General features: G+C 41.9%; 3 protein-coding genes across 4 annotated transcripts; 1 reads left to right on the forward strand and 2 right to left on the reverse strand.

Moving 5' to 3' along the window:
• The first annotated feature begins 12,057 nt into the window (after positions 1 to 12,057).
• On the forward strand, positions 12,058 to 30,580 carry LOC148517525 (ciliary microtubule inner protein 2B-like). Of its 2 annotated transcripts, XM_088478499.1 has the most exons (6): positions 12,082 to 12,160; positions 18,315 to 18,529; positions 21,328 to 21,524; positions 23,135 to 23,284; positions 27,331 to 27,520; positions 28,638 to 30,580. In XM_088478499.1, the coding sequence occupies exons 1-6, from the start codon at positions 12,093 to 12,095 to the stop codon at positions 28,733 to 28,735; spliced, it is 918 nt and encodes a 305-aa protein (XP_088334625.1). In that variant the 5' UTR covers positions 12,082 to 12,092; the 3' UTR covers positions 28,736 to 30,580. The 2 variants fall into 2 exon arrangements, with proteins under 2 accessions (XP_088334626.1, XP_088334625.1); XM_088478500.1 differs by lacking the exon at positions 23,135 to 23,284 and having other exon boundaries at positions 12,058 to 12,160.
• Positions 30,581 to 32,675: 2,095 nt separating this feature from the next.
• Positions 32,676 to 90,795, reverse strand: LOC148517526 (coiled-coil domain-containing protein 17-like). The gene is made up of 13 exons (XM_088478501.1): positions 90,475 to 90,795; positions 70,956 to 71,090; positions 67,138 to 67,270; positions 66,564 to 66,717; positions 63,917 to 64,039; positions 60,544 to 60,680; positions 56,772 to 56,912; positions 47,133 to 47,314; positions 46,949 to 47,034; positions 45,457 to 45,666; positions 34,895 to 35,117; positions 34,487 to 34,597; positions 32,676 to 32,841 (listed from the first exon to the last, which is right to left on the reverse strand). Exons 1-13 carry the CDS (start codon positions 90,607 to 90,609, stop codon positions 32,701 to 32,703), a joined length of 1,911 nt encoding a protein of 636 aa, XP_088334627.1. The 5' UTR covers positions 90,610 to 90,795; the 3' UTR covers positions 32,676 to 32,700.
• Positions 90,796 to 111,827: 21,032 nt separating this feature from the next.
• Positions 111,828 to 119,994, reverse strand: THAP1 (THAP domain containing 1). Its single transcript, XM_088478502.1, has 3 exons — positions 119,695 to 119,994; positions 116,164 to 116,359; positions 111,828 to 113,194 (listed from the first exon to the last, which is right to left on the reverse strand). The coding sequence occupies exons 1-3, from the start codon at positions 119,763 to 119,765 to the stop codon at positions 112,814 to 112,816; spliced, it is 648 nt and encodes a 215-aa protein (XP_088334628.1). The 5' UTR covers positions 119,766 to 119,994; the 3' UTR covers positions 111,828 to 112,813.
• Positions 119,995 to 144,179: the final 24,185 nt, after the last annotated feature.

The following is a 144,179-nucleotide window of genomic DNA, read 5'->3' on the forward strand; positions in this document are numbered from 1 at the left end:
AATGCGGCCATCATGATGCTCCGCACACCGGAAGTCTCTATATTTTTGTTCTTAAATACTTGCCGTTATCTTTCCAACTGCTTTCTCTTCAGTTCTAGCAACTTCTATATCCTGATGTTGCTAATGTTAAAGCGCTGTCGCTGCTTGGCCAGAACCAGCAATGTTGTAGACCTGTCTATAAAAGCAGTACTTACTATTTACCACTTTGAACTAGGGGTGAGCGGGTTCGGATTTCTGAAATCCGAACCCCCCCGATCCGAGGCCAATCCGAGTCAGGCTCGACTTTTCCCGCCTGACTCGGATCTGAAATCGAGGCAAAACGTCATCATCCCGCCTTCCGAGTCTCGCGGGTTTTGGAACCTATATAAGGTACCCGCGTCGGCGCCATTTTCTCACTCGGCTGTGGACAGTGAAGAGGGAGGGTGGGAGTTAGGGCTGGCTGGGCTGTGTAGTGTAGTGTAGTGCAGAGTAGTGTTGTGCTGTGCTGTACTGCTGTTGTTAATAGGGGCTGTGTCCACTACTTCAAAGTCCATAGGGGCTGGCTGGACTGTGTTGTGCAGTCAGTTCTCCATAGGGGCTGTATCCACTCCAAAGTCCTGTGCAGTGTCCCAGTCCTAAAGGGGTGCTGTAGTGTTGTCCAGGGGGTGCTCTGTCCATCAGGGGTGCTCCCCCCAAGTGCTAAAAAAATAATATTTTTTGTGTGTTTGTGAATTGTGTGCGCAGTAGCCGCACGTGCATCAACAAAGTAGTGCCAAGCGTGCGCCTGTGTCATAAGTAAAGGGCCGGCTGGCTTGACCGTTAAAGGGTGCTGTAACCCCCAAAGTACACTCCAGTCCAAACCAAAAAAAAATTATTTTCTGTGTTTGTGAATTGTGTGCGCAGTAGCCGCACGTGCATCAACAAAGTAGTGCCAAGCGTGCGCCTGTGTCATAAGTAAAGGGCCGGCTGGCTTGTGCGCTCCACAAACAATAAAAATATTGTTCTTTTTTTTTCTGTCTTTGTGAATTGTGTGGGCTGTAGCCGCACTTGCATCCTCAAAGCAGCAGCGACAAGCGTGCGTCTGTCTGTTAAAGGATTACATCGGTGACAGCATCCAAGTAGGCATGTCAGACAGTCCGTACCTGTACTGGCAGGAAAAAGAAGCAATTTGGAGGTCCCTGTACAAACTGGCTCTATTTTACCTGAGTTGCCCCCCTCCAGTGTGTACTCCGAAAGAGTGTTTAGTGCAGCCGGGAACCTTGTCAGCGAAAGGCGTAGGAGGTTGCTTCCACAAAATGTGGAGAAGATGATGTTCATAAAATGAATTATCAACTCTTCCAGGGAGACCAGCCTCCAGAACGTATAGAGGGACCTGTGGTTGTGGATTCCAGCGGGGACTAATTAATACTCTGTGAGGATGAGGATGTACACACTGAAGAGGGTGAGGAATCGGTGGATGAGGAGGATGAGGATGACATCTTGCCTCCGTAGAGCCAGTTTGTGCAGGGACAGATTAATTGCCAGCTTGTTTTGTGGGGGCCCATACGAACCAATCATTTCAGCCACAGTTGTGTGGCAGACCCTGGCGCTGAAATGATTGGTTTGTTAAAGTGTGCATGTCCTGTTTATACAACATAAGGGTGGGTGGGAGGGCCCAAGGACAATTCCATCTTGCGCCTCTTTTTTTTCTTTGCATTATGTACAGTTTGGGGCCTAGTTTTTCAAACTGCCATCCTGTCTGCCACTGCAGTTTCACGCCTAGATGGGTCACGTGTTTGTGCCGCCCACTCGTGTCGCTTAGCATAGTCATCCAGCTACCTCGGTGCAACCTTTTGGACATAAAAACACTATTGTGAGGTGTGAGGTGTTCAGAATAGACTGGAAATGAGTGGAAATTAAGGTTATTGAGGTTAATAATAGCATAGGAGCAGAAAAACCTACAAATTCTGTGATTTTAGCTGTTTTTATGCTTTTTTTCAAAAAAATACAGATCCAAAACACAAAACCCAGAACCCAAAACACGGAAGGGTGGTTTTGGCAAAACCAATCCAGATCCAAAACACGAAGAAAGATCCAGATCCAAAACCAAAACACAAAACACGAAAAGTGGCCGGTGCACACCCCTACTTTGAACACAATATATTTCCATCGCCCAAATAGCACTTGCACTAAATCAGTAACATCTAAACTTAATATGTACAGGGACAATCTGGCAGTGAATCATAGTGAATGAGCACACTGCAGAATTCCCACAGCCACAGCAAGACCCATCACATACAGTACATCCTACAGTAGCATTTCTGTGCCAGTGTCCATAGTCTCCCTATATCTGTCCTTATTCCTATGGACTTTGTGTCATGCTCCACTGCTGTAAACTTTATTGATGTAACAATGAATGAGGTATCGCTACTGTACTGTTCCTATTTTGCAGCCTTTGATCCAGTTCATACATATTAATGTGCTGCACACAAGTTTATTCTTATGTTTTTCTAGTCACTGTTAATGAAACCTTATGTTTAATTCTACAGAAGATTGCATATAACTTCTCAATTGAGACTGTACTTGCAGCACACAAGCCCAAATGGACTGGAGGCACTGGTGTTATTTTAGTACCTGGTTCTGCTGTCCCAGAGTCCAAGAAGGCTCAGTACTACTTTTTACCCTACGATGGTGCTATACAAAAGGCCACCTAACATATGCACTATAATGGGTCCTGAGCTGGTGTTGTCTTGTTCCTTATTTCTACTTATTATATTTATAACTATTTTCTGTGAGTTTTGTTTATAGTCTTATCTGTGTCATTTGTGTGTTAGTAGTATGCTGTTAGTATAATTGTAGTTGGCCCTGTTTGTATATTATTACTGTTTGTTTTTATGCCCCTTTAGGAGGATGGAGAAAAGAATGAGGCAAAGTAGAGGAGGCAGGAATGTGAGGTTCTTACATGATGACATTTGTTTCCTCATCTCCAGTATCATTCCCCACTATAAGCCAATGTTGGGAAAGTATACAGCCAGGACCCCAATAGTCTGCAAATGCCAGGTATAGGCAGGTGTCTGTGGTGCAATACAGTAGGGAGTGGACATGTGGAGCACTGCAAGAATCGTTTCTCAGAGATAAAAAAGGGACTCACTAAGAATTTGGGAGAGGTGTGTTTGTGTATAGAATAATGTGTGTGTGTAAATGCAGGGGCATCTTAAGAGGAGGGGCCCATGTTCCTGAGAGCAGCGCCGGTACACTCTGGGCACTAGAGTGTGCCCAGAGTCTACAGCACATGCGCAGGTCATCGGGACAATGTCCGCAGTGCCATTTTCCCGGTGTTTTCCTTAAACCGCATGTGCAAAACACCTGGAAAATGGCAGCGGCGGCCATTTTCCTGGCAATTTTGAGAGCGCTGATACCGTCGCCGACTTGGGACTCCAGCGGAGTGGTAAGTATTAAAAATATGGGTGCAGTGTGGACCCGTGTGCCCGCACACCCTGCACCCATTATAGAAATGCCCCTGTGTAAATGTTAATGGAGAAACAAAACAAATCATAAAAACAGGGCATATGTTTTTGTACTCTTTATTAACAAAAACAAATTGCTTTATAATAAATATGTTTCTGATTGTATGTTTATAATGTATAAGTAATTTACTTTAAAAAGAAAGAGATAAATTATTTACGAATTAATGACCCCCCACCTCTCTGATATATGCGGACCTGGGAGGAGGAAAAACATTTTGAAAACGTTCACTTCACATGAACGAACTGCATTAGAAGGTGTTATCATATGGACACTTGACCCTGGATGTAGGTATTATGATAACCTCCAACCTACATTCACTCTGCGGAACTTTACTTCCATTCTTCAGTACCTGGTGCGGATATTCCATCCATAAACACCAGCTGGCATTGATAGAGATCCCGTCACCATCACCTGAAAGCGGACAATACAGAGCACTTATTTTCATACGCATATGATTAACTGTTTATTTTGATTCCAAGTGCTTCATTGAATGCAAGCCTGAACTGTGATAAACCTTGTCATGCTATCCATCACCAACTGCTGCCTATATTACACATGACGTCCTGCCTGACCAAATAATTGTTGATTAGTCAACTATAATTACACATTTCTCCATAAAGTGTGTTCTTTGAATTAAGAAGCACCAAATTATATGATGGAAAGATATACAGATGATTCATATGCACTAATTATGCAAATTCATGCTATCTCATCTTGTTGATCAATATCTTTATAATATAAGTTCAAGTGTCTTGTATTTTTATGACATATTGGGGGGAATTCAATTAGCCGTGGTAAATTACCGTGTGCTAATTGATCCCTTGGAGCTATCCAATTAGACCAGATGCATGGCCAGCTGCAGCACTTATCAGGGATTTTCTTTTGGGACCTCAGCAGGCTCCAAAAAAAGTGCTTTAATTGTATCACCCAAACCTAACAAATGGGGTAAAGTCAGGTTTTTCGCCCCCGAAAAATTATCAGGGCTAATCGAATTTCCCCCATTGTGTCTTATATTTTATTATCTATGGTTTTTTTCTGTTTTTAATAAATGTACTTTTTTTTGGTTAAAGAACTATGAATGGATTCTTTCTTGCCATAGCTGGATGTTATACCACACAACAATAACTACTGAATACAAACAGCGCTTTCTTTTATTTTCTTTAGTTTCCTGACCCTATTGATGACAGCAGTTTAATTGTATGTATCAGTACAAGTGCCAGGTAATACAATTGTCTTTAACAATAATGTAATTTTGAAAGCCGTTGGCAAAATTGGAGTAAACCTCAATTTTGAGAAATTGCTATTTAATATGAAATTCTGTTATACTAAAATATTCTGCTGCATCCCAAATCCTCCACAGCATAATCTCACACTTATCTGGCTCTAAGACATCAAGTACAAGCAGCCATCTGAGCACAATGGAAACTTCTGCAACCAGTACACCTCCAAGGGGCAAACCAGGGGGGCAGGGTAAGAAAACATTGGGCCTGATTCAGTAAGGATCGCTATTGCGTTCGCAGCTGCGAATTTGCATGGAAAACCGCTGCGAAAATATGCTAATGCTTGCAAAACCCCCGCCGACACCTTTCTCACATCCGTTCACTGCGGCTCTTCTGTGTAAACATTGGTACCATCAAACCTATAGCCATCTCAGACCATGCCCCAGTTTGGGTAGATATTCAAGGGAAGTTTCTTCTAGGATCACATTCCCAGTGGAGGTTTCCCGCAAAATTAGCTTCTTCACTTAAATTTAAATCAATGCTGTAATCAGCTTGGGCCACATACGAAATGAACAATCAAGCACATAAAAATAATCCAGGTCTATATTGGCAAACCGCTAAAGCGGTAATAAGGGGAGAAATTATTTCCGTCATGAAAAAATACAGGGCTGAACAAGATAATACCTATAGATCCGCACAAATATCGTTAACGTCTGCTTTTCAAGCTTTAAAGGCTTCACCCTCACCATTAACCAGGGCAACATACAATGAGTGTAGACTACATTTTGACCAGACCCTCACCCAAATGGATGACAAATACATTTACTCGGGTAAAATGCACTTTTTTAAGCATGGCAATAAGCCTGGCCAACTCCTTTCCAGCATGTTGAGGGGAAATAAATCACATAATAATATTGCAGCACTCAAGGACGAACATTCCACTACACAGTTCAGAGGAGAGGATATAGCAAATATCTTCTTTCGCTACTATCGAAATCTTTACTCCCAAGACCCAATAGATACTTCACAAAAAGAGGCCTCCTGGGATTCACATGCTATGCCACAGATTTCCTCTATACAGGCTGATAGCCTGACCGGTAAAATTACCCTTGAAGAGGTTGATCAGGCTGTCAGATCTCTTAAATCATTCAAAGCTCCTGGCACAGATGGCCTTAGTGGAGAATTTTTCAAACTGTTACGTCCTCGAATTATAGAGACCCTAACCAATTTATTTAATCTCATAATGGAAAACAGATCGATTCCCCAATACTTTAATTCGGCAACTGTAAAGGTCCTTCCAAAATCAGATAGAGACCCCCTTCTTCCTTCCTCATATAGACCCATTTTGCTACTTAATGTAGACTATAAACTATTGACAAAAATTTTAGCGGAACGACTTAAGGTGATGCTCCCGTCCATCATTCACCCTGATCAAACGGGGTTTGTCTGAGGCAGAAACTCAGTTACAAATATTAGAAAGGTCCTCTCGGTCCTACAGTATTTACGGGACGATGGACCGAGTGATCCCAGGTTCCTATTGTCTCTAGATATGGAAAAAGCGATTGATCTGGTAACCTGGGATCACTTGTTTGAATCTTTGCGTCGCTTTGGTATGCCCGGCCCATTCATTGAAATTATAATGTCCTTATATACTTCTCCTCCTACCCAGGTCCTTACCAACAGATATTTATCACCTCCTTTCCATATACAGAGTGGGACGAGACAGGGTTGCCCACTCTCCCCACTCCTGTTCGCAATTGCGCTTGAACCGCTAGCAATAGCAATAAGACAAAAAAAGAGATAAAGGGCATTAATGTTAGAGACCAGGAATGTAAATTATCTTTATTTGCGGATGATATGATGCTCTTCATATCTGATCCCCTATGTTCTATCCCTGCACTTTTAGAAACAATTGCCATGTTTGGCTCTTTTGCAGGTTATCGCATCAATGTGAATAAATCCGAATTGCTTCCCATCAACTCATTTACCTTCTTAACCTCATATCCTCATATAGCTTCTCTTTTTATAGTTGCAACACACCATCTCAAATACTTAGGTTAGTTGTGCAGGTATAAATATACCTATCTTTATGCTATTAATTTCTCACTGTTGCTGAATAAATTAAACTCCCAACTCCAAAATTGGAAGGATCTTAAGATTTCCCTCCTCGGACGAGTGACTGTGGTAAAAAGTGTAGTATTCCCAAAGCTAGCATATCTTCTACAAGCCTTACCCATTACACTAACAAAAACAGATTTACTGAAGTACACACAAATTTTCTTTAAATTTATTTGGCAGTACAAAAAGCCTAGGATGCCTCGATCTCGAGCCTATTTACAAGAAAAAAAAGGAGGCCTGAGAGTCCCAAACATTTCTGCCTTTGCGAAAGCTGCTTTATTGCGATACATAACAGACTGGCTACTACACACCGACCACTATACTAATTCCGCCCTGGAGGAAGCTTTATTCTATCCCTATGCCCCAGCTGCTTTACTGCACTCTCCAAAAGCAAACATTCCTGTGACATTCTGTTCTAATGTTTTATTTTGGGACACCTGCACTACATGGCTGAAAGTTAAAAACATATTTCAAGAAAAAACCCTCCTCATCGCCCTACATTCCCTTATGGGGCAATCCAAGTTTCCCCCCTCTTTTGACAACCCTCTTTTTAAATTGTGGAGTCAAAAATGTATTATGTCCATTAGAGATGTATTTGACCCAGGTGGCTTTATACTTTCTTTTCTGCAATTACAGGACAAATTTGATATCCCACGTTCACAATTTTTTATGTTTTTACAAGCACGTCATTTTATCCAATCACTAGATAACCCCTTATGGATTCCAGATAATATAGATACCATGTTCTGGATTTTATCTTTATGTCGCTCAACTAAATTTAGAATAAACTATCTTTATAAACATCTGATAGAAGTATCCACTCATGCATGGTCGACAGTTGCTGAAACATGGCACACAGAAATACCTGAGCTATGTGATTTTGAGTCAATTATTGTGGACTTGGAGTATGTCTTACCTTGCCTTAAATCAGCGCGATTACAAGAAATTAATCTCAGAGTTCTAAATCGCACATATATCTCCCCCGCCCAAAGGAAACCCTTTGTCCCATTGGAGGACGGCAATTGTGTAAAATGTAATTGTTCTAATGCCTCCCTTTCACATAACCTTTGGTACTGCAGAAAAATCCATAGATTTTGGAATAAAATCTTATATTATCTAAACAACACACTACGCCTTAAATTGTCCAAAAACTCAGCTGCTCTTATTTTTGCTAATTTCTCAATATGGGCGACAGACTCCTCCTTAGACTTATGGAAACCTTCTTTGAGGTTCATGGTTACAGTGGCCAAACAACTCATTCTTAAATATTGGATCCTAAAATCCGCGCCCACTTTAAATGAATGGAAAACTGCACTGCTGGAGGTTATTTATGGTGAGAGACGTAAGGCTATTCTCAATGTCGAAAAAGAAGTGCAAATTTTCTCCAAGAAATGGGAACCTTATATACAATGTTTACCAACCCAAACCCAGGACAATATATGGAAGGTCTTTGAACATACGGAATGGTATATGCTAAGACACATTACCTAAAATAATTTCTGTCACTGTTATATGTGTGCTTCTCCTCATGAAATCCCAACATAATCCTCCCTATCTGATTTCGATTTTCCCCTTCTTTGTAATTACACTCCCTCAATTTTATTTTACTTTATTTAATTCTAATCCCCTTTTTCTGTATATTTATTTGACTAAACAAATTATACTGATATATCGATATGTTGTTGACAAATTCTTAAAATATCAGCTAGTGTTTGTACTGATTATACAAATTAGGCAGTCTGAGTGACACTGTTTCTGTGTTACTCTAGATTTCTTTACGGTGTATTACATTGATTATTCTACAGTACATTTAATTTTTTTTTTTGATATGTTAGATTATTTTCGGGTTCTTTCTTTTTCTGTTCTCTGAAACAATTAAAATTTCTGTTTGTTTTAGTTTTAAAAAAATTAGAAAAATTATTAACAGTAATTTTGTGTATTGTTGGTCCCAAGAAACAGACCAGTTGTATATCTGATAATTTTATTATATTCAATTCTTGGATTGTACTGTGTATAATTACTTTTACTGTTTAATAAAAAGTTTTTTAAAAAAACAACAACATTGGTACCATCGACGCACATCCACCACTCGCGCATCATTTACACCAGGTGTGACCTGCCGCAGACACTGCAAGTCTCTGTGCACACATTGGGCTCTCATGCTACCTATGCAATCGCAGTGGCTAATTTATGCACGCCCAAGCAATGGCGTTCAAACGGGCAGGCACGCCTGTGTTTTTCCTACCACTCCCCCGTCACCACCCCCAAACGCTCACAGCCTGTCACCCACTCTGCGATGGATTCCTCTGTGCGTCCGTAATCGCAGTGCGAATGCAGCGCACATGCAGTGTGGCTTATACGCATGCACAATGGCTAACAATCACTCAATCTACGTACATAGTTGTATTTGCAATCGCTGCTAAATTAGACCCATAGTCTGGATCCTAAGGTTGAGTCACATTCTAAAAGGTAACACAAATTGAATATATTAGCAACATGTATATCTTGGTGCATTCTGCTGCTATACAACAAAAATACAACTTTGTTCAACATTACAAATGAATCGTTTTGGCTAAAATGCACTATTTACAGTATATCAGTAGTTCTCACCTCCAGTACCATTAACAGGTCATGTTTTGTGGATTTCTTTAATCGTGCACAGGTAAGGTAATCTATTCTGCTGTATCAGTAATTATCCCTTCTGCTTCCACAGACAGAAATCCTCAAAACATGACCTGTTGGGAAAACTTGAAGATAGTGGTTGAGAACCCCTGATTTATATGGTTATCTTCTTTAATGCAAGATTAATGAAAATTATTGTAGCCAGTAGAGTCATCAATCTAATTTACTGTACACAGACCAGATTAAGGGTGGCACAAATATTGGCCACTACATACTCCACAGTAATATGTAGTGTGTACAGAAAAGCTTTGATCATAAAAACTTTTTGTGACCGAACGCTCACATATAAAGCAGTTTTCCATGACTTTCTGCCTGTCCTGCCTTCCCCTTTTGTAGTCGCAGGATTCAATAATATATTTGTGCACAAATATACAATCTTAAATCCATTAATAATAACAGGAGTCATCAGTAATACCCCTTTTACACCACAGCTAAAACCTGGGTTATTGCAGGGGTAACCTGGGTAGCTCCTTGGTGTAAAAGGGGACTGGGTTGGATTCCCGCGTGGAGTGACCCGGCAATCCAACCCAGGTAACTTGCAGGGTTTAACACGGGAATAATCCGTGAAACCCTGCAGTGTAAACAGCGCGATCCCGGTCACGATGACCTGGATCGTGCCGCATGCCTGCCGATTGGCCGGCTTCAATGGCACTTGGAGATGATGTAATCTCCAAGCGTCCACTTCAACGCCGGAAAAGCCGGGTCACTGCAGACCCAGCTCCGGTGTGAACGGCGCCGACTCGGGAAAATTCTGGGTTGGCGCCGGCTACATTCCGGGACTGATCCGGTTTGGAACCCTGTGACAACCTCCGGGTCTGACCCGGAATTTAGGTATAAAAGCAGTATTACAGTGATTTCTGGATAGCAAAGGTCCAGCACTGTCGTACTGTATTTTATATACCCAGGTTGTGTGGAAAATACTGTATAGCATTATTTTTCAATATACAGTACTAAACAGTCAAACCCTGTACTACTAATAATAATAGACTTTCTAAAAACTAGGGATTTTATTATCAGCAATAAACAAAGACTGACAATGAACAGTATATAAATAAATATCAGTTTTGAGATAAATTATACACAGGGTCGGATTAAGGTCTGTGGGGGCCCCTGGGCAACAAACATGTGGGGGCCCCTATTACGTGCCCTTTATGCAGTACACCCAGGAGTGTTGCCCCTTATGCAGTGCCCCCTATGCAATGTCCCCAGTAGTAGTGTTCCCAATAGTAATGCCCCCTGTATAAATACCCCCAGTAGTAATACACCTGTAGTTGTGCCCCCAGTAGTCATGCCACCTGTGTGTGCCCAATAGTAGTGCCATCAGTAGTAATACCCCTGTAGTTGTGCTCCCTGTGGTAGTGGCACCAGTAGTAATGCCCCCTGTGGTAGTGGCACCAGTAGTAATGCCCCCCCCCAAGTAATGTCCCCTGTAGTAATGTCCCCCCCGAGTAATGTCCCCTGTAGTAATGTCCCCCTCGAGTAATGCCCCCAGTAGTAATGCCCCCCCCGAGTAATGCCCCCAGTAGTAATGTCCCCCCCGAGTAATGCCCCCTGTAGTAATGCCCCCAGTAGTAATGTCCCCCCCGAGTAATGGAAAAGCTGCTTGTGCTAAAGAGAAAAAGCCGCTTGCGCTAAAGAGAAAAAAAATCATACTTACGTTAAGCCCCGCTCCCTCTGCCTTCTGATCCGCTCGGCTGGCACTGCTCCTCTGCACTATGGGAGAGATGCATGACGTCTCTCCCATAGTTCACTGCCTCTGCCGGTAGCCGGACCTCACGAGTGAGCTCTAGTCTCCGGCTCTGGCTGCCGCTGCGGGGAGGGAGCCGGGCGCCCGCTGGTTACAATCTCAGCGGGCGCCTGGTGTCTCCATGCGGCACCGGGGTTAGGTGTCCGGAGGAGGCGGAACTGGTTCCGTTTCCTCCGGTTCACTTTAACCCCATTGGCTGGGTGTGGGGGCCCTTCAGGTGTGGGGGCCCAGGGACGATCGCCCCTGTCGCCCCCCTTTAATCCGGCCCTGATTATACAATTGACCTGTGACTATTACAAAATACCCTTTCATATACTGTAGCAACAAAGCCATATGCACTGCATAGAAGCACTTAGAACAGTTAGACACTAGAGGGCAACACTTTTGCATTTTTGTTTGCATTTAAATATTAGGACCTATTACTATAGCAACTGCAAATACACAGCAAAGAGTATACGTTTCATATAATTCTTGTGCAAACAAACAGAATAAAATGATAGCACTGCACAACAAATACAAATATGATGTTATTGTAATTGCCAATTATTCTTAGTAAAATGAATTTAATATTATTTACTTCAAGTGGAGCTGTGTAATTAGAACAGACAGAATAATATAAAATTCAAAACATAGTAAATTATTGAAACATGTTAATTGAAATATAAAATGATGGTGCTCAAAAGGTCACTTTCCGATCTTGTATTTAAACATGATATGAATATAAGTGGTTGTGATGACAAATTCCTCTGTGTCTCCAGTTACTGTTACCAGGCAGAATACAAGAGCTGTGTCCACACTGTGCATTGCGGCTTCTGTGTTACATCAACAGTGACTGTAAAATGCCTATTACTTTACCACAGCTACCTGAGTCTATGTTCTGTAGCTATGATCCAAGCTATGTACCAGGGTAAGTGAAGCTGTTTATTTTTCCCCTCTATTTTTTCTTTTAATTTTTCTTATGTGTCATTATTATTTTACACTCTAGAGAGAGAAGGGATAAGCCATGGTGACGTGTAAGTTAACAGCACACAGTCCTACTGTAACAGTGGTTTATAATTAGTGTCTGAGAGCCTCATGTAAGATAACACAAATGCTGATTCTTTCCTCTTATGTGATATTTGTTTTATGTTTCAACTATTAGTATATAGAACTATGTAACAAAGTAACATTTTGTTCTTGGTTTGAACATAAGCAGGCTTTTTTCTTTATTATACATTATTAATTGCATACTGTCTACGGGGGATGCACTCATTAGGTCAACACTCACAATGTCCACACTCACAGTCTTAACAGTTATCATGTGGTCATTGCTGAAATGTCTACAGGCCACATGAATTTCAACGTGGTGGTTGAATCATGTCTGCATTTTTTGGGGGATTGCATGTTTTGAACTGCAATTTTCTCTTGGCCCAGAGGAGTGAATTAATGGTTCTGGCAAATGGCGGTTGGAGGATCAAACACTACTGCACTTTACTATATATTACTTGCAAAATAATATTACAAAAAATATGGTGGTTGCTCATATCAGCATAATGACATAACACAGGTGCTTGTAAAGGGCGGGGTTTACACTGAGCACAGAAAAAAGGGAATTGCCCTCCAGCACACTGTAGCAAAATCAACAAAAAAATCCTACATGATAATAGAGATTCAGAGGTGTTAGTTACATACATTTGCAAATATATGAATAAGCGCCAGGCCAATCGTCAAGGCTCCTCTATACTGGCTTCTTTAACATTAAGGGGTTCACGTCCGAGAAGCAAGGCACCCCAAAAAAACTCAAGCCAAGGACCATCCCCAGGGCATCACACGAAAAGGGGAAAAAAGGTGATAGTGAAGTGTAAAGAATAGATGTGTAAAGATAAATCAATAAGTGTTAATGAAATGTGAAAGAATTAAAACAACATAAATAATAAACAAACAATTAGAAAAGTGATAAAAATATTCTATGTGAATTAAGTGGTGATGCCCTGAAAAAGGTCCAGCCAGAACAACTCCGGGGGCCTCACTCCCAAACGCTCACCCCAAAATAATTATTGCTACCTAACAGTAGCACATGAATTTCAATGCGGTGGTTGAATCATGTCTGCATTTTTTTGCGGTTCGCATGTTTTGAACTGCAATCTTCTCTTGGCCCAGAGGACTGAATTATTGGTTCTGGCAAATGGTGGTTGGAGGATCAAACACTACTGCACTTTACTATACATTACTTGCAAAACAATATTACACCAGGCTTGCCGACTTTCTGACTGCCCCCTCCGAGAGGGGCCTGCCAGGTTGGTGCTGCAGGGGGCATGGTGATAGTGGGCGGTGCGCCCCCGCTATACACTGCCGAGACTTCCAGCATTGTAAAGCAGGGGCGGTGCTATGAAGGCATGATTCAGCGCAAGTCGCGTCACCTGACCCTTCCGGTCCGCCAGGTAAGTGGGGGAGGTTCGGGAGACGGCGGCCAGACATTCCGAAATTTCAATGCTTTACTGCATTTTCCTCAGGGATATAAACAAATAATGAACATTACTCACCTTATATCCCCAAACACCTCATGCAAAAAACCCAGCTTCATGTTTCCCGCAGCTGATGGTGCAATTGAGTGACATCATCAGGTGAACCCACCACCATTGTAATGTCACTTACAGTATCTATAGTTTAAATGTACACAGGATTACATTGATATCATAGAAAAAATACAAAATAGTACATAGCTATAGCAATGAAACAGTAGCAAATATTTAAAACAAATCAACTACTATGAGTCACAGTGCATGTTATGTATCATATACTGAAACTTAGCGGATCCATGAAGATACTATGAACCATTACATCCATAGTATTACATATACACACAAACAACACTTAAATAATAAGGCTAATGACACACACATTGAGGAATGTCAATGTATCAAAATATTATCGTAATTAGCTAGTCAAAAGTTACTCTATAAGAAACAATTTAGACCCAGGGATTCATTTAACCCTTGAATGTCATAGTTGATTTGCAAGAAAAATTAACCATCCAGATGGATACTTATAAGAAAGCTCTGATGAAGTATAAAAAAGAAAAACATACTAAAGTCAAAATGGACTTTGTGACCAATCGAGTCTATCAATGGATAACTGGTACCCAACGTAAGCCATACAGACGGACATACCAGCGAACTAGTGGCTTTAAACGATTTGATAATTCACTGGAGAGGAATATACATCTAATAGCGACCACGATCAAAACCCTACCAACAACAGATCCCTTTAGGGGCGCGCACCCGAGCCAAAGGCACAGTACCAGGCGATATAATAGAAGAGGCGGTCAGTGGCAGAGGCAGGGCAAGAGGACACAAACCACCTGCCTCAAAAAGGAAATAATATTTAATTTATCATAACATACACTGACTAAAGCCGAACAACAAGTATTGAGCATGGGGCTGTCATTCGTGCCAGCAACACGTTAATCAACTGCAATCTGAAATCGAAAGATAAAGGTTATCTTGTTATCTGAAGCTACAATAATTTTATAAAGGCACTAATGCCATACCACAACAAATGAAGAAATATATATATATATATATATATATATATATATAGCCCTTGTCCCTCAGTACCCCAAATTACCATTGCTTTATACGACACCTAAGGTATTTAGTAATCTGCCTAAATGGCCATTAATCTCAGACCGTGGGTCATTGTTTTATAATGGGGCAGTTTGTATCGACACATTGTTACAACCATGTGTATAAAAACATCAGAATTATCTATTAGACACCACGAGTTTTATTGTTAATTTACACAAGTTACAGGATATTCTAGAATCAGAATTTATTTGTGCTATAGACGTTTAGACATCTCTAGCTTCTACACGGTGAGTCCCCATGCTGAGGGCCTGGAGGCAGTCAGGAGACTCATATGTGACAATATCAATTATGTAGGACCAATTCCCAAATTAATTTTATCACTTTTGGAATTGATTTTAACCCACAATTTCTTTTTCTTTAATGGTAAATTTTATTTACATGTATCCGGATGTGCCATGGGGTCTAATATGGCCCTGGCTTATGCAAATTGTTACATGTTTATGGTGGAGGATGATGTCTTTTTTGCTGACCCTATCATTTCTAACAACATTTTTTATTATACAGGATTCATAGACTATTTCTTTTTAATTTGTACAAGTACTGAGGAACACCTTAATAATGCATTGGAAAACCATAATAGCAGCAATAGTCCAGTTAAATTCACATATGTGCTTAACCAATCTCAAGTGAATTCCTTAGATGTTGTGGTGACAAAAAATGGCTCTAAACTCGATACATCAATTCATACAAAGAGTACTGATAGAATATTACATATTAAGAATTGTCACCCTAAACCGTTAAAGATGGGATTTCCATTCTCCCAAATGCTGCAAGTTATGCATATCTGCAATAACCATGAGCAACCTTATGATATGTTAGACACCATGGCAGACAAATTTACCGATAGAAGATATGAAAATAACTTTTTGATAAATACTTAACTGAGAGTCCTAAAGGTAAAACATGAAAATCTCCTTAACAACGGAGAGCGACTCCTTTAATAAAATGATATGGGTTAATAAATACCACTACGCTAGCCACATAATTCAATCTAAAGTTAAAAAATTATGTCCAATCATACAAGGCTATATAGACCGTTAATTTACTAAAAAAACAACCATTATGCCTAGTTACTCCTGGAACGGTAATCTTAGAGACATACTTGTTAAGGCTGATGTTACAGAACGCAAACCTGCCAGCAAGAAACAAGGATGTTTTAGATGCCCTAGTTTCATAACATGCCGTTATCTAACCCTTTGCACATCCTTTAATCACGCATTGTCAGGTAACAAATATTTTATCATTATTTAACATGTACCTCTAAATTTGTCGTTTACTTCATAACATGTCCTTGCAGACTTAGTTATGTAGGTAAAGCAGAGCTGCAATTCAAAAAGCGTATGGCGCTACACCGCTCTGCCATACGCTCACAATTATCCAGCGGGTCGAGTGACTAGCCTGTGGCGTTCCACTTTCTCACAGCTGGCCACAACTTATCAGTACTCAAATACCGTATTATAGACCATATACCGTTACCATTTACATAACGTGCACTGTGACTCATAGTAGTTGATTTGTTTTAAATATTTGTTACAGTTTCATTGCTATAGCCAGGGGCAGAACTATGGGAGACAATGGAGGCTCCTGGCACCGGGCTCCAGCACTGAAGGGGCACGTGTGGATGATACACAGGGAACTGTCTGTGTGAAGCTGATTGCAGGGGACACAGAGAGAATGGTCTCTGAATACAATGTATCTGTTTGTCCATAATCCTGTACAAATACCCTAACAACAACAAGCTGACTATAGCATATTTTGGCTCATTGTGGCTGACTGCGGCAGATACACAGGGAATTGTCCGTGTGTAGCAATAACAACAGACACATTTTTAACATAAATACCACATAACATCTCTAGCTCATATTTACTAACAAGCATCAGTTGATGCAGAATAAATACAGCACCTAATGTGCAACTACTAAATACTGCAGATTAAGCCAACGATTCAATCAAGCGCTAGTAATATTTTTGGGCTTACTTAAACCTATCAGGAATGAATAGTTACAGTATAGCAAAAACAAGTGGATTACAATGTTACATTCAGTATGTAATAATGCTACATTTGTCACAAGACAATCTCTAAGTGGTTATATATAATTCACAGTTATTCCTAAATTAACCATTGGAATCTACAAATTAAAATTGCTAATTATAAACTGCATCATTTATTTAGTGAAAATATTATAGCAGACTTTGCTAATTAGTAATCATTGTGATACAAATTTAGTTTAATGGATTATAAGCAGGCGGATTACAATAGGCAACAGTGAAATTCAATAACAATTTTTAATACACCTTTTCCTAATCTACGGACACCTTCTACTACTACTATGCATTAATTTTTCGTTCATATTTTGCTTAATTTTTTCTAAAACATTTTAATTACAATTTATTAAAGGTTATATTTTATTACAGATTCTTTCCTCCTAATAATTCTGATTGTAAATGCAATAACAGCTCTGCCGATAAGAGTTGTCCTTTGTGTTGTGAGGTCTTCTGGATTTATAACCCGGGAGTCCTATTGCACATGTGCGGGGAGTGGGGTGGGGCTGCTGTCAGAGAAGTATCTTTTCGGATGCCTCTCTGGAGAATTGTGCAGAAGTATATATAAAAGCGACACTGTTAGAGGGGGCACTTCTCAGGGTTTAATGATGCAGCTGTCAATACAAGGGGAATGGTGCAATAATTTCCACAAACTGAATACAAAAAGAAATAAGACTGCATAATTGCAGGAGGTGTGGCCATGCCCCCTTAGGGGAAATAAAAACTAAAACATTTTTGTGTCGCTGCATGCTGGGGAGGGGGGAGCTGCGAGCCCCTGAGCCCGGCGCATAGTTAGTGGGGCGCGATCAGTGCTTCCTCCACAGCCGTAGGAGACTGCTGCGGCTGGTGCGAGCAGTCTCCCAGTGCAGCCCAGCACACAGCAGCGTGGGCAGAGCTGTTGTGATGTAAGAGGGAGTGGCGCCGGACCCGGGCCCCTCCAGCAGGCCTGGGTAATTAGTACCCGCTCCCCCCCTCTCTCGGCGCCCCTGCATACTGGTACATCACAGACCCATATTATTTTATGGGGACTGCAGTGTTTCCTATATCCACTGAAGGACCCGTTTAATGCACATGTTGATTGCAGCAAACTTCCAAAAACTTCAGTTTTTTTAGAGGTTTGACAGTATTTGGGAGGCCAAAATCACTGTCAATTTGCCATGATTTGCAGTGACTTAGAACTTGACACAAAAATCACAGGTTATTATATTTCCCTGTGTGTGACTTGTCACAGACCTTTTTATGTGAATTAATTAACTACAGGCTCTATGTAGTTGTAGTTAAGTGACATCATGGTATGTTTGTACAGTAACTGTGAAACAAACCTGCAGGTTTTGTACACTATGTTAAAAATTTACTTTATTGCATACTTAACTAAACAGTGTGTTACTTTAGATACACAGGTTATACCCGGAAACTTCAAAGCGATAAGGGTGAAATATATGGCAATGCGACTTTGAAATCATCTGATTATGAACCTGGTCTCCAAAGACTTTCACAATTACGTGTCAGCGGTTGGGGTGGTAATCACAGCCCTTTGATTAATGTACAGTTGGGTGGAAGAACGAATACATGTAGAGGAGATACAGAAAGCTGGAACAGTAAAAATGGTATGGATAAGTATATTTTATACTGAACAATTTAATTGTATACTTGATAAAATTGTTTACTTAAGTATTACATCAAGAAGTATAGGGACAATGCCCTAACCATTAGAGTACATCAATTCACAAAGATGTCTGCTTATGAATAATTTCACAAATGTGGATAATGTTGACATTATTCCATTTAGCCTGACATTAGAATGATATACCTGGATAATTGCAATATTACCCTAAGGACATCTAGGCAAATAATTAGATATGGTGCTGTTGACCTAATGGGATTCGTATTTATGTATGTTAAAATGTCTGTCATTTCCTTATTATAGGCTTTAATGTTTTATTTTTCAGGCTCGGTGTAAAAATGCTAGCCGTGTACTAGTTGCAAGTACTTGAATGTCTTTACCTAAATGTAATGACCAGTGTGATATTAGCAAAAAGCCCATGTACCTGGAGGAAAGAAGTCTGGGGAGTGGGTGTGTGGCCCAAAGCCAGGAGACCCCCTCACACCAATACTAAGCAAGGAGGAATAACATAAGAGCGGAGTCACCCTAGATTATTAATAAAGAGGGGTGGGTCTAAATATATAAGCCCCAAGCAGCCACTGGAGGAGAGGGGCGAGTGTTGCTGCAGGACATCGGCAAGGTTAAAAGTAAAATAAAGCTAGGGATGTTTATCGGTAGGTTAACCATCAAAGGTCACCATCGGCGGTAGACCTTGATGATATTAAACCATCAGCTGGCAACCATCGATAGTTTCATCCACCAATGGTCATTCTTGCTCTAAAATTTGCCAGGCAGCAATCAGGGACTGGGAAGGGGCTTATTGGGTCATGTCAGGGGGAGAGGGGCGGAGCTATGCTCCTTGTCCCAGCACATGAGAAAAAAAAACATTGTGTTGCTCTGTGCAATCAATGGCAGAAAACCATCAGATCTCCACCATTGATGGCAAAACAATCAACCATCAGTGGTCAACAAATGATTGTTAAACATCGATGGTCGATGGCCATCCCAAAATGAAGCCCTAATGCCAGAGAGAGAGGGTTGGGAAAAAACAGTTATCCATGTATAGATTGTCTCCTTACAAATGCCCAGGAATAAATATAGCAAAGGCGATTAGTATGGCTAAGGTATTGATAGCTTGGTTACAGTACTGGTCTGCTGCTGCTTTCCACTATGTGCAAAGAATTATGCAGTGAACAGTGGATAAGCGAACACCATCTGTTAGCAAGCTGAAAATAGTGGTAGAAAAAGCATCTGCTATTGAGTCAATGAGCAGAATGTACTAAGTGGCTGGTTCTAAATCCCAAAGGTTTGGCGGCAGTTTTGCTATCCACCGATTTGCTAAGGCCAAAACCATTGCAAAACCGCAGCAAAAGCACACTTTACAATAGAACAGAGTTGAATATCAAAGCACGACCAAATAGAATCCCCTGATTTATCATGTGGGCTTTTTGAAACCTAAGTAAAATCGCAAGCAAACCCACCCAAAGAATAGACCAGCCTGTGGCAGGCGATTTTGGGTGAAGCTCTGCACAGATCACTTTGATCTGTGCATGCTTCTTTCTGTTTAAAAAGATAGAAATAAAAAATAAAATGTGTAGGTCTCCCCCCTTCAAATCCATAACCAGCCCTGGACCTCTGAGCCTGGTCTGGTATTGGAAAATAGGGGGAAAAATGTTGTAGGGTTACCCCTATTTCCAATAACTAGCACCAGGATAAACCAGCGGGGGTGTGGAGGTTAACGTTATAGCAGGGAGACACATAGCTTGGGGTCCGCCAGCCATAATGTTAACCAGCCCCAAACTGGTCAGCCCAGGGCTGGAATCCCTTGGAAAGTCAACATCCCCAAAAAATGGTGTCCCCCATCCCGAGGGACAATCTGCCTGTACAAAAAACTTATTAAAATAAAGACACGACACAGACATTTTTATAAAATAAAAAACTTCCCAAACAGCCCTCGTTCTCCACTTTAATACTAACAAAGCAGTGAAGCAGGTCAACTTCAGTCCATATAGTATCCAGAGATCTTTGAAAAAAAAGTTGACCAGTGTCTCTTTACAGGGTCCTGTTGCAGAGTGACAGGTTACTGCTGGTGTCATAGAAATTAATGGGAAATCGGTGATTGACTGCAAGTGTGGGATGCATAGACATCAAAATCGACTGTTAATGAATGATAGCAATTTCACATTGAAACTGACGTCAATTAACACCGGTTTCTGGCTGGTTCTAAATGACACCAAACCCACTGCTCAGTCAATTTTACACAATGTCTCCAAAGTGTTACCCTGTTGAGGCCAGAGGTTCACTGAGCGTCTGGTGCCTAATGAGAGTGTTTTTTGAAAAGAAAGATAGGAGTACCCATAGAATCATGAGTAATGACGAGATCAGTTCCTGAAATGGTGCAGGTGTAGTCCCATTTATGCACAGCGGGATCTCTGGGCAGATGAAAGAATGACACACATTTCAGCGGAGAACTTGGTCACAAGTCAAGGAGATAATTTTGAAAACACTACATATGTGATTGATTTACAACACGTTTTCCTTCGGTTTTCTAAAATGTCCCTAATATGTACTGTATAATACAATGTGCACATTACGCACCCATTTATGTGTAGTCTTCATAGCACAGAGTACAGTGAAAGTTTAGTAGTTTCCTATTTAAATTTAGGTTGCCATATGGTACATAAAGAATATAATTCTTTAAAAATATAAAAAAAAGACAATTTTTAGAACAGCTTTAATAGTTTCTCAATAATGCAAACTTAATGTTGGTACAGAATGACATTTTGCCTCTCTCCAATTAAGGATATTTTCATCCATTAAATGGAAATAATCACCTTTACAAAGGATATCCCGAGACTTCATCTGCAATAAAAGCAATAGAGGAAATAAAATATGAACTCAGCAACCCTGCAAGATGGGCTTCGCCTGAAAAGGCCACATTTGATTCATTAAGAGACTGTACTGTAAGACAGTCATCATGTCATGGGAGAAATGAGCAGGTTTGTTACTGATTTTGACTGCATCACGTTTTTGATCATATATATATATATATATATATATTGTCTATATCGCCACTGTCGGCTGCACTCGGAAAATAATAAGTCAGTGAAAAGCCAGTAGTTGGAACAAATACTGGCTTCTTACTGACTTATTGTTTTCCGAGTGCCGTCGACAGTGGTGATTATATTGTGGGATTCAGCATTGGATTCCTAACGGAGGGCACCAGAGTCTATATTTGGATTACACGTGAGTGCCGCCTGGAATGTGTTTATATATACAGTATATATTCTGGCTTCTGGATTAAGATAGGCGTCGGTATTTTGACGCCTATCTTATGTCCCATGCCATCCGCCAGTCTGATAACTACATCCCATTTATATAGCGCACAGATATTCTGTAACGCTTTACAGAATAAAGCGCTGTAGAATAATTGCCAATTCACATTAGTCCCTCCCAGTGGAGCTTACCATCTACATTCCTTACCACATGCTCACACACATACACACTACGGATAACTTTTGTTGGGAGCCAATTAACCTACCAGTATATTTTTGGAGTACCCAGAGGAAACCTATGCAAGCCCAGGGAGAATATACAAACTCCACACAGTTGGGGCTGTGGTGGGACTCGAACCCACAACCTCAGTGATGTGAGGCAGTAATTCTAACCATTACAAGTTAGGGCCATAGTGGCAAGTTCATATTAAATCCAGAGCCTCTGTGTTTGCATGCAAGAGCATAATAACAACTTTGTGGGCCACATAACAAGATCTTAAGAGGGCCCCCTCATAGGTACCATAGCTGCCGCACACCTTGTATCCACGGTAGTTATGCCACTATTTGCATGCATGTTGGCAAACAGTGGGGTGCTTTTCAGGATCAATGGAATGGGGTTATAGGCGAGGACAATGGAAACAAATAAAGGTTGCAGGTGTACTTCAGGGTCCAGTCTTCAACCCGGGCAATCATGCAGCAGTCACTACTATAGTACAGTGGGATGTAGTTATGAGACCGGCAGTTGCGATGCCGCCGGTCTGAATCCCGATACTATAAGACTGACACGGGACTTAAGATAGGCATCAAAATACTGACGCCTATCTTAATCCCAATGCCGGAACACCGAAGGACGCCAGCCTGAATGAGGTAAGTCCGGAGAGCCCTTAGTGTTAGCTCCAGGGGGGAGGGTTATGTTTAGATGGCATAGTGGGGTTAGCGTAAAATTTTGGGGGGTGGAGGTTAGGGTTAGGCACCAATAGGGGGAGGGTTCGGGACCACTAAGGGGGGGGTAGGCATGAAGGGGGGAGACTTAGGTTTAGGCACTAATCGGGAGGGTTAGGGTGCGGGGTGGGGAGGGTTAAGCTAAAAGAAGGGAGGGTTATGGGGAGAAGGGGGAAGGGTAAGTGTAGTTACCCGACCCCTGTCGGGATGCCAACCATCAGGATGTCGCTGTTGGTATTGTGACAGGAGGCATGCCAACAGCCGGCATTGCATACCGATTGCAGTACAGTATGAGTACTCGTAGCTAGCTTTATTAGCTGCACAAAACAATAAACAAAACATTAAATCCTGCCCTCTCCGGCACTAACTAAACAAATGATTTCCTCTTTCAGAATGGAAGGATCCAACATCACGCTTATAAAACAGAAGTATTTGCACAGCACTTAAATTCAGCAAGTGCCTCTCGACAGGTCTGGCAGCCTGTTCCCCAAGTAGTGAAAAACCTACTAGTCAAACTGACACACCTTATTCTCCTCTCACAGGTGGTTTGGCAATTATATATTATATATATATATATATATATATATATATATACACAGTATATATATAATTATTTTTTTCTCCATTTCTTAAAGTACATTTATTTACTGCTTACCATCCACTGGTACTGTCCCTCATCTCACGTAATATAAAAAAAACCTCTCTCTGGCTTTTGACTCCTTTTCTAACTACTGTACAGCTCCGTTTCTCTGACCATCTTTGCCTCTTATCTCTTGGAACAACTTGTCTTCCAATGCCTGTCCACTTTCCTTTTCTTCCACTACCTACTTAACCTTTTTCAAATTGAGTTTCACTACCTTCACTCCATGGTCACTACCCCTACCAAGGTTACCAATGACCTTGTAATCACTAAATGTAATCATCATTTTTCCATTTTCCTTGATATGTCAGCTGCCTTTGATATAGTTGACCACACTCTCCTCCTTTAAACCATTCAAGCTCTGGGGCTCCATTACACCTTTGTAACCACTCCTTTTCTGTCTCTACCTCCAAATTTACCTCCCACTCTGTTCCTCTTCCTGTTGGTGTTGAGCCAGTGATGGTGTCCCTCTATCTACAACCCTTTCCCTGGTAATCTGATGAGTTCCTTTTGGTCTTCATTACCACCTTTATGCTGATGATACATAAGTCTACTTCTCCTCACCCGACTTCACACTTTCCACCCTCTGTTGTATCTCCATGTTTGCCATTTTTTTAAAGTCATCTTGTCTAAGAGTGAGTATATTGTCTTCCCCACCTCCAGGGTCCCTTCTGCTAACCATTTCTCTCTTTCTGTTGCTTTTACTATCCTACAGTATGTACACTACCTTCAGTCTGCTGCCTGGATATCATCTGAGATACCTCTCTCTCCTTCATCCTCCATATTAATGTAATCTCTCGATCCTGTCATGTTAACATCCACAATATCTCCAGTATAAGACCCTGCCTCACCCTGGAGGCAACCAAATATCCTATTTATGTACTCATTATCTGCCATGACTATTGCAAACTATTACTCTCTGGCCATCATCTCTCACATCTCTCCCCTAATAACTATACCCTCAATGCTGCTGCTTATCTCTTCTTCCTATCTCGGCACTCAATCAACCTCTTTTCTGTTTTAATTCCTTTAATGGCTCCCCTTCACCTATAGAATTCCATTAAGGCTCCTCACACACACTTTGAAAGCATTCAAAATATCCTACATCTCCGACCCCATCTCAGTCCATACTTCCACTTGCCCTCTCCACTCTTCCTCTGACTGTCAGCTCACCTGCTCCCACTGCCATGTCCAAGACTTCCTGTGCTGCTCCCCTCCTCTGAAACTCACTTAAAAGCCATATTAGACTCTCTACCAGCCTGCAGGGATTCAATCGTGACCTAAATATGCACCTGTTGGTTAAAGTCCACAAAAAATGCTTAAAATCTTGACTCTGGCCATCTGTCCTTCCTCCTTGTCTTTTCCTAGTATACCTCTCAGTTTTACCACCACTCCCATAGACTGCAAGGTCTCACGGGTAGTGCCATCCACCCTTCAATTTTCTACAGTGCACTTACACACAAAATCACTAGCTCTAATCCTTTCTGTCTGCAATTCTCAGGGAACGGGACCATTGAATGCTACAGGTATTATCTGTCACTCAGTTATACAGAAATTTGACTATTCCCCTCTGTTTGAATATATTATTTTAATTTTATTGTAATTTTCCCTGTATGGTGCTATGGTGACATAAAAAATAAAAATTAAATAATGAATTAATTGCTTACCTAGATAAACAGGGCATACTCTCACTTAATGTTGTCACAATAGAAAATCCATGCAAACATTCATGTATGTTCTGCGATGGACTCTTCTATGTCACCATACTGCACCCACAGCCCCCATCTGTGAGAGCAGCAGTCATCGTTACTATCTGCATTTGCATAGCCCCATCCTTAGTGTAGGAGATCAGACTGAAATGTAACGTATCTTTTCATAATATACTCTTATCTGAATAGCATGCTTGTCTGTCTACATGCCCACAACACATAGGACGTTTCTTCTATGTGTGAGTGCTCTGTTGCAGCCCCATTGCACACCCGGTAATGCCCATTCAGATTTATGTGACTTAGATGCAGCTGACTTGTTCATAATTGCTCTCAATATGCAGGCTGTGGCACATCCTAACCCCTAACCCTCCCCCTAACCCCAGTACTTACCGTTGGGATGCCGGTGGTCCGGATGCCGGTGCTGGGATTCTGACAGGTGTCAGGATTCCGGCTCTGGCATTCTAAGTGCCGGCACCCCGACTGTCGGTATTATGACTGCATCCCGGGGCCATTGGGCGGTAACTTTTCTTTTTAACAAATTAAATGGATGGGGTGGAGGGTTATGGGTGAGGCTGGGACTCAGTTGACCTTTCTAAACTATATATGAAACCCTGGCTTTAACCCTAACAATTCAATTGCAAAACATGTGTTTTTATTTGAATTATTTGTTTTTAAGTACATTAACATTTCATACAGATGACTAGCTTCTCTACCACATCATGACATGCTTAAAGAGTATCATATGCTTTACATGTTTCTTCAAGCAGTAGATGTATATAACATAGTATGCTGAGTTGCACATACAGTATCTTAGGATATATGCAGCTCAGCATGTAACTGCGGCATTTTTCAAATACATTCACTGTAATATATACATTTTTGAACTTAAAATTAAAATATTTAAAGATATAAGAGTTAAAGACAATACTTTAAATAGAATTATACAACCTTTACAATCTCCCTTTTAGCTGATTATTGACTGACCTGATCTGTCTTGCAAACTGTGTGGCAGTTTTGTATACAGAAAGCAAATACAATTATATGGTAATGGAAATGTTTTAGGGATTTCTAAATGGGAAGCAGTCAGGAAGCTAACGGACAAAATCCCGACCGCCGACTTCCCGACTGTCTAATTCCGGCAAGGTACTAATGACAGGTGTCGAAAACCCAACGCCTGTCATTAGACCTAACCCAGGAGCCCGACACCTGGCTTACCGATCGAAGGCCGGCAGTAAATCATACTGATTCCTTCTAAATTGTACGTAAATAAGTAAGGTAAAAAGAGCCAACATAATAAAACTGCTAGGAATTTCAACACAATGACCTGATGCTGAATGTGAGGATACTAAGGTTAAGTTTCTCTGTTTAGTAAATTTACCCCTAATACTGTATATCTTTATGCAACTGAGGGCCTGATTCAGCAAGGAACGCAAGTGCTAAGACGTATGGACCCGGCCACTGTGGAAACATGCAAATGAATGTGATCGCAATGCCTCCGCAGCACAATACTCAGACGCCCAGCACTACATGAAGCCATCCCCTTCCCTTTACTCACATCCAAAATACTTAGCAAGATTGCTAAAACATTGGTACCATAGGACCCATACGCAATATAGTGTTTGACCTGACCTAACTCAGGAATTGCTAAACTTCCTGCACGCAGTGAGTGTTCAGGCTGCATATGGGTTTGCAGTGGATAATTCATTCACGCACCTGTAACAGCGTTCACACGCACTGACATGCCTGCATTCGTTCGACCCCCCCCACCTGCCACCACCCACAAATGGCACTTCCTGTCAATCACTCTGCTATGGGTCTGCGTAGCCACTGCAATCACAGTGGCAATCGGAGTCCCAAGCACAGAGCCCCAATCACAGACCCAAACACAGTGGCTAGTTTGCGCACGCGCATTGCAATGCATGCGCAGTATGCAACAATCGGCCGCGATTGCGTGAGTATAAGCAACTGCGTTCCTTCCTGAATCAGGCCCTGAGTTTCAAAAGAATGAATGAAATAACTCCATCTATTCATTTATTGCAAAGAGAGAGTATTCCTATTTACTAAATCAAAAATATCATTACATTGCATTGTTTACAATTTAAGGAAACAAGATAAATACATGTAGGAATAACATTGAAATGATGTATTAATCACAAATTCTGCTTTATGTATGTAAATATGTTATTATATATGTTAGCACAGTGCCAATAAAACATAAATATATATTTGTTTTGTACAGATTACTGGAACGTCAAGTTTCCCTTCTTACAGAAATGAAAGGATGAAAAAAAAGTTCACAAATGACATTACTGAAAAAGAGCTGTCTACAAGGTCATATAATGCAAATGATTACATCCAAGAAAGACAAGGCAAATTAATTTACAGAACGGATTGTGGTCTCCTTCCTAATTACTCCGGATATATACCTGGTATAGCGTTTTTATGCTTCTTTAAATGACATCCAGTAGAATAGCGATTTGTGATCATTTCAGTATTTGTTAAGAGCAGTTACAATATGTAATATAAGAAATAAACTGCTGTATACTGCACATTCTACAACCTTAAAGATATGTGCTCTGTATAAAAAAAATAACTTTGACAAACTATAATATTTTTCCATTATGCCCATGTTTTATTATCACATATTATCAACACATACTGATAAGCACAGCTGTAAATACCGTGGCAGGCAGAACATGCAAGGAGGAGATTTGTATAATTCTGATTAAGGCTTCTTGAAGTGCCAACTGAAAAGGCGTCTTCTAATTCCTTACACCAGGGGTGTCAAACTCGTGGCCATCCAGCTGCTGTGGGACTACATATCCCAGCATACCATGACACATTTTTAGCATGCCCTAAGAAAACTGTGGCAGTACATGCTGGTTCATTGCAGCTGGTGGGCCGCAAATTTGACACCACTGCCTTACACATATTTCCCAACTCCTGTCCTCGGGAACCTCTAACAGTGCACTCGTATTATAGATCTCTTCAGTATCACAAGTTAAATAATTGTTTATCTTTTAAAACATGGCAGTCAGTAATGACTACACACACTGTACATAAAATAGGCGATCTGGAAAACATGCACTGTTAGGGGTTCCTGAGGTCTGGAATTGGGAAACACTGCTTTATACAAACTACCATAAAATTGTATATGAGCTGTGTGCTCTTTGAAAGACAAATATTTATAATTTATTCATTTCTGAATAAAGCATGTTTAATGCTTATGTATAGTATATATGTTTTTGTCTTTCCAGCTTTGTGTTGCCAATGTGTATATTTGTACATAATCTTGAATTTTATGAAATACATTGTTTACTTTTCTGGCTTCCTCCTAAGTTTTTACCAAAGCCTTAAATAGGTACAGGTGTTTACTTTAATTGCCCATAGAGACAACATATTTTAGTTCTACTATATGCATTGAGTACAATTGTAGCAACAGAGCAATTTTGTGTCATATCCAAGGGAAGAGAAAGTAAACAAAACTGTATTTTATTTGGTTAAATGCTTCAGTTTAATGAATGTATTTCTCTTTTATTATAACAGGACAAATGTTTGCTATAGGGAACACATGGGGGAGGAGCAGTGCGAATGCCATAAAAAAGCTGCAAGAACAATCTTTTCAATGGACTTCTCTTTTTTAAAGTTGCGGCAATGGAGGCAGCCAGATATACACTAGTGACCTGTTTAACCTACAACTAGACAAACAAAAATCTGTTTTATTATACTGTAGCAAATAATTAATAAGTGTAATTTACCTTTGTTGCACATTTTTGTCATTGTTTTGTCCTCTCTAGTTTTATTGAAATATTCTTTCTTCTCAACGTTCTCTCTTGTTTGTGACCATCGATTATAATCTGATATTTCAATATTTATGCTGGTCTGGACCATATTTTTTGGATACGCTGAACTTTCTTTATGAGCTATTCCTATACAGGTTTTTCATGCTCATCTAATGGTGCCCTCCCATTCCCTATGTCCTTATTGAACCGATATCACACCCTGAACTTTAATTCTGATTTTGAAAGCAATGTGACAAGAGGCACATGTGTAGGTCTGCGAATGAAAAGTCTGTGCAAAGCAGCAACTCAATACAGTATGTTGGGGGGAGTGGGCGGCTATGTAACAATGACTGTCAATGCTGAGAGATTTAGTTGGCAGTGGGATTTATGCAATTGGACACTTTAAAAGGGTGATCACAAAGGCACAGTGGGAACCATAATCTTCTACCCTTCTGAGTTCCCCATTTGTATGTAATTCAGCTCAGTAGGTTTCCATGGCTTTTTAGGAAATTGAAAACAAATCATCAGTGAAAAGTTATCCATGCTTGGCATACAGCCATGTCAGCAAAAGTTCAGCTGGCTGCGGTCACATCCTATGTTACCATGCCAGGTAAGGGGTTAAAAGAGACTGGAACAAGATAGTCAGTACCTACAATATCCTAGGAGAGATAACTAGTTTAGATATTTAGGCTCATCAACAAATAGTTATATATATAAAAATGGATGTAGTATGATCAAGGGACATTCTATCTTATGTGTAAGTTCAAGACCCGGATCCAACTGAGGTCCTGCATGTGCACCAACAAATTTTTGTTAGGGTGAAGTAAATACCTACTAAATTAATAATGTTACATATCACAGGTGTTTAAGGGACAATTACTCAAAGAAACATTCAAACAATAATTCAGGGACATTACTAATGCGTCATAAATTCAACAACATTTCTTAAAGGAAGGTTTTTCTCATTTTGATGCTTGTTTAACAAGATCCACATTGTCTGATTCAGTTTGGTAGAGCATAATGTATTTATTTTCTTAATTTAATCTAGTTATATTGATTCTAAAGGCATTTCTATGAATCTGATTTATTGAATCATTACTTATTTAAATTGATAGTTATTTAAATCTTATTTTGTCTATTTCTTATTCTATCCTGATAAAAAATACAACTCCACTATTGGGTGGTTAATTTGTCTTTTCTGTACTTGTAATGATTTATTGGGAGGGGAGAGAATGCTGTCCACCACACCTACACAACAGGCCATAGAGATTATCCCGAGTCAACCCATGGTGGACTTCTTCTGCTAGAAAGGAGACAAAAACTCAGATGGAGGCACTACCAAGCTACTAGATCTACCCAATAAATAAAGAGTGTCAAATACTAGTGACCCTTGACATCTATACTAACAGCAGGTGTGGTGCTTAAAGATTATGAGCATAGTAGTAGCATGGTGGCACAGTAGTTAGCATTGCTCTTCGCAGCAAATTAGGTCATGTGTTAAATTCCATATTGGGCTACTGTATATCTGTATGGACTTTGAATGTTTCCTCATGTTTGCATAGGTTTCCTCCAAAAATTCAAAACATACCAATAGGTTAACTGTGTGTTTGTGTATGTCCCTATAGAATAAAGAAAGTAGACTGTAAGCTCCATTGGAGCAGGGACTGATGTGAATAACCAAATATTCTCTGTACAATGCTGTGTATATGTGTGTTTGCTATATCAATAGTTGTTAATAAATAATAGTTAACAGAGCTGCCTGATTCACACAAATTTTGAGTAGCTCCTCCACATATAAAAGGATTAATTGGTTATCAATCACTAATTAGTTATTTTATCAAAGGCAGTTAACATATTAGTGGCTTTGTGCTCAGACTTCATATTACAGTGTAATAGAAAGGGAACGTACAGAGGAGCACATCCCATTCCCTATCGGCCCCAGGGCAGACACCATTTATGACTGACTGTAATTTCACCTCTGCCTTATGCAACAAATCACACTTATTCATGTTAAAGAAAACAGTTGGATACAAATTTATTTTGAAAAATAATCCTCAGGCAATGGCAAATAAAGGATATTCAATACAATATTTCTGTCTTGTAGAAGAATTATAAAACTTAATAAGTAATTGATTGCTATCGTTAACATTACATGTAGCTATTTACAATTCTAACTTGCTCCATATTTACAGGAGGTCATATGTGATACCATTTAAAGAATGTGCAGGCATTATGTGAGATTCTCTGCTGGGTGTGTACTAAAACCTTAAGTCAGTTGGCATGGTTCAGAAATGTAGGCTAATGCAATCGCAGCTGCATTTCGTGCGAATCACTCACCTTCCAGTGCTTAGAGACCCCCACTAAAAGCATCTCACATCCACCACTCACGTACAAAACCAGAAATTTCTAATGCATATCAGGCGCCCATCAGCCTACAGAGAAAGTCTAATATGCCGCAGACACAGGGGGTCTCCAGACGCGCACAGAGCTCTCTTCCTGTGAGCAAGGACGCAGTAGCTAATTTATGGACGCCCAGAAAATGGTGTTTAAACGATCCGTCACTCCTGCGTTTTTCTAACCACTCCCCCCCATTACCTCCAGCAAATGCTGACTACCTGTCACTCACTTTGCAAATAAATCCTCTATGTTTGCGTGATCGCAAAATAATCACTGCATCTGCGCAGTGCAGCTTACATGCATGTGCAACAGCTAACCATCGATTGATCTACATAAATATCGGCATTGCGTACATCTCTCACTCAGACCCATAGTACACACCACACATGAAATACTTCATACTTTATTGAAGTCAACAGACCACATAGTTCTGTGTGCTAAGGATTCAAGTCAAAAGTTTTTATATTAGAATGTATGTGGTTCACTGCTCAGGTGAAATTCTCTTATAAACAGTAATGAGTCTGGAAGCCTGTGTCTCCAGAATTCTTCTGGCTCTTTCTGCCATTTTATACGGTGCTACAGGAGGTATAACTACAAAAGTTGTATGTTATTGTATTGCCACCACATACTGAACAATATAATGTGACATGGAGGTCTGGCCACCAAGATGCTGAGTCAAATCTGGTTGCCCATCAATTTAGTAACAAAGGGGAGGCTGGCTAGGCAGGATCAAGCCAATTCCATAAGCGTATATTCTGAGATGACATTTACATGTGCAAGGAAAGCTGTTGGACTATTGTTCCTAGCAGGGGAGTGGTATACTATGTTAACTTTACTAAGACAGTATATTACTAAGACAGTATATTACTAGGACTGTATATGTGTAATCTGTACTAAAGTACATTTTAAAATTGAATATGTTGAAAAAAAAGCTAAAGGTGGAATCCACACTGGGAAAATCTTGCACTTCCACAAGTTGGTCTGTCTGCACTTTGCTGGCCGGTGGCATAACTATGGGTGACTAGACCAACAGGAAATAATTGAATTACTTTATCACATCGACTAAATGGGGTTATTCACTACATAATAATCAAAGATAATTTTGTACGGATGATATACATAGAAATTGTAGGCCTGAATACACTAATACACAGACAGATGTAGAAGTACATGTTTCCCTGGCCCCAAATACCTTTGGCCCCCATAGTTATCACATGGCTTCCCATGACTATATTTAGTGTCACAATCAGTGCTGAATACAATAACTGTACAGACTTTATAAATACATATTTGGCTGTGTGGTGTTTTTCTTTACAGATATTACTACACACATCACAAATACTTATTTTATTGCAAATACAAAAATAGAATATTTTCAGAAATAGTTGGTGAAATCGTTATCACTTCAGCTGCAGTTTTCATCAGCAACGTCACTGCGTCACTATCCTATCTCTTGAAGGCGGGGAATCTACACTGTCCCCATACATGGGTTGCATGTTCGGGAAAAGGTATGAGGATGAGTAGTAGGGAGATGGAAGAGCAATTTCCTCTGGGTGGAAATAAGCTGCGGTCTGTAGAATGAAACAAAACAATGACAAATATTGTTTCATTTAAATCTGCATAAGTCACTAACATCTACATTCTATTTATTTGTTACACTTTTCATGTGTTTTTATTGTGCAGTCCTTCCACCATGACTCATGTCATCTGATGCACAATCTTCTGCTTTCTTTCTTCTGGCTTTTGAAAGTACCACCACAACGAACCTTATATACAGCGAAGACCGATACATCCTGACACAAGAACTGAAACCCCACTTGCCCACATCATGCATGGGGTGGGATGCAAGACGCATCCCGCCATTCTTCACATGCATGCCGGCATTGATTAAGCCGTTATGCATGAAGAAGTGCGCAAAGGACCGCTCTCTCGGTAAGAGTGGCCCTTTGGAAACGAGGGAGCACCCTCCCGATAGAAGCCTATTCCGAGACTTATTGCATATGAGAAATGTGGTCAAACCCTCACTTTCGGGGTTTGACCGCATTTCTCCCCTTGCTGCATCCCGCCCAGGGAGAGAGAGGACTGACTGCTGCTGCTCAACAGCAACAGGCTCCCTGGATCCTCCGCAGCCCAGCACAGCAGGAGGTCCTTTCTCTACCTGCCCAATGTGCCCCTGTCTGAACTGGGGGCGGACCCGGGCACCTCCAACAGGCCCGGGTAAGGAGTACCCTCTGCCCCCATTTTGGGTGCCCCTAGCTAGTAGCACTCATGATCTACTCTGATCCAGATTCACATGTTTTCACCCACATCCACTTATTGTGCCCCTCTTAAATTATGTATGTTTTTAATGATTTAGCCACTACGACTTTGCAATCATACCCTCCCCTGACTTTGATGCCTATATTCAAAACAACATATCTAATAACAGTTTGTTACAATAATGAGCAAAAAGAAAAGCTGACATGTCTATAGCTTATGCTGCATGGTTAGTGATAGGATTGAAAAAAGAGAGAATATATCAAGTTACTTCAAGAATGACAAAAATTTGGGGATGCAGTCAGGATACCGATGAGCGCTATCCCGCCCGCCGATATCCCGACACTGACATCACAACATGGGACTAAAGATAGGCGTCAAAATCCCAACGCCTATCATTAGCCCCATTACATCTAGCCGCGCACGGGGAAAGGTTAGGTTTAGGGAACCCCAGGGGGACTTAGGGTTAGGCACCTCCCGGAAGGGTTAGGGTAGGGAAAGGGGGGGGGGTTAGGCTAGGCACACCCCCTTGGGAGGTTTAGGGTGCAGGGAGGGGGGGGTTAGGTTTAGGCACTCTCGTGGGGGAGGTAAGGGTTAGGCACCACTAAGGGAGGGTTAGTGTTAGGGGAGGGTTAAGTTGCTTTCCAGTCCCAGTCGGGAATTAGGTCTGTTGGGGGTTCCGCTGTGGGTATTTGATCCAGGGGCTATTCAGCCACCGGCATTAAATACCAATTTCCAAATTTTTTAATGTATCTTAAATACCAAAACTAGGGACTCAAAAGTTCAGGCTTTTTCAGACATCTCAGAGAACTTTATGATTAGGGGATCAATATTTAAGTACTGATCTCATCAGTAAAGCAAGCGTGGCAAGCTTCCTGTATCACACTCTGGATCAAAGTCAATGCCAGGGACTATGCAAAAAAACAAAACAAAAACAATAATATTTTGTATAGGACTTACCAGAGGAGGGTATTTATAGAATACTAAATTGTTGATGTCAATAGGGTAAGAGCTCTGTATGTCGGCATCCCTCGCATTTACAAGTCGTATATATAATTCTGCACTGTCCAGCTAAAAAAAACATGTATACATGATATATAAAATACTAGCATAATAAAATAATACATGCAAGGATAGGTTATCATTATTATATTAAGGACTGTCGCTATCAGTTGCTGCCTTTTGCCTATAGATGTTCATATGACGCAAACTAAAGACTCATTAACAAGGCTAAAATGTATAATTTCAGTGAAAAAAAAAAGGTTAAAATATACTATTTAGCTCATTTTAAGACTGCAGTTATGTGTGTTTATAAAATAAATTACATTGTTATATTATTGAAATACAGGATTAGACACAAAACGGTACCTGTGGTACTCCGTTCAATGCCCCTGTAGTTAGCGACGGTTTGACAGGAAGGATGCGAATTGGAACTTTCCACTGCCCACTTATAACTCGATTCTGATAGTCAAAAATGTCCAGCTTTACCCATCCTCGAGGAATTAAACGACTGACTTCTTGTCCATAGGGATCATAACCACCAGATGCTTGTAATTCAATAATTAGAGATATATTTGGAGAAGGACGTGCCCTGTAAACAATACAAACCATTGATTTAGTCTTTGCATCAATATAGTATGCATTTATATGATCTAAGATTTAATTTTCCAAAATGTGTTTTCTATCAACAGTGTAGCCATTTAAAATCCTGTGTCAGGTAGTATCTGGGTGTGTGGTACAGAGCCCCCCTGGACCAAGAAGTCTGGTGACTAAAATATTAAGTTGAGCTCATTAGAATTTTATACACTGCACATTGTATCAGAAGAGTCATTTATGTAGGATGTTTGGTGCAACTGCACACGTAGTGGGTAATTATGAAAGGAAAGCCTTGCTCATTTTCAGCACGCACCTCTGGTATCCCACACTAAGTAAATTGCCAACTAATTATGTGTTTATATGATAACACAACTCTCAATTATGGGCCTGAATCAGTAAGGATCGCAACTGTGATCGCAATAGCGATTACACACGTAGTCTCACTGCAAAGATATGCTAATGTCTGTGATCGCTATGCCATACGCAGCCTAACATAAGGACGCCCACTTTACATTACACACATCTGTAATACTTAGCAAGACTGCAAAACCATCTGTAACATCAAGTACCATCGCAGCCTCACGCACACTTGCACAAGGTCTGACCTTACTCAGGAATTGCTAACCTCATTGCATGCTATGAGTCCTCAATCTGCGTATGGCATCGCCAACCACCCCCCCTGTCACCACCTCCAAACGGTACTTCCTGTCAATCAATCTGCGATGGGTTTGCATAGTCACTGCGATTGCGGTCCCGATCGCAGTCCCGATCGCAGTGGAGTGTTCACACACTCGCACTGCGATGCATACGCATGGGCAGAACGCAACTCTCGGCCGATTACGTGTGGAATCACAGTTGCTGAATCAGGCCCTATATTAGTATCTGCCTGAGAGTGGCAGTAAATTGTTGTAGAACACAGATAAGGAATCCGTGTGGTCTCAGAAACTGTTTTCGGATACTCTGATTACCAAACACACAATATGTTTTGCTGTGAGAAGCCTTCATTGGTGTCCCAGGACAATGGCACACTGATACTTGATGTTCAAGCAAAAACAAGGTGTAGTGTGCAATAGACACACAATAAATGATAATGTTTTTTAAGCTTAACTTGCACTCATGCCTAATATGCCCCTTATTACTGACATAATTAAGTTTTATTATTTCATTGAAATATAAATAAAATTTATTTTGCTGTATAGTTCCAAAAAAACAAACAAAAACAAATATGTATCAGGAAGTGCTGCAAATTGATCAAATTGCACACACATTAATGCAAATAATTCTTAAGATATTTTATTAAAAAAATATATATACAAAAAAAAAATGGCCATAAATTATCCAAAATAGACAATATATTGGGATAAATACCTAAAATTTACAAATACAGCACACATACATACAATATTGACTCAATCGGGTTGGCATGTACATGTATCTGAACTGTTAATTATTCTTAAAGCCAAACCAACAATAGATAACTACCAATTATTATAAAAAGCTCCACAAAACAAATTGATAAAAGATGCACATACAGGTTTTAATTGCTGGTATACATGTTTCCTTATTCAACTGAAGGGAACAAACAATCACATCCCCAAGTCTGATGACGACTTGTTGTGGATGGTATACAATCAGGAAGCCGGCTGCCTTAATACCGGCAGCCGGCTTCCTGACTGTCATATCCCGGCGAGGGTGAAAGGCACCCGGCATCCCGATCGAAGGGATGCCGGGCGCAGCGAGCAGACAGCCGTGGGGGGGGGATGGTTAGGTTTAGGGCACCCGGGGAGGACTTAGGGTTAGGCACCCCCCCGGGAGGGTTAGGCTAGAGGGAGGGAGGGTTAGCCACCACCGGGGGGGACTTAGGGTTAGGCACCCCCCAGGGGATTTAGGTTTAGGCAGCGGGGAAGGGGGGGTTAGGGTTAGGCACTTAGAGGGGGGATTAGGGTTAGGCACTTGGGGGGGGGGTTAGGGTTAGGCACCCCTAAGGAGGGCTAGGGTTAGGGGGTTAGATTAGGTTAGTATATACTTACCTATCGATGATCGGGATTTCCAGCGCTGTTGGGCTTCCACTGCCGGGAACTCTGCTTTGGTCGGCCAAGCGGCCGGCGGTATTTCATACCGATTCCGTTGTGGATTAACTCTCCTTTTAGTGAGTATAGCTTATTCCAGAGGTTCCCAAACGCGGTCCTCAAGGCTCCCCAACAGTTCAGGTTTTAGAGATATCCATGGTTAAGCACAGGTGGTTAAATCAAATTGACTGAGGAACTAATTAATCACCTGTGCTCAACCATGGATTGCTCTAAAACCTGAACTGTTGGGGAGCCTTGAGGACCGTGATTGGGAACCTCTGGCTTATTCAATACTCCAATATTTTATTCCAGACAATCCAATCAATCATCACACACTTTTACTGGGATGTTAACTCAGTCCTCCAGTGACATATATGTCACTCAATCAGTGTGATAATACTCACTAGGATTTTATTACCCCTTTTTGTTACCAGCAGCAGCGCACTTTCATCTGAATATCCTTTCACTGCATGCAGTGTGGAGCAGTGGTCGTTATCTATTGCTGGTTTGGCTTTATGTACAATTAACAGTTCAGATATATGTATATGCCAACCTGATTGAGCCAATATTGTATGTATGTGTGCTGTATTTGTAAATTTTAGGGATTTATCCCAATATATTGTCTATTTTGGATAATTTATGGCCATTTTTTTATTTTTATATATATATATTTTTTTAATAAAATATCTTTAGAAGACTTCCGGTGGGCGGGGCATCAAGTATGGCCGCGTTTTAACTTGGCTCCCTGTGAAGGACATTAAATCCTACACCATCAGGACAAGAAACACAGAATCGGGCCAAACTGTGCTCACTAAAGTGTCCCTTTTTACCTGAGGAATCCAGGGATATCTATATTGCCAGGGAGCCTACAATATTTCCCCCGGAATTCAGCCATTAATTTAATGGCCTGTGTGACTGCCAAGAGCCTGCTTGGCGCGAACACGCCCTGATAAACGTAGAGGTTTCACCTGTGGGACTTAAACTCCGGAGGAGTCTTTTACCCGCTGTCCGCTGCTTTGCTGCAGACTCGACATTGCTGAGACCAACAGGGCTAACGGGGTCCTATTGAAGCTAACGGGACCTGCCGTACGGACGATCACGGCGTGATCTCGGCGGGCATTATGCGACAAACTGCCCTTGGCCTACTGGAGGGACATAATCTGCTGTTTACTCGTCAGCTGCCTATTGCCGAGTGTGTCCGCATCCCAAGTCTGCTGTGGACCTGCTGGACTGCTTTGCTTGTGACCCCAGGCGAAGGTGGTGCTGTCGTTCGCTGACCAGAGCCGCGGACGCTGAAGTAGGTCTCTCCTGGATACCCTCACCTGCTGTTCTCCCGTTTGCCCTTACCTGATGTGCCAGCCACAGATCTGGAAGTGTGGCTCCTTCTTTACAAAGTGACCAAGCCTCTAAGCCAACCGCCTTGTTATAGGGGTTGTGAGGAGCAGTGGAGCCGTTACACCCTTGCTGAGCTGCTGGGAGTCGATCCAGAGATTGCAGCTGAAGTCGGGGGTCAGGTATTACATGCGCTGCCTAGCGCTTTGCCTACCCTACTTAGGTGACTTTGGTGACCACAAAGCCTGCGATATAGGTCACTGACTACCCTGACTTGATTTATCATGGGGTGTGCAGCCCTGTCACCTGTTTGAGACCCCTGACATTGTTCCCCTTGAGTTTCCCCCCCCCACCCCCATCCCCTTCCCCCCCTATGGTGCTAACACTTTATTCACAGAGTTTCGTTGAAACTAATTAACGCTCAGAACGTTTTGATTTCTTTGGCTCTGTCTCCACCTAGTGGAGAAACGCTATAATTACGAAGTGTTTATCTGATGCTATAATACATCGTATTGTTTTCTTTTCTGCGTTATTTGCTTAATTACATATAGGTTGTACTGGGCTAATGCTGAATTGTTGACTGATGATATATGACAGTTTTCAATGCTCTGTAGATGGGTTTTGTTTTTGTTTTTTTTTCTTTTGAACCGCTCTATATTGTGCCAACTTTCTACAATTTTTGTGTTCACTCTAACAAGTGATCATACAACTGTTGCTGTCAACAATATAGGATACACTCTAAGTTAACAACCACAATGTGATTATTATGGTTATAGCTCTAATATGCAAATCCGAGTAGCTTCAGCCCTTTAAATTGCTGTATTGTGAATCTATGAATACCTTGAGATAACTATTACCAACTTCTGTATTGGTTGTGTAGGAGAAATATAACTTCCACTGCCCGGTATCTGGGTGCTTGGATATGGACAAATACGTCCATAAAAATACTTCAAATAAAACTCCCCAATTTAACACAAACGCTAGAATGAGTAGATCTGGCAAATCCACTTGGAAATCCCAGTTTCCGCCTACCCCTACTGGGGAGGAAACATCGGCTAGCTTTTCTACCGATGATGCCTCATGTGGCCACCCATCAATTATGGAAATGGTTCAGGAAATCTCTAAACTGATAATGCCCCAAATAGAAAAAATTGAAAAAAAACTTGAAAACATTCAAACATCATTTGACACGGCCCTTACCAAAATAGAGGCAAACACAACTAGAATTAACACACTGGAACAAAGAGTGAGTGATACAGAGGACCAGACTCATACGCTCAAAAATTCTTCAGATACATTAACAAATTCAGTTCAGGCCATGCAGGCAAAAATAGATGATCTGGAGAATAGACATAGGAGGAATAATCTCCGATTTATCGGAATTCCAGAAGCAATACGAGATTCACAGTTAGCGGAATACATTATTACCTCAGTGATAGGATCACTTGACATAACAGATGCCACGTTGCTTTCCCATATTGACAGGGCTCATCGAATTGGCCCAGAAAGACAGGATGCAGCAGGCAGGCCCAGGCCAGTTATTGCGAGATTCCTGGACTATAGGATGAAGGAACACATCCTGCGTGCTTATCGCAAAATTCCTCAATTGCTAGTTAATGGGGATCGTATCTTGATATTTCAAGATTTTTCGGCATCCGTTTCTCAGAAACGTAGAGAATTTTCGGAGGTCTGTAAGATACTACATAATCATAACACACGTTTTGCTTTAATGTATCCAGCGAAACTTAGATTCCAAAATAACGGCCGTACGTTGTTCTTTACTGATTCGAATCAGGCTAAGGAACATGTCTCACGTATGTTCAGACGACAAGACAGCCCTCCACACGAATGATTGAATTTATTTTATATACCTGATATGGTTCATGGAATTAATGCATCTGTATTATAATAAGCTACTTGGAATTTGTTCTTTTCATATATCTGAAATATGATAATGAATAAATGTAAACAATCTATTTCAAGTTATGTTCTGCGATCACCAATATGTTTATTGGTGCTAGCTTGGTTTTGGATAACAATGGAAAATTTGAGAAAAAGTAGGATGAAGCAATGTATGTTTTTTAAGTTAGTCTATAATGATGTCTGGCAGGCCTTCCCCCCTCTTATAATGAGATTATCTTGCTCGAACTGCAGAATATACACACACCTGTACCTCCCTGCTTGCTGGGACGGGGAGGAGGTGATTTTTATGATGTTCCTGATTCAACACGTCCATCCACGTCAGGGAATTGGCTAATGCACCTATAACAAATCCAAGATTCCTGCCCTCTTCTTTTGACAAATATTTTGGGATAGTTTCTTGGAACGTGGGGGGTCTTAATTCTCCCATCAAACGAAAAAAAGTGGTCTCTCATCTTAAAAAACTTCGCCCACAAGTAATATTTCTTCAGGAAACACACTGGCTGACAGGTAGTGCATCGTCCTTGGAGGCCCCTTGGCTGGATCAATGTATTTCAGCGGACTACAAATGTAAAGCTAGGGGAGTGGCGATTCTATTCCATAGAGATCTCCAATATACCATTTTAAATACTGTATCAGATCCTAACGGTAGATATCTTCTATTAGATGTAGAAATCTGGGGCTTCAAATATACTCTGGTCAATTTATACGCCCCTAATGTTGCAACGTCCGAGTTCCTACAGGATTTTAACCATTTCTTGGCTCAAAGGAACAATTATCCTATTGTTATGGGTGGCGACTTTAATTTAGTAGATAATCCCTTTATTGATAAACAACCTGTCCCACGTAATCCAAACTCCCCAGTTTGGAAACAGATTCAGCTCCTCCGCTCAGCCCTCCAGCTCACTGACATCTGGCGCCTTCTCAATCCAACTGACAAATCCTTTACGTTTCACTCAGGGGTCCATAAGTCCTGGTCTAGAATAGATCTCATCCTATTATCTGATTCCTTGGTAACACGGGTAGGAGAAACAGATCTTATGAATATTGTTGTTTCAGATCATGCTCCTATATCAGTGACCTTGGAAAGAACACAACAGGCGGGAGGACAGAGAAGTTGGCGATTTCCCAGTTATTTGTATAACTCAGCTGATTTTAAACAATTTCTGACTAATAAATGGATGCTGTTTATGGATGACAACATAGAGCACTGGGATAATCCCACTTTATTCTGGGGCACATCGAAAACCGTGTTAAGAGGCCACATAATAGACTATGTATCTCGATTAAAAAAAAAGTCAAATGCTGACTATCTAGCATTGCACAATTCATTGAACTTGGCCTTACAAAATCATATGGCTAATCTATGTGACGAGACGTTAGCTAGATATACTCAAGCGCAACAGTTATTAAATGACTTTTTATTGTCACAAGCACAACGGAATTTAGTTTTCTCTAAATTTAAATATTATAAATGGGGCAATAAGACTGGTCGCCTCTTAGCAACAATGTCCAAAAGTAAAACATATAAACAATATATAACGGCAATACATCACCCCCACACTAACCAATTATTGACTCATTCCAAAAGTATCCTGGAACAATTTGATAATTATTTTAGTACCTTATATTCAACTCTTACCTTTGATGCAGATCATCATAGCCGACTAATGCAAGAGGCGCATTTACCTAGTATATCTGTAGAGCAGTCTGAGTCGCTCAGTCTGCCAGTTACACTTTCAGAAGTTAGTTCGGCTATTTCTCAGCTACATCTCCATAAGTCCCCGGGCCCGGATGGGTTGTCAAATGAGTTCTACAAAATACTCCAACCACACATAGCCCCTACTTTGGTGGAGCTATTTAACAATATCTTACAGAACCATACACCCTTTCCCTACTTTAACTCGGCTTATACTATTTTGATCCCCAAGCCCAATAGGAACCCCCAGGAAATAGATACATATAGACCAATAACACTACTTAATTCGGAAATAAAATATTTGCAAAACTCATGGCAGACAGATTACAAAACATACTCCACCAGATACTAACGTTACATCAACTAGGATTTGGGCGAAACACACACTCTGTTAAAGGCATATGCTCAGCCATAGCGGCAACAATTGCCTCCTCACAATCACATGCTTCTAAAAATATATTATTGAGTTTAGATACAACAAAAGCTTTTGACACAGTTCTTTGGCCACATCTATATTCGGTGCTTGAAGCTAGAAATTTTCCATCTTTGTTTATTGACCTAATTCTTTACCTATATGCCTCACCAACCACCACTCTACAAATAAACGGCCACAACAGTGTGCCAATTACTATGTTTCGAGGAACTCGTCAGGGTTGTCCCCTGTCTCCAATTCTATTTAATTTGGCAATAGATCCCTTGCTGCGTCTTTTGCATAATGACTTGGAGTTTCATGGGATCAAAGTGGGAAATAAAGAAATAAAACTCACCGCCTTTGCAGATGATATTCTGCTTTATATATCAAACCCAACGGAATCACTACCTAAAATATTTCATATTTTAAAGTATTTTGGTGACTGCTCGGGATTCCAAGTTAATTGGTCAAAGTCGGTAGCACTTAGACTGGGCTCCGGTAACTTTTTGATGAATGGTTTGGGGGAGGCTGAACTAAAGTGGAGATTGGACTTTATAACTTATTTAGGTATTGCTATACCACGGAAGCCAAGTCTTCTATATGAGCTGAACTACACGTCTGCTATCCGGGGGGTGTCTGGTGAGCTGGAGGGCTGGAAAACACTGCCACTATCTTATACAGGCAGGGCAAATTTAATCAAGATGGTATCATTCCCTAGATTGTTATATTTAATCCAAGTTTTACCTTTAATGTTAACACCCAAAGACACACAACAACTAAATCTCTTATTTCGGAAGTTCATATGGAGGGGTAAGCGTCCCCGTATTGGGCTTATAAAGTTGCAACAAACTGTAACTAATGGCGGAATTAATTTTCCAGATGTCCAGCTGTATTGCCAGGTGGCCCATCTTAGATACCTCAAAGATTGGCTACATTGTCATGATAACTATGCAGTCACCTCTCTGGAGAGGGAATTTCTTCAGGGGGGCGATCTTATATCTTTCTTGCATTTATATGATCAAGAAATTTTACCCCAACATCGAGATAACCCTTTACTATGGTCTGTCAGGAAATTATGGTGCATCACACGCCACAAATATAATTTAAACGCTCATAGTACATTATTTCTCCCTTTAATATCAAATCCAGATTTTCAGGACGGGCAAGCTGGTTACCCTTTTAATATTTGGAGAGTGGGCGGAGTGATCAACATAGGATGCATGGTAAACTTGGAGACACACCGACCCCTCACATTCCAGGAGATGTCTGAAAAGTATCCGGTGACAACTGGACACCCTGTAGCATTTTTACTGGCACAGCACTATGTTAGTTTGGTAATAAGACGTTTTTCTCATACTGATTGGGATAATTTACTCGATGTGAGGTTGAGACAACAATCTCAGAATAAAGGGGCAATTTCTTCAGCCTACAACTGGCTTCGAAGCTCGTGAGACCACACACAGTCTCAGAGAGGTTTTGTGGTTTGGACCTCCCAGATTCCGAGTCTACAGGTGGATGAATTGCTAAACGCACATTACAAAGCCTGTACATCATTCCCTTCCGTTATGTATATGAAAATGTTCCTTAACATTTTACACAGAACATATCTATCCCCTCATAGGAGATTTTTGATTGGCCTATCTGACTCGCATCACTGTTTTAAATGTAGAACTCCCCAAGCAGACCTTAAACATTGCCTTTGGGATTGCCCTATAATACGTAAATTTTGGATTGATGTTCGTGCATATTCAATAGCACATTTAATTAATTATTTACCTCTAAGTCCTGAGTGGGCACTGTTTGGGATTATTTCCTGTGATCTACGTATAACAAGAGGAAGCCGTAAATTATTGTTTGCAGTGAGTGCTGTGGCAAGGAAATCCATCTTACAGAGCTGGATTAAACCGGAACCACCTTCTATGGGTCTTTTCAAAGCCAAGCTTTTCTACCTCTTTAGAATGGAATGGGTGGGAGCTACTCTGGAAAGGGAGACACAGGTTGAACGTTTCTTCGCAGTTTGGGAGAGTTACATTGCGACCCTTTCAACAGCTGTTAAAACACAGATATGTAACTCATTCTCAAATACTATATGGTTCATGCAGCGTATGGTAGATAATGATCCTCCAATTGTTTTGTGAAGCTGGATTATATATTAATTCGTAGACAAAATTTTTGAGGGTATTGCTCGAGGAGGTAAAATGGGGACGGAAGTAGGCGAGCTAACAAAGACATCTTTTGTTATATTTCTTTCTTGAAGTGTATTTTTTTTTCTAATTTTTTTTTTGTATCGTTGTATTGTCTTTTCAATTTGTTTCCCTTTTCATGAAGGTAATCTGTAGAAAACAGTGTTAGTCATACAATATTTGATTTATTTAATGCATCCTTGAAAAAGACACAATTTGCATTAACATTTATTGTCATTTTTCTTGACTATTTTGTATAATGTTTGACACTATACATTGCTTCAATAAATAAATTGCTTAAAAAAAAATAAAACTGCCCACAGCAACCAGCCAAAAAAAATATATAAATATCTTTAGAATTATTTGCATTAATGTGTGTGTAAATTGATCAATTTGCAACACTTCCTGATACATATTGTGATTTTTTTTATTTTGTGTAAGCAAGAGGGGTGGCAATTTCCTGTAAACAGGAAGCCACAGCAATAACTGGATCAAGTTACTATAGTTGTGAGTTAGACTAGGCGCCAGGTTGTCTTTTTGATTTATATAGTTCCAAAAATAATTCTAATTCTGATTGAGTTTGAAAAAAGAAATCCTGTATTCATTTATTATTCATTATTACATTAAAAGTATACATAAATTAATTGATTGACATTTTTTTCAACCATTTCAAATGTATTTCATACACAAAAAAAATTAATTGACATGTAAATAGATACCTGGGAACAACCTGCTTTGCAGCCAAAACGGCGGTATTGTGTTTGTAGTTGTCATGGAATCTGGATAAAGCAGCCTCACAATACACAGGAGGAAGAGTTGATGGATTGCCCATCTCCTGTCCACCACTGCAAAGACTCACAGCTAATCTACATACACGGTAAGATGGGTCCAGTCCAAGAAGATAGTCATAAAACACCACAAAGCCCGAACTGTAAGTTAAGAGTGTAACAAAATCAGGGTACATTACAGTTAAAAATATCTTTTGTAATATTGTCCAATTTGTATGGAAACTGTTACTACTGTATATGACATCTGAAATCTGAAGGTGCTCAGTGCTGGAACAGGGCTCACTGCAACCCTATCCTAGCCTTGACCACAAACATGTGTCTTCTGTGGTCGTGGCCACCGCCATGTGACTTGGGGCACCCTGCAGTGTGTAGAGCCAGCCGGCTCCCAGCATCACTGCAGCAGCGCTATTGGCCACAGGGTGCCTCTCCCAGCACCCTGCTAGCCCGATGCAGGGGCCATGGGGCAGTGAAGGAGCCGCCCCCAGGACCCTGCGCCCTGAGTTATTGCACCACTCCCAAACCCCTCCCTACGGCCCTGGGTGTGCAGTACTCAATGCATTATTCTTTGAATAATCTCACAGTTTTATTTTCTTATAAATACTTACCTTAAAGATATATAAATGAAAAGCAATTTTACCAGTGATATATAGTAGCTCGGGGTGCTTCAAAGTGTAATACATGTTTGTTTCTGTAGTTAAAAAAAACAGAGTATATGTACCATATATATGTTTATTATACAAAGTTTTTGCAGCGAAACATGTCAGGGCGTGGCTTGTTGCCAGTGGCGTCATCAGGGGGTGCAGGCTGTTCCTGGGTGTCACCCTCGGAGGGGGTGACACCAAAATGTCGGCTCCTCTTTAGTGACAGGAGCCTTGTGCTGCAGTGTGACATTCTCCTGCAGCACCCGGCTCCTGTCATAGAAGAGGAGCCGACAGTGCTGACAGCCCAGTCTGTTGTGTAGCTTTGCTGCCAGTTATATGCATATATTGGAATCTATTTTTTATGAATGTGTACCAACACATATGGTATGTACAAATCTCCCCTTTGTTTTTCCCCCATGGAGATCTTCGTAGGAGATTCATTTAGTCACCAAAGCAATGTACAGCTGCACACATCATGGTTAATTATGGGACAGTCTTTCTTGTTTTTGCTCGTACCTCTATGGGTGCAAGCAATAATGAGGGAAATTTCCTTCACAAATAAACCACATGACAGTATCATGCGAGGTTCTGATTACCCTTCCCTGTGTTTCTGATACAGTACCACACAAATTATACCTTGCTTTTTTAAAAGATATTGTATTTTCAGAAAATACATTTGTCTTTTTGTCACAAATAACATGGCAAATAATATTTAACCAAAAGGTTTTTTAAAAATGTTGTATTAGTAATTACATTGTATATTACATAATATATATTCTTACATTGGATCATATGGAGCTGGCTCAAGCCCATGACTGACGTTCAAAAACTGTTTGGCAAGATCAGGGGGATCAGGTTTGTTCATTTCCTGTAAAATTAGGTTGTGTTTAGTGTCTGTTCACAGTAGTCTAATTACACAATATGATACACTTACATTGGACAAAGGTATTAGAAAAAATATGTTACCATTGAAATGAGATTATCCAGGCGAGGTTTGGCTCGCTGAGTAACAGAGGTTTTTATACGATGCTTTAGCTTCTGAATTTCCAATTCTTGCTTTAAGACTTCTAATTCTGTATTTAGGGTATTTATGTTTTTATAGGTGTGCTCTTTCATGAATCTGGGAAATTGTGGGCCCTTCTTAACATCTAGTCATGCAAATAAATAATAAAATAAGTGATTAAACCTAGTAAAGGGAGTATAGGAAGACAAATGTTGATTATCCATGAACACCAAAAAGCTTATAAAAATATCTGCAAGGGTACTTGGTCAGGAGGTCAACAGCCCCAGGTCTATTAGCGCACTGTGCAAGAAACCCCCCCCCCAACTATATCTATAATTAATACTTTTTTATTTAATTATATATTTTTTAATTGCATTGAATGTCTTAGACATAATATAAAAAAGTCCACTCATACATACAAACATTACATCAGAAAAGGATTATTATACAGATCATAAATAGAAAAAGAGCACAACAGTTAAATAGTACAATTTAGTTAACAGGGCCTTTTGAGAAGCCCCTCAGAGCAACAGAAGGCATATAATACAGATCCGTATTTAAGACACAGGGGCCCATTTATCAAAGTGCATTTGAGGTAAATTCCCCGAAAACACCTGTTTTCGGGGGTTTACCTCAAATACTAAGTATCCCCCGAATGTATGAAGGAGGGACGCAGCAGGTATCTCCGATACCTGCTGCGATCCCTCCATTGCCGCCGGCAGCCGCCTCCCCCATAGGTTGCTATGGGGGATGCGATGCTGCCAAATGTATCAATAACGGGAATGCAAAGCATTCCCGATATTGGCCCCAGCAGCTAACGCTATCTGAAGATAGCGTTAGCCGCTGTGTCCTATGGGCACTTACCCGCATTTTAGCCAGCGGAGGGATCTTCCAGATCCCTCCGCCGGCAATGGGCGCCGCTTATGTGCAGTCCGCGGGACTGCGCATGCGCAGCAGCCCGGAATGCGCTCCGGCCACATCGCAGGGACGGGCTTTTTTCGGAGCCCGTTTCCCTGCATGTGCCGGGTCATACATTCGGCCGGTATGATCGCATTTTGCAATGCGATCATGGGCGGTACTGCATGCCCTGATCGCATTGCAAAATGCGATCCTTAATAAATGGGCCCCACAATATTTGTCAGTACATATTACAAATATAATTAATACTATTATTATATTATATTATTATTATTAATAATAAAAAATACACATTGGCCCACACAGGGGAAAACACACACACTGGCCACCCCACAGGAAAAGAATACACACATTGGACCCCACAGGAAAAAATAAAACACACTATACCCAATAGGATAAAAACAAACACATTGGCAAAAATAAAACACTGTACCTCACAGGTAAAAAAAACACAAACACATTGGCCCTGATAGGAAGAAAAAACAAACATATTGGTCCCCACGGGAAACAAAAAAAAACACATTTGCTCTGACAGGAAAAAACAACAACACACATTGGCCCTCACAGGAAAAAAACAAACACATTGAATTTGAGATTGCATTCATGGGTGTGTATGGCCATTTTTTTAAAACTCCGAAATTTACTAAAGGCAAACACGGGTATAAAATCATGATTCTCTCTGTAAAACACGGGTGAAATGACAAATACAAATAAATATACAATCGGCCAAACTCGGAAGTACTTTCCATAGACAGGAATACAAAATGGGAATTTACTAAGAATCGTGATTTTAATCACAGGTGTAAATTAAGCAAACTCGGTTCAAAATAGAAGTTTAAAATAGACCCCCTCCTGAGCTGTGGGTTATGCAGATACATACACGAATCATTGTGATCCTTGTTTGTTTCTGCCTGTTTTTAAGCAAATAAATGGTTAAAATAATGATTAAAAAAACGGCATTGGTCCCCCCTTCCGAACATAACTAGCACTGGGCTCTTTGAACCGGTGCTGGTTCACAAAATATGGGGGACAAAAATCGAAGGGGTCCCTCGTATTTAATGAACCAGCACCGGGCTCTTAGTCCCGGCGCTGGTTGTAAAAATACAGGGAAAATATAGCGTGGGATCCCCCATATTTTTACAACCAACACCGGGCTCCTCTAGCCAGGGGACCGCTTCACTGGGTCCCCCAGCCAAAGCATATCAACCCAAACTAGTCAGCCCAGGCCGGGGATCAGGAACGAACTTTGATAACCCAGAAGTTCCCACCATTGAAGTAAAGAGGAGACTCATCTCTATCAGCCAATAAACATTCAGCCAATGCATTTCTGTGAGAAACGCAGCTGCTGAAGTGCCACTCATGTAGTACTGTCCTTAGAGGCCGGTACTTTGTTCATGGGGTCTGGTGTTCGCATTTTTGTTCTCCGAAAACTGTGGATACCTACATGGAAAGAAGAGAACCTGACACAAGGATTTGGTGAATATGTTTTCTTTTTACAGGTAGCGCTATTGGATTCTACTAGACAAGGGGCTGACCGGCGCTAGGGACAAGGCAAGTATGCATTGTGAGTGCAGGTGAGTGTAAGTGGGTGAATCAGTGAGTGAATGTGTAATAAAATACAAAATCCTACAGTGTGTGTCTCCTGTCTTTTGTTTAATATTTGTTTTACAGAAGGGTCAGCGGCACCAGTGGGCCCTTAATGCCCAGCATGCTGGTACTTGTAGTTCCACAAGTACTGGCATGTGGGGGAAGATTGCTGGCACCGCTACTTCCCCTCTAGAAGATAATGTTATTTTTAACAACATTTATCGTATGAACTCTGCATCCGCCAGCCAGGGGTGCGGAGCATAGCCCCGGGCTTCAGCCCATGCCTGCGGTACTCAGGAGAGGGGTGGCCCCTCAGATCCCTGATCTGGGCTGACTAGTAAGGTGTGATAATGCTCTGGTTGGAGGACCCAGTGAAGCGGTCCCCTGGCTGTGGCATTACACCCCAGCTAGTGGAGCCCGGTGCTGATTGTAAAAATATGGGGGGACCCTACGACATTTTTTCCCAGTATGTTTACAACTAGCGATGGGGCGAAGAGCCCGGTGCTGGTTCATTAAATACGGAGAACCCCTATGTTTTTCGTCCCCCATATTTTGCGAACCAAAGCCGGTACAAAGAGCCCGGTGCTGTATTATGATCGAGAGGGGGGACCCCACGCTGTTTTTTTTCTGTTTAATGCTTTCTTTGCTTAACAGTATAGAAACATGCAGCCTGCACGTATCTCACTGGTATGTGCAGGCTGCTAGTTTGGGTGTGTTTGACTGTGGGGATCACAGGGAACATGGGTAGGAAACACGATCACATACACCATCGAAAAACACGATTCAACAAAACACATTTCTTGGTAAATTTGAGTATTTCAGCTGCCAAAAGTCACCCATCTTCCTGCGATACTGTGAGTGTTTAAACTCGAGCAATCTCGGACCCAACACAATTGTTAGTAATTTTACCTCATAGGGGCCCATTTATTAATGATCAGGGCATGCAGTACCGCCCAATATTGCATTGCAAAATGCGATCATATTAGCCGAATGTATTAACCGGCACATGCAGGGTGACAGGCTTTTTTCGGATCTGTTCCTGCAATGTAGCCGGAGTGCATTTGGGGATGCTGCACATGCGCAGTCCTGCAGACTGCACATGAGCGGCGCCCATTGCCGGCGGAGGGAACTGGGAGATCCCTCCGCTGGCTGATATGCAGTAAGTGCCTATAGACTACAGCGGCTAACGCTATCTTCAGATAGCGTTAGCTGCTGGGGCCAATATCGGGAATGCTTAGCATTCCCGATATTGATACATTTGGCAGCATCGCATCCACCATGGAAACCAATGAGGGAGGCGGCTGCCAGCGGCAATGGAGGGATCGCAGCAGGTATCGGAGATAGCTGCGCGGTCCCTCCTTCATACATCCGGGGGATACTTAGTATTTGAGGTAAACCTCAAATATGGAATGGTACAGGAAAAACATAGTTATAAATAGTCTACTTATTATCAGCTGTAACCAAGAGAATGCCTCGCCTATATTTATGTATACTAACAACCTTTTCTTTTATAGCACCACAGCAATTTAGTCACTAGGTGTAAATATACCCTGGCAGAAACCTTACACCTTTTGATAACCTTTTCATGAGTACAATACCAACCTGTTGGTCCATGGTCAACAGACAGCTCCAAGGGAAACTATCAAGCCTCCTAAAACCTTTGTACACATCACTTAAGGATCACTAACATTATGCTTGTGCTGATCATTTCAAATTTTCAGACAAGCCAATATGTGATTGTTTACAATGGAAGCTAAAAATAAATTCTCAAGAAAAAAGTCATATCACAATTTATTGAAAATCTATAAAAACAATAAATTGGACTAATGTTTAATAAGGACACTTTCTCTAAAAGAACATACTAAACATAATAATATATTTGATAAGTACAGGAGTACTATATTTTTCAAACAAAAATTTTGAGCGTTTAGTAAAGTTTATTTCATAACATAGCAATTATCCTTATTAACATGGGACTCAAGAATTTGCCCTGCGGCTAATTGTCAGTTAGATATAAGCTGGATACACACTGGCAGATATATTGGCCAATCAATTGATCAGTCAATATATCGTGTGCCCATCGGCCAGTGTGTACCAGCGATATGTCTGTGTGAGACATATCGCGTCGGCTCTGCTGCACAGCCGATGGCAGATATATCTGCAGATTTATCTTTTAGGTGTGTACCCAGCATTATTCTGTTAGGTCCTGTATTCTCCCGCTCGTTAAGCCCTGAGGGTGCACTTTTCCTGGCAGCCTCTGGAGCTGCAAGGACACATTTGCATTAAAATGTACCCTCTTGGATTTAACTTGCGGGGAAACCCATAGATTCTACATTTTACGCAGAATCTGTGGGTTACTGCACGTTGCATGAGGGTTTACCGTGCAGGGAAAATGCTGAATAATTGAATAGGTTTGGGTGTGGAACCCGGATCTTTTCTCTGCGCCTAATTGGATATGCCCCTTAGAATTCTTCAGTTCTTTTTTTCAGGAACCAACTTTTATATGTAGATGGATGGTTCATTTTATAGGGCTCGATCCAATTAGGTGTATAGGGGGCGAGTTGCCGTTGCAAAGTCATAGAAGCACCAGAAATAGCACTGCAATTCCCCATTCTTGTGGCCCAATCTCACACAGGACTCGCACATTTTTGCTTGCAGTCCTATAAAGCCTGCAAACAAAAACACGTGAGTACGGCGAGACCGTGAGTGCAGCATACAGCCACACTTACTTGCGCCATGAGTAATTATTTATCTGTGGCTATTGCTACTAAAGAGGATGAACTTCTCTGTAAAAAAGCTTATCTTATAATCCTTAGATACTTGAGGTCTGTAATGAAAGCATATTTTAGGACTCTCCTGTCCCGTGTACCTAACTTGAAAGTCTAATGATGGATCTCCTGTCTTAGTAGATTCAGGACAAATACTTCCTTTTGCCTCTTCATTAAAATGGCCAAGAGCTGTTGGCTTCATAATTAATGTAGAAAGATGCTGTAATTTTAACTGGTAATTGTATCTAATGTTATAACTGTATGTTTTGCTGTGTTACCTGGTAGCATGTTTCCCCACCACCATGGGTCAACCAGGGCACCTGTTATGTGAGCTGTAGTACTGGTCTTTACCAGAGGTGCTCTCTTGTGCACATGTGTCAGGTAATTAATTACTTCATTACCAGCATGTACTACACCTGACAACTGCCTGTTTAGTCTGTATGATCCTAGCACTCATTGCTGGGTCATTCATGTTTCCTGTATGTTCTGATCTGCTTAAACCTGACTGTGATGTTTCAGTAATGTTTCTGCAAGATTTCTGGATCCCTGTTCCTGTGTACTCTAATGTTCTGGACTTTTTTTTGCTGTAAACTCCTATGAGCTTCTGTGCTTTAAAAGTTTAAGTAACTTTGCCATTCCGGTTATTATCTGTCTTGCTAAGTTTTGCCGTGCCAAGTATTACTTTACTGTCAAGTATACCTGCTTTGCCAAGAATAAATATCACTGCATGCATTCTGTGATTTATTGAACAACTGCACCCATCGGGTTCATAGCACCTAACTGGCCAGACATTTTGAATGTATGAACCCAAAAAGACAGCTGCTCTAATTCAACATCTAAAAGGGGTCTCTAAAATGTCAATGAAGAGGGACACTAAAATTGATTAGGCATGGACCCAACAAGACTCTTGGTGTCCTTTTAGGTCTGGACATTCAGGTTTTGAATAGCTGGATCATTTATATTTGGCCTCAAGGGTGTATTTCCAAATATGACAGTGCAGCCACATCAGAGGTGCTTATTATAGCCAGCTTTACCCAAAATTGGTCAAGATGGGAATGGCATATGGCATTATTACTGTTTATGTATTTAGTAGAATACTGGACATGCTTAAGCTATTTTATGCTTCCAAAACCAGCATAGACTTAAAAAAATATCTTCCTTTATTAGTAGTACCTGATTTTGAGGCGGGTGTGAAGCAGAAAGGAGTAATTAAGAGAGATTATGATTTTAGAGCAGGTCCAGATTATGAGGTGGATGGAGATGCATCATAAGTCTTAAAATTCCTAGTTTTCTTACAAATGTATGCAATTTTTCTATTATTTAAGGAGATATAGTGACTCATATTGTAGGGGGTGTACACACCCACATGGCTCTGGTCACACCCCCACTGCACTGGTCACCAGGGCTGTCATCAGGAGGGGACTGCTGGGACTCTAGTCCCGGGCCCAGACACGCAGACAAAGAGGGGGTGGGGGCGTCCGTACTTCCAACCCACTGTGCAACAAAGTCAGAGGGGGTGGCCCACCTGCTTGCTAGCTACTACCCCCCGTGCAATGCAGTGACGGTTAGCCCACTCCCACTGCTGTGGTTGTGCAATAAAGGGGGTGCACGCTTGACATCAAGCCGCTGAAAGGGAGAGGAGCCATAGCGTATGAGCCGGAAGAAAAGAACGCAAGTGTCATGTCATGTGTGGGCTGGCGGGAAGAGACAGAATGGGGGCTGGCAAGTGGAGACAGAAGGGGGGCTGGCTGGCATAGACAGAAGGGGGGCTGGCTGGAATAGACAGAAGGGGAGCTGGCTGGCATAGACAGAAGGAGATGGTAGGCAGATACATAAGGGTGACTGGCTGGCATAGACAGAAGGGAGGCTGACTGGCAGAAAACTGAAGGGGGCTGACAGGCAGAGACAGAAGGGGGGCTGGCAGAGGCATAACGGGGCTGGCAGGCAGAGCCAGGCTATGCTGCATGCACAGTCTTTCTGTCTCCCGTGCCTGTCAGCTAGTATTGCCGCAGATGCTTGACTGGAGCCAAATATAAACCCAGCAGGATTTCTTAAGCATTTTCCGTATTACCTCTGATTATGGAAGTTCTAAATCGCCAATGTAGTCTGTCACACTTGAGGGTGCTGACAACCAGGGGGTCCTCTGATGCGTTTCACCCCTTCTGCTAAAGGAGCAAAATGTATCAGAGAGGACCCCCTGTTTGTCAGTGGCTCTGGCTGCCGCTTGAGATACTTTGGAAACCAGACTCACTTATCCAACTGGGTAAATATCCAGGATATTCTCAGCACATTGAAATATATGTCCGTAGTCGCCTCACATTGTCCCAACTGTGACATTACAGTTTGTCTTTGGAAAATTTTATATGATTCATATGGATATTTTATTAGATCTTATCTAAACCGGGTCAATACCGATATACTTGAGACCTGTATTAGGACCAATCAAGGATGGCAATTAAGTGTTTTTTTATAAATATCAAAAATTCTTTAAGGACGCTGTTCTGAAACATATTAACCACTGCTACTATAACAACAGCATCAATGATACATTGTCAAAGGTCAAAAGTAAAGACTGCAACTGAGTGGTGATTTAAAGATAAAGGGGTGGGAGATCGCCCTGAACCATTCTGATGATTTAAAGAATTATAAAAAGTATTGGTTATATTGGTTTGAACATGTATTTATATGTATTGTGATATATGTTTTAATACTTTTATATGATTAAATGAAAAGTAATTTTTCAAACTAATGGAACCCTGACTGTTATATTTTCTGCCATCTCACAATGTTGTGGTTTTCGTTATTAGCACAGTCTTACTCAGTTTCTACTTATCATTTTATAGAATGTACTTGATAAATGCTAGTTAGAGGCTGGTTGCAGTACTCTTTAGGAGGCTTGATACATCTATGATGTTGGAATCAGGGGCGGAACTACCGGCGGTGCAGCCGGTGCACTGCATCGGGGCCCACCACAATATAGGGGTCCACACTGCCTATATGGCAGGCTGCAGTGCAGTTGCTTGCCGGACAATCATCAAGGCTGTGACTGACTCGGCCAGCAGCTATACGCAGGGGATCAGAGCACAGTGCAGTCAGGCTCAGCACTGCAGCGCACTACTGGGTAATAATTCCCAGTAGTCTCTGCAGTGGGGTCAGAGGAGCATGTGCTGAGCTCTGATTGGAGGAGCCCATCATATGCAACTCTGACCCAGCAGCAGTGCAGCCTGATGGGTGTGACTCATTGTGAGGCTGTAACTGCTGCTCTGCTGGCTGCCTGTGGATGCTGCTGGTGAGTACACTGTGCGGGCACTATAGGTGGCATAATATGTAGGGACTACAAGGTGGCATAATGTGTGGGGACTACAGGTAGCATAATGTGTGGAGACTACAGTGTAGCATAATGTTTGGGCACTAGAGGTGGCATAATGTGTGGGCACTACAGGTGGCATAATGTGGGGGGGTACTACAGTGTAGCATAATGTGTGGGGCACTACAGTATGACATAATGTGGGAGGTACTACAGTGTGGTATAATGTGTCAGGCACCCACTGCCTCTCCCCTCTCCCTGTCATACACTGCCTGTCACCTCTCCCTATCATCCTCTCCCTGACACCCACTGCCTGTCACCCTCTTCCTCTCACCTCTACCTATCACTCTCTCCCTGCCACTCACTGCCTATCCACTCTTTCTTTCACCCATTGCCTGTCAACTATCCCTGTCACCCTCTTCCCCTCTCTGCCATCCACTGCTTCTCCCTGTCACCTCTCACCCTCTACCATCACACACTGCCTCTTCCCTCTCCCTGTCACCCACTGCCTGTTATCTCTCCCTGTCACCCACTGCTTCTCCCTATCACTCTCTCCTTGTCACCTTCTTGCCTCTCTTTGTCTATATCTTGCCTCTCCCTGTCACCCACTGCACTTTGAACTTGGAGTAGGGCGGAGGAGGGGGGGCCCAAAGCAAATTTTTGCACCTGGGCCCACCACTCACAAGTTCTGCCACTGGTTGGAATGGAAAGTGTTTCTGGGAATTTGTTAAGTTTGATTGAGGGGTTGGTCCTTTGAGAAAATAGGAACATCCCTGTTGCTGCAGTCATTTGGGTTTATCTTGGTATACACACCTGCATAAAATAATTCAATTAAGGTAAAAAAGTAAAGATCTTTTGCAAGATTAATTAAATGTGCAAACAATAGCAAGTTATTGTAAGAAAAAAAACCCTTCCAATGTATGATAACATTTTTAATACCTGTAGTTGACGTTATTACATACAGGCTGCTCACTGCATGACACAACAATGCCTGGAATACATTATATTAGTCAGAATGGTACCTCCATTTGTTGTCTTGGGGAGCCTGTTAGTCTTTTGCCTTTGAAGTTGAAGTTTGAAGAGTTCATCCTCCAATTGTTGATTTTCAATTTCAAGTGTAATTAGTTTTTCATTTAGATGGAATTTTGTAGCTGCATATCCTTCTAAACAAATTAAGAATAAAGTCAAATGAACATAGAAAATGTCTTGAAGCAAAATTGGACAGTTAAGGGACAGTAAAAAGTGGTCATCAATGTTAGACATTTTAAGTATTTGCAGTTTTATGGGCAGCACATTGGCGTAGTGATTAGTATTGCTGCTATATAGCACTGGTGCAAAATGTCAGATTCCCGATTGACCTTATCTGTATGGAGATTGTATGTTCTCTCTGTACCTGCATATATTTTCAGCAGATCCTCTGGTTTTCTCCATTCTCCAAAAAATATGCTGGTAGGTTAACTGGTTGCCCTCGTCTGTGTTTGTTAGGGAATTTAGACTGTGATAGCCAGCGGAGTAGAGACTGATGTGAATGACAATTATTCTGTGTACCACTGTGTAATTAGTGGTGCTACATAAATAAATTGTAATGATAATAATTAATATAAGCTACTTATGTAATGTATATTTTAAACTGTGTATCAGCACCATTATTTCCTTTAAGCGGACTAATCTGGGAATGATAGTGTAAAAGTTGAACTTATGAAAAATCCATTATGCGAGGTTTCACTTAACAGGGCATTATATGTCCCCTGATCTCTACACCACCGTACAAACACCACCAGGTCACTTACATCACATTATGCCCCATACCAGCTTTATTTATAATATTATTTACACCAGTAAATGTCATATAGTTATGATAATTGATATCAGGGCCGTAACTAGGGTAGCGCGGCCGGTGCCATGGCACAGGGCACCGCAGGGCAGGGGGCGCTGTTCGGGCCTGTCAATTTTCCTGTTTATTATCATTCTCACTTGTAGCTTCCTCTTCTTTTATCCCCAGCATCTCCTGGCCTCTCCTATCTCCTCCCTGGCCCTTCCCCATGAGGCCATGGCCCTTTTTTGGTGTGTTATCTGCCTATTTAACCAATAGGGGAGGCGCCACTGCTCTTTCTGGCACAGGGCACCAAAAAGTTTAGTTATGGCTCTGATTGATATGTCCAACACTGACAACAATAATAAACTTACACAAATAAACTCCACACATTCTATCATGTGTTCAACAGTCTACAATACTACCACTTCACCCCGACATGTTTAAGCAATACAGACTCACCACCAGGGCCGTAGCTAGTGGTGTGCAACTGATGCTGTTGCACAAAGCGTAGGGCTTTGAGGGCGCCAACATTGCCGCCACCACAGCCCTTGCTTCTGGCTAGCAGGGTGCCTGAAATGGCACTCTGTAGCCAGGATCACTGCTGCGGCAGTGCCTAAATGTCTTTAGGAGGCTCCTCAGGACGTTCCAAGTCAGCACTGCACTTACCAGTGCTGCCAGTTCCGCAATGTCATGACGTCGGCTGCTAAGGGGGCAGGCTGGCACAGGACACATTTAAGCCCTGTTCTGGCTCTGCTCACTACACTAAAGCATCTGCACTTATGTAGCACCTCAATATCAGACTGTGTAACACACTGCACTAATATAACTACACAGTGATTTACAGACTTACATATAAAACTACCTCAAACAATACAGGACCCGTTATGCAATCAGTATAAACCATTCCCTTTTAAGTATTCTCTTATCTCAAATATGTTTAGTCCAAATATGTTCCGAAAACGTGTATATCTATTCTATGAGTATTATGTGATAGATATTTAATCTGTATTTAATGCCTATTTAAGCAAATATGTAAATCAAGTATTGCATTTTTTACAATACCCGTTTAATTCTGATGTGACATAATTGTACAATAATTACAAAACAGATTAAACCTATATTTTTGCGCAATTGACTTATAAAGACAGCCCAGATTAAGGTATTCAGAGTCCCAATGATGACAATTATCCGAATTTCAACTTAAAGTCGATATTCAGGATGCCAGGATGTGTAGTTCTTATTTTGTACTGTATATGCTCAATATTGACCATAAAACTCAAAGAGAAAAGAACCAGGATGGTGAAAATATATGGTGTCTAATATTCCATTGCGCTCACATTTAAAAGGTGAAAAAACGCATATCAGGTTATCAGGATGTGTGGTTCTTCACTTATGCTGTGTACACTCAGGGCCTGAATCAGCAATGATCGTAATTGCAAAGCTGCCCGCAGGCTATAGATATATGATGTATGCACGCAGGCAGCTTTGCAATTGCGATCCTTGCAGATATGGTAATGCTCAGGAGCATCACGCCCCCTGTGCATTACTTATCCGGGCTGCATTGTTTAATGCAGCATCGGTTAATCTGCGTTCCATCGGCCAGCTGCGGTGACCCATAGGGTCCCACAGCCGGCCACTGCAGTTTACAGGAGGCGGCCAGGAAATCTGGAGATCCTGCCCTCTTCCCTCACCCCCAGTGGCGGCGACACGCCTCCGTTTCGGGTAACGGAGGCTGTCGCCGCCCCCTCCCCACCCCCAAACGGCAGTAGATTGTCAACGGGTCTGGCGCCTGCGCAGATTCTTAAACATCGGGAATCTGCATTCTGCAGTGCACACTAGGCCTTCAGTCCGGATCATATAACTCAAAAAGAAAGAAACATTGTGCAACACCAAAATGGTAAAGATATAAAGAATATAATATTCCATTACACTCACATTTAGAGGATGAAAATAGCACATATCAATAAAAGTAAACAGGATACTCCCGACGGGATACATAAGTCAACACAGTGGTTTTCAACATGGAGAATGGGGTAAACACCAACAAGTCCCAAAGCCCATGGTTTCCGTCCAAATATCCAGCTAAGATCTTAGACAATTTCAGCCTTTGTTTGTATCAGGGTCCCAAAGTGCCACCTTGCTTAACACGTTTCGATCCCCCAAGTATGGGTTTTTCTTCTTTTGGAGTTATATGATCCGGACTGAGTGTACACGGCATAAGAGAACCACACATCCTGATAACCTGATATGCGTTTTATCACCTTTTAAAAATGAGAGTGCAATGGAATATTAGACACCATATATTTTCACCATCCTGGTTTATGTTCTTTTCTCTTTGAGTTTTATGGTCAAGATTGAGCATATACAGTACAAAACAAGAACTACACATCCTGGCATCCTGAATATCGACTCACCCTTAAAGTTGAAATTCGGATGTTTGTCATCATTGGGACTCTGAATACCTTAATAAGGTTGTGTTGTTTTTGTTCTATAATAATAATTCATGTAACCAGTTAGAGGCGCCACTAGATTTTACCTATTATAATAATGATTGTACAATGTTTGATTCAGTCAACAGCACTGGCTCTGTCAAATCAGGACAAGCACTTTAGATCAGTTGTCATTTTATTACAAGACAAAACAAAAACAAGACAAGACAAGAGAGAATCTGAGCGAATCACCAATAACTGCAATTTTGAGCCCAAATTTAGCCAAATTGAGGATAACAGAATGTATGATAATTCATACGTTTCTAGTTAGATATAGAACAATTCCCAATATTCAAAAATGAGATTTTACAAAGCTGCTTAACGTGTTGTGGAGTTTTAGGGTAATGGGCAGTGACCTGACTGTAGACATAAATAATTCATCCTGTAAAGCCTGTCACCCATGCAATTAGCCTTAAGTTCATACATAATACCTTGTTTAAAAGATATTATAAAAGCTGTGATGGATAAAAGAACAGGAATGTAACCTACTTTTGTTTTTCTTCCGAATGAATCGTCCACGTTTCTCTCTTTGCTCTATGAGTTGTGCCTCAGTCAGAAGATCCTGTAAATGCGCCAAGATCATTTGATCAGTTCCGCCATTCTGCAGGTAAGTCATGCGCAATGCACTGTGTACATGGGAAACAAGTAACCATGACATAAAGCAGGGCTTCCGAATCAGATCTTGGATATTGCTAAAGTATATTCAAGTCAGTAAATATCATTTCCATGCACAAACACTATGCTAAACACAGTTCAACAACTAAATTAATGAAATGTTCAGGAAATTCAAATCCAAAGATTTACCAAAAAGCGACTGAACTTGATCCAATGTATACTCTGTACCAGATTTGTTGATGGATAGTTATTCATCTCACACGTAGGCGCTGAGACAGAGTAAGTACTACGCCCATTTCCGTAACATAAATTGCGTAATTACACTCTGCACATGCCCAGAAAAATGTCCGACACACATTTGTACAAAAAGATTTGTTTGATTTTTCCTTGGATGCCTAATACAGTAAGGTCGTGTTCACACAACTGCGAACACATGCAGACTGGGATAAAGATGCATACACCCCTGAGAAAGCTGTATTATGTATATGTGATCAATGGTAGGTGCAAGTAACGGATGATGCTTGATGGTCCGAGGCACTAACAAACCACATGTAATTGGCTGGTTGTGACAGCAAAGTGGCGATTGGCTGTAACGCGCCTTGCCTAGCATGGCTGGGGCGTGCTGGCCTCTGGTTAGCTAGAGGAGTATTAAATCATACGTAACCAGTTGTGGAGAGATGAGGGCTGCCCGAGAGACGTTTGTGTCCCGCACAGCCGCTTCCAGCTGACAGTCTCCACCGAGGCCCTGTAGCCCGCGCCCCATCACGCAAGCACCCCATACGGTGCCGGCTATGTGGATTGCTGGGATAACTTTGCGTTGCGGGTCTGCGCTGTCTGGCTCTGGTGCTCTGTGCCCAGGGAGGCTGAGGAGGGGCCGTCCGGAGCTCAGCTCTGTTATTGTTTCCTGCTGCTGGCCTTGCAGGATCTGTGCCTCCCATCTGCCTCTTCCATCTGGATGTTTATGGACAGCTGCTGGGGCTGCATCCACCTAGCCCCCCAACCGAGTACGCCGCCTTTCCCTCCCTCCAAGTCCCCGTGGCCACCACTGCTGCTTATTCCCCATCTGCTGGTTGGGAGGTAAGCTGCTATGAGCACCAGACACACCGCCGCCTCTGGGATCTACCTACCTTGCATTTCCAGGGTGACTTCTGTATCTGAAACTTACCTGGGAAACTTTGCTGGGAACATCAAACTGTGCAGAGGAGTGGACACCCGGGGTGCGATCAGGAGCGCCCGGGGTGCTGTCTCTTTGTCAATAAAAAAAATTAATTATCACTCGGCAATGATGGGTAGCCACTGCTAGTATACACTGTATATAAATTTGTTTGTTTGTATGTATGTTGGCGATAAACTGGGGAACTACTGAACCTATTTTGATTGTGTTTTCAGTGAAAAGTTCCTTGAGCTTCTCCGAAGACTACCAGGGTCCGGAGGACCCCAGTGCAGGAGAGGACTGAAGGAGAGGGAAGTGGTGGTCACCACACTGCCTGCACAGTGCTAAGCATGCAGACTGACTGATCTCACTGACAACTTGGTGAGAGAGTCCCCATACACATAATACGTTAATCATCAATTCAGTATTGTTGAATAAAATTAATAATCACTTGGCATTTAATACAATCACTCGGCAACAACGAGTAGGCACTGCTAGTATATTATATTATGTGTGTTTTTTTTTAAATCATACATGAGAATATGAGTTATTCTGTTGTATTAGAGTGATGTTAGCAGTTTTGTTGATGATTAATACGAAATTTCTTTGTTGTGAATAACACCAAACTAAGTTTTGCTAGCGTATTTCCTGTTTATATGTGTGTGCTATTTGGTAGTGATATGCAGAATTAAATAGCAACACCAGCAGAATTCCAGATACACTGAACAGTCCAGGTGCTTAACTAGGTGTCAGGTTTAAAGAAGTGTAGTAGTTACTGGTGCAGCCATACTCACAGTTACACACTTGTTATCTGGATGGAGCGGAGCTTGAGCAGAACATACAGAGCACCAGACGATTATGTATAAAGGTAGTGGTGCAGGGAATCAGTATGCGGGCGACGGTTCTAATCCCGACAGCGGCAGCCCGGTAGGGGTGAAGAACCCGATCGTTCATTCTGGTAAGTATAGCTAACCTATTTCCCTACCCTAACTCTCCTTTAGGGGTGCCTAAACCTACCCTCCTTCCACGCAGCCTGACACTGTCTCCCAGGGGGGTGCCTAATCCTAACCTCCCCCTGGGGGTGCCTAACCCTAACCCCCCCCTTCCCCTAGCATAACCCTCCCGGGGGGGTGCCTAGCCCTAAATCCCCCCCGGGAGCCCCTAATCTAACACCCCCCCACGCGGCTGTCCGCGCCCAGCACCCGGCTTACCTTCGATCGGTATGCCGGGTGATGGGCTCCTGGCATAGGTTTAATGACAGGCGGCAGGATTTCGATGCCTGTCATTACTACCTTGCCGGGATTAGACAGTCGGGAAGCCGGTGGTCGGGATTTCGTCCCGACTGCTTCCCGTGGTGCAGATATACGCATAATTATACAGGATAATGTGGCAGGGTTCCCGGACCTAAGTGGAACATATCTGTGTCCCACTGTGGTGGTCATACACAGTGAGAAGATGACGCAGTGCATGAGCAGAAGACCAAATGGTGACCATCAGTGCTGGCTACTCTGTAACTGGCAGTGGCTTCCCATTGAAAGTGCTACCTACCAGTCACACAGAGGACAGGCAGCCCCAGGGGGAGATGTTTTCTCTCCCTGGAACTGCCAGTCCGGGCTGTGATTAGCAGAGAGCAGCTTCCAGTGGACCTTTCGGGCAGCCCTACTTGGCTTCTAGGGGCTGCAGCCTTTAGAAGCCAGTGTTATATGCATGCACGGTGCATAACACCTGCCAGATCCATTGCTCAGGTGCCAGGACTGGCCAGCTAAAGCAGCATTGGCAGCCCCTCACATGCAAGAGGGTAGGAGATGCTGATGGTGGCCATCTTGGAAAAGTAGAATGCTTCAAATAAGGAGCATTCATGGAGGTATAGCAGTAGCACACTATTGCCATATTGGTTGTTTGGAGGGGGGAGGCGAACATGGAAAATGAAGAGGGAGCAGAGAAAGTGACAGAGAAACAACAGAGGCAAAGTTCAGATGGACAGTGTGGAGGAGTTCTCTCATCTATTTCATTGTTGCTTTCAAACTAAGAACCATTCTGAGGGTTTTTTTCATTTAATTGTTTGTTGAGATCCAAAATAACAAAACCATTTACCTGATTTCAGAAGACAGGCTTCCTCCTCCATAGAATGGAATAAATGGCTGCTGAAATGGAGGTGGCGCTTTTATTTTTTGAGAAGCTGGGGATTCACTGTGCCTGCTTATAATTCCTCTTTTTCTATAATGTGAAGGTAAGTGTAAAAAATAAAATAAATATCAACAGAAGCCTTTTAATAAAGCAGGGAAAAAAACATTTGGCATTTTTGCAACCTTTGGATATTAGTGATTGACTTGAATTGTTGCAAGATATACTGTATATCTAATAGCTACTGCACATGATCATATCACAATTAGGCACATTGTGCAGATATGCATCACCATATCACTGGCTTCTGAGGATGCACATGGTACGATTACTATATCTGACTTACTGATTGAAATATAAAGAGAAAATGTTCCATGACCAGTTGTGGTAATTAATCCATTTTGAAAGGAAGTATAATTGACCCGGGTCGACCCCTTTCACACATAGGGCGGTATGTACTAAGTGATTTGGTACATCCCGCCTGTCTTCGGGTACATACCGCGGGGGGTGAAGGGAGGGATCTCTCCCCATTGTCTAGATACGGGTCGGTGCATCGGCAAAAGCCGAGTATTTAGGCTATGTGTGAAATATAACAGACCAAAAGCAGCATTAGTATTCCTGACATTTAAAGGTATACACCTCATATCAACTTAAAGTAGGAAAAAAAAAACAGCTAAAAATCACAAAAGCGAAAATACCAATTTCCACACAAATGTAATAAGTCTATAAAAAAGTGCATTACTAGTGTATATACAGCTAAAATACTTAATGAAACAAAGAAAAAAAAAAAAAAAAGACTTCTCCCACCAAATAAATAAATAAAAAGATTATTATTAACATATCAACATCCCAGTTGGGTTAAAAATATAGAAAACATTTGAGTTTGATTATGTTCATTTAGTCCAGTGGAGTTAACAGTGCCCAAACTATCTGTCCAATGGGAATCTCTTTGTACTAGCATCCTACCTCTGTCACTACCCCGCAGAGGTTTTGGTATATGGTCAATGATCATATACTTTGAACTTGCTAGTGAATGTTTCATCAAAGCAATATGATGGGCAACAGGCTTGTCAGATGACCCATCAGCAAAATAACTTCTAATTGAGGATCTATAACTTGCAACTCACTCTCTGAAAGTACAGATAGTCTATCAACATATGCCAAACCACAAGGGCAAAACAATAAGCACACAATATAATCTGTGGCACAAGTAACATTATGTTGTATGTCAATTTTAACCCCAGACTGTGGGTGTCAGAAAAAGGAATCAGTAACCATCGCCCGCCATGTCGTACACCCGATGCACTTGTAGCATCCTTTTCGTGGGTTTCTTAGCCAGGAGGTTTCCTGTTTAGTCTAGGAATTCAACGTAGATCTCATCAAAAGGTTTGGTCCCCTTTTATAGGAGAACATAGGTCTCTTCCTTTAAGTTTCTATACTCAATCTGGCGTCAGTCATTATAATGTCCTAAAATTTGCAATTTGGTTTACTAAAATGAGCAGAGTACGTATCAAACATGGTGGTGATCACCATTCTCTCATCTTTCACCACCATATTTGCTGAGGTATCATTATTACATTTCTGTTTGGCCTTAATGAGACACTTATTGACAGTGTCTGGTGAGTACCTATCGCTTTTAAACTAGCGACCATATTATCAAGTTGCCATTTAGCCTGTACTCCTCAGAACTCGCATAGGAAGATATAGGCAATCCACTTTCCAGTGCGTGTGGGTGATGACTCCTAGCACATAGGAAATTATTCTTATTTGTTGGGTTTTTTTTCAAGTCGTATCCAGCCCTGTCACAGATCGATAGATAAGAGTGTCCAAAAAGCAATCAATTGTTTATGTATCGCTGAGGTTAATTGTATGGGAGTTATCAAGCCATTAAGCTCAGTTACCATTCGTTCAAAGTCTTCTCTGATGTTAGTTCACAAAATACATATATATCGTCAATATATCTAAAATATTGCAGAATGCTGAGACCATACTTGGGGAGGATATAGCTTTTGTCATATTCAGCCATGTAAACATTAATGTACTAAATTTGACCCCATCGCGTTCCCAGTATCCTGTATATAAGAATAGTCACCATAATGAAAAGTGATTAATCTTGAGTAACAACTCAATGATTGTGAGCAATTATCAGTAAACCGCGCATGCGTCTAAGTTGCACTGTGCATGCGTCAAGGTACATTACCGTAGTTATACGAAGCATTTGGAGGAGGTACCGGGAAGTGGCCGCAAAGAACAAAGGCATGTTGCGACTGCTTTGGGGGAGTGTCACTCTCTGTATCTGTGATCCTGTATGCAAAGAATATGGCTCCGGCATCTCAGTACCAAAGGCCATTCTGCGGGACTATAGGCTTACTCAGAACTGCAACTATCGAATGATCTGCAATGGATGCTATGTCTTTGTACGCAGATGCTTGGTTTTGCAGCACCGCTGCTGGAGCAGCTCACTACATCATCCGCGACATTTGCATATTTTTGCATAGTAACTGCGTACAAAGACACAGTAGCAGCGGCATTAGTGTACAACTCTGAATCAGGCCCCTTGTACTTTATACATTTAATCTGTGAAAATACACAAAGTTACATACAATGTTAAACTTACATAGAGTCAGCTTGTAAAAGGTCTATTTGTTGTTTCATGGTAGTTAGGAGTTGTTCATTCTTTTGTTCTTGAGCATTCAGATGTCTTATCATTTTCTCTAGGTAGCCTGTATTCCTGCTCTGAGCAGTTATCTCATTTAGTCTCTGCACGATATCTGCAATTGTGTTAGACCAGGTTACAGTCATGATTCAGCAGCGAAGTGTTACATCTACAATATGTTACATAGCTTATTTTATCTTTATTTCAAGTATATATGATAGAATTTAGGAAATATGGTATTCAGACTAACATAAGGCATTGATAAATATATATAGTACAGATGCAGCAAACAGACGTTTAATACATTACATTTATTAAAATAAATTGGGTGATGCATTGAAAGTCAATTTTCAGTTTCCTTCATCTGTATGTATATATAAGGCCTTTAAATAAAGGACTGAGTTAATGTGGGTAAATGTCTGACTTTACATCTAAAGTAAATTTTTTATTTGATATTTAATGATGGGATTGATACATACTACTAAATATTGTAACTTAGTATAAAATATATTGCAAACAAACATAGTTGGCATACCATCTCTTTGTTTCTCCAAAACTTTGTTCTGAGACATAATTTCATTGATTTGCTTGCTATGAGAGTCAGCAAGATAACGCAGTTGTGTTTCATTATCATTGGCATTTGGTTCTAGTCGAGCATTTTCATTCATCTAAAATGAGGAAATTTGTTACAGAAACTGAATTTTATATTACCATCACTGATCCAGGATATAGCTTTATCTTATAACTCTCTGCTATTAGGCCTCCACTTTTTCTTCTTCTATGTGAGCCCTACCAAACCTCTCCAAACACCACCTGTGTGTCTTATGTATTTTATATTTATTTATTTTATATGTATGTTATTACTATGGCATGTACTGGAAATATGTTGCGCTTCAGCTATTGAGGAATTGTTAACGACCTGGTGCAAGGAGCTCAGTATTGACTTGGCCATCACCACCACTCCTCTGGACTTGGAGTTATATGGGGACAACGCCAACACACTCCCCCCCAACATATTGAGTTTAGCCACTTCTGCCATGACTAAATGTGTCTCCTGCAAACACACTAAATCCAGATGAAGCTTATTTAAATACAGTAATATTTTTTTGCGTTTTATCGGGGAATTAAGTCCCCTAACATTCCAAGTACCAAATTTTATCTGTGACATTACATTAGGCTAAAATAAAATTAGAAGGGTATAGACCATACAGCAAACAGGCAGAGCTTCTTTGTTTTATCCATAAAGCATCACAAGGATATAACAGAAGAAATAATGCGTAGGTGGACAAGGGGAGGAAATGAGAAAACAATAGGGAGGAGATATACAGCGGGGTGAGAAAAATACAGCTATTACTAAATACAATGGCAAATGCATATTATAGTAAATAGACTGTTTTGTTATCAAAACAAAGGCTTCCGTTAGGCACTGGTGTTAAGCGCCAAAAAGACAGAGGGCCTGATTCAGACCCGCTCGCTATATGCATGCGCTCGCAAGCGGCCCGATGTTCTGCGTGCACGAACTACTCACTGCGATGGCATACCGCTCGCTCGCTCGCCCTGCAAAGGCAGCCCAAGGTAATGAGTGACAGGAGAGGCCGTTTGTGGGTGGTAACAGGGGCAGGACACTAATAATGGGGGGTTGGAGATGCGAACGCAGGAGTGCCAGGGTGTTTCAACGCCATTTTAGAGGTGTGCATAATTAACAGGTAGCGTCATAGTACACGTCACTTGCCTTTTTTTTACACTGATTTCCTCGCAAAGCTTGTGGTAGGGTAAAGCTACCTCAAGCACTGCGTTCACATCCGATGGTGCTCGTTGTACCAATGTTTTAATACACTTCCTGGAGATGACATGGTGCTGATAGGCAGCTCTGCCTGTGCGATTGGGCGTACACATACACAAAGTGGCCGCTCGCTAAGACATGGTGGGAGTACTTATGCCTTGGCAAGCGTTCGCTTCCCGTGGCGTCACTTTGACAAATTTGCATACGCATCCAGTGAGCATACGCAGATAGCGAACGGGTCTGAATCAGGCCCAGAGTCCCGGTCAGCAGACTCCTAACCAGACCCAGCTAAATAAGTAGCAACATAACCTTCAGCAAACAACATCCTTAGTGCTGTGGAATAAAGAGTAATATAGTAAAATATTTCAATTGTTATGCAGAAATCAACGGAGAGCAATGCAGGTTGTAAACGGAATAAATGGAAGTGTCAGTAAGACACGGTTTGCTCAAACCCCCTGCGGAAGAAGCAGGAGAAGAGGGCCTAACATCCTTTTCAGATTCAAATAACTCTCATAGATATGCTTCGGCATCTGCAGCAGTAGTGAAATCCTTATAAGTATCACCGTCATACAATCTTAGACATGCCGGGAATAAAAGAGCCAAGCGACGACCATGTTGAATAAAATTTTGGCAGATAGGGGAAAATTCCTTCCGGGCTTTGGTGTCTTCTGTAGAAAAGTCCTGGAATATAAATAATGGGTGGCCTTCCCATACTAAATTACGATGTTTGCGAGATGCTGACCATATGATATCTTTATGAACATAGTTCAGGCATCTAAATATTACAACTGGAGGTCTTGGGTCAGGGGTGTTCCTCTGTGGGACCAGAGGGGTGAGCTCTCTCCACAATAATATCCTGACAACTCTCAGCAACATCCAAAAGAGCAGTAAATGTGTTGGACAAGAATTTAACAAGATCCATCCCTTTAAGAGTTTCTGGTAATCCTACTACCCTTAAATTGTTGCAACGTGACCTACAGTATTTTCGAGGTCATCAACTCCTTTGCGATTTCTCCGGCATTGATGAGGGAAAATACCGTTCCATGCAGGTGAGGGGGGTGAGGAGTGTCAGTGGGAGCTTCAGGGAGCAGATTAGAAGTCAAACAGCTGTGAAATAACAAAATCGCTGGGTCCAGAGCGGAGCTGCAACCAGGCACAGCTTACTGCATAGTGGGCGTAGCCGGAAGTCCTGTTCATGGTTTTTATGTTCAGTCCATGTTTTTCACTGATTTTATGTGTAGATATCCATTTATAGCAAGGGACTAAGGGCCTGATTCAGATCATAGCGCTCGCAAGTGGGTCGATGGCCGGGCAGTGTGCACGCAATCCCCGCAGCGAGCGAGAAATCACTCGCTCCGGGGCTCGCAACAAAATGGGGCGGCTGTCGATGTTGATCGACAGCTCGCCCCGTTTTGTAGGTGGGGAGGGGGGGTGGCTGACCAAATGGAGGCGTTCCTGAAGGAACGCCTGCCGTTTGTGGGCAGCCCTACTGACATCACCAGTGATGTCAGTAGTGAACTTCCTGCTCTATTAGAGCAGGAAGTTCACTGGGGCTTGCGGTGGACGAGACCCTACCACAAGGCCTTTTTAATTTAGAATTACGTTCCTTTGGGAAGATGTTACTAAAAAAAAATTAAAAAACCCTACTTATTTCAAATTGGTCAATGGGATTCTTCTGTAAATTTCCTATAACAAAATTATATTGTCTTCCTCATATCTAGACCTAGATTGAGAGTTTTCATTTATTTTTACACTACCTGTCACTGAATACTTGACCACGGGCAGCACGATTGGTGTAGTGGATAGCATTACTGTGTGGCGTTTCTATGTTGTCCCTGTGTTCGTGTGGATTTTCTATGGAAGCTCTGGTTTCCTCCATATATCCAAAACATTTAGTGTGTCTGTGTGTGTACCTGTGATAGGGGATATTGTAAGCTCCACTGGGGCAGGGACTGATGTGAAGGGCCAAATATTGTCTTTAAAGCTCTGCACAATATGTGTGCGCTATAAAAATAACTATTAATAAATAAATAAAGTTGGTGATCCACCCACTCCCCACTAACCACTCTCTCTCCCTTTTCCAAATTGTTTATCTTTCTGTATTGTCCACCATGTGGAAGCGCGCATCGTCAGCAACATAGCGGATACACACTGGACGATGTGCCCGATATGTCATTTAATCCGCCGGATTGGACGGCATATCGTCTATTGTGTACCCTGCATTAATCTCTATGAACATTTTACATCTGCCCCACCGCAGTGCAACATGGTTTTACCAAGGTGCAAAGTTGCTTGCTCTTTTTTGCTTTGCTCCCAACCCAGAATTAGCCCACATATGTCTACATTTCAGGGAAACAGTCCATTTGGAAACCTTGACAGGGTGTGGCTTATCATAAAGTGGGTGGGGTATTACCAGAAAGTGGGAATGGTTAGCCAGAAAGTATACATGGTTGGGAATTTGCTGCAGGTTTCTGTGAGCGTGGCGGCTAGCTGCATAAGTCTGTGTGAGGCTTATTTTGCTCTGATTTTGCCTTGATAAATGTTGGAGGTATGCAATTCTGTCCACTTACTTTCTCTAAATCAGTCTTCTCTCTTGAATCCAACATGTAATCTGACAATGTCATTTTATGATCATTTATTTGCTTTATATCATGGTGCTGCATTTGCTCTCTGTTATTCCTCCTGGACTTTTTTAGTTTGTTGACCTAATAAAGAGAAACATAAATATATCTAAATTAGTGTGGCAGGGGAATTACGTTGTATTTCTGTAAAGTTATTTCCATCTATACTCATTTCTACTATTACCAGTTATTTATATACTGCACACATAACCAACAGCTTTTTACAGAGAATATACAGTAATTTACATCAGTCCCTGCCCCAGTGGAATTTACAATCTATATTCTCTACCACATGCCCACACAATACATGTTGATATCAGCACACATACATATGCACTAGGGTACATTTTTGTCGGGAGCCAATTAACCTACAAATATATTTTTGGAATTTGGGAGGAAATCGGAGTACCAAAAGGAAACCTAAGCAAGCACAAGTAGAATATACGCTGCCAAGTTAAGGCTGTGGTGGGAATCAAAACCAAGACCCCAGTGCTGTGATACAGTAATGCTAACCATTACACTAACCGTCTGTATATATATATATATATATATATATATATATATATGATTTAGTTAAGTGTAAAGGGTATTTTTAAAAATATATATAAGTATTTTATTTAAAAAAATATATACCTAGGGGGTGTTATGCAACCCCCCAACCCCTGTATCCATGGGTCCCCATTGAAATTTCATTTCCCACTCCCCATCAAAAATAGCCACCAGTGTAAAAAAATACCCAGCAATATTAACCCCTACCGCCCCTAGTGGAAATATGTTCCTGTGGCAGAGCCCCCACCCTCACCCCCAGGGACAATGGGTCCCCAATTTAGCCCCCGCCCCTCCCCATGTGTAACTATATATGTAAATGTTATATATATATATATATATATATATATATATATATATACACACACAGTTAGGTGCATAAATCTTGGGACATTTACAGAATTTTCATATTTTGGCCTCTATTCACCACCACAATGGCTTTGAAATGAAACAAACAAGATGTGTTTTAACTGCAGACTTTCAGATTTAATTTGAGGGTAATTACATCCAAATCAGGTGAACGGTGTAGGAATTACAACGGTTTCTATATGTGCCTCCCACTTTTTAAGGGGCCAAAAGTAATGGGACTATCAACTCAAAAGCTATTTCATGGACAGGTGTGGGCTATTCCCTCGTTATTTCATTATCAATTAAGCAGGTAAAAGGTCTGGAGTTGATTCTAGGTGTGACATTTGCATTTGGAATCAGTTGCTGTCGACTCTCAATATGAGATCCAAAGAGCTGTCACTAACAGTGAAGCAAGCCATCATTAGGCTGAAAAATGAAAACAAACCCATCAGAGAGATAGCAAAAACATTAGGTGTTGCCAAATCAACTGTTTGGAACATTCTTAAAAAGAAAGAACACACCGGAGAGCTCAGCAACACCAAGAGACTCGGAAGACCACGGTAAACAACTGTGGTGGATGACAGAAGAATTATTTCCCTGGTGAAGAAAAACCCCTTCATAACAGTTGGCCAAATCAAGAACACTCTCCAGGAGGTAGGTGTATAAGTGTCAAAGTCAACAATCAAGAGAAGACTTCACAAGAGTGAATATAGAGGGTTCACCACAAGATGTAAACCATTGGTGAGCCTCAAAAACAGACCAGGTTAGAGTTTGCCAAACAACATCTTAAAAAAGCCATTACAGATCTGGAACAACATCCTATGGACAGATGAGACAAAGGAGGTCATTCAGACCCACTCGCGAGCGGCAGTCCACTCGCAAGTGGGTCGATGGTCCCCACTGCGCATGCGCACGACGGAGGGAGCTCCGTCGTGCGCATGCGCGAGACCCGGCGAGCGAAGGACTTTCCATCGCTCTGGGTCTCGCACCAAAGGGGGCGTGCTGTCGATGTTGATTGACAGCACGCCCCCTTTGGTGGGCGTTTCGGGGGCGTGCCTGCCAGACGGAGGCGTTCCTATGGGAACGCCTACCGTCTGAAGCCAGCCCCACTGACATCACTAGTGATGTCAGTGGGAGTGATTTTGGCTCTGATAGAGCCAAAATCACTCCTGGCCTTGCGGTTGAGAAACTCGACCACAGGGTTTCTCTCGCAAGTCCGATGGTCGCGATGGTCAAGACCATCGCGACCATCTTGTTGGACGCTCGTATATGCTGTGGGTGGTGACCCACAGCTATACGAGCGTCCAGGAGGACGCTCCATTTTAATAGAGGTGGGCCCTGATTCAGAGCCAGCGCTCTGGTCAGAGCGTCCGGCTCTGAATCAGGGCCAAAGATCAACTTGTACAAGAGTGATGGGAAGAGAAGAGAAGGAAAGGAACTGCTCATGATCCAAAACATACCACCTCATCAGTGAAGCATGGTGGTGGTAGTGTCATGGCTTGGGCATGTATGGCTGCCAATGGAACTGGTTCCCTTGTATTTATTGATGATGTGACTGCTGACAAAAGCAGCAGAATGAATTCTGAAGTGTTTCGGGCAATATTATATGCTTATATTTAGTGAAATGCTTCAGAACTCATTGGATGGCGCTTCACAGTGCAGATGGACAATGACCCGAAGCATACTGCAAAAGCAACCAAAGCGTTTTTTAAGGCTAAAAAGTGGAATGTTATGCAATGGCCAAGTCAATCCCCTGACCTGAATCCGATTGAGCATGCATTTCACTCGATGAAGACAAAACTGAAGGGAAAATGCCCCAAGAACAAGCAGGAACTGAAGACATTTGCAGTAGAGGCCTGGCAGAGCATCGCCAGGGATGAAACCCAGCTTCTGGTGATGTCTATGCGTTCCAGACTTCAGGCTGTAATTGCCTGCAAAGGATTTGCAACAAAGTATTAAAAAGTGAAAGTTAGATTTAGGATTGTTTAGTTTGTCCCATTACTTTTGGCCCCTTAAAAAGTGGGAGGCACATATAGAAACCGTTGTAATTCCTACACCGTTCACCTGATTTGGATGTAATTACTCTCAAATTAAATCTGAAAGTCTGCAGTTAAAGCACATCTTGTTTGTTTCATTTTAAAGCCATTGTGGTGGTGAATAGGGGGCAAAATATGAAAATTCTGTCAATGTTCCAATATTTATGCACCTGACTGTATAATTATATATATATATATATATATATATATGAGGTGGGCAATAAGCAGCCCCCCAGCTGTTGAAGAACTACATAACCCAGCATGCCCTGCCACAGTTTGCTATTTTGCCATGCTAAAACTGTTGCAGGGTATGCTGGGATGTGTCGTACAATAACGGCTGGAGGGCCGCTCATTGCCCACCCCTGATATATATACATATATACACACGAGGGGTATCATAAAGTTTAAATTATCACAATGAAGACAATAATATATAATAACCTGATGTCCCCTTTACCCTTTAAAGGGACATCAGGTTACTAACTCCTATGTAATCTCTTTTTCCCACCGTTAAACTCTTTGTTAAGTGGTGTACCTCCTATTACTATTAATTCAGTGCCTCCATCCAAGTATTGGTAGTAGACTGGGCCTACATGGGAAAACCCAAATGAGGATAAACTCACGCTTAAACTATATCACTGCATGTTTACAATTTTACTTAAGCTCACAACTGACACTCGCAAATAATAACATCTTGTATAGACATTATGTAATCACATAACCCAGTTCAGGGGCGGAACTAGCAGCGGTGCAGCCGGTGCCTTGCACCGGGGCCCGCTGTGGTGCAGGGGCCCATGGCCGCCTGCATCCGACAGCGCCGCTGCCAGCCGACATGGTCCCCATTAACAAAAATTGGAGCCCGAGCAGGCCCGCTTCAGCCGCTCCGGCTCCGATATGACAGACACCCACCGTGGCCCGGCCCCTTGTTAAGACACGGCCTGCATGACGTCACGTGCGCCGTGTCATAACAAGGGACCGGGCTGCTGGAGAGGATAGAGAGGAACCACAGATCGAGAAGAGCAGGATATAAGGTAAGTAAGTTGCGGTAGTATAGGGGGGGAAGCACACGCTGGGGCTGGGGCTGAAAAGAGGCTGACACGTTGAGGCTGGGGAAGAAAAGAGGCTTACACACATGTTGGGGCTGGGGGGGGGAAGAGGCTGACATACGCTGGGGCTGGGGGGGGGAGAGGCTGACACACGCTGGGGCTGGGGGGCTGACACACACGCTGGGGCTGGCTGAAACACACACGCTGGGGCTGGGGGGGAAAGAGGCTGATACACTGGGGCTGGGGGAGAGAATGAGGCTGACACGCTGGGGCTGGGGGCAGAATGAGGCTGACACGCTGGGGCTGGGACACACACTGGGGCTGGGGGAGAATAAGGCTGACATGCTGGGGGGAGAATGAGGCTGACACGCTGTGGTGGGACACAAGCTGGGAATGGGGGGGAGAATGAGGCTGACACACTGGGACTGGGGGGGAGAATGAGGCTGACACGCTGGGGGGAGAATGAGGCTGAAATGCTGGGGCTGAGGGGGAGAATGAGGCTGACACACTGGGGCTGGGGGGGGAATGAGGCTGAGATGCTGGGGCTGGGGGGGAGAATGAGGCTGATATGCTGGGGCTGGGGAGGAGAATGAGGCTGACACCCTGGGTCTGGGGGGGAGAATGAGGCTGACACCCTGGGTCTGGGGGGGAGAATGAGGCTGACACTGGGGAAGAGAATGAGGCTGACACACTGGGGCTGGGGGGAGAATGAAGCTGACACGCTGGGGCTGGGGGTAGAATGAGGCTGACACGCTGGGGCTGGGACAAACACGGGCTGGGGGGAGAATGAGGCTGACACACTGGGACTGGGGGGGAGAATGAGGCTGACACACTGGGACTGGGGGGGAGAATGAGGCTGACACGCTGTGGCTGGGACACACGCTGGGGCTGGGGGGAGAATGAGGCTGACATGCTGGGGCTGGGAGGAGAATGAGGCTGACGCGCTGGGGCTGGGACACACACTGGGGCTGGGGGGAGAATGAGGCTGACACGCTGGGGCTGGGGGGGGGGAAATGAGGCTGACAAGCTGGGGGGGAGATTCAATACCCGTTGCAAAAATTCACATAGTTTGCTTGTGAAATGGTCTCAGCAAGCGGGGAAACCATTGTGATGACATTTTAGACATTTGCAGTTGCTCATGCTTAATCTTCCACACACTTCCATAACTAAGACCAACTTTTTTCATGATCATTACAATGGTTAGTCGTCTGTCTTCAAGGATAAGAGCCTCCGCTTTTTCCATCCGTGATTGAGGGTCTCCCAGATCGAGCTTCCTCTGATAGGGGCATGTGCCAAGTTTGAAAGTTCCTTTTCCACCTCACAACAGTGTCATATGATGGACTTTCATCACCATAAACAGTCACCATTTCATTATGGATTTGGCGGGCGCTATTACCCTTCAAATGGAGGAACTTAATAACATTGTGGGTTTCAATTTTGCCCATCATGCAGGTTACTGACATCTACCAGCTCCAGAAACGAAACAAGCTGACACAAGTAGCTGTAATTTACAACATCATGCACATAAGGATCAATGATTATGTGGATCAAATTACATTCAGATATCTCAAAAATGTCATGGTGATAATTAAAACTTTATGATACCCCCTTGTACAGGCTCGAACTGGGCTGCCGAGGATTCGGGTATTTCCCCGGTGGGCCCCACTGATTTCAGACCACGCTCCCTTTTGGGGAGGGGCTTATTGGGCCGCAACCCGGAGGGGGGATGGGTTGCTGGCCAACCTGTGAAAGTGACCCTTGCCATGCCACGACTAGTACTAGACATTGTCTTCCAATAACTGCACCTTGTCCCAGATCCCTGCTTAATGCTGCTACGGAGCAGCTCAGCAACGAGAACAGAGCCTAATGCAGGGGGGGGAGCCTAACACTGGGAGCAGTTCTGTTAGGATCAGATATCTCTGCTGCAGTTAGCCTAATAATGAAGTTCAATTGCCCCTTATCCCCTCTCTCAGGGGCCCCCCAAGCCAGGTTGCCTGTCAGCTTCTGCCCTTTGTCCCCAGACTCCTACCACATGCTGCTCTGCTCTTTACAGTGAGCAGGGGCAGAACTGTGGGAGACAATGGAGGCGCTTGCCGCCGGGCTCCAGCTGTGAAGGAGCACCTCCTCCATTGTCCACAACATATTCACCCCACTTAGAGCTGCAACCATGTACCCGGAGTTTATCGTCATGGCTGCCCAATACATGGAACCCCTTCCCGGCACCTGAGAAGTTACCATACACTAGTGCAGAGCTCCATGTCAGACCGTCAGCTGCTGCCTTCTTCTATCTATAGCCTGTCTGCACCCGAATTTCTACATTACAGTGTAAGCGGCTGTGACAGGGGGGGGGGTCCAAATTATAACTTGCCAACGGGCATCTGGGATGAACTTACGCCACTGGCAGTGAGAGAGCTGAGCTCTATAGTTGATGGACGGTGCGGGCTCAATTCACTCGCCACAGGTTTATATTGCCCCTCTATGTTCACGTAGATAGTAAGGTATGACGTTTGACAGTGACAAATGACGTCAGTGTCCATCTACGGAAGAGGATCACTATCGTGTCAGCAGCAGTGGGGAAATCTGCCCGAACTTCTGAAGGAGAGTCATATCTATGGAGGGTACAGCTGACCAGGCACAATACTGGTAAGTAAAGATCTAAATTCACTATCACAATGGACTTGAGACTTCTGCCTCCAGGGGTGAGTAGGGGGTTGTGAGGAAACAACTTCTGGTGCAGACTCTGTGCATGCCAGGAGTAAGATATTTATACTGATATCTTAGTGGCCAAGAGCTTCACATATGGCAGGGGTATTACTTAGATGAGTGGCTGATTCTGAGTCAGACACAGCGTTTTTTGCCAGCCACATGTCTATGACTTTATGCTAATGCCGCTACAAGCCCTTCTCCTGGTGTACACCCATGTGTATGAATGTGCAAGGACAGGGACACCCATTTAGAGCGTCCCCAAACACTGCAATATTTTTTGGTGCATCTTGGTGCATAGGAACTTACACCAGCCCCAATGTGAGTGACTAGGGGACTGATTCAGCAAGGATCGCAACTGTGATTGCGCCCGCAATCGGCCGATTGTTGCATTCTGCGCATGCATATGCATTGCAGCACGCATACGTGAACTAGCCACTGCGATCATAGTGACTACACAGACCCATCGCAGAGTGATTGACAGGAAGTGCTGTGTGTGGGAGGTTTCAGTCTTGTTAAACATTACGAATGTGTGTAAGGTAAGGTGGGCGTCCTTATGATGTGGTGTGACTGCATAGCGATGGATTAGCATAAAGCGTAATCACAGCCGCAGTTGCGATCCTTGCTGAATCAGGCCCTAAGTGTGTCTGTGTCCAGAACCATTTCAGCGACATGCCACTCCCCTCCAGTTAATGACCACACCTACCAATTGGCTCATCATGCCCCTTCAGCGGGCCCCTTTCGTTACATTTCCCTGGTGGGCCCTTCATGCCCCAGTCCGACACTGCCCTTGTATATATACCTATCCAGACAAATATAATATTTCAATATTCAGCATGACCCCACCCTTCCCCCTAGTGTCAATAGATGACCCCCCGTGACTAGCCACGCCCCCTCACCTCCTTCTTGCAAAGTGCAGTGTGGTGCAGGGGGAACTAATCATTAGTTCCCCTTGTTGCAGCTGATCTCTGCAGATGCAGAGATCAGCTTACTGGTGCTTTTAGTTTAGGAGCATGTGCCCCGGCGTGCCATTCGCACGGGATTCTGGGCCACAATATTGGGAGTGATGTAGGGAGTCACAAACCGCCGCATCACTCACAGGGGGCCGCGGAGGATGAGGAAATCCATTCTGCACATGTGCAGAACCAATTTCCTCCATTACACAAAGGGGATCCGGAAATGCCTCACTAACGCATGAGATGCAACATGATCAGGTAACGCATTCCTGGCTGCGGTCACATCTCATGCATTGCCAGGCAAGTGGTTAAAGGCTGTGCATTATTGGTAAGTCAAATACATTTTACTTCTCTGCAAAATATTCCCACGATAGGAAGGAGATGCTTCTTTAACAGAAAACATTTAAGGCTCATAATGCGCAAAAGTGTCATAGCGTGGCGCAAATTCTGTGTATTCTATGACAGTCACTGGGATGCTCTGTGACCTGTATTCACTGGGATGCTCTGTGTACTATATGGTGATTACTGTGAGGCTCTGTGTACTGTATGGCAGTCACTGGGATGTTCCGTGTACTGAATGTGGTCATTGCTGTCACTGAGATGCTCTGTGTATTTTATGGCAGTCACTAGGATGCTCTGTGTATTAAATTCCTGGAACCATAATATAAGATTGTGTGAGTAAAAACTTTACAAAGGGTATCAATAGACTGATATGACTAATGACTAAGGTAGATTCAATTAGTCACAAGCTGCAGCTGCCATCTAACGCTGCACGCATAGGCACAATTAGTGTAGCTGATTTCTGCTTGCACCTGTGTGGCTGCAAGCAGAAAATCAACAAGGGACACATCTGGAGTCGGATTGAACCAGCCATATTGTCTATTGATGCTCTAGTAATATTTTTACTGACATATTGCTAGATTGTGGTTAATCACTATAGATTAACTGCCTACACACCTCTATCTATAGCAGGGCCGCCATCAGGAGGGATACAGAGGGTACCGTAGTAAGGGGCCTAGACTGCTTGTGGGGCCCACTGTGACCAGTCACTTGAATGTTTTTAAACAAATTCACTGCTGCACTTTCCCCTGGAGGGGGGAGGGCAGCGTTGTTGCATATTCTGTTGGTCAAGGGACAGGCATGGTGCTCAGATTAAGGGACACTGGACGCATGTCCTCTCATCAGGGGAGGGGGCCCCTGTCTGTCTTATTTGTACTGAGCCCCACAATTTCTAGTGGCAGCCCTGACTGTTAGTACAGCATAACACATACCAATGCACAAATAAACACAATATAGGTGTAGAGCTTAAACCTACCTCCTTCCAATGTTCTGTGTGGAAGTTACTGGGATGTTCTGTATTTGCATTGTATTTGGCAGTGGCGTAACTACTGCCCCGCAGCCCCTGCGGTGGCTTGGAGGCGCCGGGGGCCGTAGCTTCACCACTTCAACTGTGAGCACTGGCCTCTGAAGTGATCGGAGGCTAAGGAAGCCAGAGGCCAGCATTCCCAGTAATGTAGTGCGCGGATGATGTCATGACGTCACCCGCGACCTGGGTACCTGCGCGGCCGCGTCTGCTGGATCAATTTAGATCCAGTCAGCACGGAAACAGAAGTGACAGCCCGGATGACGCGCGGAGTAAGGTAAGTACTGGGGTGGGGAGGGGGCACGACTACAGGAGGTACTACTTTAAAGGGTACAACTGGCATTACTTGAAGGGGCACAACTACAGGGGCACTACTTTAAGGGGCACAACTAAGGGGGCACTGCATATGGGCACAGCTACAGGGGACACTGCATATGGGCACTACTTTAAGGGGCATTGCATAAGGGGAACAACTACAGGGGGCACTACTTTACTACTACTACAGAGGGCATTGCATAAGGGGCAATAGTACAGGTGGCATTGCATAAGTGACACTAGTATAGGGGGCATTGCATAAGGGGCACTGCTACAGGGGTCACTGCTACAGGGGGCCCTGCATAATGGGCACTACTACAGAGGGCATTGCATAAGGGGCAATAGTACAGGTGGCATTGCATAAGTGACACTAGTATAGGGGGCATTGCATAAGGGGCACTGCTACATGGGGCCCTGCATAATGGGCACTGCATAATGGGCACTACTACAGGGGGCATTGCATAAAGGGCACTATTACAGGGGGCATTGCATAAGGGGTACTAGTACAGGGGCATTGCATAAGGGGCACAACTACAGGGCAGGGGGCCTGCATAATAGGCACTACTACAGGGGGCCCTGCATAATGGGCACTACTACAGGGGGGCCCTGCATAAGGGGCACTACTACAGGGGGCATTGCATAAGGGGCACAACTACAGGGGACACTGTATAAGGGACAGTAACTTGATATCTGCAGTTTACAGGTTATAAACTATGTTCCCAATAATCTGGTTCTACACGGACATAAAAACTGTGCAACCTGTCTTGAGCTGAGGTGACAGACTGGCAGAAGCAGAGAGAAGGGTTGGTGAAGTAGATCTGCCAGGGTGGGATGTAATGGGCATTACTCTGTGGCATAATGTGCAATGGGCATTACTGTGTAAACAATTTGCTATTAGGGGTATTACTTAGTGTGGCATGCTGTGAGACATTATGTGTTAAAGGGCATAATGTGTAAGGGCATTACTGTGTGGCATAATGTATTGTATGTGGCATTACGGTGTGGCATAATGTGAAACAGGCATTATGGCGTGGCATAATTTGGTATAAGGGCATTACGGTGTGTCATTATGCGTTATACGTGGCATGTGTAAAGGGCATTTCTGTGTGGCATAATGTTTGGTAAGGAGCATTACGGTGTGGCATAATGTGTTATATAGTGGCATTACTTAGTGTGTCATAATGTGTAAGGCAGAGGTTCCCAATCACGGTCCTCAAGGCTCCCCAACAGTTCATGTTTTAGTGATATCAATGGTTGAGCACAGGTGACTCAATTAGTACCTCAATTTGATTTAACCACCTGTGCTTAACCATGGTTATCACTAAAACCTGAACTGTAGGGGAGCCCTGAGGACTGCGTTTGGGTACCTCTGGTGTAAAGGCCCCCATACATCAGCAATTGATTGCAGCAATTGTGCAATTTGCAATCGATTGTGTATAAAAATCTTTCCCTTTTTCAATCAATTGCAGATTGCAGAATTGCCACAATCAATTGAAAAAGGGAAAGATTTTTTATACACAATCGATTACAAATTGCTGCAATCAATTGCTGATGTATGGGGGCCTTTAGGCACATTCCTGTATCATGAAACCAACAGCTTAAACGTCATCTTTGGGTGTGTTTGTATTTTGGCTGGGGGGGGGCTGAAATTTTTTTGGCATGGGGGAGCAAAATTTATATTTACGCCACTGGTATTTGGGTATGTGTTAATTAAAATATTCCTTTTATGATGGAATTTTCCGGACTGCCTCTTTAAAATTTGTCACCTGTGTTTAAGCTCATTCATGTATGATGGCACTATGCTCTTTTCGAACTAGCTCTGTATACGCAAATGCAATTGTTTTTACAGGGAATTGCATGAGGGGTTGCAAAAGTTTGCACTGTCTGAAGGAAGGAGTTCAGCAAGTTGGAGATGATTCTTGAATATTTTGTGACTTGATCTTAAACTAACCAGTATTTTTAAGAAAAAAAATTCCTTAGGATTTGGGAAATTCAACATTAAAATCCATGGAGATTGACCCCCAAGATTATAAGGGTAGAGAGAGGAGTTGAAACGGAATTCAGGCCACCAATAAGTACAGGATCGTGACTCCTAAGACATATGGATCTCTGGGTGACCTGCAAGTTAAGCATCATGAACCAAGTCCAGTAACCGTTAAGCAAGGTTATTTGGATATTTCTATTAGGATGACACAATAGCCTCTCTCAATATGAGACAGGGGATCAGAAGGATTAGTCATTGCTAGAAAAAACATGTTTGGTGGAAGAATGGTATCAACAACCTCAGTATTTGGAGAATTGTCAAAATATAGCTGCACTAGGCACCAAAATTTCTATTTCTCTATCCTGGCCAATAAAGAATAAGAAAATGAAATGTTGGGAAGGAAAGCTGTCTAGCTGACAGCTGATGAATTCCAAGTTCTGATGTTCTGCACTGTTACTGGATGAAGCTCTCCTGCATGAAGTTACCTTCATTCACACCAGGCATATTTTCGAGCTAATAATTCTTTGTTTCCTTCATCTATGTTTATTTCTGCTGATCAATTCTGTCAGGGGAGAAGGGCCAGACCTACAGTATGGGAAATGAGAAATTAAAACTACCCAGCAGAATTAGATGCATCCACTATGACCACAAATAACAATGATGGATTATAAAGATCAAAAATAGGCAAAAAGAGGTAAAGAGAGATCTCTAATGCACAAGTGCAGCTTCCACATCAGTTAATCAAAACATCCGTCTATAAGATAATAGACGCAATAATTATAAAGTATTTATTAAGTCATCTACTTGAAGTTTGTAAAAACTACAAACCTTTGTGCTTCCTAATGGTTTTGGGGTAGGCCATTTCAGGGAATATATACTTTTATTAGAATCAATACTTAAACCTTCTGGGGAGATGATTGATCCAATAAACTGTATATGTGTCTTCTCAAATTCGTACTTATCTAGTCAACAATATAACTGATATTGATGAAGATTCTCTAAAACAACTTTTACTCAATTCTGGTTGCTCTTAGACACTGCAGAAAATATCAGGATGTCATCAAAATATACGGGTCCATCAGGACCCGTATTATCTGTAGGACATGGATAATAAAGAGGTGGAATATTGTATGTGCCTTGAAGATTCCAAGGGGCATCACTATGAGTCGGACGGATCTCTATGAGTTCTTGCATGTAGCGCATGCGCTGATGCATTTTTTTTTTCATATCTTTATCCCTGTCGGATGGAACTTGGGAGGATCTGTCTTTCCAAGAAATTGAGCATTTCTTGGCGGAAAATGGGCATAACATTGTGAGCACACGGAACTGGTGTGTTTTATGGTAGTGTCAACAGCGTGGATAAAAAGCTCTGTGCGAGTTTGAGTTATGTGTACAAGGAAAGGAAGCCTCTTACTGACGGATCTCTTGCACCTAGCATGGGGCTGGTGCAAGTGCTAGGACTATGATGATGTTTGTGGTGGCTGGTGTAAAATCAATGGGCGGCACAGGTTTCTATTAGCACATGCACAAATCCCCGCACTAGCTGAAAGGATTCTCGCATTAGCATAAGGTAGTAAATATAGCTTCCGCGGTTGTTAGCAACTACAGCCCTTCTTCTCCTGTGCATGTGTATCCCACGCACTGGGACACATCCTTACGACAGAGAAAAAAGTACCACATAAACCGATATGTAAATACATTAAATTTATATATATCATGAACTACAATACTGCATTATAAATAGAAGACACACACATACATTTTACCTCATGAACTGTAACTACAGTACATATATATTTACCTCATCTATGTACTTATTAATATAGTATGTTCTTTAACCCTTAACCAGGGTTATATGTTTGAGTTGGGTACTGGATGCCGGCACTTGGGATCCCGGCGGTCAGAATCCCAATAGGGTTAAAATACCAACACCTGTCGGTAAGTATGCCAACCCTTACCCCTTCCTCTCTGCTGCCAAACCAGGGCCGCAACTAGGGGGGGCTAGAGGTGCACATGCACCGGATTGCAGGGGGTGAAAAAAGCTGACTCGAGGTGGCTTGGGGGCTACAGATTCAGAAAACGGCCATCCAAATATGGCCGCCTCCAAAGAGGAGACAACTGCTAGAGATCCTTACTGGCCCTCTAGTGTCTGTCTACTCCTTGGCGGCGCCCATTTTTGGATGACCATTTTCAGCAGATTCCATGTGGACCAGCCGTCCGCATGAACTCTGCTGAAAACGGCCATCCAAAAATGGCCGCCGCCTAGGAGCAGACAATGCTAGAGGTCCTACTGGGCCTCTAGTGTCTGTTAGGCCAGCGCAATGCACACAGCGTTCCCGACACCGGGAACGCAGGCGCTGCCAGGAGAGGATGCTGAAAGCTGCATCTTCTCCTGTGAAATCCCCTGGCAATGAGCATAAACCCATATAAACCCCCCTGGCAACGAGCGTGAAACACCATGGCAATGAGAATGTAACCCCTGGCAACAAGCATAAACCCCATGGCAACAAGCATAAACCCCCTGGCAACAAACATAAACCCCCTGGCAACAAGCATGAAACCCCATGGCAACAATCATGTAACCCCTGGCAACAAGCATGGAAATGGTAATGAGCATAAAACCCCTGACAACGAGCAGGTAACCCCTGGCAATGAGCATAAACCCCATGGCAATGAGCATAAACCCCATGGCAACCAGCATAAACCCCCTGTCAACAAGCATGAAACCCCATGGCAACGAGCATGTAACCCCTGGCAACGAGCATGGAAATGGTAATGAGCATAAAACCCCTGACAACGAGCAGGTAATTTTAAAGTAATTAGAAGCCTTACTGTGGGGTATAAAATGGTGTCTGGCAAATATTTAAGTAGCACTTTGGTAATAGGCATTACAGTGTGGCATATTGTGTAAAGGGCATTATGGTGTGTGGAATAATGTAAGTCACTATACCAGGGACGTCTGTGTAGTGCACTGCCTTATGGAGGAGCAAGGACAAACCCCAGGTACAGGAAGGGAGGGGGCGCAAAATTGCTGCCTTGCACTGGGTGACAGATATCCTAGTTTCGGCCCTGGCCAAACCATAACCCTCATCCCCCCGCAGCCTAAACCTAACCCCCCACCCACAACCTAAACCTCCCCCCCAGTGCCTAACCCTCCCCCTAACCCCACTACTTACCATCGGGATGCCGGTGTTGAGATTCTGACTAGGCATCCCGACAGCCGGGAATTAAACTACATCCCATATATTCATATTGTCCATAGTGGGTCCAGAATGTGGTCTGTCACTCATCTTTTCAGATCACAATATTTTCAGTGATTCATACACCAATGGGAAAGGATGTTAGTTTTTACCTCTGATTAAGAGAGATAATAGATATTACAGAAGTGCACTGCAGCATCTGGCAGAAGTTCAATAGAACAATCATAATGTCAATGGGAAAATAGCTGATCAGCATTCTTCATATGCACGGATACCAAAGTTCAGTATAATGCAGAGGCAGTCTATCAATCTTATTTAGTTATGAGACCCCTGATACCCATAGAGACATTATTGGCTCTCTCAGGATGATTGGTAACGTGCAATATTCAGAACAAAGAGTCAAAACCCTTGTCATGCAGTCACCTAATGGAGCAATCTCAGGCAATTGTGGGGAAGAGATTAAAGCAGAACACTCAATGATGTACACAGTACTACAGTGACTTGGCCTTATTCATCACTCCAACTGTCAGGCAGGGGTGGATCATTAGAGCTACAGTAAAAAGGTAGACAATGTTGGGTAAATAATGGAAGTTAGACAGACAAAAGGTTGACAGGATCCGAAGGCCGACACACTAAAAGTCGACTAGTAAGAAGGTCGACAGTTGCGGAAGGTCGACACAAACGGTTGACACCAAAATGGTCTACACTTTTTTTTTGTTTTTTTAGCCCTAATCTTCATCCTAACAATGACCTTAACCCCCCCTTGGTGCCTAACCCTAAATGTCGGAGTAGGTGCCTGATCCTAACCATCCCTTCTAGTGCCTAACCCTCTGGTAAGTGCATAACCCTAACCGTCGGAATAAGTTCCTAACAATAACCATCGGAATAAGTGCCTAACCCTAACCCTCCAGTAAATGCCAAACCCTAATCCTAAACAAAAAACATGTGTCGACCAATTGTGTATCGACTTAATGACCCTGTCGACCTTCAGTACCTGTCGATCTTCTTACTAGTCAACCTTTAGTGTGTCAACCTCCAGACCCTGTTGCCCTATTGCCTATCTAACTTCCATTGTCTACCCATACATTGTCTACCTTTTTACTGTAGACCTAATGACCGGATACCATTTTCTGCTTATCGTTTTTGAAAAAACTTTTGGGGATTAGTTATAAAACCCAAACAAAATATTTTCCAACATATTTGCACATGTTAACTTGGATGACATCTGTCATTGTTAGGAAAATGAAACACCAACCTCAAGTTCCATAGACTTTAATGGAACAATGCCTCCAATGGCAAAATTATTACACAAATTGTATAGAAATTTGTGTCTTAATCAAGCAAACAGGTGAGTTTGAACTTGTGATTTATTCAACAAGGTGAGCTCTACAAGCAATGTCTAATGTGGTAAAGTTGCAATTGTTCATAGAATCATTCTTGTAATCAGCAATGACCTCATTCTGAGGGGTCTATTTACTAAACCTTGGATGGAGATAAAGTTAACAGAGTTAAGGTACCAGCCAATCATCTCCTAACTGTCATTTTTCAAACACAGCCTGTGACATGGCAGTTAGGAGCTGATTGGCTGGTACCTTATCTCCATCCATGGCTTAGTAAATAGACCCCTCAGAGTTGGACACAATGTGTGTGTAAGAGCAAACATGCACCTGGGAAAGGAATCCCATTTTGCTATCTATGCAGAGTTGGCTGCAAACGTGAATTGCCAACAACTTTACAAAGCCAGCAAATGCGCCTTCATACCCTTGTAAATAACAGGAGCAAATGCAACAGGGATATGAGAAAAGGTGAGGCTTCACTGTGAGCAGTATTACAGTATTTGCAGGCATTACAGTAAATGCCTGCAAAGTGTAGATAATGAGTACCCATGTCGCAGGGACTCTGTTAAAATAAAACTCAATAAGGTGCAAATATAATATTTTAACTCCATAATATTAAACATATCAGCAGTCTTTCCCTTCCAAAACAGACTGTTATAATTTATTTATGAAAAGTGAGTGTTCAGTACACTGTTATCCGGTTGTTAGAACGCAGACAAATTTTTACTGTATTTAGCTTTGTCAACATGCTGACCTCCAACCCTCATCCCGACCTCCTTGGTGCACGGAGCAATAAGTTTGAAAATATGTCCGAATCGCTATAGCAACAGCCATGCATTACCAAAAGATGTGCATAAGCACTTAAACAAAAGGAGTAAGTTGTGGAGGAATACAATCTGCAACTTGCATATATGTTCAATTCTAAATGAAGTCCCATATCCTTATTTCAGAGGTGTTACAATATACATTTTGAGGCATATATATTGAGATGCCAACTTGTCAAATAGGAAATCCTACCAATAATATTATATTCAAGTTCCTGTGAAATAAAACAAATTAATGTTGTTAAAAAAGAAAAAATGATATTGAAGACAAACACAAATACAATCTTTTAAAATATGACAATGTATTTTTAAGCATTTATTTTACTTAGTATGTTATTCACTTAAAAACATACATATTGTAACTTTTATAATGCCACTCTTGTTTGTAGTTTATATTCTCCTTGGAGATTAATGTCCCTTCTTGTGATGCATTCAATGCTATGTTGATCTGGCATGTTCCCCAATTAAACATTAACCAATCTACACAATGCTTAGTAAAATATAGTTATTGGATCGTTCATTTCATCTTACACCCTGATAATATACTGTATGTTCTTGATTTAATGACATTGGTAAGATAAAGGACCTGATTCAGACCCGCTCTCTAGCAAGCGGCCGCTCGTTGCAGACGATGTTCGCTAAAGTTCGCAGTGATCGGAATGTGCTCGCTCGCCTTGCAAAGACAGCCCAGTGGAATGAGTGACAGGAGAGGCCGTTTGTGGGTGGTAACAGGGACAGGGCAGTAGTAACGGGGGAGTGGAGTTTCGGATGCAAGCGTGCCAGAGTATTTCCACGCCGTTTGTAGGGCATGCATAATTAACAGGCAGCGTCATAGTACACGTCACCTGGTTGATTTTTACACTGAAGTGCTCACAGTGCTTGCAGTATGGTACAGTCAACCGCAAGCGCTGTGGTCAGATCCGATGGAACCCGATGTACCAATGGCTGTATATACTTCCAGGAGATGACATACGCTAGTGAGCGGCTAAAGACAGGCTTGTGGGGCGTCTATAAACACAAAGTGATCGCTCACCAAGACATAGTGGGCGTGCTTATGCCTTGCTGTGCAAGCGGCTGCCTTGACGTCACTTAGCTGAATTTCCATACGCTGGGAGCGAGCGGCCACATCTAGCGAGCGGCTCTGAATCAGGCCCAAAGTGCAAATGTATTTAATTTATTAACATTTATTTATATTGTGCCATCATATTCTGTAGCGCTTCCTGCAGACTAAAAAGAGATCCTGGTAAATGTACAGTGCACATTTAATGGGAAATTCATCATTACTATCATATATGAGTAGTTAATTTCAAAATCTCTGACTGAAAATGACATAGGCAGAACTGAAAAATAGAAATGCCATCAGTCACAATATACAGCCGACATGAATGTGTCATTGTTACTATTATTGGCATTTATTTATATAGCACCAGAGTATTCCATAGTGCTATACAATTGGGAGCGAACTCAGTAAAAAAAAAAAGAACAATGGGTATTAACAGACAGGCAAAGCAGTAAAAAAGCTAACATTCTACTGTATATGAAATCAATGTACTGTATGACATTTTAAAAAATTGTCATTCAATAAATTATACACAAGTATGCATATGTGGCACTTACGATAGCCCCAAACTTGCTAATTTATATTTGTACAAAAATTCAAGAGTCTGGGGCAGGGTGGGGCTTAAGCTGATTACACACTACATGATGGTGTATCCAGCCGATAGGACAACGCGATGGAACGATTCATCACACCGTCCGCACACAACGCACAATGCAGTGAACGGCAGCGGCTACATTTTGCAGCGTGCTGTTGTATATCACATCGTCCCATCTGCTGTGCATCACATCGTCCCATCTGCTGTGCAACACAGCAGATAGGACGATACGATGAATGACCCACAAGATATATTCTTCCGGTCCGCATCAGAACGATATATTATGCGAAGGATACCCAACTTTTGAATAGGATCCAAGAAACATAGCAATAAATGTGACACTATGCAGTTGGAATATGTGAATAACAACAATTTAGTACATTCAGGGGCTTTACAGTGCCAGTAGTCACACAGCAGTAAGGTGTGCTGTAGCAGGGGATTCCCCGTTCCGGTGCACAAGACATCATGATATCACACAATAAGTATTTGGGGAGCATTGGGAGCAGAAAGATGTGTACCAGTTGTTTCTTTTTAGTGTACCATTGGGGAAGCGACCATGCCACCCCCTTGGCTTTGCATCCTGGGCGGCGGCACTAGTCGCACACCCCGAAGTTACAGAAAGCTCACTAGGTTGCCTGCTGATCACAAGCAATGTACTTTCTCCTCTGAACACAGAGCTAACCAAGAGATACAGTAGCAAAGTGGTAGCCTGGTCTGGGACTAGGCCCTGGGAAGAGTTGTGAGATATTTATAACAATGTACATTAAAAAGTGCCAAAATAGAGTCACGTTGGTCTTATTTTTATGTTCAATAAACAAAAACCTCATAAATAATACAGAGTTATAAAAAATAAAATTGCATACAATTCATGTAGAAAGTAAAAAAGTTATAGATTTAATTTGTTCTAAATGACAGTAGAAGTTTTATTGCTATATTTTCAGAATAATGAATTAAATGTACAGTTTCAAATGTGATTTGTACAAACCCAACTAAAAAAAACTAGACTAATCACTTAAAATACTTTACAGATTTAAAAAAAAAAAACACAGGTAAGACATAAATAGATCATTTTTACATATATAGGAATCCTAGTAAATCAAAACAAAATCAATAAAAGAACAACAAACAAAACACATACAACACAAAGACAGTTACCATTTCCTGAGGTGTCTGTGTTTCTCTCACTCGTCCAATGTTTCCACCAATACAGAATTTCTCTCTGTGCTTTTCGAGTAACAAAGAAGATCTAAATGTCATATTGCAACTTGGGCAATGTAAAAAGTCTGTCATATTGAAAATCTGATACAAGTTTGCTGCTCTGTTTTCAAGTTTCAATTTTCAAAGATTTCATTTACTCTATTTCTTGAGTTCGCTTCAGATGCAGAAATATTGCATGTTGGATTAAATGCAAATGAATTGCAATTCAAAAACATTTAACTTCTTGCCTACTGTATAAAATAAGTAGTTTTACTTGTATTCAATTAGATCATGCAATTTGCTGTCCTCTGCTCAACTTCTGAGTTTTCTTTTGCCCCTCCTTTGTGTTCTAACAATGAGATCTGGATAGCAACCTGTGTTTGGGTATAAATAATGTTTCGCAACTCAGTGCAAAGGCACAGCTACAGATTTGGAAAGCTTGTTACTGACATCTACAGTGAGACTTGAACATTGCACTTGCATGTTATGTGTCTGGAAGAGAAAACCTCTTGTGTCTGTAATACAGTAGAAAACAGAAGGCACTTAGGGCTCTATTTATTAATATTATTTTTACTAAACTAAAGTGAAAAAGGGTGTTTTCACACCCTTTTCACATTATTTTAGTTTCACCTAAATTTACTAAAGGGCAATTGGAATAGAATTCGTAAAATTCTGCTCCAACCCAATTATCACATATTTTTAGTAAGCAGATCGCATTTCCCATAATTGTAATGGGAAATGCGATCTGCCTGAGCTTTACTAAAAATAGATTGTGAAAACCAAAAAAACCAGGGGAAACCCTGTGATAATAACCCCACCAGGAGGTGGCGTTATCTAGGGTCTCCCCCGGTTCCTCGGCTCCTGAGCTGCTCTACCAGATAGAACCGGGCTCCAGTGATCAGCTGTGTGGTCTAAACATACCACAAGCTGATCACTGCTAACAAAAAATAAACTAAAAAAAAAATTACCAACATCCAGGGACTTGAGATCAGTGCTCCGGTGATGTCCTCCATGGGGGGGGGGGGAGGGGGTGTTATGGTGGCCGGTTGGCGCATGCACGGCACCTCGTCACTGTATTTTTTCTGAAAAATACAGTGATAAGGCTTCGGAGGGGATTTGCAGGGACAGAACTTTATCGCAAGCTCTGTCCCTGCTGGGGATCTTTAATAGATCCCTGTGATATTGCCTGAATTTGCAATGTGAATTCAGAGTGGTATCCAATTAACCCCGAACACTGTTTGGGCGCTAACTGACCACCGTGATCGTCGAAAAACGGGGATTTTTTCACAGATTATCTCCAATTTTCGCCAATATTTTTTTTCACCCTATCCTATTATTTTGGTCGAAATAAAAGGATGGTTCTCACGAAAACAAATAGGTGCCGCGATAAGCTCGCGGACCTATGTGTTTTCACCTTTTTTCAGGTGTAAAAACGGCAGTTATTGTGGATTCTGTTTCGGGACACATCAAGTCCAGAAACTCCCCCTGATAAGTGCCGTCGTCAGGCCGACTTCGGGGAAAGTTGGATAGCTCCGATAAACACAACTCATATGTCCACACTGATGTCTTCAAGGATCCAAATATTGCTGGGGGGACAACCTAAGTGAGCACAGTGGCTCCAAGTGCATAGATGAAAATTGGGATGCACTCATCAGACTTCAAGAAGAGTAAGTTTTCCTTTATTCACATTGCGGGTACAAATAGCATCGACGTTTCAGTCCACTTTTGGACTTTTATCAAGATACATAAACAGTCACTCCACCCCATATAAATACACCTGGGGTTAATTGGAGTAAGAGAAAAAGCCCGCCCCTCATTCAGGGACAGCATTACATTTAACATGTTAAAATCACAACTATAATACACCAAAATAGCATGTATCGTAAACACCACATATGATAATAGCGCTATATAGTCTTGATCAGTAATAATGTAATAGCAAACATCAGACTTAATACCACAATACGACTACCCGGCGTCTTCATGCTGTGCACGCCATTGCATGACATCACAATAGGTCGCTGAGATGTCTGTGCATTGCTCAGCAACGCTAAAGCACGCTGCGTTGCCTGACAGCGCTAATGCACACTTCTGACAGACGGAAGCCCGAATAGGACAATCATGCTGAAGAGTGTGCATTCCTTATCTAGGATCTATTAATCTTCTTGATATAGATGTCACGACCACGGTTTCCCGGCATAGGGGACGATGGGTATTACCTGTGAGGGCACTGTGATGTGGCCCTTCCGGCAGAGGGGCTGGTGTCTGGCGGCAGGCGTTGGCTGTGGGAGGTGTTCCACAGGCACTGTGTCATTCTGGCTGGGGTAAGCCTAATGGTGTTTATATTCCGTTCTTGTGTGGGCGCCGCCATCTTGCTTCCGGTCATGTGATATAGTTGCTCCAATCCTGGCGTGTAACATGCTCTCTCCGACCATTCACGATGCTGCACTGAGTACAAACCAGATCTATTAATTATACTACATAAACACTAGTTCTATTATCCCCATAATGATCATCAAGGTATGGTTACAAATTGTACCAGAGCCAAAAAAGAAAAAAGAAAGAAAAAATATTAAGAAAAAATTACAAAACACAAATTAACTAACAAAACTAGTCGGTGTCCAGTGTGAGCTAGTGGGGCTAGTTTTGTTAGCTATACACAGGACACAAATGATTTTATCCGAGGTATTGTGACACTACCTAAACTTGAGGGTGTCCTGCTGGTTACTATGGATGTTACATCCCTATATACGGTCATACCACACCGTGAGGGTATTGAAACTGTAAGGAATGTGCTTCTCCTATCTCACACTGGGAATCCGCCAATAGAATTTCTTAGTGAATTGCTAGAACTGACCCTGTCTTGCAACTTGTTTAAATATGGTGACAACTATTACCTCCAAACCACGGGGACTGCGATGGGTAGCAATTTAGCCCCATCGTACGCTAATCTTTATATGGATGCATATGAAAGTATGCATATTTTCCCGCGGTTTGGAGGTGATATTGTACATTATCGTCGTTTCATTGACAACGTGTTTTTTATCTGGAAGGGTACTACAGTGGAGCTACAAAATATGTTGCTTGAACTTAATGGACTAGACACTCTGATTAGATTCACAATGGACTCTAGATTTATTGAGATCAATTTTCTAGATGTGACAATATTCACCACCGATGGTGGGTATGGTTACAATTTGTATAGAAAAGCGACAGACCGTAATACACTCCTCCAATACAATAGCCATCGCCCTGTATCTTTGAAACGCAACCTTCCAGCCTCTCAATTTTTGAGGGTTCTAAGAAATAACTCGGAACCTGAAACTACAGAACTACTGAGATGAAATTACGCTTCCTGGAGAGGGGCTATATGAATGCTATCATTAATAGTTGCCTTACCAAAGCTCTTAATATCCACACATATGGAAATACCAAGAAGAAGGTAAGAACAACTAAACTCCCCTTTTTTGTTACAACTACCTTTAATAGAGCGGGTACTGCCCTCAAAAGGCTATTAAACAGCATTGGCCAATAGTTGTCTCTGATCCAGTTTTTAAAGACCACTTACCTAAAACCCCACTTATAAGTTACAAGATGGGTCCGAACCTTAGGGACCTTCTGATGCATCCAGAGTTGGGTCCCACACATGATAAGACTACATGGCTTACATCCACGAAGACTGGCTGCTTTCATTGTACAAACTGTATGACATGTAGGAGTATGACATGTAGGAGCTGGTGATTCTTTCCACCACCCACATATGGGTTGCAGAATAAGAATTATGCATCGATTGACATGTACATCGGATCACGTGATCTATATCCTGTGGTGCCCATGCTCCCTTGCATATGTGGGAAAGATGATTCGACATCTGCTTGAAAGGATGGCAAATCATAGATCATCAATCAGATCTGCATTGACAACAGTAATGACTGATAAACCAGTTGCTAAACATTTTCTGGAGACACAGCACCCGCTAACAACCCTCAGATGTATGGCAATTGACTGGGTGCCACCACCGAAGAGAGGTGGTGATAGAGATAAATTGTTATTAAAACGGGAAGCGAGCTGGATCTATAAATTAGACACAATTTGGCCTAGAGGATTAAATGACTCTATACAATATAGCACCTTTTTGGATTAATGTGTCAGATGTATTCTGGACTATATATGACCGGATGGAATGGAATCAATGGACTGTGTGATATGATTGAGCCCCATTAACTCACATTGCACACCAACTAGTTTTGTTAGTTAATTTGTGTTTCTTATTTTCTTTCTTTTTTGGCTCTGGTACAATTTGTAACCATACCTTGATGATCCTTATGGGGATAATAGAACTATTGTTTATGTAGTATAATGTATATCTATTGTTAGGATCTGAGTTTGTTGTGGACCCGGGGTAGTAACAGAAGCAGACACCTGAACAGACTTAAACTGAAAAGTGGGTTTTTTAATGGGTGAACTTGAAGACAGGTACACTGTAAATATAAAGTCTTGAATATAGGTGGGGAGGTGATGACTTGAAACTGAAGTGAAGCAAGAGTGGGTAATGTTCAGGTAGTGACAGAAATAATAAAGTCTTTGTAATCCAAATGGTTACTGTGAGACTGTAGACAGGATATCAGGGTACAAATGGAAACTGGTGAGATGAAATCCAGAGAGGTTATGGAGTAGTTGAATAGTAGGAGCAGTTGGTTAACTGATGAGTAGTACTGAGATGGCTCAGTGTAGAAACTGGATAGTTGCAGAGAGCTAGGTAACTGGAGGCAGTGTAGGGACAGGGTTAACTGCACACTCAGGTCTTTAGGCAGGAAGAGGGTTAATAGAAGATGCAGGATGGTTCCAGCAGGAGACTGGGAGCAGGCAGAGCAATGCAGGCTGCATGGATGCTGGGATCCAGCAAGAGCACAAGCGAGCAGGGAACAGACAGGTCTCAGAAGCACAGGAACTCTCTCACAGCATGCACTGTGAAACATGTTGCACTGGCAACTATGGGGAGCTCTGAACTCCCTTAAGTACTCAGTGCAGCATCGTGAATGGTCGGAGAGAGCATGTGACACGCCAGGATTGGAGCAACTAAGTCACATGACCAGAAGCAAGATGGCGGTGCCCAAACCAGAATGGAAACACCACCAGGCTTACCCCAGCCAGAATGACACAGTGCCTGCGGAACACCTCACACAGCCAACACCTGCCGCCAGACACCAGCCCATCCGCCGGAAGGGCCACGCCACAGTGCCCTCACAGGTAATACCCATTGTCCCCTATGCCGGGAAACCCTGGTCGTGACATCTATCTCATGAAGATCAATAGATCTGGTTTGTCTCCTTTAAGTCTATACTGGTCTGAGTGTTAGCACTGTAACAACTCTAATTTACTGTTCTGTCCTGTATAATTCTGGACAAGGAGTGCACACTCTTCAGCATGATTGCCCTATTTGGGCTTCCGTCTGTCAGAAGTTGGCATTAGCGCTGTCAGGCAACGCAGCGTGCTTTATCATTGCTGAGCAATGCACAGACATCTCGGCGACCTATTGTGACGTCATGCTATGGCGTGCACAGCGGGAAGACGCTGGGTAATCGTATTGTGGTATTAAGGTAAGTCTGATGTTTGCTATTACATTATTATTGATCAAGGCTATACAGTGCTATGATCATATGTGGTGTTTACGATACATGCTGTTTTGATGTATTATAGTTGTGATTTTAACATGTTAAATGTAATGCTGTCCCTGGATGAGGGGCGGGCTTTTTCTCTTACTCCAATTAACCCCAGGTGTATTTATATGGGGTGGAGTGACTGTTTATGTATCTTGATAGAAGTCCAAAAGTGAACTGAAACGTCAATGCTGTTTGTATCCGCGATGTAAATAAAGGAAAACTCTTACTCTTCTTGAAGTCTGGTGACTTCAAGAAGTGGTGAGTGCATCTCAATATATATATAGAGATCATTCTATTTATATAGTGCACTAACTAAAAAATGGTTGCCATGCCATCCTAGGGTGCCTCTATACACTTGCAGGGGTGCCTTAGATTGGAATGGGTATGAAATACCGCCGGCCGCACGGCCGGCGGTTCGATTCCCGTTGGAGGCATGCCGACATCAGCAGAGTTCCGAGCAGCGGAAGCCCGACAGCGCTGGAAATCCCGATCGTGGATAGGTGAGTATCTACTAACCTAACCTAACCCCCCTAACCCTCCTTAGGGGTGCCTAACCCTAACTTCCCCCTCAATTGCCTAACCGTAATCCCCCCTCTAAGTGCCTAACCCTGACCACCCCCTTCCCCGCTGCCTAAACCTAAGTCCCCCGGGGGGTGCCTAACCCTAATGGCGGGTACACACTACACGATATGCTCCCTGAGCGATATCGTGTAGTGTTGTCCCCGGCAGGCTGTGCTCAATGTCGTTCATGACATTGAGCACAGCCGCTGAACGATATCATTAACGATATCGTTCAGCGCCGGGCTCTCTCCCCCATTCCCTGACATGCAGCAACCTGACGAGATCGTCAGGTTGGCCTGCATGTCAGCCCGATGAACGATAATGACGAACGACCCACGGGAACGTGCGTCGTCGTTATCGTTCATCTTTTTGGGGTTAAAAATGGACGATAAAGTGGACGACTGAACGATAACGATATCGTTCAGTCGTCCACTTTATCGCCCAGTGTGTACGCACCTTAAGTCCCCCCCGGGGGTGCCTAACCCTAACCCTCCCTCCCCCTAGCCTAACCCTAACCCTCCCGGGGGGGTGCCTAACCCTAAGTCCCCCCCGGGAGCCCTAAACCTAACCCTCCCCCCCACGGCTACGATCTACGATCGGGATGCCGGGCGCCGGTCTCCCGGCGTCGGGGAAATGCGGGCATCTACATCTAGACGCCTGGCATTTCACTCTTGCCGGGATATGACAGTCGGGAAGCCGGCTGCCGGTATTTAGGCAGTCGGCTTCCCGATTGCTTCCCCTTAGATTGGTAGCCCAGCACTGAGTCAAATTATTTTTGATCAATATAAGATGCAAAAAATGTTCCACAATAACAATCTACCTGCTTTGGGGTGCCAAGAAAAATAAGCCTTTACTCTAGTGCTCAGTGATTCAATTAATTTTGAACAAAACACTGATATAGTGTTATGTTTATATAAAATCAAAATGTTAGACTAAACTACAATTTATGACTACCACTGTGCCTGTACGGTAACCTCTGATCGACCATTAAAGGAGACATTTTGATCATATAAAGCAATGAAATAAAAGGGAAACAGCTGAATTTAATACTATACAGGCACATAAAAAAAAAAAGTATACATGAGCAATTTCTGTTGCCACCTATAACCACATAAACACACATTAAAATAGCCAATTTAATTCAAAATACACAATAACCAAAAAAAATAATAGATATTCAATGATTTATAACACCATGCATTTAGTAATCAATAGACCTCAGACCAAAAACAATATGTACACATATGGTAAAAACTCATAACCACAAATTATAACGCTTCACACTTTGAGAAAGTCTTTAGCTAGGGCATTTTGAAAGACTAGAAGGCGCATAAGCAAACTCATGTGGTGGCCCATACCCCCTCTCTGGGGCCACAGTACATTTAGCATTCATGGCAAAATCTACGAAGCAGGTGCATGGCATCCAAAAAAATATAACCCACCACATATTCTCAAAGAGAATTCATTATTGCACATGTCAGATACAGAATCAAATTTATTGGCCTAGTATACAATCATATACAAAGAATTTGACTCTGTTAACTACTAGCCAAGTACTCACCTAATACGGCAAACATACATTCACAGTATACCAAATCATAAATAATACACACAGATAAAAGCCTTTTAAATAAAACAATTAACATAATAATATTGACCTTGATATTTCCAGTTAGGAATTTAACAGCAAAATCGCCTGCGGGAAAAAACTTTTGACATGTCTAGAGGTCTTAAGAACATGATCTATATCACCTTCCCAACGGGAGGAGTTGAAACAGATCATGACCAGGATGTGCTTCATCTGCCACAATATTGCTAGACCGCTTCCTGATCCTAGACAAGTATAACTCCTGTATAGAAGGAAGTTCAACTCCAATAAACTTTTCCGCAATCCTAACTACTCTCTGTAATCTGGTCTCGTTCATTAACTGCACCAAACCACACTATAATCGAGGTACATAAGACAGATTTGATTATTGCCGAGTAAAAGAGTGTCATCAGGTCCTTTGGGAGGTCAACTTCCTAAGCTGCCGTAGGAAATACAACCTCTGATGCACCTTCTTAACAATAGTATCTATGTTTTTCTCCCACTTCAAATCTCGAGAGATTATAGAACCCCAAAATTTGAAAGATACAATAATGTCAGCTATAATCAATGGAGACACATTAACAGAGTGTCCTCTAAAATCGATAATCATCTGAACATTGAGGGGGTTTAACTCTAAGTTATTTTGGCTACACCACTGCGCCAACTGGTCCACCTCTCTTTTGTAAGCGGACTTGTCCCCGTCTTTGATCAGGCTGATAACTATAGTGTCATCTGCAAAAATGTCAAAGTCTCCCAGGAAAAAAACAATCTTCATTTTCAAAATTAACTCTGTCCATCTCAAAGCCCGTCACTTCACAACAAAACATGGGCAACAACAGACAGGTAAGTATAACAATATATGGTTGCAGGGGGTGTTGTGTAGACACTTTTGGATCCAAGGGTCCGTGTACACAAAGCACCCTGCCTGTGCCCATTAGAGATACGCCATTGCCACGAAGACACTTCTACTTTGGGCAATCTTGACAATAGCGGGGGCTATTGACCTCACCTGGACCATGCGGAAATGAGATTACACATTTTTAGATCAATTAACCTTGCAAAACTATGTTGTTCCCTCCTACTTTACTATGCACTGCACCACTTGCAAAATTGTGTATTAGGTTGTGTAACACGCCCTATCACACAATATCACTTGCAACACATGAAAGAATTCAAACATCCATACACAAAATGCCAGATTTTTCATTCCAATACAGCTAAATGGGGCAATATTGAGCAAGTGTGTAACCATCCTAACAACCAAAGGGAAAAAAAAACAATTGTGATCACTACATAGTGGACTATTCAAATCATTGTTAATTTATTAGCCCCAAAATATTGATCTTGAGGCTATACAAATCACCCCAAAGAAAAAAACTTATAGACACAATTAAATTTGTGTACCATCAGACATGCACAGACATGTGCTGCAGTGCACATGATTACCAGCCAGATCACCCCCCCCAATTCCCCCCCAAATAAACCCCTCCCTCCTCAATGAAACACATCCAAACCACCCGCATCAAAAAAGCCAACCTCCCCCTCACCCCTCTGTCTTTACACAGTAGCCTTCGCTGCCCTGAAAAAACACCACAGACGCTACAGTTACTTCAAGAAGCTGACCTGGTTCCTCCCCATGTCTATCCAGCCCCTCTCATTACTTTTATCACAATCGAATATAAATCAGGGGGAGACACAAAGACAAAAATTGCCTACCTCCAAAAACATCCATGCTGGCAGCCTCAAAACCTATAAAGAAAAACGGCATCCTTCAGCTCCAACGGCCGTCAACCTACACAGAGTTTCAATGACTCCACCCTCCACACAGCAGCCGATACAGGTGTACTGATATGCCTCTAGCCCTGACACATGCGCAGTATACAAATGAATACAGCACATGCGCGTATGTTATAATGCCTCATTCCCATAGCATGCATATTCCCCTCAATAATAACGAGGACAAATACAGAACACCATTTGTAAACTTAACATTGGGGACAAACCAACTATCCGAATCTATTAGTCTAAAGAATAACATAACATTCACTACTCTGCAGACACCAAATGTCAGGGGATTATTTATTATTATTTTATTTGTTACCAGTTATTTATTTAGCAGACATATTCCGCAGGGAGAATATACAAACTCCACACAGTTAGGGCCATAGTGTATCTAACCTAAGACTTCAGTGCTGAGGCAGTAAAGGGACCACAATGCATAATAAATATAAAGTATGTACCCCTTCACCACACATCGACGCACCTTCCATTTAAAATCAACAAAACCAGTATGTAAAGCACCATTTGATCAGATCTACAAAAATCCCTGATAGATCACATCCATTTACGCAGGTCCACTTGTTATAATCCATTTTCAGAAAACGTGATACTTATGACATGCAAATTATCAGGCTTTATCTACAGCCACATCTGAATCTACACACACAAGTGAGGTGTCAGCAGGGCCGGCTCAAGGCATGTTCGACCAGGGCGGTCGACCAGGGGTGCCACCCCATAGAGGGCGCATCCCTCCCAACATCCCGATTTCAGAGGGATAGCACTGTCCCACCCGTGGGCCAAAGTGTCCCACGGGTAGTCTGGTCGGGAGGTTGGGCAGCTATGCGGCGGTGCCGGACCCCGCAGCAGCTGAATAGATGCTGCGCGCATGGTCCATTCAGTGCAATAAGAGGGCTGGGGGAAACCCAGTTAGTGACGGAGTACTGGGCCCGCCCCCAGCCTGACGTTACATGGGAGATGTGCCACGCCCCCAAATAACATAATTTAGGAGGGGGGCTTATGGTAATTAGGCCACACCCCCATTTTCGGTCGCGGGCGATTACTACCCATGCTGCACAGGGCGCGGCTACCCCTGAAGCCGGCCCTGGTGTCGCTAAGCATTTCCAACAGGGAATCCTTCCTGTATGAGGTAGATCCAAAGGCAACGCGAATTCGCAACGAGAATTCAGTCGATAATATCACACTACAGTCTGCATTCAATATGCGGATTGTAGTAAATAGAGCCCTAAGTACTTTTCTGGTCACTGCAGCTAACGTGTTCATGTTATTATCTGATTGTTGGATAATTAGGTATGGGTATACTTAAAATAGATTCCTGGAATGTAGGAATCAGTACAATACATTCCCCTATTAATAGAAAAACTTTACTAATATACTTAACAAAACTTCATTTAGGGATTCAGTATGATTTACCGCCGGTTCTAATCCTGACAGCGGCAGCCCGACAGAGGAGGAAATCCCGATTGTCCATTAAGGTAAGTATGCTAACCTAATCCTCCCTTAGGGGTTCCTAACCCTAACCTCCCTTCCCCTAGCCTAAACCTAACCTCCCTCCGGGGGTGCCTAACCCTAACCCCTCCCTTCCCCTAGCCTAAACCTAACCTCCTGGGGGGAGTTGCCTAACCCTAAATTCCCCCCAGGAGCCCCTAACCTAACCCTCACCCCTGCGGCTGTCCGCGCCCGGCTTACCTTCGATCTGTAAGCTGGGTGTCGGGCTCCCGGCGTAGGTCTAATGACAGGCGTTGAGATATCGACGCCTGTCATTAGTGCATTGCCGGGATTAGACAGTCGGGAAGCCGGCGGTCGGGATTACGTCCGTCGGCTTCCCGACTGCTTCCCTCATTTAGATGTGGAATTCCTACAGGAAATACACCTCCTTCCATAGGAAATTCTCAAGCTCAATACACTAGGATGGTCTGTATTAGCTTCTGTGCCTTTTACCTCGAAGGCTAGAAGTATTCTGATATTAATTAGGAAACATTTACAGGTGGAATTGCTAACTAAAGATAATGATACTGAAGGTAGATATCTTATTGTGGATGCTCTTATTGCTAAAACACGTTATGTTCTATGCACAGTTTATGCGCCTAACTCGTATTGTAAATCTTTTTTTCAAGGGCTTCTTACACAACTATATCCTTTTATGTCCTTTCCCCTCATTGTAGGTGATTTCAATTTGCTTACTTCTAGATATATGGACACAGCTAACACCAAACATTGTGTTCCTAATTTAGGCCTTTCTTATTTTGCAAGTCAGTTACAGCTTACTGATACTTGGAGAGCTCACTACCCCCTGGATGAGTATACCTGCTTGTCTGTCACTCAAGGTACGCTATCGAGAATAGACTATATTTTTGTAGCAGATGCCCTGTTTCCCAATGTTTTGGAGACGGAGATCGGACCAATGTGTCTTTCTGATCATTCTTTGATTTGGGTGATGGTTTCCACTGTGCTAGAGGCCCATTAAAACAGCTCTAGCTCATACCACTACCCACTTTTTACTACCTTGACCTTAACCAATATTTTTGATGGTGATAAGTTAGGCCTAATCCTTGTGCTCCTCTTTTGAAATCTTTATAACATTTTCGAGCTGTTGAGTGTGCTCATTCTATACTGATATTGGTGATCGTCTGCATAAGAGAAACAGTATATTAGGATTTATATGAATGCTCTGTCCTGCTGATGCACTTGCATGTCCTTAGATCTTCCATGAGTCATAAACACTTCAGTGCCACTAGACTCTGTGCTCCGAGTTGAGTAATTTAAATAAGAATTGCTATCAACGTCACTAGCTGCTCTTATTTCTTGGTATCCTTTAATGTCAAATTAGTTGAACTTGAGTCATTACACTTATTATTAATAAAACAAATCTTCATTGAGCAGTCATTTCTTCTCCCATGCCTCAGCTGTGGAAGACAGACTGCAATTAGGTTTAAATCAAAATGTACAGAGAACTGGGCATGCTGAAGAATATCTAGTAGGATGTAATAATGTGCTTTTACTAATAAAAAGTGACATTTAAGAGATCAGTCTCTCAACCCTTGTGACATATAAGATAATTACTATTATCACTACAATCAGTTGACATAAATTACCTGTACATTTTAAAGAATTCCGTAAAATACTGTATGACATTTCAGGCTCTAGGAGTATAGGGGGAGTCTTGCCTGTCGAGCAGTTTAGACCAGGGCTCGACAAATCCCGGGGGCCAGGTTACCATGGCTACCAGATTTTGCTGCCTGGCTATTAGATTTTGCAGTAAAGGAGGAGGCAGATCCTCATCAGCTCTGGCGGAGATTCGTGCCTATAGTATTGCGGTGTTCATATCATGCACAGGAGAGCATGTGCTGAGTGTCGCATGCGGTGACTGCTGTGCCTGTGTCCGTCCCGGCCTGCGCTGACGATTTCTCTCCATCCTGGCCTGCTCTGATCCCTGCTGTCTGTCTTAGTCTACGCTGATCCTCTTGTACGTCCCGGCTGTCTACTGTCTCCTATCTCCGGCTGTATAGCGCTCTCAGGTAGTTGGGTCTATGCGTGGCCAGGGATTGCGGAGCGGCTTCAGAGGGATAGTGGTGTGACCACCAGGGGAGGGGGTTTTGTTGTACTTTCTGGCACCATTGTTTTATGTGAAATTTGGTCCGTTATTATTGGAGGGTGGGGGGTGGAGCAGGGGAGCTGTGCAGAGCAGTGAGGGGGCCTCTATTTTACTGTATCCATTCAACTGTGACCATTATGTGGACTAGTATAGTGTGTATAACATTTGCATAACACACAGAGTTGTGCTCCTCATTCACTCCTGTAATTTTTTTAGGGGGACAGTGGTCTGGCTCATACACTTTCATCCTGGCTCCTAGATTTTAGAAAACTTTGTCAAGCCCTGGTTTAGAAGCATGTGCAAATGTCAAATTTCAGGACAGTTTCCTTATTTTAAGATCATTGTAACTACAAGGGTTAGCATTCAGCGACATACTGTAGAAAGCCTATCACTTCAGTGAAATCTCATGGTTATGCAGCAACCTTGCCTTAAAGTGAATAGGCTGTGTTCTAAAAGCCTCATCTGACAATACCATAAACATTTTTTTTTTCTTGTACCATCACTGCAAAAAACAATCCATCACTCCAAAAACAAACAAAAAATGTGTGCGGGAACTTAATAATAGTAGATTGGAAGCAGACCCGGCGACAGGGGGGACTAGGGCGCAGCTGTGTGGAGGCCAGTGCAATAATGTTTTTTTTTGTTTATCGCGGCGCAGCACATGACGTCAGTCAGCGCCGCACTAGAACTGCTAGCAGACAGTAGAGGAGCCACGGCGTGTTAATTGTGGGGACTACACGGACACTTTGGAAGCTGGTTGGACACTGGAGGGAGACTGACAGGGGGCTGGCCACCGTAGGGACACTGACAGGGGGCTGGCTGCAAGAACACTGGCGGGGGGCTGGCTGCAGGGAGACTGGTGGAGGACTGGCTGCAGGGACACAAGAATGGGGAGGCCCTAAAAAAATGTGTGTACCAGGCCCCATGATTCTATTGCTTACCCTGATTGAAAGTCATTAGTCAAATGTGTACTTCTAAGCAGTGATTATATATATCTGACTCCACAGAGAAATGCGGCATTTGTAATGAACCCGTTACTATGTAAATGCCACTCCTTGGCTGACTAGAGCAAGACAATGTTTGGATACATTTTGTGGTACCAGAATGAAACCATATTGATATTTGGTGTTGTATTCCTAGATACTGGGTGAGCTTTCCTTTCTGGTCTTTGTTCCGCTACAACAATCATTGTGCAGGTTTTCGCTATAGTTGGCACTGATAGCACTCTGCAGACTGGTAATAAGCCTTGTTCTACACTGAATTGCCCATAATGGGACTGGTATACATTGTTGTTTTTGTCATTAGCAGATCTCTGCAAGGAGCAAACTGCCATATAATCTGTCAAGGCTCATCACATGTTAATCAGAGCATGCTGTTTATTCCCTAATTATATTAGAGATGGTACAATTACAGTACAATCCATATTAGAAAAATAATATGTCATGCTGTATGATTGGTATATTAATGAAAACTCATTAGGCTGCTAGTATTTTTTTTCAGATTTAAGTAAAGATCATTTATAATGAAATAAGAAGTTGCTTGATAATGTGTGGACATCATTAACATTGCATTTGCTTAGTATTTTCATCTTTATTCAAATTGTATTAAATCATTATTTTTATTTACATTTGCATTTGGGCATTTTAATATTTTCCTCCCTCTGCTTCTGATTTAATAAAATTGGCAGTGTTTTTTAATCTTCTCTTGCATCACAACTCAAAAATGTACGTACATTTGAAGATTACCACTGATGTTCTCACATGGACTTGGAGCACATAAAAAGACGCTATAGAAAATTAGAGCACAAAAAAAAGAAAACCGTAGACAGCGCTGCTAACCTCAAAAAGTTTTACAAATAAATTAAAATTTTATATATCATAAAATCATCAGACAGTAGCGCTACACGGATTCGATCTCGGAGGTCTCCGGTCATAGCCACCAGCAATCATTGGAATGGACACTGGCCCTGATTTAGACCCGCTCGCAGGTCTGATGGGCGTGTTTTTTTTTTCTCTGGACGCTTGCCTCGCTGTGGGAGACCTCCCACAGCTTGTGCGAGCGGCCAGGAGGCCGTCGCGATTATCGCGACGAGACCCTGTGGTAGGGTCTCGGTTACCACAAGTCCGAGTGGACTTCCTGCTCTAATAGAGCAGGAAGTCCACTACTGACATCAGTAATAATGTCAGTAGGGCCTCCCACAAACACCAGGTGTTCCTAAGGGAGCGCCCGCGTTTGTGTTGCCACACCCCCTCCCCACCTACAAAATGGGGCGAGCTACAAGCCGCCCCGTCTTGTAGCGAGCCCTGTAGTGACTGAGCTGCAGTCGCTGTATGGGGCTCGCGCACAGGCATGCCGGACGCGTTGCGTGCGCAGTGGGGGACCATCGAGCCGCTTGCAAGCGGCTCTGAATCAGGCCCACTGCCCGCTGAGGAAAACTGCACAAGTAATCCGTGGTGCCCTAACTTCTACTCAGGATTTTCTCCTAGAGTAGATCAAGGGCGTAGACAGGCGCACCGGGCGCGGGGGAAGGGTTGTGGCCTAATTGGGGGAGGCGAGGCCACGCCATCTTAGGATAAAAAACAAACATTTTTTTGCTGCGCCGGGGAGCCTCTCAGCCCGGCGCAAAGTCAAGGTGGGAGGCGCGATCAGTGTAATCACTCTCCCCCTACAGGCATAAGAGATTGCTGAGGCTGTTCCTCAGTAGCCGCGAGCAGTCTCCCACTGCAGTCCAGCACACAGCAGCGTGTGCTGGGCTGCTGTGAGGTAAGAGGGAGGGGTGAGTGGCGCCACTTTTTCCGCAATACTGTGGATGTCACCATTTGTAGTTTTGTAATATGTATGTTTTTATCTGTAGTTATGATAAAAGATCTAAAGCTGGCCACAGACATAGCGATGTGCTCACGATCGGACATCGTGTACGATTTGCGGTGAACTCTCCACGGGAGCTCCCAGACAGTCATGAGCACGATTTGGTCCAAAAACCTGCAAATTTGACTTCCAATCTCACGATTCATCGGATCGTACGTATCGAGAATTTCATCTTGACTTTCCCAAAACAAGAGGCTCTTCCTGATTGGTGGGAAATTTAAATAATAATAACAAAGGGAGGGGCTAACCAGGGTGTATAAAAAGCAGCCATTTTAACCCTGTGCACATTCTGCTCTGCTACTAGTGAGGCTAGGTGTATACCTGCTGAACCCTGTACATTGCTACTGTGCTCTGCTTTGTATTTGGCTTTTACATTTTGCAAAGTGTCTTCTACCTGCAACTGTGTGCTACCTGCATTCTATCCTGTTCCTGAATTCTGTGCTGATGCATCCCTATCAGTATAAAGTGTTGGTCACCCAAGCTGGGGTCCAGTTGATCCAGGAGAGGGCCCAGCGAAGGAGAAGAGCATGCTGGACCAAAGAGTGGCTGCAGCAAGGGATACCCGCTCTCACATGTCTCTGCTGATGGAGATCAAGGACAATAACCCGGATGACTACCGCAACTACCTGCGCATGGATGGCGCCACTTTCCAGGAGTTGCTGAGAATGGTGACCCCCCCCACATCCGGAGGCAAGATTCAAGGTGGCGGAGGGCAATCCTTGCTGAAGAGAGGCTGGTGGCTACCCTGAGGTAGCTGGCTACAGGAAGGTCATTTGAAGATCTGAAGTTTGGGACCCTCATCTCACCTCAGTCCTTGGGTGTCATCATTCCAGAGACCTGCAAGGCTATCGTTAAAATGTTGTAGTACCAGTATTGCAAGGTAAGAAAAAAAAACACAATACACATTTATTTCTTGTGAAAGAAAAAAAGTTTTTCTTTTTTTTCAATTCAATTTTTTATATAAAACTGTCCCAGCCAATAAGGCTGCATTAACAAAACTGTGCTGCATAACAGCCATGAACATTTGAGTTGCAAGAACATTACATCACGTAATTTCAAATATATTACATTAACATGTGTATAAACAGTACAAAACAGCATTATCACCAAATGTTATCAATCCCAATAGGTAGCCTGCTGTATTTTGTACGGCGGGTCAGACACCAGATTGAACAGGCCAATACACACATGGCACAAGTATAGATTGTGGCCCCGGCTTCCAGCAATCTGTACTTGCGCCATGTGTGTAGTGACCTTGTCCAATTAGTGTCATCACCACCGTATAGCATACAGCCTGCACCTATTGGGAGTGATGAAATTTGGCGATAGTACAGAAGAAAAAAAAATAATAAATTAAGAGTAACACGGCAAATCCTCCTCTGCCTCCAGCAGGGCATTGTAAACGGCCCTGCTTGTGGTTGGGGTGCTGGGTGGGGGAGTAATCTCCAACTGGTCTGGGGGGGCTGACATAGGCACTTGGAGCAGGGGAATAAAGCATAGGGTCAGTATAATTGGTGGAGTCGTGCAAATTACTGTTGAGGGATTGAATGAGAAGCTCATAGACAAGCCTATGGAAATTTTTGGAAGTTACCGCATCCATTTTTCTCATCTGACTATTAATGTGAGCAGTAAAGTCGTCAATATCATCAGAGGCTTTTTGAAGGATGCTTTCTGCTTTTTGTAGAAACAACTCCTCTCGTTCTGTGTGTTTTTGCTTTTTTTTTTTTTTTTTTTTTAGGGTGGTACCGAGGAGGATGATGCTCCTGGTTCAATGGGTGTGGTAATTGTGGTGAAGTTTTCCACCTCGCTGTCCCCGATCAAAGTTAGGTCCGGTGTGATGGACAAATCAGGATCTTGGGCGGGAGTCTATATAGGGGGAAATTTTTTTTTAGATATATATATATATATATAAGTTAAGTTATGTTTTTCTATAAACTTATTTTTCCAGTTTCCTAACACCGTGGAAGAGCATCGCTGAAGAATTTGAACAACGTTGGAATTTCCCTAACTGCGGAGGAGCCATCAATGGAAAACACATCTGCATCAACCCACCTGCCAACACCGGATCATATTTACTACAAGGCTTCTTCAGCATCGTTCTCATGGCAGTGGTGAATGCCAACTATGAATTTTTGTTTGTGGATGTCGGCAAGAATGGCCGTGCTTCAGATGGTGGGTCCTTCAAACAGATTGCTTTCTACCAGAGATTCACCAACAAAACCCTCCACTTGCCATCACTGGACGAGACAAAGCACGGCCTAAATTAAATTTTTGTCACAGACGAGGCTTTTGCATTACATGAACATGTGATGAAGCAATTTGCACAGAGGGGCTTGACCAGAGAGAAGAGGATTTACAACTATTGTCTATCCCGTGCACTGCGCATTGTGGAAAATGCATTTGGAATACTTAACAACCGGTTCCGCATTTCCCACACCACCATAAATGGAGGAGTATATGGCCTATTTCAACGGACCAGGTGAGGAGCCATGGCAGGAGGACTGTCTGTGAGATACATGATTATAGTGGACAACTGTGATTGAGCAACAAAAAAAACTTAAGGTTTTGGTTTATGAACTGTGTCTCTACTTACCAACAAATCCTCAGATGGTGTAATCACTTCTGCCGCCTCCTGTTCTCCCTCTCGCTCTGCTATCAGGACCACTGACTGGCGTTGTGGCTCTTGTTCGCTTATCAAACTTATAAGGTCATAGTACCAGTGTGTTGAGTGGTACACGTCGTCACTGCCAGCCCCACAACTTTTGGACTCATCCACTTTTCGCTTTTCTTTGATATACACGGTACGCAGATTCTGTATTTTGTGCCGTACTGCTTTAAGATCAGCATCCGCAATGAACCTCTTTGTGTATTCCAAAAGGACATTCAAAGCTGCCAATTTTGCCGACTTGTGGTGGTACTGTCGACAGGATATCCTCCATAGACACTCCTTTTTCTGGATTATCTCTAGGAAACTGGTTACAAAGTCCCGTTCACTATCCACGGACATTGCTAGGAGGAAAAAATAAGGACATTTTAATAACCTACAAATGTGAATTGTTTTGTACATTTTTTATGTATATTTTTACATTTTTAAAGATTTTTGTATTTTATTTATTTATTTTTTTATATTATATTTTTACAGGAATGCTATGTGTTTTTATATGTATTTTAATATTTTTTTTTACAGGAATGTTATGTGTTTTTTAATGTATTTTAATTTTTTTTCCAGGATTTTAATGTATTTTTGTTGTATTGTAATATTTTTTTTTTAACTGTAATGTGTTTTTATAAGTATTGTAATATGTTTTATTTTTGCTGTTGTAATGTATTTGTTTATGTTGTTGACATACATTTGTTTATTGTGGTATATTCAAACATCATAAACTAAATGTATCACAGCAACAAAAACAAATTTATATATGTATTGATGTTGTAATGTTTTAATATTTCTTGTTAAACAAAATTTATTTTAATCAATTTATAAAATTTGAGTGATTTTTTAATGCGGTTATTTTATAGGTGTCACGTGACATTGGTGGGTAGCACACATTGGTGAGCAGTGGGAGGTTAATGCATGGCCCAGCCACCGCCCGCCTCATTCCGGCGGGCGGTGGTTGGGCCATGCATTTAGAAGTGGCTGGCACACATTGGTGGGCAGTGGGGTTGCATTAAATACAGTACCAATACTCACCAAACTGCGGTAATCCAGACTTCACTGTGTAGGCTGTATCGTGCGTCCTTCTTCCACTATCCACGATGCTGCACAAGATGGCGATTGGGCATGTACAGGGTCCTGTCCATCAAATTCCCCAACGTACGATGAATCGTGAGATACATTGGGAGTAGAAAAACCCTCACGATTTGGATCAAATCGTGTCCCAGATTGGCAAATCTGGCCTACAGCATGCCAGATCTGAAGATGCGAGGTACGACGAGCGGGGACACGCATCAGCATCAGGAGTAGAACTTCACGATTTGGACATATTTTACACGATTTGTCCTCACGATTCGTCGAAATCGTCCAAATCAGGTAAAAAAAAAAAAAATCGCCATGTGTGTGGCCAGCTTAAGATAAAAGATCAACAATGTAAGGTCGACGCCAAATGGTTGATATGCAATAGGTCAACAGGTACAAAAGGTTGACAGTGCAGAAGGTCGGCATAGTAAAAAGATTGACAGGTTCAAATTGTTGACAAACGTAAGGACAACGCTAAAAATGGCCAACTTTTTATGGTTATTCAACAATTTTAGGGTTAGGCACTTGGGGGAGGGTTAAATAATAACCAAACAAAGACAACTGTGTCAACCATTTGAAGCTGTTGACCTATATATTGTCTATCTATCCTACCACACCCATAGTTATATACTTTCAATTTTTCAATAAATTTAATCATATAAGGTATTCTGGTTTGGCCTAGTTTTTATGATTGATATATTTGTATCACTAATACCCCTTTCACACAGAAAACGAAATTACCGGGTAAAGCACTTTTACCCAGTAATTTGCTGATCAACAAGGGTCATTTTTCTGTGTGAAAGGGTCAACATGGTTGTAATTCCCGGGACTTCAACCCTGGTTTTTACCATAGTCGGAGACCCAGCAATTTCGACTCGGGTTGACCCTTTCACACAAAAAAATACCCGTGTTTATCAGCAAAGTACCGAGTAATAGTACTCTACCTGGTAATTTTGTTTTCTGTGTGAAAGGGGGGTCAGGCTAGAACCGGCAAAAAGACCCAGTAAAAGGCTGGATTTTTCTGTGTGAAAGGGATATTATTGATTTTGCCAGCACTGTCTTAAATCCCTTTTTGTGCTTTATTGGATTAGCTCTGTTGAGCTAATCAGGTTCTTGGCAGAAACTTTAGACAGCTGCAGGTTTCTCATTAACACAGGTGAGCGCCTTTATATATATTTTTCCTTTTGCTTTGCTATTCAAAATTAAGTTCAGCAAGCATGCTTTGTGTCAACGATAAAAGCTAGGTAAAGCCTGTGCCAAAAATACATTCACACTTTTTTTTCATTCCAACAATGAAAAAAAAGTGTATTTTACTTCTCACACTCCCCCCACATATGTTCCCTAAATCAAACTGTAAATAAAACATATGGAACATGGAGAAGTCAAACAGTGTAAAATACACACCTCACAGAGCACATAGAAAATATTTTTATTATTGCTATACTCTCTGTTTTGAACTGCTAAGCAAAGTGAATATATTTATAATAGGTTAAATAGAACAAGCAATTAGCAACAAAGGAAACTACAAGGTAAATATTTTGGCTAGAAAAGGACTTTCGATATATAACACAAATAAACACAGACTACAATCAGCTTTTTATTACAGAAGCCACTATAATAGTAATTTTAATGTAAATGTTACAAAAACAGAACATTTAAACACATCCATATCAAAAGAAATTGCCTTTTTTGCCCTCAGTAAAGAATTTCCAATTTTCGGACACAAATAAATCTGAACTGAATATCATGCATTTAAAAAAAAAAAAAAAACCAAATAAACATTTTTATCATCATTACAATTATTGTGAAACTTTTATACTTGCACATTGTTCTAATTATATGGTTGTGGTGCGTCTCTTATAGTGCAGTGACCAATACCTTTATAATTTCACTTTCAGCCACTGTGGTAATTGATGCTTACAAAAAGGCTATTCTCTATTGCTAATGCAATTTCGTACATAACATACTAAAGAAAAGGTACATTATAACATACCGCAAAACACCAAGATTAAGTTCAATTATAGTTGTTTTTAGGTTTTGTAAAAAGAAAAAGAAAACAAACCTCAGGTTGGACATTAACTTATGACAGCAGACAATTTGAAAGGGCAAGTATAGGACTTTACCCACTTCTCCTGTAGCCAGGAAGCATTCTCTTAAGTTAAACTATTAGGTAAGATTATGTTTAGAAGTAGAGATAATAGTTTTTTTTAGAAACAATGTTTTAGTGAACAGTGAGGTATATAAGCCATGTTTCTTTATGAGCCTTCCAGATCTTAAAAAATATTCACTTGATCATGTATTATCTCAGTAAAAAAAAAAGTGGCCATATCATGTAGGAGTTAATACAAAACAGGAGTTGTTAGAAGCCTGTCTATAAGAAGCACTAGAACTTTTGCAGCAAAGAGATCATCATAATAAGCAATGGAAAAGCAGAACTGTATTTACATGTTATCTCACCAATACTGAAATCAAATGAAAAAGCTATGCAACTAGATATTTATAATTGAGTGAGCCTCAGTTCTTTCACTTTCATTGTACACTTCAAAATAATTGCTTGGAACAATCACAAAGCCTGATCCATTTTTATAATCTGACACCTCTTTTTCCAGTTTTTCCAGACTGCGCTCTTGTCTCCTGCACCTCTGATTTGCAATTCTAAGCTTTTTCCTGAGTTTATCAACCTGCTCTTCCAGCTGTTGTATTCTCCTCCTCTGATGGACTGTATCTTCCACAGTGTAGTTGTGGTCACAAATCACTGCTATGTGACTGGGAGTGTATGGAGGAGGCAGCAGTAAGCCAATAGCAGGGTCCATTTCAGAAATTGTTGGTACAGGTGCACTTTGCTCCTCCTTTTTAATACTCTTGGTACTCTAGATTGATGAAAATTAAAAATAAAAAGTTTTAATATGTTAATTCAAAAGTACAAATTGAGTCTCCCATATCCAAAATGCTTGGGATTTTAGATATCAGAATATTCCATATTTTGGAATATTTGCATACCATGAAATATCTTGGGATTGGGACCTAATTCTAAACACAGAATGCATTTATGTATTATATACACCTTATACACAGAGCCTGCAGGTAATGTTATACAATATTTTCAATTAATATTGTGCACTAAACAAAGTTTGTGTACATTGAACCATCAAAAAGCAAATCTCAATCATGCTAAAAAAAAAATCCGTATTTCGGAATATTTGGATATGGGAGACTCAACCTGTATCATAAAATAGATAAAAACGTACAACAATACATACATAACACTTAATAATGTTTTTTTATAATCTCAGAAAACACTACCAAAATATCTTCAAATACAGTATTTAAACATATTTTGCATTTAGAAGATCCAGCTGTGCCATCCACAGGTACCTCTGGTTTGTTTCCAACTTTGTTTTTTACCTGTGAAACAATTTCAGCTGTCACCTATTTTATTATCATTTTACAAATACCGGCTTCTGGCCAAAGCAATACAGAAGACTGCAGCTCTAAATGGTGCAGGGGCGTTTTCTAAAACAGGTGAGGTCACGCAAAAGCTATACTAGCTTTCCCGCTAGGCTGTTTTAGTGGGGTGCCGCACCGCACCCTGCCCGACTTCGAAAGGGCAGGATGCACCCTGACCTTTTGCTGGCACCTTGCCAAAACATGCCAGGTGCCGTCCCCATCCGCGGGCAGGAAAAACTGCGGTGCAGCCATGACCGCCGGTGAATAGATGCCGTACGCATTTGCATGACATCTATTCAGAGAGAGGGGCGAGCTTGGGGGCAGCCCGGCGTGTCTTAAAAACAAGCCTCCCTTTCTCGTGGCCACGCTTCCTTTTCGGGCGCACCAGAGTGCCCTTTCTAGGTCCAGCGCCAGGCACTATTTTCATTCAGAACACCTGTAAGTCATAGCCTCCGACATTCGGGGCCTGGCCTGATGACGTCACCGTTGCGCGACTGCAGCAGCGCCATACTGACTCCGGCCACATGCCTGGTGACGGCACCCACTTCGCGACTGCAGCGGTGCCATACTGACTCTGGCAACCTGTTGCCCCTTAGCCTCCGGCGTTCCCCAAAAACTATTGTTGGCCCAGCCTGATGACGTCACCGCTGTGCGCCTACACGTGCAGTGGCGTTCTTGAGCCCAGCAAGCCCCTCTCTCCTTTAGAGGCAGCAGCATGTTGCTGCTCTGTAACCCTCGAATGTCGAAGCAGTGTGGTGCTGAGGCAGCCCATGGAGGCGTGAGACATGCCGGCTCTACAGTACACTGTGAGTAATAACCAGCCCTGGCCAATCTGCTCAAAAGCAGTGTTCCGGGAAGCAGCATATGATGGCAACAAGAACTTCACACTCTGTAACAAATCTTACCTTTTTGCCTGCGGCCCCCACAGATGTATGTTTGGCATGGAGAGAGACCCAGGAACTATGTAGTTTAGTGACTCTCTCAGGGGCTGTCTATAGAGTGGAATACAGATTCACACAGACCTCTAATCTATATAACTCCCACTGTGTTAGCTCTTGTCACCTGTCTCCAGGAACTAAACACCCAAACCAAAATATCAAACTAAAACCCTAACTAAAAGCTAGGACCTAGCCAGTGCCTTACTCCAAGGCACTAAAAACAAAACAATGCTGTCCCGCTTACTGCGGAAGGGGAGGGGTGATATAGGGGGTGGGAGCGTTTTCAACTAGCTAGTGTTCGTCTCCACCCTTCACTATGCATAACCCAGATGTAAGGCATCGCCCAGATGGATGAAAAGAGAATATTAAAAAGCTTTCTTTCAGATGCTTGGTACACACTGCATGGAAAACATGCACTGTTTGGGGTCATGAAGACAGAGTTTGAGAACCTGTGCACTAGATAATAATATGCCGTCTGGTGGAGTGGAGCGACATATCGGGCACATCGTCTAGTGTGTACACGCGATGGCGATACGTGCTCAGCTACATCCTCGTTAAATGCAGCTGTTGTGATATAGAAACATATAGGATCAAGTACAGCTACAGTTTAGCCCCGAAGCGGCAGGCCACACAAGCTTACAGAACGGGACTCCAAGCAGTCGGTGTGATTCTGCACAAGATACCTGAGCCAATATAGATTTTTATTTAATTTACTGCCCCTGCAGTAGCATGCACTATCTATTAACTGGAATACTCCTCTATACTCCATGGTTGCAGTGTCCCAATAGGATTAAAGAAGAATATATTTTTACATTGCAGGAAGTTTTAAGGCCCTATTTAACAACAAATTCTTAATACCGCCGACATATTTTGCTTAGTATCACAGTGACACTAACAAATACGCCATTGTCATTTAACATTATTTATCCCTCCAGCAAGGTCCAGCGACATCCCCCTCCTCTGTATACGTCACGCTGATGCTGGCAGCCTATTGTTGCGTCATGCTCATGCACAATGACCAGTCTGCACATGCGCATGACACCTTAACCCAGGGGGATGCGGCAATGCATCGAAGGCTTTGCTGAAACCGGAAAGGCTGTTTTTGGGTCTCAGTTGACGGTAATGGGGACCATACTAAGCGATATAGTGACAAATAGCAGTAATCTTAGTTTACCGCTGTTTGTTAAATACTAAAAGGACAACAGAACCCTTTAAGTGCTTTAAGAGGTTATGTCTTGTTGTTAAATAGCATTCTCTGAACCTTTCTGCCTCAATTTCAAGGCATTTATATCATGCTGCAAAAGTGAGATGTGTTGTAGCTAACTAGCTGACAGTGTTGTCACAAGATCAAAAAGTCTGTGGGACACCCCTAAATAGAACACAGTTTAAAAAGCACAACTTTTTTTTTTTTTTTTTTAAACAATGCAGTTTTTTGCTACGTTGTGTTATCTTACCAGTGGCTTAGAATCTGTATAAGAGAATACAGTTGGGACAGCGTTATCCTTCAGGAGTTTATTGTTACAGGCTCTCTTAAAGCAGTCAGGTGTAAAATGGTCAGAGCAAATGCTACTGTACTTGGTTGGTTTAAAGTCCATCCTTCTGACTGCCGCTTCCCATTTCTTACAGAGAAGAGGTCGTGTAAGGGGAAATCTAAGAGATAAAACAAAAGGAAAGAAAATAAAATAAATGCAGGAATTTACATTGCACTGGATAGCAGCAATTATTACCTTTTTTTGACTTGTATTTATTTTTATTTTTTTAGAGCTTCCTGCCTAAAATGTTACTGAATAATGAAGCTCATTATCTGTACTTGCGGTTTCAATTACCAGTAGGGAGGCCAATCCCGGGAACCCAGGACATTGGCCTAAAATTGGCAGGAATGAATCCTGGGATTGGAGCTTCCAATTCCGGGATGAAGATTAGGGTGAGCGCATGCACCTGCGTGATACAGTTTTTTTTTCATTCCGGGCAGCACTGAGCATTTGCAGCACTCAGATGCTGCCCGCTGCTGGCTGTGCACAGCATGACGTCAGAGGTCACGCTGCACAGCCCCACACCAACCCAGCACCCGTCCCTACAAAAACCCTGGTTAGGTGATGTGACACTGAGTGCCGTGGCTGCAGGTGAGTGACAGAGTGGGCGACACACACTATCACTGTGTCACAGTTAGTCACCCACAGATTCCACTACCTACGCCAGTGAGTGCCTGGACTGGCCCTGCTCTGTCAAAGCCAAGCTAATTCGACTGACTGATGCTGCTTCAACAGGAGTGGAGGGGATGTGGGGGGGACATAAATGTTTTTTTTCTTGTGGGGCTAGGTGCCTATTTTCATTGATCAACTCAATCCCAGGATTGAGATTTTTTTCGTTCCAAATCCTGGGAGTGGCTTTCCTAATTACCAGTTATGTGCCATCGAACATCCTCGAAGTTCAAATATGTGCTAATAACAGTAGGCTCTACATCACTAGTTTTCCTGTACACTGTAACAGGATAGGTGTAAAAACTAACAATGTTGATGGCTGCATCATGGCCGAGTTGCTAACTCAATTGTCCCCATTGATAGTGCCTAATTCAGATGCGGATGGTATTGCACAGCCGCAAGGAAGTGGTTGTGCAATACTGTCCAACTAATATGCTAAAGCAGCAGGAGGTGTCTAGGAATTAGACACTTCCTGCATGTATCTGCGACCGGAGTACAGCGTCTGTAGATGCTGCCTCAAATCACCACTGCCTAGCCGCTTGAGTGACCATAAAATCTGCATCCTAAGATGCAGGCCCTGGCCTCGGCACTTAAAGAAAACAGGAGGTGAGACGTCCCCGTTTCCAGGAAAGCAGCCGTCAATCAGGTTGCGACTCAGTTGAGACTGCGACCCACCATAGGATATGTACATATCTGAACCAGGCCATATCATTGTTTGTACCCAGCTTTAAATCCTGCGGCATGACCTTTTCCACCCAAAACAAAATCCTCTGCTTTCCAATTTACCACTTATTTTCTTGCTGCAGTAGCATGGGTTCAGCTAATTGAGAAGAGACATTTAAAAAAACAAACACACTAAAAAAAAAAAAATCTACATAGTGTAGGATGTCAATACACACAAAAACTAGAGCATTTTATACCTGGTTAAATGGGTTATATCCAAAAATAATGTCTTTATTGCAGCACAATTTTTAGCATGCTTGCCTACACTCCAAAATTTTAGAGAGTTCTTCCAGATTCTCAGGAGAGTAGGCCACCCTCCCTGATCTCATGTAGAGATGGTCAGCGGCCAATGAGGTTTAACATCCATCCATGGATTACCACTGAGGGTCAATGGTTTTGCCATCAATAGAAGAGATCCAATAGTATTCAACCATTGATGGCTGCTTGTCATAACCCTTTCACACTGCCATCAAATAACCTGGGTTACTGCACATGAACACGCAGCAAACCGGGTTACTGCTCAGTGTGAAAGGGCCCAATTGAAATAACCTGGGTCGAGGGACCCGGCATTCAAATCAGGTAACGAACAGGGCTGAACAAGAGTTAAACCCGGCTCACGGTGTGAACGGGGAACACGGGTTGATGCAACCCAGGTCCCGTTCACTGCATATGGAGAGCCAGCGTTTGGAGATGATCTCATCTCCAAGCGCTGGCTCAGCAGCAATGGTGGTGACGTCATCGACCCGGCATTGTTGCCGGGTCAGGCTGCCAATCTGAAAGGGGTCGCACCTGGGATTGACGCGTGTACGAATCCCAGATGCGACCCACCAATAGCGATGTGAAACGGGTATCAGTGATTTGTTTTATTCCCGATGCAGGAGGCATGGAGCTTAGCCCCCCCCCCCACCTGATTGGCCCTCCATACTCCCCAGCGGAATGGCCATAGATAGGTGCAAAGTGCAGCTATTTATCACATCGTCCGACATCATGTTGCTAAATACAGCTAGGAACAACACATTAAGCTGTCATCTACTGCCACGTGTACGGATGGCACAATGTATTGTTCCATCACTTTGTCCTGTCAGCTGGGTACACAATTGTGTAGTGTGTGCTCAAGGGCTCCATACACGGTGCAATATGCACCCTGCGATGCGACAGACGGCTGCCCGCCCGCATACCTCCCAACTTTTGGTCCTCATGAAGAGGGACACTTTGTGCGCCGCACCCAAAAAGGGGTGTGGCTTCGAAGAGGCATGGCCTCTTGGAAAAGGGGCGGAGCCTCATGGGAACCCTCAATGTCACTATAGGGGGTGTGCCCAGCACTCTCCTAGATGCTGGGCAGCCCCCAGGCTCTCCCTACACAGGTTTACAGAGCAGCGGGATGTGCTCTCCCCAACTTCCCCCCCACCGCGGGACACTGTGGCCCGCGGATGGGACAGCGGGACAGTCCCAGAAAAACAGGACTGTCCCACTGAATGCAGGACAGTTGGGAGGTATGCGCCCGATATGACGTCACCCCCTCCCCCACCCGCATAGCGATACATGGGATGGACGACCCCACAGGAGCGCGCAGCGGGCGATATCATGCTCCCACATGGAACAATATAGCGGCGATATTGTTCAAAACTGTCATACATCGCTCCATGTGTGGGGGCCTTAAGAGTAGCACATCTACAGCCTATAACAAGATGCTTTTAAATATTCCTGCAGAGTTTTAACATTGTTTTCAGAAAATTACATCTTAAGAACGATTTGAGTTAACTTGGCAGTGAATTCTTCGCTTATGACTGAGCTCCAAGTAAAGAAAAAAAAAAGCGCGAAAGTAGTACCGCCCCGCACGCTGCTGCAGTAAGAAGGGTGCGCGTCCGAGGTCCGGCCCAGGCCGCAGCACACAAACGGCGACACGCGCGCGCTCAGGCTCAGAGGCACGAGAGCGAGCGGGGAAGCGGAGGAGGAGGGCGCACGCGCACCACAGTCTTCAGGGGGGACGCGGCAGCGCAGCGACAATAGTTACAAGTTAAACTAAACCCGTGGGCCCCTCATCACTAATTTTGTACTTACTTATGAAAAGAGATGGGTTTATCCTTATCATATCGGTTCTTGCAGCCGTAGGCAGAGCAAGATTGAACCATCACTGCCGCGCACTCCGCCTTGTTTTGTTTGTCACGGATGTTGGCGGACCAGCTGCACCTTCAGGCCTCCGATTAATCAGTGGACACTCTTAGATCGCCCCGGTTTAATTACGCGGTGAATGTTTCTTCTTCAAAGGCGCCCGTAGCCGGTTATGATCATTTATAAGAGAGCAATTTAGAGAGTTATGCTCCTCCCGGCTCCAAGATGGCTGCCAACGCTTCAACTGTCGTCACGTTTGTTAGACGGTAGCACGCGACCATTGGCTTACATGGGTCATGTGATAAAATTAGCATATGCCACGCCTATTTCTTGTATATTCGTTGCAGACATTTTCTAGTCCCATACGTCACTTGCTAGTCGGTTCTTGACTGAAATGACGTCACACGGCGCCTAGGACCACTTAAAAAAACTTTAACTCTCCAGTTTACATGCTGGGACTAGCAGTACTTCACGCAGCAAAAAGTCTGGAAAGTGACAGGTTGGCTAGCAAAAAGTAAATGATTCAGAACTGTGCTGTAATGTTAAAAATATAAAGTTTACTGTAATAATTCGCTTAGTAGCATTCTGTATTAGTAATATTGTCTAGTTTACAGCACTAAACATAATGTATAACCATGTTCTCTATCTTCCTTGTTGAAATGATTAAACCACCCCCATGAACTACTACTCTCAAATAAAAGATAATTCCACCTAAAATGGAAAAATATACACCTGGCTCTGAAATGTAAATTATGGCCTGATGCTGAAATGAACTTAAAGTTGCATAGTGTAAATTGCGCAGTTTGCACTATACATGCTCACAGAGACTACACATGCGTATGTGAGAATGCAGAATTGTTTGCATAGTACGTCTGGAGTGACCGAATACAGAAGGAGGCAGTGTGCAAACGAAGATTGCGTACTCTAAAGGGTGTATTCACATTAGTGCGTTCAGATGCAGTTGAGCAAAAGAAAAACATTCCTGTCGGTAGGCTTTGCAGGGTAAAAGAAATATATGTGATAAATAAAAAAGCTACCAGCAACTATGCTCTGCTTTGGCTGATGAAGCTATAACAGGAAATCCTAAAGGATGGATTCCTCCTGTCACATAGCCTTATGCTGGGTACACACTAGACCAAGGGTCTTCAAACTTGGCCCTCCAGCTGCTGTGGAACTACACATCCCAGCATGCACTGCCACCTTTTTGATATAACAGCATGCTAAAACTATGTGCAGTGCATGCTGGGATGTGTAGTTCCACAGCATCTGGAGGGCCAAGTTTGAAGACCCCTGCACTAGACGATATGTCGCCCGGACCGGCGGATAGGTCCGACATATCGAGCACATCGTTAAGTGTGTACCCGCTATGTCTCTGACGATGCACTCTCCCAGGTGTCACGACATCCTCCATCGGCCCTATATGCAGGGTTGACGGGGATGCTGGTAGCATGGCCCCCGATGTTGCTTCGTCGCTCCATGCGTCGGCAAGTGTGTATGCACTTGCCGCTGCCGGGTTCCGTCGCTGAAGATGTCGGGCACACTAGACATCGTCTAGTGTGTACCTGGATTTAGCCTCTTCAGCACAGAACTGAATTCCTCAGTGGAAAAAATTGATCTCTCTTCCCAAATTTGAATCTCTTTCCAGAAATGAATATCACTTTCCTAGTAGAATGCTGTAAGCAGTATGGTTCCTCCCAAACCCTTGTTCAGTGGGTGTTGGAGTAATGTGTTCAAAAATAGCGGAAAGCATTTTTTTTGGTGGTGAATTACAGGTCCCAGCAAGACCAGACATGCCTAAGCTGTTTGGGTATACTATTGCTTGCTGAATTATATCCAGGGCTTGCTGAATAAAAAATACACACAGTTGAAAAAAATAGAAACACACCCTTATTGGGGTAACTTGCTTCCTGTTTACAATCCATTGGGAGACAAAACTCATATGGAGCTCTAATAACATGCTCCACCAACAGCTGCAATATAACTGACTATGGGAGGGGTGGTAGAGGCTGCGCTAAAAGGTCTGAAAACAAGTTGCTGCTGTAACAAATGAGCACTACACAAGGTTAAAATACAAAAAAAATGATAATTTACAATGCATACCCTGTTTAAAGCCTCATAGAAAACACTCCAATAAATAATATAATAGTCTTATTTTATTGTGTATAAATCACATATATAAAAGAGATGTATAAAAATGTGTAAATGTAAAAGGTGCACAGTTACTAATAAAACTAATACCGGTATACAATGCGATACATATTACAAAGAGACAACACACAAGTGGGGGATATCTCTAATATCTTTTATATAAAGGATGACGCCTGTTATTTAAGGGAAAGTCTCCCATCCAAAACGGGAGGCTGTTTTGCTAGCCAGAGCTCCGTTTTGATGGGAGGCTTTCTCTTAAATAACAGGAGTCATCCTTTATTTAAAGGATATTAGAGATATCCTCCACTTGTGTGTTGTCTCTCTGTAATACAACTGTCAGCAACTATTCAATACAGAACGGCTTCAATTTGTTTGGTCGCAACGTGAGGAACCTGCTTTATATTGGTTATTATGGTGAGACCCCATATGATGGTTCACCACTAGCTGCAATGACACTATGCAGTTTATTATAGTACCTGGTGAGACCCTACATTGGGCCTCCGCACTACTAATCAATACAATTATAAGTAATGAGGGACTGTGAGAGATGTATCAAACCTTCAGAAGAGATACAGTGGGGAAGTTTCTCCTAGTAACCAATCGGCTTGTAACTCATTCATAAACTGCATGATAATAGCTAGAAACTGATTGGTTGCTATGAGCAACTTTTCCACTTTAACTCTATTGAAGGTTTGATGCATCCTTCTCCTTCACAACCCGATTCAAGGTTCTTACACTCACGTACAAAGCCCTCCCGTAGGGCCATATTCAATTAGAGGCGAAAAACCTTTTTCACCTGTTTTTTTGAGAAAATTTTGCCTAAAAAAAAGTCGCCAAATTCAATTCCAGGACAATTTCGTCTAAGCGGAAACAATTCTCCAAAAAAGATTCTCCAATCAATAGCAGGTGAAAAGATATTTTGGGGTGCAAACGTGGGGAAACAACTCAGAACCCTTGGGACAGCCCCCCAAAGGACAAATCTGTAATAAAAACCTAAGAATACCCCAAAAAAGACATGTCATTTTTGGGGTGAAAATTTTAAAAGTGGGGGGATAAACATAAAAGTAGCGAAATAGACTTCTTGGGGGTCCCCAAGTATGGGTCAGGTGTTATTGGGATTGCCGGTGCATGCAGCAGGTGGATTTTTCATGTTTTTAAAAAGTTCACTTTAGAGACATAAAAACACGCTAGCAGCCATTTTCAAGTACCCCAAATTTGACAGGACTACTTATTTTCACCAAAAAATACAGCTTTATGCCATTCTTCACCACTTTTACAAAGACGCTAATAGCAAGCAATTTACACAACTTAAGTACCCAAAATAGTCTTATTAGGGCTGTTAGTACACATCTATATTGATTCCCTATGTTAATGTATCTTTTTCTGGGGTACAGACTGATTTCCCCAATTCTTTAAGTACTTTTCGCCTGTTCTGCATTCGCCTATTTCCGTTTTTGCCTGTTTTGCAATTGAATTAGACGAAAAGCAGGGACGAACACGGAATAAATTCGCCTCTGAAACAGGCGAATGAGGCGAAAAGTCGGACAGGCGAAAACTTTGCCTCTAATTGAATTCCCCTCCTAATCTTCTCCCATTTACATCTCAGATCCCTTCACACTTCTGTCCACCCATTTCCCTCAACAAATGCATGCCGCCTCTTCTGCACTCTAATTACTTCCTCCCAATCCCGCCTCCAAGATTTTGCCCATGCTGCTCATACCTCTGGAACTCTTCCAATCAGACTCTCCACCTCCTCTCCTCTACAGATCCTTAAATAGGCTCTCAAGACCCACTAGTTCATAAAAGTCTTCCTGCTCTCATCCTAACCCGCTGCTGCATGCTCCCTCCTCACTGTCTACCCCATATCTGTGTCACCCCTGTATGTCTGCCCCTCCCCTTTAGAATATAAGCTCTCACGATCAGGGCCCTCTTCCTCAAGTGCTTCTCTTTCCCTTACTCATATTATCTTCTACTCCTAACTCCCAAAAGGGTACCCAACACTTGGTTGCTAACGCCCTACTGCTTATTTGAGTTTTATCGCTAATGCAGCAATGTTTATAAACCATGTCCTTGTCCTGCATTGTTTCATAGTGTAATGGTGCATACACACGGACAGATCTGTCATATGAACGATTTGAATGATTGAACGATTTCTGACAGTATTAAAATGAATGGAATCGTCCAGATCTGACTGCAACACATCAGATGTCAGATATCGTTATCTGACATGCGGGAATGCACATCGTTCATCGTTGAAGGCTCACATGTCAGATTTTCTTTCAGATATGAACGATTAAAATCGTTATCGTTCAGATCTGACACAAAATCTGACCGTGTGTATGCACCATTAGTCGCTGATTTCTTGTTTTCGCTCAATTGATTATGTACTTTGTAAGGCGCTGCAAAACCTTTGTGGCACCATATAAATAAAGTATAAAGAATCATCAAAACCAGAAAAGATCTGTGGAAAATGTAGTTTCCTCTAGTAAAAGCAGGTAACAGCTTGGCTCAGTGCTTAGACCCCTGTTAAAGTTGCAAATAGCTCCAGCACAGAACATTTCCTTGACACCCAAGTACCATTGGTGGAAATGGTAGCAAAAGAGACTCCGTCAAGGGGTAGAAATAATCACATCTCCAGGATCTCATATCCCACTATTCACCTCTTAGAAAGCGGAGTAGTAACTGAACATTACAGACCTTGTTGCAGTACATGAGCTATTGAGTGAAAATGCTGTGAATACTGCATGTGAACAAAGAAGTCTTGGAAAGGTTAATTATTACCTTTATAACCTATGTATTTAGGGTCTCTTTGTTCTATGCTCATCTGAAGCTGGAGGAATAGCGTACATATGTTAATAACAAAAACATTCATGCGCCTATTACTAATATGCAGAAATAAAAGTAGTTTTCTATCGCCACATATTGCAGTGATAAAGGAAAAAATAGTTTTTTGGCCGCAATATTCCAGTAAACATTGCTGTAGCAGTTGAGTGATGCTCAGCTACAAGGTGATACTAGCTGGAAGCACCATGAGCAGCTTACCATTTAGCTGGCCCGTGGTGTTGGGTCTGCGTATGTGAGATCTGGCTTTGCACAGAGAAAAATAATATCTTACCTTAAGTTCCCAGTTCCATTGATTAAAAAAAATATATATTGTAGAAAAAAAGGAAATTGTCTTTTAATTGGCAATTTAAATTAGAAAAACAAAACAGCTAAAGCATTTTTTTCTATTAATATCTTTTACTAATACCAGTGCATTCCTTGTTTATTAGGGTTCTTCTGCCTATATTATTAATTAACTATTTATATAGCGCATGTATTTCTCAGTGCTTTACAGAGAATATTTAGTCATTCACATCAGTCCCTGCCACGGTGGGTCTCACAATTTATGGGCCTGTTTCAGAGATGTATGCAATGCCGATTTTTACGCAGATCGAGCAATTTATTTTGCCATTGCGCATGTGTATAAGCCGCACTACGTGTGCGCTGCGTTCCCATTGCGATTACGGACGCACATAAGAATACATTGCATAATGATTGACAGCGTTTGGGGGTGGTGACGGGTTTTCAGAAAAATGCAGGCGTGCCTGTCCGTTTGAACGCTGTTACATGGGCATGCATACATTAGCCACTTGGATTGCATACGCAGCATGAGAGCCCTCTGCGGGAGAGGAGAGCTCCCAAGTCTGCGGCTAGTCAGACCTGCCGCAAGGGCGATATGGGAGCTCGATGTGCGTCAATGTTACTGATATTTACGCAGGTATGCTTTGTCGCACATAGGTAAGAAAGCAGCAGTGGGCGTCTTTATGCCCAGGTGATTTTTGCAAACAGCATATTTTCGTAGCTGCATTGCGTACGAAATATCACATGTACACACAATACATGTTGATAAAGGATTTGGTATAATTTAAAGTTACAATGCTGACATGGTTAAAATGCTTTAATTAACATTAATACCCATCAGTATACTCGAGTCGAAATGTCTCTGCCGACAATTTGGTTCATCAGCGTGTCGACTAATTTTCTACCTCCTCTTAATAAATCGACCTGCTAGTGTGAATAGAAAACAACATATGGTGTAATGATGAAAGGTGGGATATTTTAGTTAAGTATTTTGTGCACACTTGACAAATCAGTAAAAAAGTACTGGGTACATTGAAATGTAAAAAAATGCAATTTAAATCGATGAAAGAATATTGGAAATTCAAAGTACTGTAGCAGGGCTGGATTAAGGGCCATATGAACCTAGGGCTTAATATATTCGTGTGCCTATATTAAGAATTGGAGGAGCTGTGACCAGTGCTGTGTGAGTGTGGCCAGAGCCATGTGGGTTTGTACACCCCCTACCTCTAAAAATAGAAAAATGGCATACTGTAAGAAAACTAAAATATAATACTTATGACTTATGGCCAACTGTGTGGCCATCTAGGCAGCTGGACATCAATATGCTGCCATGATGATAGGCCTATTTTAATGTGGGAGCCTGGAGTTGTAGCTCCATCTGCCCCATTTTAATCTGGCCCTGGAAAGTACTGATATCTTGCTTATTTCCTTTGTGCTGGGTCCAGGGCTATGATGCAGTTCTAGGTGCATGTAGATAGAGAAGTTATGTTTTGCCATGTTACTTCTGGGATGTCTTGTCAATTAACTCATTGTTCCTAGTAGATGTTTATAGTACAGAATTCCAAACCTTCAAAAAAGGTATTGAAGTTTGAGTGTTTTGTCTGCACTAGACGTGGACTTCATCAAGAAAAGGTGATCAGCACTCTTCAAACTGTGACAATGTGTTCCTTTACTACTCTACTTCAAGCCATCTGAGCTGGCGCACCCTTAAGACCTACTCCCTGGGTGGTGGCATATGTCACACCAACCTATTTATGGCCCTGGTGCACAGAATCACATTCCAATTACTCAGCAGCCTCTGTACTGTTCCACATACATTGGCTAGCAGGACTTTTCGTTAACCAACAAAATGGTTACTTCTAGTAGAGGGGTGCCAAACAAAATGAGACGACCATACTTCACTACGTTAAATTATTGCTAAGCAGACATTCTTCCTAGCTGTCCATTAGTATATTAGGTAAAGAGTCCTTAAGACCATTTTCCACTAATTTTTCATATTCACTACCAACCTCTTTATTTTAATATTTTAATACACATTTTTTTCTTTTGAAATTTCTTTTTCTGTCCAACTTCTGTGCTGTTTACATTCTTATGATGCTTTGCTTCTCTATATTGCTTCTCAGTGCCATTCTGCCACATATTTTCAGAGTAGTTTTTTTTTTTATAAAGTTTCTTCTCTAAGCTTTGAACATTAAAAGAAACTGCAACCAATAGGTACCAATTTGGAACTGTCATCTCGCTTTCGTTTCTCATCAGCGTTCACCCACTTGGCTGACATCTTCTGCATATGAGCTCTTGAATTATGAACCCAACACATTCCCTGGATATCTCCAGTGTCCCAGCTATTGTTTTTGCCGAAATTTGACGATCTTTCACAAGCAAGTCATGAACATGATCAGTAATTTCGGGTATGGTCACTGTTGAAGGCCTCCCAGATCTTGCTGCATCTTCAGTCCTGAAATCTCCACGCTGAAAGTTGGCACCATTTCTTCAAAATGGAATTAGAAGGGCACTTGTCACTTAATGTTTGCATCAAACACTCCTGGATTTCCTTTGCAGTTTTCTTTTGCAGGAACAGAAACTTCATGACAGCCTGGAGTTCCACATTCAAAATTCAACAGTTTGCATTGACATTGTTCAGTTTAAGATGTCAAACACCTGCAAAAAAAAAATAGTGCTATTAGTCTGAAAATTTTATTTTACAATAAAAAGAATGCTCTTTCTAGTGACAAAATAATGCAATTACATGAAGTTTGTAAGACCGATGACTTATCAGCGCTCCTTGTATTAGTGGTAACAATTTAAATTCTTTTTTCCATCATGTGTTATCTGTCTGCTTGATTGATAGCTCCAAATAAATATTTCCCACCACTCTGGTTGAACCAATCAATCAAAACACAGAGGACAGTCTATACAAGAGGTCTTTCTATTTTAAAATGTACGTCACTTACATACAGTGGCATATTAGGAGATATTAGAACAGACTACACAAACTAAATATGTTTACATTTACTGTTTGTTGAAGCTGTATAGATTCTTGTAAATTCATTTTATTTGCAAGTATGAAGTTAGCTATATAATATCAAATGAGTGTGGTATGGTCCATCAACATGAGAATGTCAACATGGTATTAATTTCAACATTGACTATGCCAACAGAGTCTAAATGATCATTGTCAACATGGTCAATGTTGAAATGAATATCATGTTGACATGTTAGAATGTGGACATATCATCCCTAGTGGCACAGTGGTGACTTACCTATTCCCAGCAGCTCCAGTGGTATATTCCAGAGACCAGCACAAAATTTCTTTAGAAAAAATCCAAACAAGTTTAATGAAACATTTAAAAAGAGATTATTATCAAAATTTAAAAGAACACATATTGACGAGGCCACCACTACAACAAATGGCAATTCCTGCTCAATATTCTAGTGGTTTAAATCGCAGTATACTGAGCAGGAATTGGCATTTGTTGGTGTGATGTGATGGCCTCCTTGATAAGGTTTGTAGAACATGCAAGTCATTTGTGATGCCAAATCAATGATTATGAATGTATATGCAGCCTTTCCAGGATCCACTCACGACGCTCATATTATTCGGCAATCAAGTGTCTTGATTTTAAACAATCCAGACTGCATGTAGGATGGTTAGTGGGTAAATATATAATAATAATAATACTAATAATAATTTAAGAAAAAATATATGAAGAAATTAAATTTGTTTAGATTATTCTGGATATGGCTCTAGACCATGGCTCCTAACTTCTCTATTAAGACTAAGCACTTGTCCAGAAAAGTGTTATAATTGTGCACACATAGCTACACAAGGGATAATAGAAAGGACTTTTGGAATCCTGAAAAGTCGCTTCAGATGTTTGGATCATTCGGTTGGTGTATTGCAATACTCTGCCATCAAAATTTGCAAGATATTTAAAGTGGTTTGCATGTTGCATAGTATATGCATAGCACACAATCTACCATTCTTTAAAGACTGAAATATTCCCAAAAAATCAGACATAATACCATTTGCAGATGGTGAGCAATTATCTAATATTGGATGTCTTGTTTGTGAAAATCTTATTTGAAAATATTTTTCTTGTGAGTTTGAAATATATTATTACTATTTTTAGAAAATGCACTAATTCTGTACTAATCTTTAAATGATAGAAAGCTTATTTTTCATATTTGTTTTACAGAAATACTTTAGACTAGGCCTTTTATAGCCTTAATTGAAAGCTGCCTTCCTATAAACTTCCTATTTTTATCTTTATATTGTGGTCTCTATTTATTAAACATTTTTCATTAGCGCCTGTCATTGTATCTATTTCGGCTCTCTCCTGTCGCCCACCCTACCTCATTTTTCACGAGGATAGGGCTGAGCTTCGCACGCAGATGTCTTTTCTCCCTAAAGTGGTGTCTGCGTTCCACATAAACCAACCAATTGTGGTTCCGGGGCTTAAAGAAGATTCTCCGGCTTCCAAATCATTAGATGTTGTTAGAGCTCTTCGGATCTATGTTGAGAGGACAGCATCTATCCGGAAATCGGATGTGCTTTGATCTGGCGCGACCAGGGTGGCCGGCTTCAAAACAAACTATTTCCCGTTGGATTCGCCTGACAATCAGACAGGCTTATCTGGCCGCTTCGAGACAGACGCCTGTTTCTATTATGGCGCATTCAAATCGCTTGGTAGGTCCTTCATGGGCGGCCACCCGTGATGTCTTCTTGACTCATTTTTGTCGAGCAGCCACTTGATCAGGTAAGCAGACTTTTATAAAGTTTTACCATTTTTACACCTTTGCGGCCTCTACTTCGCAGTATGGCCATGCTGTTTTGCAGGGTTCTCAGCACTCTCCCGCCCGAGATGGGAGCTCTGGGACTTCCCCACTGTACTGAGACTCCAGTGTCCCCTAGTGGATGAAGGAGAAAACAGGATGTTGGTACTTACCGATAAATCCCTTACTCCGATTCCACAGGGGACAATGGACGCCCACCTTGCACTATTCCACCTGCATATGTTGTTGTTTTCCAGGTTCAGACAGTTGTTTTTATCCATGGTCTGCTTGTAATGTTTTCTTTCATAACACCTTTTTCTTTCTTTGTTCATGTATTGTGTAGTTTTTATTCTCCTTTCTCCTTATATTCCAGCTCTCCTCAGGCACAGTTTCTTTAGACTGACCTGTAGAGGGGTATAGAGAGGGAGGAGCTAGCTACCATTCAAATTATTTAAATTGCCAGCTCCTGGTTAACTCACATCTATACCCCACTGTACTGAGACTCCAGTGTCCCCTGTGGAATCGGAGAAAGGGATTTATCGGTAAGTACCAAAATCCTGTTATAAAAAATGACGCCTAATAAATTACAAATTATAAAAATGTGGCTCACCAGTTGAGGGTTGGTCAGAAGGGAAATGTAACATTGATGAATAAATGACACTCAAAATTGTGGAGTGATAAGTGGGTGGGAGATTTGCCACTGATGGGAGGCAGTATTGGAGTACTGCTCACAGGCTGCTCTGGTGGGTCTGTTATCTGGTTTTGTGGCTTCAGTCGCTCGCCTATCCCCCATACCACAAGGTCATACAAAAGTCTTTTGAACTACACCCTCTAGTCATTAGACTCATGCCGCATCCTGCATGCAAAAGTCAGCTGGCGGTTTTTGCAGCACTTGCTAGGAATTCTTGTGACATCAGGAAAGTGTCACCTCTGTTGCACAGTGTTTTTTTTCCTGGACGTTTTTGGGGGCGACAGGGGTATGATAAAGTGTCACCTTCAGATTCCAGACAGGATGCAGGTAGTTTCTGGGGAAATGTCTACTGGTACTGCAGGTCAAGTGTTGCAACCTTCAATGAAGGAGGTCCATGGCCATTCTGAATAAAAAAAAAACAACGTTGTTAATATATTAACTTTGTAAAAAGATAATTATAAACTGATATTCTGCAACAACATGTAATAGGATTTCTGTTGGGTACTGCATATTTGCCACTGAAAATGGAGGAGTGATAGGTGGGTGGTTGATTTGCCACTGATGGGACTACTGCTTACTGGCTGGCCACCCTTGTAGGAATAAAATATTTTTAACTACTTTACTTTTTTAAAGTTTGTTACAGTGTTTTTATTGTTAAATGTCTAATTGTTAATGTTGAATTTTTTTTGGTAATTATTTAGTTATTAATAAAGATTTTAAGGGGTCAATCCAATGAGACCCGTAAGATCATCGCGGCAACAGCCGCACTTTATGGCAGGCCAAACTCCCACAAAAGTGCTCACAGTCCAATAGAGAATTTGGGTTCAGAGCCAGCTGCAAGGGGTGTGAAATGTAGTGCCGTTGCCGGCGTTTTTACATCATTGCAACGGCAACTCGCACCCTTCACAGCTATTTGGATTCAACTCGTAATGTTCAAAAGGTGTTTTTAAATTTATAGGAATACATTAATAATTGCTAAGTTTAACACAAATTGAACACTTATTTTATGTGTGGAAATACTATGTAGCGGGCATAGTATTCATTACATACTGTTAATTCGTACATACGTCATTACCTTTTTTTTGCATCAAAGTAAACCAAAACATTTTAAAAAGGACAATGACATGTATATGAATGAGTACTGTACTGATTAAAGCACATAAACACTAGGAAAGAGCACACACATACATACATACATACATACATGTGTGAGTGGTGGCGATAGTATAAACTGGTCACATAACTCGAGCTTGTTGGGTTTGGTGTGTATATATACTTTTTGTAATTGTACTCGTACCAAATCCCCACGTATATCAAAAACATTGGTGGTTTCATTGCTAGGTTGAATAGTTTGGGGGACATTCCTTTATCTATGTTATCTGCTACGAATGATATTGGGTTCCTCTACACCATCGTCCCACATGAGAGGCAGCCAGGAAAGCCCTGACTTATTTGCATAACATGATCTCCATGCCTCTGGTTCAGTTCATGTTGGAGCTCCTTAGGTTTGTTTTGGAATATAAAAATTTCCAATATGAGGATGTTTTTTATATTCAGACTTCCTGAACCGCTATGGGGTCCAATGTGGCCCCCATGTATGCAAATATGTACATGCATTTCTTTGAACAGACCTACATTTTCCCTAAGTATGGTGAAAATATTTTCTATTGAAAATATTTTATTGACAATTTGTTAATGATTTGGTCAGGTGACCATAGAAGTTTTGTGACCATGGTGAATGTACTTAATGCTCTACCTACTCTCATTAAGTTCACCTACCTCTACTATCAGCCATGACCAGGTGGACTTTTTAGACTTGACAGTATTTAGGGTCGGGACAAGAGTGGCGACTACATTATCATTATTCCGGAAGCCCACGGATACAACACACTATTGCTCTCCACAAGTTTTCACCCTTAACATCTCAAATCCAGTCTCCCGGTTTCATAATTTTTACGAGTACTGAGAAATAATAGTGAAGCGGATGTGGAAGACTTCCAGTTGAGAAAAATGGAACAGTGTTTCCTACAATAAGATTATTCCCACAAAGTGGTTAAAATCTGTCTCACTAAAGCTAGGAGGAAGTGTCAACAATATTGAAAAAGTGAGTTTGTGATCTTTATTCTGACATGCCCCTGCTCACTGGCTTATATTGGTCTCACCACTCTGTCTTTTAGTGAACGAATGGCCAATCTCCAATGCTCTGTTCGTCAAGCACTGGCCACAGGAGTAACGAATAAACCTGTGGGGAATCACTGTCTTTTGAAAGGCATCTCTAAGATGCATGGATATTGATTGACAACCACCGCTAATAAGAGATTGTGACAGAGAACTGGCACTGAAATGTCGGTATGTGTTTGATATTTATAATTCGTTGTTATATGTATTTGGGCTGCTGGCTTTTTAAATCTTTATTATTTTTTATTTTAATGTGTGTAAACATAAGCATAATTTAGTAGGAGGAGGAGTGTTTCAATTGCACAGACAGAATGCCCACTGATGATGTAGATTACCCACCCCCTGTTTCAATTGGTGCTTCTGTGAGATTGGCAGCCATTGCTGACTCTCTGAGTGGGCGATTTAGGTGGTTCTGTATTGCTATGGTGATTGTGTACTAACAGCTGTTCAACGCCATGTGATGACGTGATTGCGCTGCAGCACTGTCTGTCTTCAGAGGCTGCATGTCAGGTGTTCCGCCCCACGTGACCTGGTTAACCATGTAACCTGGATGCGGCATGACTTGTGGAACCTCTGACTGGTTATCTCATACTGAGGCTTAGGGTTAAATTTCCTAAAGTGAGAGTTTTTAGAAGTGGAGCTGTTGCCCAGTTTCTAGCTATTCTCTTGTAGAAGGTGCTAGTTAAATGTTAAGTAGAATCTGATTGGTCGCTATGGGCAACATCTCCACTTCTAAAAACTCACTTTAGAAAATGTACACCTTGGTCTATTTCTCTTGAAGGCAAGGCCCACGGAACAAATGCTGATTACATTCCGCTCACTTGGTAAATTGTGCTTGTGTGTTATACAGTATAAACTGTGATGATTATTAAGTACTTGCAGACTAGGGTTGGCCAAACGGTCCTCGAGATCTACCAACAGTTCATGTTTTCCAGGTCTCCTCACAGAATCACAAGTGAAATAATTAGCTCCACCTGTGGATCTTTCAAAATGTGTCAGTGAGTTATGACTACACCTGTGCACCTGTTGGGTGACCTGGAAAATGTGAGCTGTTGGTAGATCTCAAGGACCGAGTTTGGCCATCCCTGTTGTAGACTATTGCTGATGGCTGTGGCATCTTAAGAAGTTACTCTGCCTTGACAAAGGTCTGACATGAGACCAAAATGTCTGACAATGTACTGTTACACTGGTGGTATGTGAACAGTAAAGGACTTTTTTTAACTGTTGGATTAGTGAGTGCTCTCAAGTTCTGGCAGCAGCTCAAGCACTAGTATGTGGTTCCTGCTCTCCTCCAAACTGATCGGTCTCCATATCAACAAACACGAATAAAGTGGGGTACAGCACACACGTCAATTTGTACCATATTAAAATATTACACTGCGTTATCAATGACCTACAGTGTCACAATATTTTTTATAAATAAGAAAGAATAACACTGCGTTTTATGAGTAAAACACTGCGTTTCTACTTGCAGTGCCACAATATTTTTTTATGAATAATAAGACACTGCGCTACCACTTACACTGTCACAATATTTTTTATGAATAAGAAAAGAATAACACACTGCACTATCACTTAGTGTCAAAATATTTTTTTATGAATAATAGCGTAGCTAGCACGCAACAAAAAAACTGAAGAATAAATATTTTTCTTTCTTTTTTGTGGAATGCTACTTTTGTTTTATTTTTTTTACATTGGGGAAGAGCACCTTGACGAGGCAGCAGCCCCCTTGATGAACAACACATCACCTCTTTATGGACAACAAGGCACCCCTGCGAAGTGCGGACAGACCACCTGCAGAATCACAAATACGTGGATGATAAACTGCTGTCTGGCCGGCAGTGTCCCCGAACAATAATTAATTTCACACTGGGAAAAGCACCCCTGGACGAGACAGCAGCTCCTTGATGAACAACACAGCACCCCTTTATGGACAACAAAGCACCCCTGCGGACGGACCACCTGCAGTGTCACCGAAAAATAATAATGTAGATAGCACACATAAAAAATAATGAAAAAAAAGATTTTTCTTTTCCAGCACCCCTTTATGAACTGCAGCCCCAGCCCCTTGATTGACAGTGACACAGCAGCATCCCCCACTTTATGTACTGCAGCCCGAGCCCGACAACACAGCACCCTTGAACAACAGAGAAGAACAGAGCACGTCTGTTCTGTACACTTTCCACAGCCGGAGTGAAAATGGAGCAGATCACCGGGACCTTTATAGAATCCAAAACCCATGAGAATCTGACAGCAGGATGATGACGTTTTGCCTCATTTTGGATTCTAAGTTACGCGGGAAAACCTGAGCCAGACTCCGATCCCCTATGTTCGGGTGGGTAGATTCTCAGAGATCTGAACCCGCTCATCTCTAATTATAACTCCTAATTGTCAGTATGCCATAGTGTCTTCAGTTCTCAATATGCTCCCAGTTCAGAGTATGCCACTTTGTAGTGCCCCAAGTTGTCATTATGCTACTCTGTAGTGCCCCAGTTGACAGTATGCTCCATAAGTGGTGCCCCCAGTTGACATTATGCCACATAAGTAATTAACCAGTTGACAGTATGCCTCATAAAAGTGCTCCCAGTACTCAGTATGCCCCATAAGTAGACACCCAGTTGACAGCATGCTTCATAATAATGTGTTCCCAGTTGCCAGTGTCCTAACTGCCGTAGGTGCAGGGGGAGCGGCTGCTATGTTACCCTGACCACCTCCGGGGACAAGCCCTCTCCCTGCACCTTTGGTGCCAGGCCAGCCCTGGTCGCGACCTCCAGCAGTGTGCTGCGCAGTGCAGGCATATCTGCCCTCCCGGTCGGCTCCACCTCTGGCTCTCCTCATTGACTGATACTGGATCAGCATCAGTCTGTGGGGAGAGATGGAGACGACTGGGAGAGGAGCTGTGCCTGCCCTGCACAGCACACGCTGAAGGAGGACAGAACACCAGAGGTAAGTCGAGGAGAGGGGAGGAGGGTAGTGAGGAGGGGGGAAAGAGGACCTAGGGCGGCCCGTGAAAATTTTGCTATGGAGCCCCCTTAAGTCTAGTTAGGCCCCTTGTCAGTATGATTTTTTTAATGATCCCTTGTTGAACACCATTTTTATAACCAGCCATAACTACAGTGTTGTCAAAGCATTCAGACCTACAGTCTTCTAATGGCATTTTGTCTTTTCCCAGGTGTTCCAAAATCAGTTCCACAATGCTTTCAGCATCCATTTGTTCTAATTGGATAAATCCAAGGAACAACTTTTTAATACGAATTGTTTTCTTCTGAAAATCTACATAACGGACTGGTTCTGCCATTTGTTCTTAATGTGACTGGTCTGGAGTACATAGAATCAAACATGAGACCAAAATATTTGTCCTTATGGATGGTTTGTAGCAATTTTTGATGAACATTCGAAGACATCAACTCATTAAACTAATTTTGCACCAATGGAGATACAGTAAATAGGATGTTGTTCTTGGATGATTTTCAACACTTTTTAGATAGTCTTACATGACAGGATCAAAGTTTGCTAATCCAAGAAAATTCCCTAAATATCTATCTTCTTCCTGTCTAAGGGATTCCCTGTGGCCACGCATGCGAGATTCTGTGTAGCTATAAATTTATATAACGGAGAATACTGTGGAGAACTTCTCACCATCTTTGTTTTTCTGTAGCTATTTGATTTTGAAGCTCTACATCAATGACTCCTCTATTCTATAAAATGTCTCCATTTCCTTCCATTTGGTGAAACATATACTGTGCATGATTTATTTTATTCTCATGGAAGCAAAACCTTTCTGCTGCTTTTCAGCATTTAAACACATTTTCCTGCTCCAGTTAAGACTGATTATCACTTTGTGAAAAAAGCAAACAACAAAAAGCTGCTTTTTTCTATAAAGAATAAACCAGCCATGAGTACAATACTTCTTCACCATTTCCTTTTCCCAGATTTCTTTTAAACCACCGTTTATTCATAGACCGATTTTATGGGTGCATATAAGGCCCATCAACATTTTGCACCTCCAATTAATGTCATAATAAAATTATTCTCTGACGTACTGTATATTTGTTGACCTTATTTCCAATTAAAACACTAATTTATGTATATATTTGTGAGTCTGTATTTGTATTATTTTTGATTGGCCATAGTGTCTATGAGATTGTATCATATGTCAATGGATCTCATATATTCATATCAAGATATCGCCAAATGTCAAGTGATATTCAAGCTACTACTGGGCTGCTGGTGAATTAGCAAAATTTAAACTGACTGCAGTAGTGGGTTATTGTCAGATGTCTGGTATTATACTTGTGATACAAATATCACTAATAATGGATCTTAAAACTCAGGCAATTAGGATATTCTTACTTCAGTACTCAGAGGTAAGGTTGCACACCTATGGAACTTATTCTTGTCAACTTTGTTATTGTACACCTGACCACTAATGATTATCACAGAGTAGTTCTCATTAGTTACTTCTGTTGTTGTAGTGAATAGTATTCAGTAACTTATGGAATAATCTCTATAATATGTATAATCTTTATTCCCCTCTATAGTGACCTGAGAATTATAGACACCACTGACAATTATACTTTCCTATTTGAGATAATCATATATGTTTCCCCTTATAAGTGAAAGTTTTTCTGGGAAATATGCAAATTCATCATTCACAATGTTATATCAGCACTATCTCTTACTGCTCGATATTGTCAATGACAAGCAAGACCCTCTCGGGCTTAATTCACACTATTATCACTTGAATAACTGTTTACAACATGCACTGCCATACCGACGTAGTCCTTCTCTTTTAGGCTTTATCAAGGCAAGCCGAATTGTACACCAGGATGACCTTATATACCCTTGGGCCTTATCATATAACCAATCAGAAAGTGTTCAGATCCACATTGACCAATCGCGTCATGTCACGTGGAGTATTACCGCCCACTGTCCTATGATTTACTGGTATTTCTATAAAGAGAGACCGATGACGTCCGTATAGGGTTGCTTAGTTGCTAGGGCATCTTTATCTCAATAAAACTTCAGCAAATGATCACTGATTCACATATTACGTTATCAGTACAAAGGGTATTTCGGACTATGATACATATGTTGTTTATTATAACAAAATGTTAGGGATATTAAGTGCCAATTGTATGGATGGTTCAACATTTGTTAGAAAACCACGTTAGCAAATTCGGCCATCCTGGTATCGTGACCACTGTATAACGGCGAATATTAGAGTATTCAGGTTTACATAATGGATGTCCCAATCATGGATTTGTCCTCATGTTAAACAGACTAATTGATTAAATTACCTATATCTAAATTTAATAGTTTTTCTATAATAATTAACTGTTATGAGTTCAAATCTTACTTTATCTCCTAGCAATGTGATAGTATATTTAATGTTCTATCCCTACTGTATATTGTCTTGTAGTGACAATCTATATAATATTTTGATGAAAAAAATTATATATATATTATATACCGACTGACATTGACATATATATATATATATATATATATATATATATATATCTTATTATAGAGATAAATATATCTGGAAATAAACAAAATTAAATATTTTAGTGTGATTAGTGATATTTATACAACCTGTCCATGTATTAGATGTCATTATCACTACATTAAATTAATATGTGCAAAATATAATATATAAACAGTTAAATTCCTTCATTATATGAAACATAACCAATCAAAATGTGTCATAATATCCATTACATGAATTCTAAATAAGATCAAATTGAATGAAGTCCCAAAACTAGAAATGTAACACACCTCTTTCATTTTTTTAAAACCTATTTTTATTGTTCTTTTAATAATATTGTGATATTAATCATTAAGTAATAAAAGTTATATTTTAAGTACTGTGCACCACATTGGACAATTCCGTTTCTTTTTGTATTTTGTAGGCTGCGATAGAGATGTTTGTGGTAGCACCCATCACCTGTAGTTTTTGAATTTGGAATATAAATTGTGAGGATATTCTTTTTCTTCAGACTTGATATAATATCTTGTGTGACTGAGTAACAAATCTTCCATTCATCAACATTTTGAAAATACCTGGAACCCAATCTGATCATTTCTGTTCTCAATGCATCAGATATGGTCTGTGATGAAATTTCTGGCTCTTTATTGCTAGAGGTTATGTCTAGTGGACCAGAAGATAGGGAAACTTCTGGTTCTTGGAAGACACTTAATTCAGTTTCAGAAAAACTGGTTGGTTTGTCCACATTCATATCAGAAGATATGTCTACAGACGAAACAACAGCTTCTTGCTTTTCTAAAAATGTCATAATAAAAATATTCACTGTAAAAGAAACACACTAGCATAAAGTTATTTAGGTAGATAAAGCTATATCAGCAGATATTGGCTAATAGGTACTAAGATGCTAAAAAATGTATAGCTAGACCTTGATGTAGCTACAAGGTCACTAGTACATACTGTATGGACAGGCAAATAAGAGCGTTAACTACAGGAGCAGTGATCAAGTATACACTTAATGTACAGAATAACACAGTTGCCTAATTAGCCTCAAGCTAAAATCAGAAAGGCAGGTATAACTCAAGTGAAGGTCTATATCTTCCCTTGAGATCTGCCAATGTACTAATATGTAGTGACACTATGTATACTGTCAATATTCCAGCTCTGTGGTGTAATGCAAGAGACCATACAAAGATATAAAATTTTTAAAGCGATACAATGTACAGATTCTATAACAACTAATATCACTGAGTTGGGTCTGTAGGAGAATATGCCTCGAATGCAGTTACAAGATGAGTGATCTTTTAAGGTGTGATGGACTTGAGTCACTGACCGTAAATGACGGAATGCAGATGTTCTAAATCTAATATTACTGGTGTCTTGTTTTGTAGCTGAGTTGAGTGTGCAACAGATTGGGTGGCTAAGGATGAGGTACTCTGTAGATATTCACTGCATCCAAAGTTGTCGCAGGTCAATATACTCCTTTCCAGATTAATTACCTGTTTTGGACACTATATTTGCAAGTAATGTGTTATCGGTACTGTATCATGTATTTTCTTAATAATTTGAAATTATTCTAAGTATATTTATTATAAATATGTAATAGTAGGAAATATATTACTTACAGCTATGTAAAACGTATTTCAGTTAATGTAGTTATAATTATGTGATGCATAGGTTCTCAACCCTACTCCTCACCTACCAACAGGTCATGTTTTCAGGATTTCTTTAATCATGCACGGGTGATTACTATTTTGCTGGGTCAGTAATTATTCCTCCTGTTTCCTCATCAATCGACAAAAGAAGAATTTAGCATAAAGGGAATACATCACACATAACAGCACAGGCGTTATTTACCTGTGGACTACAGCACATAGGGAGAACAGTAAGGAAGCTAAAGGTTAGAATGATGGAACACAAAAGGAACATCATAAAAGGGGTAGACATGCATAGCCTCTATTCATTTAAAAATATACCTTGACCGCAACCTCAAAGGCCTTCACAACATAGGCATCAGAATTGGATTGGATATAAAACTAAAAACAAACAATGTTAAACAATGATGTATAGCACTAGTAAAATATGAAAATCTTAACTCTGAGAGTGTTACATGAGGAAACTTGCAACATGTGAAAAATTGCACACTAGGTATTATCATAAGCTTACATGGAGCGATGAACATCAATAAGATAATTCTTAGCTCCAAAGGAGCAACATACTGTATGAGTTCACAAAGAAATGAGATAATGTCAGTGAATTGGATAGATCCTACCCAGCAGGTGATGTAGGAGCCAGAGGTTGAGGTTTGGCAGAGTATCTCATGGAAAAATACCCTGATCTGGCATCCAGACAGTGTCAAGGTGTAGAGGTAATAAGATCCTCCAAGCTGGTCACTGCATCAACAGTACATGAGGCGGACACATTTCGACTGCATGGATAATTGGATAGCTTTTAAAATATCTTCTAATGGTCATATGTTGTGGTAGTCCTTCCTACGGTGACTTCTGGTCATTGTCCATGATGACTTCCTGTTTGCAGCTACGTGTTTGTGTTACCAGAAGTTTGGCGCGCCTATCTTCCGGTAGGCATCCGCTATCACGGTTGGTGAAACTTCTGCTGGTGCACACCCAGTTTCCTGTGGGTGTTATTTCTTTTGTCCCCGGTTCCCTGATGCTCCATTAGGGTGGGTATGTTAGGGCACTTGTTCCTGTGATCACTTCCGGTCTATCTGCTATTATACAGAAGTTAAGATCCGATTACCGCCTGTTTGACTTAGCCATGTGCTGCACTTTGAGGGACATGAAAGATTTTCCAATGTCATGGCACATGGAATGTAGTGGATAAAACTTGTTACTTCAAGAAAAATGATAAGAGGTAAGATTAGCAATCTTAAATGAATATACATAAAAGGATAAATATCTCTCCTTACAATATAAAAATATATGTATGAATAAAAAAATATTGATACAATGATAAAGGAATATCTAAAAGGGATTGGATAAAAGAACTACTAAAAGACAAGGGTGGAGTTGAGTGTATGGAAGGAAAATTAGAGGAACCACTTGAATTCATTCAAAGTTCTGGTTTAGGCCATTATGGACCAAGGTTTTTAGTATAAAAATCCATTCTATCTCTTTTTGAGCAAGTCTCATTTACCTATTCCTGTCTTTTCACGTGCTCTTCACATTTTCAATTGCTTAAAATCTCTTAGTGTGATCACTTGAACATCAATGGAACTTCTTGAAATGTTCGGAGAGGGAGTGGGTGTCCAAGTCTTTCTTGATGTTTCTTAGATGCTCACACATTCTTGTTTTCAATGTTCTAGAAGTGCAACCAATGTATATGAAACCGCAAGAACATTTTATTAGTTATATCATTTAGGGAGTGTAGCAAGTGATAAAGTTGGAGATGCAATACTCTTTTTCCATTGACTAGAAATTTATTGAGTTTGTTTCTGGACTTTTTACTGTTTTGCACAACATACAGGTGTTGCAGTTTGTTCTGACTATTGATTGTCTCCATTTCCAGTACACTTCTCACCAGTTTGTTTCTTAAGTTATCTGCTTTCCTGTGAATAAAAATTGGCTTTAATGGAAATATATCTTTTAAAATGGCATCCTTCTGCAGGATATGCCAATGACTTTTGTCTATAAATTTGTTATGTGAACCGTATTTTGTAATAAAAGAATTTGTTGGTATTATACGTTGTCCTTGATTTGGGGAAGATTTTTTTTGTCCAAAATTATGGTGTCTACTTTGGTTTTCTTTAATATTTCGGAATTATACTCCCGGGCTATGAAGTTGGTGTTCATCTTGTCCATTTATTTTCTTCTGTAAAGTTACTTTTGATTGGTAGGAGCTGACTTTTTGGAACACCGCCTTGCCATCTTAATAAGTGTTCACTGTCTTTATTTATGTAACTGTTTGTGTCCGTGGGGTTTTGGTAATGTTTGGTTTGTAAAGTGCCTTGATGAATGTAAATTGTTAAATCCAGAAAATTGATTTCTTTTTTACTTATGTTGCAGGTGAGTTTGATATTCAATAAGTTATTATTCAAGGAATTACAAAAGGTTCTGAAGTTCCTCCAGGTTCCCTTGGTAAAAAATAGTATGGTATGTCATCGATGTACCGATGCCACCAGGTTTGTCGTTCAAGTTACATGAAGCCAGATATTGTATTCTTCCCATTTTGCAAGAAAGACATTGGCATAACTGGGGGAAAACCTGGTGCCCATGGCTGTTCCTTTCCGCTGCATATAATATTCACCCTTGAAAAATAAATAGTTGTTGTTCAGAATGAAGTTGATGCTTTCCTTCAGGAATGATATCTTCATAGTATCTAAATAGTTTTTTTTGTAAGACCCATGAGATGACCTCCAACCCTTTCTGATGGTCAATTATTGTATACAAGGAGAAAATGTCTGCAGACACGATATACATATTTTTGTTCCATGTTAGATTCTTTAGTTTATTGAGCATGTCCGTACTGTCCTTTAGATACTGTGAATTCTGAACTACTAATGGCTGCATGTGATGGTCAATATATGATGAGAGATTACTGGTGATGCTATTGGTACCCGAGAGTATGGGATGTCCTGGAGGATTAGATAAATTTTTGTAGACTTTCAGGAGGATATAAATAGTCGGTGTGGTTGGGTTAGAAATTTGTTGAAATTGCTGTTCTTTTGTGATTATGGATTCCTTAAAAGTTTCTTTGAACAATTTGATAAAATTGTTTAAAAAAATTGTTTTGCGGTAATTTCTGAGTTTATTGTACTGGTTCAATTCCCACCACAAATCAGAGGCATCAATGCCCCAGGGACCTGGGGAGCAACAGCAACAACACCAAAGAGCTCATCAGGTGGTATTTCTGACTTTGTATCATACATGGTCAACAGAGGTGTGGGATGCCATCCACTAGGAACACCATACCACTGAAATATTCTACCTAAATTGATCTGTAACCACCCACTTATTTATGTATATCTATTCTATACATACCTTAATGGACACAAAGTATACAAATTAACTAATTATACCTTTGGATTATAACCTCTGCAAATCACAACTATTGATTACAGTTACTGTATGATCTTTATACAGTTTTTGTGTCTTTTACAATAAAAGTTTGCACTATATCACCACTGTCATGTCTATACATTAAATAATACATTAATACTGGGACACATATGCACACATAAGTGCATATAGAGCGGGACTTCTCTGCTCCATCTGCAGATACCAATAGGTTAATTACAAAGTGAGCACATGTTTCTATACCCCCCATTATAGAAATAAACAAAGCATGTCCTGTGATTAGTACTTGAAGATAGTTTTTGAGAACCCCTGACCTAATGTATACATATACACCCACATACATACTATGGGTCTGATTCAGAGATGTACGCTAACCCGAGAGACTACACCCTTAACCCAATCTTGCGACACATGGTGGAGAATGTAAGCATTGCACCTAAACTGCAGTCACAAATTTTTATGTGAAAAATTTTAAGGAAAAGACTTATGTTGTGAAAATCCTAGTGCGGCCATCATCAGATGATTAGGAGAGCCAGATTATGCTCCTTACCTACAAGGTGATGCTACAGACTACAGCAGCTGAGTAGGAAGCTAACACGGTGCAACAATTAGCCATTGAGAAAGCCTAGAGGCCAGAGCATATGGATGTAGATGACCTACAAAGGCAACAACAATTGGATGCTAAGGAAATCCTAAGGCAGTACCACCAAAATTGCAAAGCCTTGAAAGAGGTGGTGCAGCACCTGGTAGCACTGTCTAGATATTTGGCTCAAAACTTAGTGGGCAGGCTTTTTGGCACCTTTCCTGTTGGTGGAACCGCAAAAGGCATATTTTGTTTTAAGCTTTACTGATGCCAAGGACTATGACAAACTAAAAACTGAGATTTTGACTCATTTATGTGTGGATGAGCCTCCACACTCTCAAATGCATGACCCCATCCATCTCACTAAGAAGTGGTTACAACCAGAAACTTTAACAGGGCCACAGATCATTGAAA

Source organism: Taudactylus pleione, unplaced genomic scaffold (assembly GCF_031769625.1).
Source record: "Taudactylus pleione unplaced genomic scaffold, aTauple2 ptg000214l, whole genome shotgun sequence".
In the NCBI taxonomy this organism is placed as follows: domain Eukaryota; kingdom Metazoa; phylum Chordata; class Amphibia; order Anura; family Myobatrachidae; genus Taudactylus; species Taudactylus pleione.

Excerpts from the sequence above, each read along its gene's own strand:
- LOC148517525 (XM_088478499.1), top strand. The coding sequence starts at position 12,093 with ATGCCTATTACTTTACCACAGCTACCTGAGTCTATGTTCTGTAGCTAT. Across the intron at positions 18,530-21,327 it reads AAGCTGGAACAGTAAAAATG|GATATTTTCATCCATTAAAT; the intron begins GTATGGATAAGT and ends TCTCCAATTAAG. Across the intron at positions 27,521-28,637 it reads TTACTCCGGATATATACCTG|GACAAATGTTTGCTATAGGG; the intron begins GTATAGCGTTTT and ends TTATTATAACAG.
- LOC148517526 (XM_088478501.1), bottom strand. The coding sequence starts at position 90,609 with ATGACAGACTTTTTACATTGCCCAAGTTGCAATATGACATTTAGATCT. Across the intron at positions 71,091-90,474 it reads CACAGACACCTCAGGAAATG|GTCAACAAACTAAAAAAGTC; the intron begins GTAACTGTCTTT and ends TCTCTTTATTAG. Across the intron at positions 34,598-34,894 it reads CATTGAACGGAGTACCACAG|CTGGACAGTGCAGAATTATA; the intron begins GTACCGTTTTGT and ends TGTTTTTTTTAG.
- THAP1 (XM_088478502.1), bottom strand. The coding sequence starts at position 119,765 with ATGGTTCAATCTTGCTCTGCCTACGGCTGCAAGAACCGATATGATAAG. Across the intron at positions 116,360-119,694 it reads AAACCCATCTCTTTTCATAA|ATTTCCCCTTACACGACCTC; the intron begins GTAAGTACAAAA and ends TTTATCTCTTAG. Across the intron at positions 113,195-116,163 it reads ATACAGATTCTAAGCCACTG|AGTACCAAGAGTATTAAAAA; the intron begins GTAAGATAACAC and ends TCATCAATCTAG.